The sequence below is a fragment of the Sphaerodactylus townsendi genome, linkage group LG06 (genome assembly GCF_021028975.2).
Source record: "Sphaerodactylus townsendi isolate TG3544 linkage group LG06, MPM_Stown_v2.3, whole genome shotgun sequence".
Taxonomy (NCBI): Eukaryota; Metazoa; Chordata; class Lepidosauria; order Squamata; family Sphaerodactylidae; genus Sphaerodactylus; species Sphaerodactylus townsendi.
Genome location: NC_059430.1, coordinates 122,272,727 through 122,396,622, shown reverse-complemented (window position 1 = coordinate 122,396,622; position 123,896 = coordinate 122,272,727). Strand labels below are relative to the sequence as shown.

The window sequence follows — 123,896 nt, the reverse complement described above, 5'->3', positions numbered from 1 at the left end:
CAAATAAATAAATAAAATAAATAAATCTCTCATTGATTTTCCTTGGTTTTGTTCTCAGTAGCACTGCTTACTTTTTTCTGGAAATACTCTAAGGGCAATTTCCTGTAATACTGAACGATTTATGTCAATTAGACTTGCTGAGAACCTACATGGGCTAGAAGGTGTCTTCTCTGTTTCCATGGAGCCATGTTGAACCAAACTTTCACTATACACACACATAGAAAGGTGTTAACATTTTCATAGTCTGACCACTAACGCATAGCAACAATAGCTCACAAACCTTTTCCATAATGTACCCTGTCCTTGGGATGGTCTACCAGAATGGACATCTTCACATGCTACATTTAGTGTGCAAAACTGTTATATTCCAGAAGGTACTTGGCAGAGGGTAAATTATTTTGCCAGGTTTGGCTGTGTTCTTTTTAATTCTGTGTACTTTTAGTTTTTTGGTGTGTTTTTAATTTTGAGCCTTTTAAAATCTGAATGTTTTGATTGCATGATTGGAATTGTGTGCCTTCTGTCATCCTGCACATTTCATACCATCAGTAATGTGTCCATGTTTAAATTTTGGACCATTTTTAATGGTAAAAGTGGATTTTGAGAATTTCTTTCTTTTTTCATCTTGTTAATTGGATTATTGTTTGTACCCTTGTAAATTGGGGTTGCCTTGTCAGTTGCTTGGAATATGAGATGATATGGCAGGATATAGAGCTTTTGTTAAATAATACAGAGGCCATGCTCTTGGAAAAAGTAGCAAAATTTCTTTTACAAGTGACAGAACTTTCTAAGTAACGTCCAGTGCTAGATACAGTTTGTCTGTGTTTTGAATGTACTTTTGATTTGTACTTCAGAAATGTCTGTAACGCTCTGGAGCCTATTTTAATATACCTTATAAAGGTTGTTGTATTGTATTGATATAAATTCTACATAATTCAATATATTGATTGCCTCCCTTGTGACACTGGAACATGTATATTTCTGTCTGCTCCTCTCTTCCCCATTCTTGTCTTGTGGAGTCTTTGTATTTTAACTCATAAATCTGCAGGCTGTCAGGACTACAATTCCCAGCAATCACCAGCTCCTGCCTTTTTGTGTTCGAGCGGGAAACAGGGCTGGAGAGCTACAGCAAAACGAAACTATGTAGCTCCATCAGAACCAATGAGAGAGCAGGAACTGGGGAGAGACAGAGGAGAAGAGGCGCGAAGGATAGGTGCTGATTGGTTGCTGGTCTGTTTTGTCAATAGAATAAATACTGGAACTGAGGACAAGAATGCTAACCTCTTTTAAGTTAACTTGGTCTGGAGTGTTGTTCAGCCTTACATTTTAAGGCCGCTGTAAATTAACTCTATTTAACTCATAAATATGCAGGCAGAGCAGAACTAGGTTTCTGAGATTCAGGGTGCACCTGAATCCCAGATTTGGTCTCGAATTCTGGGCCTTGCTAAAGGATCTAATGGTGCTGATGGTGAAGTAAACCTTGAGTGCATTCCACAGTCTGGCGATGGGCCAGCTCTTCTTCCGGAGAAGGCCATTATCTATGCCTGAGACAGGACTCAGCTCCCATGGGGAGCTTTGCAGGAAGGGGATGGGGTGAATGGTGTTATAACCTGTGCCTCTGGCGGAAGAGTCATTCCTGCCACTAATGCAGGCGTATGCGAGCTTTCTAAGATGTCTTTAATAAACGGACTTTTACACCAAAAAAGCCTTTTATTTCTGCTTCTGGCATGGGAATTCCTTACATTGTGGCAGGAAACCTAATTCATCTATATATTCCTGTGCAGTGGACCTCTTTGTCTTGGCTATGCATGGAGTAGGTTGGAAAGTTACTTCGCGGAATAAAAGCTGTTGCAGCTCCCCAAAGAGGGCTCCACCTTCCCTTCTGGATCTGGAGGAACCGGCAGGGAGAATCCGGCTCGCTGGTGGCTCTTCCCCGGCCCCTGTGATTGGCACGAAGTCTTCCTTTAATACTCCTGCTGAACGAGGGACGGATTTCGCATCGACCATTGGGGATTTCCATGAAGTCGCTTGGGGCTGTCTATGGATCGGTTTCCGTGGATCGGATCTCTACCCGCTGCGGTGGATTACAAACCCTCAGATGCAACTCCGCTCATGGAGGAGACGGGCTTGACCACCTTTCATAGCGGCAACCCAGGAATCCATTGAACGCATTCCTGGACTCCAGATTTTGCGATGCCTCCCAAGGAACTTCACCGCGGGCATCAGCACTGGGGCCCGGCCCAAAGCGACACCGGACTAAACTCTGGAATTGGGAGGGGTATCCGTACCGGCCTCCCAATTGGACCCCCCCTGATCCCGGCCAGCGACCGCACCTGAGGTGCCTCGGGAGCCACCGGTGGTTACGGCGGCTACGGGTAAGTCTCCGACGCCTCGCTTCCAGACGCACGCAAGAGTCCGGGAAGAAAGCCTGCACTCCCCAGTCGATCTGTTCTCTCCCATCGGCGGGAGACCTGGGATGAGGAAGTGGGGCTTAATCGCAGATGCCCAAGAAGCATGGACCCGCGGAATCTTCAGCTATGGGAGGAGGAACGGGCACAGTTGCAGCAAGAGCGAAAACCCGTAGAGGGAATCCTGAACGGTAATGCAAAGAAGTGTCCAGCGCTCGAAAGCCAACTGCGGCAAAGACGCCGCTTCCAACGCATAATATGCCCAGAATCTGTCAGTCCATGATAAAGTCCTGGAACACTCTAGACTGGATTTATGGCACAACGCAACGCCAAAGCTGCCTTGTACTCTGGGCGCACGCAGTGAGCTTCACTGGAAGTCCTTAAACGTGGGACCTTAACTGGCTAAATTGAACGAGAAAAGCTGCTTTGTATGCCATTCAGGGATGTACTGACTCGCAAGGAGAGGGAGCTGGCTCATGCTGGAGAGGGAACTAAGGAGGCAGCAGACCAGGAAGCCCCCAAGTTGGAGTCTATGTTGTTACTGATCACGCCGGGCGCTAGGGCCACGCATCTGGTCCTGCCACCCAAACGCCAGCGGCAGACCGCTTGTACGGACCTGCGCCCTCTGCATACAACAGCTGCCTGCCCAACCTGCTCAACCCGCAACCACCTCCCAGCAGGCGTTCAAGAGTCGCTGAACGGGGCTACCATCGCCCCTCGATACTTCAGCCCTCCGCTTTTTGATGGGACCGCTTCCAAACTTCCCCTTACTTCATTTTGGTAACCCAATGCCCACTTGGAAGTTCATTATTATGATGATTTCTGGTAATTATTCGAGGAAAAATACGGACATCGGGCTCGCCAGTCCTGGATGGCAGCAGCCGTTTCACTTGGTTCGCGGACTCTTTGGATTTGCAGGATGAAGACTTCTCGCGACAGTGCCCGCCAGATTCCTCCAGTCTTTAAGAGCCAAGATCCAGGTATGCGCTAAGAATGAAGCTATCCGCACTCATCAAAACCATCCAGTAGGTAACCGCCTCGCTTGGGTGGTGAATTTCTGTCTTCAGGAATCTTTGCAGGCGGGCGGGTTGCCCGACTTCCTTCCTGAGTGGCCTGAACGCATGAAATGCTTAATATTGGATGCCGTGGACGGTGCTACGCGGAAACGGTGTTTTTTAATTCGGTTCCTCGTGCACTATTGCAGATTGATCCAGTTAAGTCCCAAGTGGCGCCTCGCTTTGAATAATGCCGCTGTCGGGAGGCCGCCTACATCACCAAAAAAACCACACTAATACCGTAAGTCCACTCAAGTCGCTTCCAGTCAGCCTCTACCGAAACTACCTTCTGAACGCCGCCGCCGACTGGGATTGTGTTCTTTACTGGCGGAGGGGCCAGGTCATCTAGTCAGCCAACTGTCCCAAGAAACAAAACCAACCGCTTCCAGCTCCGCTACAAGACTGGCCTACAAACCACCACGCGATCATCAGGGTCAGCCTCTACAGGCTCACAAGGTTTCCAAAGCGGTCATCGAAAAGTTACACCCAGAGGAGGGGAAGTAGCTGTTTGTCTTCTTCTTCAGCCCCTCATGGACATGGGCCCTAATTCTGACGTGCCGTGAGTGAAGGCAGCGCCTCCCATTACTGTTCAAAGCATTTCAGCCAACCCTCGCTAAACACACTCTCGCATTGCAGTCTCCTCGCCCTTGTGGATTCCGCTGCTCCCACTGCTTAATGTCCCCAGGTGGTAGAGGAGCTTAGGGTCTGACCAAATTCTGGTTAAGCTCATACCATTCACTCCAAATGGATCGGTAGCTCCTCGGGAACGGTAAGGACCGCCCAGTACAAAAAACACAGCCGGCTCTCCTCCGGCCACAGTTTCTAACTAATTGGGAGAAAATTAGTTTTCGGTTCATGCCAGTGGCCAAAACACTCCATAGTTTTGGCATGCCTTTGGTATATTGTTACATGAACCAAAGTTCATTTGAAAGAACGGATCCTAGAATTCACTGGACCCCTCCCAAGTAGAACACATGAATTGGGGAGAAACCCAACGCCTCCTGACACACACCCTCCCTGGTTTTTTTTTTCAGCGATTGTCTCCCCGATTCCATTGGCATCCCACCTGCGTATCATGATCTAGCTAGAGTTTTTTCAGGAGCAGGAATGCTATCAGTTGCCACCCCACAGAGACATCTGGACGTAAATTGTTATACAAACTAGGGCTTAAACTACCCAAAGGTAGAATCTACCGCGATGAGTCCCAAATGAGGAGAGAAGGAACTTCTGCCTTCTGGACAAGAACCCAGTTCGCTCGGTTCATAATAATGGGCTACTAAACAATACACACGCTGCTCCCGCTTTGGTTTCTGTAAAAAAAGAAAGATGGTTCTACGGCTTTGCACAGATTATCGTAGGTCTCAATGCGGCTCCCCTGTTCGAATAAATATCCTTTTGCCTTTTGATCAAGGACCTTTTAGATGCACTCGCAAAGGGACGATTTTTACTAAATTGGACTTGAGAGAAGCTTACTACAGAGTCAGAATTGTTGAAGTTGCTATGAACACCTGATCATGCTAACACAAAGTTTGGACAGTTTGAATCACTTAATAATGCCATCTCGTTGGGTGGGGCCCCGGGCTTTATGGCCCCTTATCAACGAAGTTCTCCATGATTTATTGTACAAGGGAGTTGTTGTATACTTAGATGACGCTTTTAATTTACTCACAAAACCATAGAAGAGCATGAAATATTGGTTCTGAAAGAGGTATTGAAACGCTTTGCTTGACAACCCTTTACAAACTTCAAAATGCTGTTTCTACTGTGACCTCCATTGACTATTTAAGTTACCGGATCTCGCCTTTATGGGCTTGAAAATGGATCCTGTTAAAATTGACGCAGTCCTCCAAATTGGTTCGTTCCCCACCAACCGCAAAGAACTCCAGTCTTTTCTTTTGGTTTTGCTAATTTCTATCGCGGATTCTTTATAACCCCACCATTCGCTGAACTGACTCTCCTCTCACAGACCTCTCTACGCATCTAAGGGTAAAGACTAATTGTCCGCCAAGCCCGGGCCCCTCTTTCCCTGGTCTGAGGAATGTCGTTCAAAGCCTTTCAACTCTTTAAAATTCAAGTGCTTACTCACCTAACCTATCCTAAAGCACCCTGACCCAGATCTCCGCTTTTCAGGTTCACGTGGATGCCTCGGATGTTAATGCACTTGGGGCAGCCCTGTTGCAGAAAAATAAAGATGGTAGGCTGGTTCCTGCGGTGCCATTATTGCTGTCTAAGAAATTCCTCTGGTGCTGAAACTCAATCCGGACTGTAGAGATAAAGAGATCATGGCCATCAAAGTAGCATTCTCTCCACTTGGCCACTGGCTGGAGAGGGGCTGTGTTCACCCCTTTCAGGTTTGGTCGGATCATAAAAAACTCTGCAGCTCTTTCCACCCCCCCCTCAAGATGCGTCCGCAAAACAACTTCTGGCCGCATTTCTTCTCGCTTCTCTTTACAGTCCATTTTTTTCCCTGGGAAAACCAATAAACTGGTTGGACGCTCACAGTGCTTCAATTCTCGGGGAGGGTGGAGCTGTCTTTAATGGTGACATTCTCCCACGCACTGTTCTTTTTCTCTCCCAGTTAGGTTGGCTTCGTCACCCGCTCTCAAACGTTTCTCTCCTCCCCTGCTCTTCACCCCCCATTCCTCCTAGTCTCTCTGCCTCTCCTTTCCCAAGGGAACTTCTGAGAGGCGGGTGCAAAATGTGCTCCATGGAAGAAAGCACTCAACCATGCTTTTGGGAGATCGTGAGTTTACGGCGGAGGGGAATGTTGGTACGTGCCTCCGCTAGCAGAAATTTCTCGAAGCTCGGCCACGCATGCCCGCCTCGGGCTGGACATCTTTTGGCTTTTGAAAAAATCCTGCATTTAGCCCACGGCAGTAGTTCTGTGGCGCAATGCTAAAGACATTACTGAGGCATACATTAAAGGCTGCCTGGTTTGTGCAGGAAGCCAAAACCATCTCCGGAAAAGTTTTCTCCCATGGGCAATTGAACTTCGCGGGTGGCCTCGCCGCCTTTGGGAAGTCATTCTCCCATGGGATTTTATTACAGACTTTGTCTTGGAAAAGTCATGGCAACATCACGGGTGTTCTTTGTGGGTGGTGGGTAGACTTATTTTCTGGCAAGCCTCCATTTTATTCTACATGTGCTTTCATCCCTCCGGCATTCTAAAGTTGGCAGAACGCTGCTTATTCAACATGTTTATCAGCTCTCATTCCGCCTTCTCTATAGGTGGTTCTCCGATCATGCCCCAATTCATCTCAAAGTTCTTGGAAAGCCGCTTTTGGGCTGTTAGCTCGCTCCTGCCGTCACGCCTCTACCTTAATCGCCTTCAAAGTGACGGGTGAGACGGAGAGAAACTAACAGAACCCTAGAGCAGTATTTACGTTGTTACACCCAACTACCACCAAGACAATTGGTGCGAAGCTTATTCCATTTTATGGAGTACTTTACAACAATGCGGGGTTCATAGCAGTACAAAGAAAACCCCTTGAAATTAAAATTCATCGCTTCCTTCACCATTGCTAAGTTACAACCACTCAAGGCAGCTTTTGGACCCCAGAATTTCAACACGGATTTCATCCCTAGTTTCGGTATTTGGAAGATCGTCCAGACCGGGCCTTTACAACAAAGCAAAGGACTCCTTAAAAACTGCAAGCGGATAAACACCGGGCCAGATTTTCCTCTGCGCAGGGCTCTTTGGGTGTATTTATCTACAAAAAATCCCTGTGAGATGCAAGTATAATATTCCAAACTTGGCATAAGAGATTTCGTGGAATCTTTCAGGATTACTTCAAAGTGGGATTAATGATGTCACTGTCTTCTTAGATTTTGCCTAACTTCTCTAGTAACATCCATCCTGTCTTCCATTCCTTTCTTGCTCTTCAAGTGAGTGCTCCCGCCTCGGGATGTTCGCTGGCACTACTCCACCCAATGGAGAGGCCCCACCGAATTGACTATTAATATTGATGGTCACAAGCACTACTTTAAATTGACGCTTATCCTGGACTCTTTAATTCGCAAACGCTTTGCAATATTTAGTCTCTTGGGTGGGATATTCTCTGTGGTATAACTCACTGGGTTTATTCCGAGGAATATTGAAGCCCCCACCCTTATTTCTGCTTTCCACCGGGCTTTCCGCGATAAACCTGGGGAAGGGGTCTTCTTTAGGGGAGGTAGAGTGTATGATCAATGCAAGTTGATGGTGAAGTAACCTTGAGTGCATTCCACCAGCCCGGGCGAGCTGGGCCAGCTTCTTCTCGGGCGGAGCATTATGTTCTATGCCTGAGATGCAGGACCTCGGCTCCTGCACAAGTGGAAGTGTGGGATGTGGATAGTGAAATGGGTGTTGCAACCCAGCCTCTGGCGGGAAGAGTCATCTCCCAAGCACTAATGCAGGTATGTGAGCTTTCTAAAGGAGCATTCAATAAATCTGATCTTTACACCCAAAAGCCCTTTGGCTCTCTGCTTCTATGGAATTCCTTACAGGCGACATTCAGGCATATTTAAGCTGAAAACCCACCCCACATGCTCTTCTGCTCTAATATTCGTGAGTCCTAAACAAAAGACATTCAGGTTTCTAGGCTGCGCTTTGAGCTGGCCTGCAGGAGGAGCATTTTTAAAGCTAGTCATATCAAACTTTCGGAGTATCATCCGGGAGACCTTCCTACGATAACACTCTGAGTTTGTAGCATTTGGTTCAGGGATTCAAAGTTAAGGGATTCTCCAAAAGGTGCTCCCCATTCCTCACAGCTTCCAATGGGAGCTAACAGGAGATGGGGGCTACCCCTTTGAGAGTCTAGAACTTTGGCCTCCCTGAACCAAACTGCACCATACTTGGTTGGTATCATTAGGACAGTCTCTAGATGATACTCTGAAATTTTGGTGCCACTAGCTTTAAAGTGCACCCCCTGCAGGCACAAATGCGAAAAACACCAAAATACAAAAATAAATCAGACGGACCTGAATCTTTTCGGGTATATCCGAATATTCGGGTATATCCAAATACGTTATTTGTCCGAATAAATCTGATTGTGAATTTTACCAAATTCTCTAGGGTATTGACCAAGCTTATGGGGACAAAGAGGACTTCTTCACAGACACAGAGAAGCCCTCCCAGGGCTGCACCCACAATATTTTTTGGGATCTAATTTAAGAGAAATCAAGGTTTACATAACAAAATGGCCTGTTACACACTTATGGTCTGTCCCCGCGATGAGCATACATTCCCTTTGGGGCAGATTCTTGATTGCACACTCATTTTTTTCCCTCCAAAGGTCACTTCAAGGCAGGTCAGAGAAGACCCATGGCTTCCAAAAAACATCTTCATACGCAACCTGACCTTTCTTTTTGCATGAAAAAAGAACTATAAGAACATAAGAACTAGCCTTCTTGGATCAGACCAGAGTCCATCTAGTCCAGCACTATGCTACTCACAGTGGCCCACCAGGTGCCTTTGGGAGCTCACAAGTGATGATCTCTTGTTGTGCTCAGTCTACTGAAGCTTTGCTTGCCCCTCTCATCTTCCCTATGTTCACCCACGTTCCTTTGCCCACCTGACAACAGTTCCTTCCACAATCAGTCAGCAGAGCAGCCTGAGAAGTGTTCTTTTAAACAAGAAAGAGAGAAAGTGGCATGCAGCTAGGACTAGTGAATCGGCAAGGGAAGCTTTGCATATGGGAGAAGAAAAAAGAAGTAGGAAGAAGCCAATCTTGATGTATACCCTGCCTTCTTCTCCTGTAAGGAGACTCCAAGGCAGCTTTACAAACTCCTGTCCCTCCCTCTCCCCAATAATAAGAGATACCTTAGTCTGTTCTGTGCAGTAGTTGAATAAGCACATTATCCTGAGGATGCAAAACAACAACGGTATACTGGGAAGGCAGTTCGCACAGCCTTTTTCCCAAGATGTCCTTAGGATGCCTTATTTCTGTTAAAGACATATTTTTAAAAACACATTTCAAAGTGCAATTTTCCTCAAACCAGCCTTCGTATGTCTTCCTGCCTGGCTCTGCCTTGGCATCTTATTTTTTCCCAACCTGACCGCTTTGTTCTCCTCCGTGGTTCATTCTTCACCCCTCCACTAACACCTGACATTTTGTATTGGCCTTTAAAACGCCTAATGTACAGCTCTTTGTTAATTGCCACTTAAGAGAACAGACTGGAAATTAACCATGCTAAAACTAAAGTTCTCATTTTAAGTTAAGAGTTGGCAGCCCACGCCCCATGTAATTAAGGGCCACAAAATTGAGTAGGTCAAATATCGGATACCTTGACATTTGCTATAGGTATAATCTGTCATGGTCCCTCATGTTTTAATTGAAGAAAACTTCTACCTTGGCACATACCTTCCACAACATGACAGCAATATATCAGTTTTTTTTACAGTAAAGGCAATCAATACATTCCCATGCTTCTAGCGTTTTGTGAGGCTAGGATTGGCCCTTATTACTGTACGGTTCCCATTTGGATTTCTCGCAATAAATAAACCATTTAATTTATTACATTCCAAATTCTTCGAAACCAATGGGGATTTCTAGATGTGTGCCTTATGCTGCGTTGTGCAAAGAGATGGGCCAAACTCTAGAAACCTTGGCATGGATAAGGGCCATAAATATTGGCTGCATATACATTTTCTAGTGGGATCCAATAGCTATAGTCCCTCTTTGTTATCAGACCACTTTATCCAGAATGGTATACTTTGATCTTTAGAAAGGTTGAAGCTATTGGTTTCCCTTGGAATCACTCCTTATGCTCACAAAGGTGGAAGCCTTCTTCAGACTAGTTAAGAATAGGCTCTTGGATCTTGATTTTCATAATTTGACTCTTGCTGCCAAGACAACCTGACTACATTATTAATCCCATGCAAGCGTGGAATTATGGCAGCATATCTTCGTCTGCTGATTAATCCCACCCAGAGGAGAGCTTTGGCTACTGCAAGATGTAATGTGCTGCCATCAGCTCTGCTGGAGGGAAGATTTAAGAATATGGAACATTCTAAAAGAGTTTGTTCATGTGACATGACTATGGTTGGAACACTTGACCATTCTTTGTTTCTATGCCCTAAATACAATAAGATACGCATGAAATACATGAATTCCATTTTCTTGCAATGTTCTCAGTGGCATGAGTGTTATAAGATACCCAATCTCCTGAACAGCTCTGATGTGCTCTTTTGTGAAACTGTTGCAAATTTTATACTGGAAATTAGTAATTTTAACTGCATTTCTTAATCTTGTTTTGTTTTAAAATTTTGTCCTGTTTTATATGCCAATAAAGGCTTGTGTTGTGTTGTTTACCACCTGACATTTTGTGTGCAGCTGAAGGGATTCTCCTTGCCACCATTCGCTGAAAGTTTCCCCAACATTTTTGTCTGCAAGCTCCAATCATAGGCACCTTTTTAGCCCAAAGAATACATAGTTGTACTTAGCTGGACCAACCTCCTTTTAAGACACCCCTCAGATGTCTTATTTTGGGTATGCAGAGTGAAAAGAGACAGTTGCCTCTTTTTAAATATCCCACATATGTCTTTGTTGTGCTTTGTGGAATGGACCCTTGCCAGGTAGGTGGGGCCGAGAGTGTTCAGTGAGAACTGTGACTAGCCCAAGGTCACCCAGCAAGTTTCATGTGTAGTATTGGGGAAACAAATGGCCACCAGGCAAAAGTCCACTGCCCATGTGGAGGAGCGGGGAACCAAACCCAGTTCTCCAGATTAGAGTGCACCATTCCTAACCACTACAGCAAGCGGACTCCCTTAGTTAGCCCTGCAAACTGCAGGAAAAACCCTCAGTGAAGGACAGAGCCACAAGGTAAGCCCTGCATCCATGGTAGGATTCAAATATTTTAACAACTGGTTCTGGTGGTGTATGTAAGGGTTGCATCTTGCAGCAAAATGGCTTTACCAGTCGGAATGCTGCCTGTAGGAGATAAATTACCATCTCTTCAGAGTGAACACAGCTGGTGCTGATTAAGAAAGGAGACAAGATAAAGGCAGGGGGAAAAGCAAGGAAGTAAGTTTTGTTTTGCGAGTGATTTACTCAGTAAGTAGCCTTGGTTCTTGGTCAGTATACTGAAACCAATCCTTATCGTTTGGAATGTTTGAAACTGTTGAAGGATGGTTGGGTTTTTTTGTGATTTTAAATGACAGTGAATAAAAGGCTTTGGACTTTGTCGTAGAAAGGAATTGGTTTCCCTTGCCTTCATTGCTTCTCTCGCTGAAGTGAAAGTGCCGCGAGAAGATTGCTGTGGAGGAGGCCGGAGCAAAGCCTGCAGAAAACTTGTGAGCTGCCTGTTGGCTAGCCTGCAGGGCTGTGAAAAGGTCAGGACCGGCCCGTTGGCTCATACAGGTGGTGAGATTCAAATAATTTAACAAGTGGTTGTTTGCAAGCACCATTTTAACAACCGGTTCTGCCGAAGTGGTGTGAACCTTGATGAATCCCTCCACTGCCTTGCATGCAATAATAGGTCAACGAGAGATTTATAATTTGTGATGTTCCCTGAAGACTAGCATTGTATTTTGTTCAGGACTCCCCCATGTAGCTCATGTGGCGGCCATGGCACCTGCCAACACATTTTTTTTCTGGTGACCAATATAAGTTTTTAGAAGGTGGGTGTGGCTTTTGCCCAGCAAAATTTCCAATTGGCCTTTGGAGATTTGATTCGTTGTGCAGATTTTTTTTAACAAGGTTGTTTGGGCAGCAACTGCCACCACAGCACAAGGATCTTCACTGTGTGACTGAAGATAAGCTGTGGCAGGCATTTTGTGGCTCTGCCCACCACTCTGTGTCAGAATTCCTAAGGTGCCAGCAAACTTTAAATGTTTGGGGACCCCTCTTTATCTTTTATTTCAAAAGGGGATTTCAACTTACTACTTATTGTTGGCTGAAGAAGTGAAAGAAAAATGGCTATAAAATATGTATTTTTCTATTTCTTTGGAAAGTGTGTATGTTGCCTCTCCAGATCTACTGAAAACTGTCCAGGATAATAAAACAATAAAAATAAGAGACATTTTAAAAATGCCGTAATCCAAAGTGGCCCTTGCAGTACAATTCTGACAAATTAAGAACATAAGAACATAAGAACTAGCCTGCTGGATCAGACCAGAGTCCATCTAGTCCAGCTCTCTGCTACTCGCAGTGGCCCACCAGGTGCCTTTGGGAGCTCACATGCAGGATTTGAAAGCAATGGCCTTCTGCGGCTGCTGCTCCCAAGCACCTGGTCTGCTAAGCCATTTGAAATCTCAGATCAAGGAGGATCAAGATTGGTAGCCATAGATTGACTTCTCCTTCACAAATCTGTCCAAGCCCTTTTTAAAGCTATCCAGGTTATGAGGACTTTTTAACAAACATTCAGACATGGCCTGCAGTTAGTACAAGGGAAATAAAAGACCATATTAACAGGCTGAAAGCAGGGAAAGCCCCTGGCTTAGATGGAATTACAACAGAAGTCCTGAAAGGGAACATTGATTGGTGGGCTCAATTTCTGGCCAACGTATTTACCTACATTGACAGAACGGGACGGATCCCCAAAGATTGGGGAATGGCGATTACTGTTCCCCTACACAAAAAAGGTGATAAAAAAAGATCCCAAAAACTACAGGCCAATTAGCCTCCTTAGTGGCTAAGTAAATTATATTCAAGACATTCGCTTTTGGAGAAAATAAACGCACTGGCTGGAAAGAGAAGATCTAATAGATATAGCAGTAGCTGGCTTACTAGAGAGGGACGCTCCAAATTACTGAGCATTCACTAATTATACAACATCTGATTGAAAAAAATAAGTTTAAGTGGTCCAACATCTCTATTTGCTTCATTCATTGATCTGAAGTCCGCTTTTGATTCCATCTCCAGACACAAAGCTCTTTAAGCAGAAATTAGAGGTATCTAGCATAGATAAGAGGTTTTTACTTTTTGATAATGCGTTCCCTGCATAACCAAGCAAAAATGAAAATTTGATGCAACTTAAAAGCAAGCATCTCACTGACCCACCTAACATATTAATAAGGCAGGTTGTCAGGCAGGGATGCTTATTAGCTCCTACCCCATTCAACTTTTTCACAAATGGAATCACAAAACAACTGAAAAACATTGACAGCCATCCACCCAAGTTGTATTCTCACAACACCTGGCAATAATTTTATATGTAGATGATATTGTTCTCCTGTCCAGAACAGCAGTAGGACTTAGAAGAGTTTCTCCGGAGCTTCACACAGAAGTACTGTGAAAAGAAGAACTGGTCATAAATTTTTCCAAAACAAAAATTATGGAAATTTGGCAGTAAAACTAAAAAAGAGAACTTGGAATATAAAAGGCAACAAAATTTGAACAAAGTGTAAACATCTTTAAATATTTGGGGAGTGGTAATACAATCTTCCGGATCCAACAGCTTGAAAATCTAAAATTAGTACCAGAAAAGGGGTCATTGAAAGAACTATGCATCAGCTGGAAGTAAAATTCTTTTGTTCAAAGTGGGGGGCCTTTTATGTTCCTGCAGCACTAAAATTGTATCAGGTTAAAATCATTCCACAACTTATATATGGAGTATACTCAAATCAATGCATGACAAATATAAAGATCTTGGAGAGAACTCAAATGAAATTCTTAAGAGCTATTTTGCAAGTACCTCCAGGAGTGGCCAACGCCTTTTTAAGGTTAGAAGCCGGATTAATAAGGATAGAAGACAGAATCTTCCTTCAAACAGCTCATCTATGGTTGAAGGCACATAGTAATCAGTAAAAGGATTATACAATTTATTGCTTCAAAGTGACCTCTTTTCAACCCAGATGGATTCGGGAAGTCAATGAGAAGGCAACAAGGATGGGTTTATCACTTCCCTGATTTAAAATCTCAACCCATATTTACAGCAAAAAGCACTCTCAAGCTAAAGGGTACAGGATATTGCTAGACAACAAGATTCGCATAAGTATCTCGATTTTACACTAGGAGGTATCTCTGTAGATACATACAGTCACCAGCCCCATATGTATCATCCAACATTGAAATACATACACTCAGAAGTGCATTTTACCCCTGGTGAGATGTGCATCGCCTCCCGCCTGCGATCCCTAGAAGGGAGATATAAGAAGATACCTAAAGAAAGGGAGGATTCAATCTCTGTAATTTAGAAGAAATGGACACTACAGGCCACATCCCTCCTCCGCTGCCCTCAATTTTTTACAGAAATAAGAGCCAAAATACTAGACCCAACATTAAATAATTTCAGGGTCCATCCAGGAAAATGTATGTATAAGGGAAGCTCCTGGTTACAAAAAATCCAAACTGGTCTAGATTGGTTGCCAACCCTTGTACACATTTGTTATAAAGAAATGCGTAGACCAGTGAGCAGGCAACTTATATTGTATTAGAGATACAGATATATATATATATATGGCTCATAATTCAGCTATTAATTATTAATAATATTATTACTATTTTAATCTAGGATTGAGTAAATGGGAGGGCAAACAGGTGGCCAAAAGACAATAAGTAGGCAAGCCCATGCATATATGAATAATTTTAACCTAAGTGACTCATTTTACTGCTAAGTTATGGAATGAATTCATTTTAACGCTAAGTTATAGATTGAATATATTTTAATGCTAAGTTATTGATTGGACCACTTTAACGCTAAGTTATGGATTGGACTTATTTTTAATGCCGTTATAGATTGGATTTATTTTAACGCTAAGTTATGGACTGAAATGTATTTTAACGTACTAAGATATCAGATGTATGGGACACAAGTGGAAACAAATTAGGCCCTATAAGTTGATTTTAGGGTATTTATATATTACAATTACACGGGGAATTAAGGTTGAGAGTGTGTATAGAATTTGTTGATTCTTGACTGTAATTTGCTTATAGAATTTGTCGGTCCCTGACTGTAATTTGCTGGTTTTGACTGTAATAAAGATGCAAGCTATCCAGGTTAGTGGCCATCACCACCTCCTGTGGCAGCATATTCCAAACACCAATCACACGTTGCGTGAAGAAGTGTTTCCTTTTATTAGTCCTAATTCTTCCCCCCAGCATTTTCAATGAATGCCCCCTGGTTCTAGTATTGTGAGAAAGAGAGAAAAATTTCTCTCTGTCAACATTTTCTACCCCATGCATAATTTTATAGACTTTAATCATATCCCCTTCAGACGTCTCCTCTCCAAACTAAAGAGTCCCAAACGCTGCAGCCTCTCCTCATAAGGAAGGTGCTCTAATCCTTCAATCATCCGCGTTGCCCTTCTCTGCACTTTTTCTATCTCTTCGGTATCCTTTTTGAGATGTGGCGACCAGAACTGCCCTGAAATTGCCCTGTTTCGAAATCTCATCCCAGTTCTGTGCTAAATGGACAAATCAGGATATATCCACCTTTTTTTAAAAAAAACCAACACCTGTAAGTACCTTTGTAATTCCAGCACACTGTGGTGAAGGCAACTATAAAATGGATACCACAAAAAGTGCAGTCCACAAAATATCAGGGAGTGAGGTCATAGATCATTTTAAGAGTGACTATTCAACATTTCAGGAAAAATCTCTGTTTAGTGGAATGCTTTTCAAAATGAGTAACTTATTGAAAAACATTTTCTGGCTTAAGCACCACTCACCTTTGGTCAACAGTGAATAATGTTATAGGGCCAGCTCCCACTAAAGCAATTTTTTTAAAATCACCATGGCCAAATAGATCTGCAGTAGCCAATTAGAAGTCCTACTGTGCAAACGTCCCACCTGGTAAATGCCAGGAAAGGCGTTAGTGGGTGCAACGGCACCCATAGGTGCTATGTTGACCTGGCAAGCAGAGCACCCCTTTCTGAACAGAACAGATGAACAGAACAACCACACTGTTGACTGTATTAGAATGCTATTTGTTTGCACTCAGAGCATTCCTCAGCTTGTTCATGGGTACACCTAAGAAACATAGAGACAAAGAGCTAGAAGGGACCTCACCTTTTCCCACCCCCATTACATAAATAACATTTATTGTTATTTCATTGGCTTCATGTCATGTTCATTCTTGCCCAATGACGGGAAATAGGAAATGTTCCTTGTTGAGATAACAGACCACTGAATTCCCAGTGCAAGGGAATTTCCCCAAGCCACTATGCCTTGTCTTCTGTACTTCCTTGATTCATAGCAATGTGATGATTGGCTGTAGCATTGAGTAACATAGTCTTAGGTCGAGCCAAATCATGTGGTCCTGTAGCACAATACCAGCAACCATTGCGTTCAGCAGCTTCCTGGGAGAGATCTATCCCAGTCTCGAGTTCTGGTTCAGCCATTTATTCTGTTGGCAGTAGGCAGGAAAAATGAGGTTCCTGCTGCTCACCTTGGTTGACCACAGTGAAAAGCAGGGCAAGAGGAAGGGGGCAAAATGTAAGCAGGGGCAAGAAAGTGGGTGACCTAAAAGATGGCTGCCCAAAGCGGATATCTTGTCCAAGGCTCTCCAAAGCTAGACCCAGCAGTGATGGAAACCCAGAATGGAAATCCCAGAAGGGGATGAGGGAAATATCATGGGACACACCCACTTAAGGACTGGGAATCGTGCGAAATTCTTGTACAGAATGGGGTATTTCTCTTGCTCAACACAGGATATTTAGAAGACCATGTGGAAATGGCCTGAGAGGGAGGGAGAGACCATGGCTCAGTGCTAGAGCACCTGCTTGGTATGCAGAAGGTCTCAGGTTCTCTTCCTGGCACCTCTAGCTAAAAGGATCAGGCAGGAGGTGACATGAAAGACCTCAATATGAAACTCTGGAGAACTGCTGCCAATCTTAGCAGGCAAGACTTATCTTGGCAGACTGATGGTCTGATCCCAGAATAAGGCAGTTTCATGCATTTGCCTTCTTTTCAAAACAGATGCGTGACGTGTCCATCCAAAGCGCCTACTTTTACATATGAAGGCCGAATCCCCACCGAGAAATTCAATCTAGATCAAACCAAGTTTGAAAATAAACGGCACCTTTTCATTAAGGTTTCAACCTCCTCACCGCAGCATGTTTCCAGTGAAGACATCTAGGCCTATCTCGGATTCAAGAAATGTAACAATCCCCACTATCACACGATCGGCTTGGCTGTCGTGCCGTGTTGGGGCGGAATCTTTTTTTCTCCCACAAAAATGTGCTCATGTTATGACATCAGCATGTCATCACGTGCCACTCACACTCTCACCAAGTTTCTCTCTTGGTTGGTCATCGTTTCCTCGTATTCTCAAGGAGAACAGGCACCAAGTGCGTGCACTGATTGGTTGTAAGGCATTTGCGTTACACTCCATGGCGGGAAATTTGAACCAATATTAGATCCCCGATCCTCCCCTCCAAACTGGATCGAATACATGGTTTTTTTTAAAAAAAAACTAGTACTTTCAAGCAGGTTCGGCAAAGACGCGGGATAAGGGGGAGAATGAGCGCCAGAACCGGGATGAATCCTTGTTCGTTGATCAGGCAGTGGGGAGTTCCTCCTGAATCCTTGATATTTTGCGTGAGTATCATGCGATTAATTGACCGTGGGGAATCGGCCAGAGTTCAAGTTGCAGAGTATCACATTTGGAAATGTTGCTCACTTCCGATTTAATTTCTAGACCACAATTCAAGATAGAAGAGGAAGAAGAAGAGTTTGGATTTATATCCCCCCTTTCTCTCCTGCAGGAGACTCAAAGGGGCTTACAATCTCCTTGCCCTTCCCCCCTCACAACAAACACCCTGTGAGGTAGGTGGGGCTGAGAGAGCTCCGAGAAGCTGTGACTAGCCCAAGGTCACCCAGCTGGCGTGTGGGAGTGTACAGGCTAATCTGAATTCCCCAGATAAGCCTCCACAGCTCAGGCGGCAGAGCTGGGAACCAAACCCGGTTCCTCCAGATTAGATACACGAGCTCTTAACCTCCTAAGCCACTGCTGCTCCTTTAACTCACAGCGGCTTTACCAAATTTAGGAGCCAGCAGGCTGAATGCTGCTCTGTAGCAATGCATGGCTGCTATCATGCACTGAAGTTGAAAAAGAGTTTGGATTTATGCTCTGCCTGTCTCCTGCAAGGAGTCACAAAGTGGCTTACAAACTTCAGTGATATCAGGTGGTCCATACAAATGACCTTTATTGGCATGTATAAACATTTAAAACTTTATAAAACATTGGGACAAAATGCCTGGTATGTGATCAATACTGCAGATTTTTGTGTTAATATTTGAATCGTTTGCATTTTACACACATAGGTCCATTCCACACTGCCGAAATAAGATGTCTTGGGGAGGCTAAAAAAGGTGTCCTGGAAAGGCACAACTTTCTTCCCAAGATGTCCTCCAGATGCCGTATTTCAGTTCAAGGTGTCTTTTCTTGAAAACCCTTGGTCTGTTCTGCACAGCACACAAAAAGAGGTCTGTGGGATGTCTTAAAAAGAGCCAACTGCCTCTTTTCACTCTACACACTCAAAATACGATGTCTTTTAAAAAGGCGGTTTCTGGTATGCTTTTCAGACAGCAAAGGTGACAGAGGGGGAAAGAGGCTATTTTCGGTCCAACTGTTTTGCTCTCTGGTCATTTTCACACTCTGTTTGTGCCCGACATTTTGTGTGCTGGTGAAAGGATTCTCCCTACCTGTTGGGATGGTGGTCATGGGGGTTGGGCTGCCATGGGGACTGTTTGCTCTATGCCAGGGGCGTAACGAGGCAGCCCTGGGCAAACTAGCCCTGGGCAAAACCTGAGTTGGATGCCCCCCCCATGGGTGGCCACTCCATCATCTCCAGATGATACCCTGAAATTTTGGTGCTGATACATCCAAAAATGCACCCCCTGCAGGAACATCCTAGAAATTTGCCCAAGAATCTTTGTTCTGCATTGAGTTTTCTGCATTGCTGTCAATGGGGGTTGCAGGCTCTGGGGGGCACATTTTGAAGGCACAGTTTCAAAACTTTCAGGGTCTCATCAGGAGACTGCCCTAATGATACCCCCCAAGTTTGGTGCAGTTTGGTTCAGGGGGGCCAAAATTATGGACCCCCAAAACTGTAGCCCCCATCTCCTATTAGCTCCCATTGGAAACAATGGGGGATAGGGGCACCCCCTTTGGGAGCCCATAACTTTGGACTCCCTGAACCAAACCTCACCAAACTTGGGGGGTAGCATAAGTACTGTCTCCCGATGATACGCTAAAAATATGGTGCCACTAGCCTAAAAACTACACCCCCTGCAGGCCAGAAATGGAAAACCACTAAAATACCCAAAAAACGAACCCAGCATTTTGATGCCCCCCACAAGGTGATGCCCTGGGCAGCTGCCCACCTTGCCCAATGGGCATTACGCCAGTGCTCTATGCTCTACATTGCTTCATGTTGTTCGCAGGTGCTTATCTGCAGATGTAACCTTGGCAGTCTGGAGAACTGCTTCAGTGAAAGTTCTTCTGTTTTGTTTCACGTGTGTGGGGGGGGAAACACTGTACTATAATATCACTGTTCTGAGGGGATGAGCTCAGAACAGTCTTCTGCTTTCTTCCTGACACCAGCAATAAAACTTTGAACTTTTAATAGGTTTGAGTGTTTCATTGTCTATGCAGGGGGAGTTCTAATACTACCTCTATTTGCTGAAGGTAGCCCCAGGATGTTTGCTCTGCAGATTCTGATCCTGGGTACCTTTTCAGCCCAAAAAGTACATAGTTGTACTCAGCTCTTCCTGCCGATTTCGGCACTATATAGTTTCCCTTTTTCATTTTCAAAGAGCTATCTTTGAAGATAACAACAACAACAACAATCTTTATTAGGCATATAATAAATATGGGGGTTGCAGGCTCTGCAATAATAATATGTTACTTAGAAAGTTCCGTCACTTGTAAAAGAAATTTTGCTACTTTTTCCAAGAGCATGACATCTGTACTGTTTAACAGAAGCTCCACAACAGAATTGTCAGAGTCTCTTTCAGATTTGTCTGCCAGCCTGGGAGAGAAATTCCTAATACCCGCATATCTCGGACAGTTGAGTATAATGTGAGCAAGAGTCTCCACTTGGGTTTTTGCAGTGTGGACAAACCCGATCCTGGATAGGGATGGATAAGTAATGACCCTTTGTAATGGCAGATGGGAAAGTATTGCAACTGGCCCTTGTAATAATCCATCTCTGTTGGGGTTTAGTTAATAATTCAAGATATTTAGCTATATGCCCCTGTTCAGGTACTATTCCGACAAAAAGGGGTGAGCATGATTTATTTGCTTGCCCCAATAAGATATGGTATTTTTGTTCTAAAAGTGTGCTTTTTAAGGTCTGGAATATCTCTCTGGGTGACAACATACAAAGATCTTCAAATAATAAACCTAGAGAGTAAATTTTTGATTTGAGTAATTGATACCATTCAGAGGCGAATAGGTTTGGGAACGCAGTTATATTAAACTGTTCTTGTCAGAGTTGAAACATAATTTAATCCAATACTACTACTACTACTACTACTACTACTACTACTACTACTACTACTACTACTACTATTATTATTATTATTATTATTATTATTATTATTATTATTATTATTATTATTATTATTATTATTATTATTATTATTATTATTATTTAATAGACCACCCTATCCCTGAAGGGCTCAGGGTGGTGTACAATAAAACCAATAACAAACAATGAGACATAGTGTGCAAAAGACAAAAGTGCATTAAAATCAATTAAAACAGTATCAACATCATACTTGATTAACCCATATTTAAAAGAGGCGTCCGAATCACAAACACCCTACTCCAAACGCCTGGGAGGAGGGGACCCGGCTAGAATGCCGTGCAGTAGATGGTAACATGGGCATCATCAGGGAGGGGCGTAGGCAATCCACAGCTAGCCTCCCCAAAAGCCCGGTGGAACAGCTCAGTTTTACAGGCCGTGCGGAACTCACCAAGGTCCCGGTGAGGGGCCCAAACAGCTGGAGGAAGAGCGTTCCACCAGGCATGGGCCAGGGCCAAAAAAGCCCTGGCCTGGGCAGAGGCCAGCCGCATCATTGCGGGACCAGGAGCCACCAGTAAGTTTGCCTCTGCAGAGCGCAGAGGCTGAGTTGGGACATATGGGGTAATACGGTCTTGAAGGTATGAGGGCCCCAGGCCGTGAAGGGCTTTAAAGGTCAACACCAACACCTTGAAGACGATCCAGAATTCCACTGGGAGCCAATGCAAGCAGCGCAACACGGGGGAGATATGGTCCCGAGCCAAGCCACCCGTGAGAATACTTGAATGTATTCAGCCATGCTCTAGTTTCAAGTAGGTTCTGGCTGGTTTCTAAGCATAGTACAGCGTATGGTACAGAGTGTGATAACACGAGTATTTTGTAGAGGAAGCCAGATTGTATTCTTTCAACGGCATTGTTCCATGCAATTATGCATAAAGGAACTCCATAGAAATACACAGACTTGCTGTGCAGGCTGGGTGGGGCTGGTGTACTGTCACAGCAATGAACAGCATGGAGGAGACTCAGAGTCGGGGCTGTACTGACAACAGTTTAATAAGAGATAATTCAAACAGATACCAAGTTCATGGGAGATTCCAGAGCAATGTTGATCAAGCCAGGAGTTGACAGCCAGGAATGTACACAGCAACAAGTAGAAGATCGATCGATCGATCAATCAATCGATCAAGCCTTTATTGTTTGCTCCTTGTTGGTAGTGTATTAGATTTTATGTTGTAAACCACCCAGAGCCCCTTGGGGATAGGGCGGTATAAAAAAATAAGAAATAAATAAATACATTAAAAATTGGCATAATAAACAATAAAATAAATACAGCAAGAGAAAACTGGTAAAAAACATGGATACACAGAGCAAAGAATAAAATGTTAAATAAAGAATTGCTGCTGGTTTTTGGTAATTTCCAAGAGGAAGTCTGCCACTATCACACAGAAAATAAGTAGAAGCCAAGAATTAAGGTCAAGAAGCCGATCCATAGTCAGCCAGGAACTGGAGACGACAGTGGCATGCAGGCAAGGTTAAGAAGAACACATATTGAAGCCACACAAAGAGCAAGTCAGAGCAAGTCTTTCTCTCATATTCAATATTTATGGGGAGCACATTTGGCCTAGTGATGGGGAGGGGAGGGTTAGGGAAGGGAAGAATCCCATTACAGCTACAGCAATGGTAACATATAACAGACAGTGTAAGTGGCAATGGGAGGGGGGAAAGCCAGTGATGTTACCTGGAAATGAGATAGGGCACTTCCAGGACTCTATGTTAAAACCACAGAGTTTCTAGCAATTTTTAGAGCTTCCCTTAGTCTTTCTTTATCTTTATTAACCTTTAATAGGCATAGATAGATCAGGATTGACACAGACACATTCTGCAGTCTCAAGTATAGTTCAGTAGCAAGGAAATAGTCCACATAACTTGATGGTTGACTTCGAGGGATTCAAATCACTTCAGATTTTTTTTAAAAAAGAAATAGCCAGAGCAAATGACAGTAAATACCCCTACACATCAATGTAAAAATACAATCTAATATAAAATTGCAATAAAAATAGATCTGTTTAGCAAGTTAAAAGCAAAATATAATGAACCAATTTGGTTTAGTGTACTTGTATAATATATTTTTTAAAAATACAGTTAAAAGTAATAAAGTAATAAAATGGGAATAAATTAGCACTTTAAAATGGTTGTCAGATATAGAGCTACCATACGTGTTGTATGAGCATTGTAATCTCCAAGAAGAAAATGTATGGCAACAGTAGGGTTAGAAATTTTCCTTGCCACTAATAAAGGGTGGATTAATCTGAGACGCGCATCTGCATTTATTTGGCACTCTAGGAGGACATGGGTAAGAGAGTCAGTGGAGCCACAGCGACAGTGTCTTTGTTGTTTTGGAATTTGGTGATACCTTCCGTTGGTAGAGGCTGAAGGAAAACTGTTGAATCTGGCTAACATAAATGCCCAACGGTGGGCAACCTGCAAAGTAGCTGCTAGGTAATTGGCTATAACTCCGTACTTGGGAAGGATGCCCAAAGCTCGAGGAGAACAGACTGGAATACTTGATGAATAGAAAGCCTGGCGTTCATGGTCTTTCAGTCTGTCTTTGATTAGGCAGAAAATAAAGTTCTCATTGCTGTTTTGAAGGACAGTTAGATCTATTCCAATGCTCCTAATTTTGTTGGTAATTGCCTTGGACCAATTGGAGACGTAATTATCTTTGAGTAGATGTACGGTAATGTCGTCATCCTTGGATCTAAAGTGGATCTTGAGCCAGAATTTTACTGTGAAAATCCAAGCTAGGGTTTCGACTGTGGATAGTCCACATTCAAGACACAGAGTAGTGAAGGTGATACTATTGGGGACTCCCATTACTCTTCTCAGAAATGTGGCTTGGATTAGATCGATTTCCAAATTGAAAGCATTGATCCATAAGGGGATCCCATAGAGAGTCTTTGGAATCACCTTTGCTTGGAAAATCTTCAGGGCAGCAATGATGGATTGAAAACCCTTCCCGTAATAGAATTGGGCAATACCTGATAGCAGCCTTTTCCCGGAAGTTATGGAGCAAGATCTTTGTAGTGACCACTGGAAATTATATTGGAAATTTAGGCCTAAATATTTAAAAGATTTGACCTGATTAAGATGGATATTATTGATTTTCCATGTCATCTGTTTCCAGCAAGTTGAGAAAACTACTATTTTGGATTTTACGTAGTTAACCTTTAGTTCGTTTATATCACAGTAGTTAAAGAATGCTTTTAAATATCTCATAAGGCCAACTCTGGTTTGCGATAGAATAGCAGTATCGTCGGCATACAGTAGCAATGGAATAGGATGGCCTCCTGCTTTCGGTGGATGTCCTTCTACCGTGTTGAGATGGTCTTGCAGGTCATTTATATATAAGTTAAATAGGTGCGGGGCCAGCACGCACCCCTGTTTGACTCCTCTTGAGATAGGTATTTTGTTGGAGAGTGAGCCCGAATGGTTCAATTTTACCTGGCAGGAGGTTGCACTGTACATTTTCCAAATTAGCATGAATAAACGAGGATCCATGTCCATTTGGTCTAGTTTGGACCAGAGAAGGGTCCTAGAGACACTGTCAAAGGCATTACTCAGATCCAAAAATGCTACGTATAGCTTCTTTTGTCCTTGGTTGGTATATTTGTCCACAAGAAAAGAGAGAGTGAGACAGTGGTCAATTGTAGATTTCCCGGCTCTAAATCCACCCTGTTCTGGACCTATAATCCTGTTTTTATTTTGCCATGTCATTAGTTTGCTCTCAAGATATTTTGCATAGAGTTTTCCTAAAGTTGATAATAAGCTAATAGGTCTGAAGTTCTCTGGTCTGTTCGTTGGTCCTTTCTTATGGATTGGCACAATAATTGATGAGAGCCAAGTTTCGGGAATTATTCCATACTGGTCAATGAAGGAGAACAGCTTGACTAAAATAGGGGCCCACCAGTCAGTGTGTTCCAAGAATACCTCACCAGGGATCCCATACGGACATGGGGCCTTATTTTTCTTTAAAAGATGAATTAAATTATGTATGTCCTCTAGTGTAGGAGATGGCCATGACGGAATGTTGTCCCCATCCAGTTTCTCCCATATGTCAGATGTGCTAGCGGGATCACGAAGGAGAACTGAGAAATAGTTGGTCCATTGGGGTTCGGTTACATTTGCAGCAAGTAATGGTTTGGGAGGTCCGTTCACTATTGCCCAGAATTGTTTGGTGTTATTAGATTTTAGGGCGTCAGATAATATTGTCCATTGAGTATTGGCAAACTGATCTCTTTTCCTTTGTAGTAGTGTTTGGTGTTCCTTTTTCTGTTGTAGATAGGTTACTAGGGATGACGAGTCGTTGGTATTATATATGGTCTTAAATATCGCTCTCAGCAGTCTTTTTGACTGGATACAGTCGTAATCGAACCAGCTTGTTTTAGGAGCCATATTGAATTGAGTCGGCATTGCTAGTAAATGTAGTCTAGTAAGTATCTTGTATAGCCATCCCATGGCAAAACGGCTCTGACCAGAGCTAATAATCAGGTCTTTAAATTTGTGAAGGGATCATTGACCAAGGTGGATGATAGGGTATTTGCCATCCCACACCAGTGGATTTTTCTATATAACTCTTTTGGTTAGAGAGTTTTCCATAGTTGTAACTTTTATTGCAGGAACACGCAGTTCTTCAGGGATAGGCAAGAGGGGTAAGTGGTCACTTTCTGCACAAGTTTTCCAACTTGAAGGAGTGGATGAGTTCTATGAAGTCAGTGTGCAAATTCCATAGTCTATTATGCTGCATCCCCTGGTGGAGAAGAAGGTAAATTGGCCAGAGTCAGGAAGTGGGTGGAGCCATTAAGTATTGATTTATTTTGACACTGGACAAAAATCTATTAGGAAATGACCACTTTTATTTGATTTTGTATCCTTTGAAGTTAGTTGGATCGGGTAAGTTAAGACCGGCCAGTCTCAGTTACAGTTTTTGAGGATCGTTGATTCCCTTTGCTTATTCTGGCAAGTTAAAGTCACACCAACATGAGGACAAAAGGTGCCTTCTGTGGATATTTCCATCTCTATGTTGGAAATATGGTTCGTAAATAGGAGGTGATTCCATTGGCTAGTGAGTTCGTGGTCTATAAGTGGTTGTTGGAGTGTAGGTATACATTAGTAAGTAGTAAGTGGTTTAGGCACATGTCAATGAAGTAAAAGTCTGAGCAAGAGGGAATACATGGATCAAGGGTGTTTCTCAATTTTTAGGGGGATAGCTGATCTCTGATCAAAAAGCAAAGACCAGCTTGAAAAAAAATGCCCCTCTGGGATTGGATTTATAACCCTGGTATTAGAATGATAGGCAGTGGGAAGCCTTTTTAACTTGGGAGCACATCCTTGTGACCAGGTTTCTTGCTATAGAGAATACAGTCAAAGCAGTTAGCAAGAAAATCCATTAAATGCAGCAGTCTTCCCTTTTGGAGATCCTCCCATCCAGCTATATCTCCAAGAGAGTATACTGATATTTTGGGCTTGTGCTGATGGTGAGTGGGACGCATTTCGAAGCTTCAGCTCAGTTGTTCCAGTTTGTCCCAGTCCCCATTATCATCGTAGATGATGCAGCCATTGGCTGCTTTATCGTTGTGAAGTATTGTAGGTTCAGAGGGGTAACTGTTGTTTATTGACCCTGAAGTCTGGTTGCCAGGAGCTATAGTATTTTCATCCTTGTTTGCTTTGTTGTAACCTAAAGATTTTACAGCCGGGGCAGCAGAGCGTATTAGCATGAACATAAGAACATAAGAACTAGCCTGCTGGAACAGACCAGAGTCCATCTAGTCCCGCATTCTGCTACTCGCAGTGGCCCACCAGGCGCCTTTGGGAGCTCACATGCAGGATGTGAAAGCAATGGCCTTCTGCTGCTGCTGCTCCTGGGCACCTGGTCTGCTAAGGCATTTGCAATCTGAGATCAAGGAGGATCAAGATTGGTAGCCATAGATTGACTTCTCCTCCATAAATCTGTCCAAGCCCTTTTTAAAGCTATCCAGATTAGTAGCCATCACCACCTCCTGTGGCAGCATATTCCAAACACCAATCACACGTTGCGTGAAGAAGTGTTTCCTTTTATTAGTCCTAATTCTTCCCCTCAGCATTTTCAATGAATGCCCCCTGGTTCTAGTATTGTGAGAAAGAGAAAAATTTATCTCTGTCAACATTTTCTACCCCATGCATAATTTTATGAGGATCTTCAATGCATATCCCCAAGCTTCAGACGTCTCCTCTCCAAACTAAAGAGTCCCAAACGCTGCGTAGCCTCTCCTCATAAGGAAGGGTGCTCCAATCCTTCAATCATCCCTCGGGTTGCTTACCTTCTCTGCACTTTTTTTCTATCTCTCTTCTTTATATCGACTTTTTTGAGATGTGGCAATTGTACCAGAACTGAACACACATACTCCAAGAATGCGGTCGCACCTCACTGCTTTATATAAGGGCATGACAATAGTCGCTTGCAGAAGTTTTATTACATCAACTCTCCTTTCCTAATTATCCCCAGCATAGAGTTTTGCCTTTTTTTCACTACGGCTGCCATGCATTGAGTTTACATCTCCCATGGAACTATCAACTAAGACGTACTCTAAATCCCTTTCCCCTGGTCTGTGACTGATAGCACTGACCCCTGTAGTGTGTATGTGAAGTTTGGATTTTTTGCCCCTATGGGCATCACTTTACATTTAGCTACATTGAACTGCATTTGCCATTTCCTGGAGCCCACTTCCACCTAATTTATCAAGGTCCAGCTTTGAGTTCTTCGCCATAATCGCTTTGTGATTCTCCACCCACCCTACATAATTTGGTATCATCTGCAAACTTGGCCACCACACTACCCACCCCTACTTCCAGGTCATTTATGAATAAGTTAAAGAGCACTGGTCCCAATACGGATCCTTGGGGGACACCACTCCCTACATCTCTCCATTGTGAGAACTTCCCATTCATACCCACCCTTTGTTTCCTGTTCCTCAACCAGTTTTTAATCCATAGGAGGACTTCCACTCTTATTCCTTCATTGCTGAGTTTTCTCAACAGTCTCTGATGAGGAACTTTGTCAAAAGCCTTTTGGAAATCCAAGTAGACAGTGTCCACTGGTTCCCCCTTATCCACATGTCTGTTTACACCCTCAAAGAACTCTAGTAAGTTTGTACGGCAGGACTTGCCTCTACAAAAGCCATGCTGACTCTTCCTCAGCAGGTCTTGCTTTTCTACATGTTTAATAATTTTATCTTTAATGATAGATTCTACTAATTTACCAGGAACAGATGTCAAACTGACTGGCCTGTAATTTCCTGGGTCCCCCCTAGACCCTTTCTTAAAGATTGGTGTGACACCAAGCATGGACTGGTTTAAGATGTTCTTTGATGTTTCCAGTCTAGCTCTGTTACCTGCTTGTTCGCTGGTCAATGGGTTGCAAGGGCCTTAATGCGTCTTTCTTGCTGGGTCAATTTGAGATGGAGAAGCACCCTCTGTAGTAGCAGATTCTAAAACGATAAGAGGAGTTGTTGGAGATATGTTGGGAGACTTACATGGCTGCCTTAGCATTCTGGAAGGTGGGGCTCGTTTAGTTCTGCCAGTTCTTGAGCCCAGGATTTGCCAGAATTCGATGGATGAGATTCTATCTGAAGAACCCTTGAGGACCTTAGGTCGATGTCCAGCTCCATCAGGTTCTTCATTGGTCCTGGGGATTTTGGGAATTCAATCCCGGTCTGATTGGTTGTTAGCAGAGGCAGAGATCCAGCGGCCTGGTGAAGAGTTTCAGTGTCAGCTGCTGGAGCGTAGCCCAAAAGAGCTGGCAGGGGTTGCATATCAGTTGAATTAGCTAGGAAGTTATTCCGTGACTCAAGGGAGTTGTCTGAACCAATGAGGTTGAGTGCCTTAGAAATCATTTGATGAGAAGTCGCCATATCTTTGGACAGTGACTCAAGTTGGCTCCATTCTTCTGTAATTTTTGTAAGGTCTGTGTAAATACCCTTTTTGGGCTGTGTATAAAGATTTAAGTTGGTGGTCTTCTGCACAGTTGATACCGTGCTGATGAGTGGGGACTTTTTAAGGTTATTAAAAACTCTTGTAATGTTGATGTCAAACTTCTGTAAATAAAAATGTCTGCGACTCAGGAGTAAGGATGGGGACACAGCTGTATAGAAAGTTAACAAAAGTCTCCTGTAACCAGTGCAGTAAGGTAAGGGTTCGTAAGACCTTAGTTGAGTCTCCCTTGATGTAAAACCTAGTAGTTGGCTCAGGGAATTTCTTATTACTGGAAAGCTGGACCCTCTATTAAGGTTCTGCTTGTTCCTGCCTATTGATATTACGATTTGATTCCTTTGTAGCACCAAGGCAAGTGGGTTTCGTTTTGATCCACAAACAATAGGGGGGCAGTCTTGGCTTGAGGTTAATAGGTCCATTGGGTCAGCCACTTGTCCACATTGATGTAGGTTCAGACTCTGGTCCACTCTAGATGTTGGACACTTAAAATTCTTGGAAAGCTTCCTTTAGTCACTTTCAGCTTTTACTCAGAAGAGACATAACACCATCATCATTGCCCTTGTACCAGTTGTCGGGCATGGCCTGGCCCCCCTAGTCCCATGGTCTCAGGTTTGAAAAGGTTGAAAAATACTGCCTTATGGTATATATTTTGTATGAGCTTGCAGAACTGACGGGTAACAGTGTCCTAAATTAAATACAGAAAAGAAAGAACAAAATAGGACAACTTAGGCAGTCAGCTGAAAAGAAGGAAGTTGAGAAATCGGGGGAGATGGAACCATAGACCCAACACCGAGAAGGAAGATCTTCTTCCTTAAATGCCATTCATGTTGATAATGTTAATGCATAAAATTACTTGCTGTTATCTGCTAATCCTTTCATTTTTCTCTGGGGCTTAATAGTTGTCACAACAAATCCCATGACCGCCACAACATTTCAGCACATAGAAAAAGGTTGCACCGCTGAATCTTTCTGTGCCAACACCTAAAAAAGCAGATATTACCTTGAGTTTCCTGAAGGTTGAATGCTGACCAGCCACTTGTGAAGTTATGTGTGATGGTACAACCAACCCAAGAACTGCAACCTCCTCATGGTGTGCAAGAAGAAGAAGAAAAAGAAGAAGAGGGGAAGAAGGGAGGAGGGAGGGAGCAGGGAGGAAAGGAGGGAGGGAGGGAGCAGGGAGCAGGGAGGGAGCAGGGAGCAGGGAGGGAAGGAGGAGAAGGAGAAGGAGAAGGAGAAGGAGAAGAAGAAGAAGAAGAAGAAGAGGAGGAGGAGGAGGAGGAGGAGGAGGAGGAGGAGGAGGAAGGGGAAGGGGAAGGGGAAGGGGAAGGGGAAGGGGAAGGAGAAGGAGAAGGAGAAGGAGAAGGAGAAGGAGAAGGAGAAGGAGAAGGAGAAGGAGAAGGAGAAGGAGAAGGAGAAGAAGAAGAAGAAGGAGAAGGAGGAGGAGGAGGAGGAGGAGGAGGAGGAGGAGGAGGAGGAACAGGAAAAGGAAAAGGAAAAGGAGAAGAAGAAGAAGAAGAAGAAGAAGAAGAAGAAGAAGAAGAAGAAGAAGAAGAAGAAGAGGAGGAGGAGGAGGAGGAGGAGGAGGAGGAGGAGGAGGAGGAGGAGGAGGAGGAAGGGGAAGGGGAAGGGGAAGGGGAAGGGGAAGGGGAAGGGGAAGGGGAAGGAGAAGGAGAAGGAGAAGGAGAAGGAGAAGGAGAAGGAGAAGGAGAAGGAGAAGAAGGAGGAGGAGGAGAAGGAGGAGGAGGAGGAGGAGGAGGAGGAGGAGGAGGAGGAGGAGGAGGAAAAGGAAAAGGAAAAGGAAAAGGAAAAGGAAAAGAAGGAGGAGGAGGAGGAGGAGGAGGAGGAGAAGGAGAAGGAGAAGGAGAAGGAGAAGGAGGAAAAGGAGGAGGAGGAGGAGGAGGAGGAGGGAGGAAGGGGAAGGGGAGGGGAAGAGGGGAAGAGGGGGGAAGGGGGGAAGAAGGAGGGGAAGGGGAGGGGAAGGGGGAAGGGGAAGGGGAAGGAAGGAGGAGAAGGAGGAGAAGGAGAAGGAGGTGGGGAGGGAGAAGGAGGAGGAGGAGGAGGAGGAGGAGGAGGGGAGGAGGGAGGGAGGAGGGAGGAGGAGGGAGGAGAAAAGGGAAAAAAAAGGAAAAGGAAAAGGGAAAGGAGGAGAAGGAGGGAGGAGGAGGAGAAGGAGGAGGAGGAGGAGGAGAAGGAGGAGGAGAAGAAGAAGGAGAAGAAGGAGAAGGAGAAGAAGAAGGAAAAAGAAGGAAGAAAGGAAGGAGGAGGAGGAGGAGGAGGAGGAGGGAGGAAGGGAAGAGGGGAAGAGGAAGGAGGAAGGGAAGAGGAAGGAAGAAGGGGAAGAGAGGAAAGGAGAAGGAGAAGGAAGAAAGAAAGAGGGAGGAGAGGGGGGGGAGGTGAGGAGGAGGAGGAAGGGAGGGAGTAGTTTGGATTTATATCCCCCCCTTTCTCTCCCCAGGTAGGAGAGACTCCAAGGGCTTACAATCTCCTTGGCCTTCCCCCTCACAACAAACACCCTGTGAGGTTGGTGAGGCTGAGAGAGCTCCGTAGAGCTGTGACTAGCCCAAGGTCACCCAGCTGGCGTGTGTGGGAGTGTACAGGCTAATCTGAATTCCCCAGATAAGCCTCCACAACTCAAGCGGCAGAGCTGGGAATCAAACTTGGTTCCTCCAGGTCAGAGTGCACCTGCTCTTAGCCACTACGCCACTGCTGCAAGGATAATGATAGCATTAGCTAGGGTCTATCTCTAGACCCTAGGGCCGTGGTGGCAAACCTTTGGCACTCCAGATGTTATGGACTACAATTCCCATCAGCCCCTGCCAGTATGGCCAATTGGCAAGGTATAAAATCAGGCTTTGGGGGGAAGGTCTATTTGGGGCCAAGCATAACACAGCTCTGAGTCCCCCCGCCCTGAAGTCTCACATGCCCAAGGTCTAATTGTTCCCCCTCGGTAATTGCATGGACTCCAGAGGTGTGACTGTCAGTGTATGCTCATTGAAAGGAGAAGGGGTGGGAAGACAAAGAAATTGAAAGTCCTGTAGGTGGAAGTGCGGAGGGTGCCTCAACCAGGGGAAGAAGGAAGATTAGCAAAGCCAAGGAAGGATATTTCTGTGAAGAACTTGACATCTTTGAACATCTAATTACGAACCATTAGCTCCGCCTCCTCTTTGGCCACCATAGTCTTGCCTGAAAGCTGCAATTTCTGCTTACCAAGGGCTATGACTCCCCTCTGAAGCCCAGGGGTTCCCCCTCCTTCCCTCCACTTCCTAACAGAAGCCTAATTGGAGGAATTGGGTACACTGAAAAATGAGCCATCTCTTCTGGGCAATTGAGCCTCCTCAACCTCCTAGAAGCCCAGTCGTGGGAAGGGGCATGCATGCTGTGGACCAAGTCATTTCTGCTGGGTCACTGACCTTCTTCCACCTCATAGATATAGCAGCAGCCTAATTGGGGGAAGCAGGGGCATGCTGCCAGACAAGCGATCTCCTCTAAGCAATCAAGCCTCCACCATCTCCTGCTGCCGCCCCCTCTTTGCCTGCCACCCAGAACACATGCCCCACTCGTCCCCCCAAATCCCACCATGTCAGATTGTGAGTTAAAGCATTTGCAAGGTTTCATCCAGACAGTAGCAATTCTTCACTTTTGGATATAAAATCAAGGTGGCATTACATTTCCTTTTTTGCAGTTTCAGAAAAATAATCTTGTAATATTTTCCTCTTTTCACCAAGCAGGGAAAAGTTTCAGGTACAGTTCTATGGGATTTTGGGGTTTTTTTTATGAGAGAGCATGATGCTTAATGCTGCTTAAACTTTCTGTATATGTTTGTATTCCTCTTGTATGCTTGAGATTAAATCTTTCCCCCTTTGGTCCTGGATCATCTTCCATTCCTGATGCACATTTCTGCCAAGTGTTTGTCTTAAATGCTATCTTTTGCCCATTTGGAAATCGTCCATTTTTAAAGGACATTAATATGGCTTTAACTCAGGGTATTTAATAGCTTTCTCATGTCCTGGCAAAAAGATTCTTTCTGCCCTCTGCTGCACACATTTAGTTAAGCAGGAAGGAGAAGAGAGAAAGAGAAATGGAATTCATCAATAGTTGATGGAACAGAAGAATGCCTAGGAATATCTGCAAACACTCACTTTAATGCTTCACTTCATCAGCAAACACAGCAAGTGCTCTCTTTGAAGTCAAGCAGAAATCATGATGGATTGCTTCCTTGTTTTTGCAAAACAGTTATTTCAGTAATCTTGTTACCTGAAGTCACTCCCTTTTCGAGTGGGGAATTAGTGAGAGCAGACTCTTGGCTTAGCAAAAGGTTGGGCAAGCTCAAGAACTTCATTGCCTATGTTTAAAAAAATCAGCTTTTGCAAGAAATTCTATAGGAGATATCATAAAGTTTAACAGGTTTATTTAGAGATGTGAAACTCCATGAAAGAAACATTTTATTTCCTGTCTCAAAATGTTTTAAAAGGTTTGTGTAGAAAAGGTCATAGTAGATCAGGATCCCCAAACTTTTGGTGCCCATTTGGAATTCGGACAGTGTGGTGGGCTCAGATACAAAATGGTCACCACTGTTAACCAAAATGGTGGGACACAACAGCCCTCTTTGGTTGGGGAAATTAGCTGTACAGCACAAGATCACTTAGCGTGGCTTAAGGAGCATTGGGTAACTTAATCGATATATTGCCTGTGTATATGGTTTCAGCTCAATATGAGAAACCAGCAGAGAAAATAAATTTCTTTTTCTAGGATTTTATTGGGAAAATAAGAAAATGGAATAAAATAAAATCTCTCACAATCACTCAATTACTGGGGTAAAAATACACACATGCAAGGTTTCCTGGGATATAATTTAGAGGTGAAAGACAGATTTTGGATATATATATAGAGAGAGAGAAGGGATGAGATATCAAAGATTATGTTTGCCAGTCTTGTAGTGGATGTCCAGGAGACAGAGACATAATGATTAGGTTCTGGATTATCAGCGCTGGTGGAACAATATTATTGGGCACCATGGTGGTGTGTGATAGTTTTGAACACCTGACTGGGGTCTGGGGTGGGCTTTTATAGGGAAAAACATGTCCTGCAGCAAAGGATTTTTCCTGTTGTTCCAGGTGATATAAAAACACCAAAAATACAAAAAATAACCAGGCGGACCTGAATTTTTTGGATATACCTGAATATTCAGGTACATCCAAATATGTTATTTGTCTTATTCAGGCAAACAGATAATTTTATGCCCAAATAAATCCAAATCCAAATTTTATCAAATTTCTAGGGTATTGACCAAGCCTATGAATAACATCGTGAAGTACTTGGAAGTCAATACCATCCTGCTGGTGGAGCAAAAAAGGAACAAAAGGAGGAGCAGGGGTACAAAAGGCCAACTCCTGATAGACAAAATGATAATGGAGAACTGCAAGAATTGAAAAACAAATTTGCATATGATCTGGATCAATTACAAGAAGGCATTTGACTTACTGTCCCATAGTTGGATCATAAAATGCTTGGAAACAATTGGTGTTAGCAAAAACATTTGAGTATTCACTGAAAAAGCAATGAGACAGTGGAGAACTAAATTGACAGTCAGAAATGAAAACTATGGAACAGTCAATATTGTGAGGAATTTTCCAAGGTGATTCTTTGTAGCCCTTACTGTTTATCATCACCACGATCCCACTAACAGTGATTTCAAGGAAAACAAAGTTGGGATATCAAATGGCCAAAGACCTCCGAAAAAACTCAAATTTGCTGTACATGGATGATTTGAAGCTCTACGGGAAATCAGACACAGAAATCAAGCATGAGCAAGTGAAGACTGTGGTCTGCAGAGAATAGACCCAGAGTCAGGAAAATTTTGAAATCCAAATTAAATGGCGGGAATACCATCAACGCCATCAACACCCGGGCCATACCCATCACCAGGTACACCAGAACCACAATCTGGACACAGGCTGATCTGGATGCATTGCATAGAAAAACGTAGAAGCTTATGACAATACTCTTTGCCTTAAACCCACATAGTGGTACTGATATGCTATATCTTCCCTAGAGATCTGGTGGCAGAGGGTTACTGAAAGCAAAGCAAAAACTGGGGGAGAAGAAACATGCACTGGCTGATTATGTGAATGAAAGTCAAGAACAGACACTGATTGGAGTGAAGAACAGGCATTTACTGAAAGCCCAGAGAACCAAACAGGAGTACAGAAAAAAATGTGATCAAAATGAGGACCGAAAGCTGGCACAGCAAAGCATTGCATGGCCAATTTCTAGAGAAGATCAAGGACAAGGTGGATGATGAAAAGATCTGGCTGTGGTTAACAACTGGAACTTTGAAAAAGGAAACTGAATCCATGATTTTAGCCACTCAAGAGCAAGCCTTTAAGACAAATACAATCCAGAATTTAAAAAATCCTCAGATGATACAAAGTGCAGACTGTACAAGGAAGCCAATGAAACTGTAGATCATGTACTCAGCTGCTGCAAAAAGATCGCCCAGACTGAGTACAAACAGAGGCACAACCCAGTGGCCAAAATGGTCCATTAGAATTTATGCAAAAATTGCAACATTAGGACAGCTAAAAACTGGTGAGAACATTGCCCAGAGAAAGTCACGGACAATTGAAAGGTCAAAATTTTGCAGGACTTTCAAATCCAAATGGGCAAAGTGTTGGCACATAGCACTCCAGACATGACAGTGACCGAGGACAAGAAAGTGATGATCATCGATACAGCAACACCTGGTGAAAGCAGGGTCATTGAAAAAGGTCACTAAATACCACAATTTGAAAATCGGGATTCAGCAACTATGGCACAAACCCAGTGGTAATTGGCACCCTGGGGGCCATTCCGAAAACACTTGGGTGGCACTTAAAACATCTTCAAATTGACAAAATCAGCACCTGTCAGATTCAGAAGGCAGCCCTGCTGGGATCCACATGAATACTATGCTGCTACATTACAATTTCCTAGGTCTCTGGGTGAGGCTCAAGTTGCAATGAAAGACCATCAACCAGCTAAAGAACTGGCAGCTGTGATATTAAACAAAATTGAACAATAATAATAAAAGTATGTATTTCTACATGTTTTAAATCTTATTTTATTTCTACATTTGAGATTACTCTTATAGTTTGTTAACTTTATTGTGAAGAGATGTTTTTCCCCCATAAGGTTTGAAAGGAACATTTAAGCAGTTTTTCCCAGGAGGTGTCTAGCCTTGCCCAGTCACCATTTTAGAAATGCAGAAGAGGTGGCAAGAGACAATGGGAACAATCCCCCCTTCTCCAAGAAGGTATCACAGATTGTGAGGTCTTAAAAGGATAGAAGGGTGTCATGAAGAGGATACCTGAAGCTAGCAGGAAAAGTTTCCTTGACCCAGACTGACCAGGTCAAGGGGATGGGGACTGGGAGTTGGTAAAACCCTGGGGAGCAGCCCCTCCACTCACCTCTCCTTCCAGCACTGCTCTGGAGGGCTGGAGGGACATGCCCACGCTACCCTCCAACTTCCAGTCCATGCAGAGCTGCAGTATAAAGCCGAAAGAGCCGCATGCGGCTCCAGAGCCGCAGGTTGCAGACCCCTGGCCTAGGTATGCCACTGATGATCATGAACAGTTGCTTAAAGACAGATTGCATACACTCTCATTTAAAGAAAATGCTCACTAACTAGTTAAAAAATTCTGAATGTTCTTCTCAGCACACTCATTTATGATGCCAACATTGTCCTGGTGTTAAAATAAACAACCAACTACTTGAATCTCGAGAGGATCATTATCGGATCATGTTGGTTTTGAGGAAATCACCAGTATTTACTCTGCTTTGAACTGAAGCCAAGAAATAAGATAACTCAGCCGAAAGAGGGCAGGCTACACCCCTACCATTCCTATAAATCTCAGCTGGCTGAGACACTCTGAATATCAGAGAATCCAGGTGATCCACTCTTGACAGCATCACAAACTCTGAACGGCATCATGACAATTCCTGGTACCCTCTTCCTCTTTGCAATTTTATTTGCCATAGCTAGAACAGGTAAGTTATAGGGAAACACAACCGATTACAAAGTTTTGTGTCATTTTTTTTCCCTAACATTCTATTGGTTTTGCAATGATTTATTCACCATTGGTTTCATTAATTCACTGCATTTCTGAATTTTAACTTTGTTGTCTTCAGTGTCATTGGGACAGGATCTCCAGAGACTGTGTTCTTGATCCAAAGGTTTCTGACTGTCGAAAATGAGCTAGGGAAGACCCTCTGGGTGAGGGCTACAATTCTCGAAAAGTTCATCCAAACTGAGATGGAAAACCAGCACTTCACAGTCAAAAATACATTCTAACTTCTTATTAAATGGAAGGTCTTTCCCCAGTCTCTAAAATTTGGCAAACATGGGGCTGGATTCAACCAGCTTTTGTGTTAGCAAGAAAGAGAGGCAAGGATCCACTTTGATAATCCAAAATGGCTAGGCTGGGGATCATGGGACCTATGTTAACTTAAGTAGCATGAAAAAGATTTTAGAGGAAGAAGAGTTGGATTTAGATCCCCCCTTTCTCTCCTGTAGGAGACTCAAAGGGGCTTACAAACTCCTTTCCCTTCCCCCCTCACAACAAACACCCTGTGAGGTGGGTGGGGCTCAGAAGAACTGTGACTAGCCCAAGGTCACCCAGCTGGCGTGTGTGGGAGTGCACAGGCTGATCTGAATTCCCCAAATAAGCCTCCACAGCTCAGGCAGCAGAGCGGGGAATCAAACCTGGCTCCTCCAGATTACAGTACACCTGCTCTTAACCATTAAACCACATTTTTTTCTGATAGACACTAATGTTCAAGAATATGTGATGGATATTTATTTATTTATTTATTTATTTATTTATTTATTTATTTATTTATTTATTTATTTATTTATTTATTATTTGAATTTTTATACCGCCCCATCCCCAGGGGCTCTAGGCGGTGTACAACAAAACTAATACAACAAAATCAGGAGCGAACAATGATTAAAACAACAACAATCCATAAATCAACAATCATTAAAACATACTAAAACATACTAATTTTTTTGTTAAAACAGCGGTAATCATAATAAAAAGGCCCCTGGTAACTCCTTACTCTTAAAACCCTCCCCTAGGGAGTAGCTGGACTCCTCCATAGGAGGATAGTCTGGGTGTAAACAAGCAGGGGCGCCTTGTTAACTATAATTTTATAGTTAACTATAATTGTTAACTATAAAATCTGGGAAAGCAGACATCTTACCTTGCGCACATCATAATTCAGTAGAATTAACCTGGAAAAAATGGAACCAGAAAGAAGATGGAAATTGACAGCAGAATCCGGGGCAGGGGTAGGGGGGAGGATATTTATTTTCTTAAGTTTGTTTTTTTGTCAAATTTATATCCTGCTCGTTCTCTGTAGGGCTCAGGATAGTTGTATCGCAGCCAGGGATAGCTTAGCCATTGCACAGCTGAGCGGCCTTCTAAGCGATTTGCTACACCACAGCCAGCAATCTGACAAGGGAACTCCCTCAACCCTTGTGAGAATTCTGTATGCAGCTTCGTGGGCTGCACCTACATTTTTGCTGATGTAAATTTGCACTAGCAAATGTGGGTGTTCCCCAGGAAGCTAAGGCCAGCCCTGACCCCAGGCACAACCACTCTGATGGTGAACTGTTCTTCTGCACCAGAGGTGCATGGGCATGCATTGCTGTTATGGTGGTGTAGTGCTTAAGGGCAGGTGGATTCTAATCTGGAGAACAGGGTTTGATTCCTCAGTTCTCCACCTGGGTGGCAGAGACTTATCTGGTGAACCAGCTGCATTTCCACACTCCTACATTCCTGCTGGATGACCTTGGGCTAGCCACAGTTCTTTGGAACTCTCTAAGCCCCACAAGGTGTCTGTTGTGGGGAGAGTCAGGGAAAGGAGCTTGTAAGCCACCTTGAGTCTCCTTAAAGAACAGAAAGGTGGTATATAAATCCAAACTCCTCCTGCTCCTGCTCCTGCTCCTGCTCCTGCTCCTGCTCCTGCTCCTGCTCCTGCTCCTGCTCCTGCTCCTGCTCCTGCTCCTGCTCCTGCTCCTGCTCCTGCTCCTGCTCCTCCTCCTCCTCCTCCTCCTTCTTCTTCTTCTTCTTCTTCTTCTTCTTCTTCTTCTTCTTCTTCTTCTTCTTCTTCTTCTTCTTCTTCTTCTTCTTCTTCTTCTTCTTCTTCTTCTTCTTCTTCTTCTTCTTCTTCTTCTTCTTGTAATCTGGAGAACCAGGTTCGTTTCCCAGCTCCTCCACATGAAGCCTGCTGGCTGATCTTTTCTCTCAGAACAATTTCCGCCCTACCTGCCTCACAATGTGGCTGTTGCGGGAAAGGGATTGTAGAGAAAAGTGGAGTATAAAAACACTCTTTTTCTCCCATACATGATGCTACCGCACCACTGCCTGGAGCTGATGTAAGTGCCCCGGCACTGTCATAAACGCCCCTTACACTGGGGCAAGTGGCATTTAGGTATGCGATGGGGTTACGCTACCTCCTTGGTACTTTCGGCTACCCCCTTGTGGACTGCATCATAAGAATATGAATGTTCATGTTTTGTTTTCATGTGTATTGAAATAAAACTTTCAAAAACTTTGGCAATAAAATCAACAAAAGTCACAGGGGGCAAGGAGGCTCACGTAAGGAGGAGAACTGGTGAAGATTGAGAGAAAAAGATGGCTGGGTCCTGTGAGAAAGCATCCAATCCTTGAGCAAACTTAAGAAAAATCCGTTGATGGAGTCACATAACATTCTCTCTGGCTGATTCCACATGGGCCAAAAACAGCGGTGTGAAAACGGTGTGAAAACAGTATAAACCCTTTTACACCGTTTTCACACCGCTTGTTTTTCGCCCATGTGGAATCAGCCTCTGTGGGGCAAAATTTTACACACTCCACTACCCGGACTAAAATTTGGAGAGGATTGTCTTTAGGTGTTTATGCCTGTACATGCTGTCAAGTAGCAACCGACCTGTGACTTTCAAATTAAGTGAGGTGGTTTGCCATTGCCTTTCTCTATCTGTGCTTTCTCTATATATGCCTTTCTCTATATGTCTCCCCATCACCCAAGTATCAACCCTGATTATCTTCTGAGATATGACTGGATATGCCATACCATTCCACATTCCTGGATTGCCCTTATTATTTGACAGCTAAAGATTTCTTTTTAAAGGAAATTCCTTTTGGGAAGGAGAATTAAATATCTCCGATGAAATGAGCTGGAATAACCCTTTCTTGTTTATTTTTTTCTTCTCCCTGATCCATTTGTGTGTCCTAGGCTAAAAAAAAGTCAAGACAGAAACATGAGAGGGGAAAATTCGGAGAAGGAATAGTCTGGAGCATTATCTTCAATCTGTCCAATTCCTCTAACCCTCTTTCTCTCTGATCCTCCAGGGTTTCCTATTAAGTGCGAGGTGTCTCATAAAGGCACAATACGTGGCAAACGGAGTACCTCTCTCGAGACCTGCGATCCCGAGTTTGATGCCTGTGAATCGTTGGTGATTGAAGCATCACGGGGTAAGTAAACCAACCCATGAATTTGGCAGGTGTTTCAAGCTGTGGCTAGTTACGAGCACAGAAATCAGTTCTTGCCTCTGTAATATTGTTGAAAAGTATGGACAAGGGTGGAAAGGGTTAGGCCTCTGCCACAGTCCAAACTGGAAGCCCTCGCCACACACCACAAATACTTTTGAGGAATGGCACCCGCCTTCCTGGCATCAAGCAGCAGGGCACCACAAGGATATGGGTTTAACACCTGGATGAGGAAGTGTTGGTTCCGCTGTATGGGGATTGATCTATGCTTCACAATGTAACCATGGCCGTTTCCGCATGGCCACGCTGCGGGGGTACGCCGACGCACCCCTCCAGGACCGTTCGCATGGACGGTCCCAGTAAGGACGGGAAAGACAGCACAGCCAGCGCAGAGGCTGCGCCGTCCCCCAAACGCCTTACCATCCCTCCAACCTTCCAGCGCATTGCCCAAACCAGGGGACACGCCCCCTGCCCTGCACGACAGGTCTGGTGTCGCAGGGCAGGGGGGCATGGCCCCTGGCCTGGACAATGCACCGGAAGGTCGGAGGGATGGTAAGGCGTTCGGGAAAGGGGGGGAAATGGCGCCTTCCAGCCGCTGCCGTTTGCACAGCAGTGGTTGGAAGCCGCTCTTTCCGAAAAACCTCACTCAGGGAGCGCGGTTCGGAAACAGCGGCTTCATGCCGCTCCCCAGGGACGCTGTTTTTAGCGTCCCTGGGACACTGTATTCTGCCCATGCGGAAACAACCCATGACATGTTAATGGACCTACATTTTGTTTGATCTATTTCTATATGCCTGCAAATGTAGATAACTAGGCTGACCCTGCCTGAAGCTCCGGAAGGGGACGGAGGGAGGAACAAAACTTGTCAGGAGGCTATCTGACTGTCTCTGCCTTGGTCTTGGGTGCTTGCTTTCAAAAACAATCTTGTTCACACTTGTCTTTCACACATTATCTGGGAAATTGGGAGGGGGGATTCAGGGGAGCACGGATAGGGATAAAATTGAAGGTAGAAGTCAGAATGATCAGAACTGGCTGCCTGAGTTTAGGGGACTTGTTGCCTACTCAATACCACACTATTGCTTTCTTTCTGAGTGTATTTTGATTGCTCCATGCACTGTTGAGAAGAAGTTGCCTGCCTAGCTTATAGGGGCAAGGCAAGCAAAACATTGGCCTGTGACTACTTGGCCCATCCTGTAGGACAGTGGGGGCAAATGTAACATATCTCTCCATTCCCCCACTCCACCCCTTAGTCTGCAGTACTGCCTCTGATCACAAGGCTGCAAGCAATTAATACATTCCATTTGGGTGGTGACATCTGTGCAACTGCTGGTTGGAAAATGTCTCTGTCAGTTATGTAGCTGCACAGTACATTTATTTTCCTCCCTCTGTGAACTCCAAGCAAGGCAACTACATACCAAAAGAATAAGCAGACCTCAGCATTAGGAATTCTTAATCTCCTGACCCCAATTTGGATTAGTCATACAGTAACAATGAAAGAATGGAACAGTTTATGTTTTGTGCAGGTTTCAATTTGTTAATGTTTAAACACACAAACACACAATGTCTCCTCGTTTTATCCTGATATATATAGCTGGAAGGTCAGTGACAACCGTTAAAAAGTCCTGCTCAAAGAGAGCGAGCTGTGTTCCTGGTCCAGTATTTATGCATCTTAGCAATGGACTGAAGGAGACTGGAAATAATCTCTGCTGTACTACCGATGGTTGCAACTCTGTGGTTCCTCCAGGTATGTATTGTGCATGTAGGATGCCGCCTCATATTGAGCAGAGCAATGGTTTCCATCACCAGCTACCATCTATTCTACCTGGCAGTAGGTCTCCAAAATCATCCCCAGTTCTATGACCAAAGATCCCTTTCAGCTAGAGATGCAGGGATTCAAACCCAAAGTCTTCTACATGCAAAGCATATTATACCTGTCACTAAGCAGCGGGCCCTCTACTAGATCTATTTACTCCTTATTTTTAACAGCCCTCCTTTCTTTCTCCTCATGCATTTGATGGCTACCATGGTTTAATTTTTTTTCCAGCATCTATGGGAGGGCCTCATTCAAGATCAGTAATCTGTGATTTTCGTGCACTTCTGCAAGAAGGGGTGGGATGCTCTGAAAGACACAAAGCTGTTTTTCAGGTTTTTAATGCGTTACAGGTAAAGGTGTTCCCTTGTGCAAGGACTGGGACATTTCTTACCCATGGGGTGATGTCCAGTGACGAAGGAAGGGGGAGCTGTGCCTGGCACATGAATTGCCTGTGTGCCCCCTCCCACCCCAAAGCACCCCTGAAATGCCCTGAAACATCCCTGACATGCCCCGGGCCTGGCCCTGTGACTGCAATGGCGTTGCCCGGGGTGAGCCACCCCTAGTGTCCCCATTGCAATTACACCTCTGGTGATGTCACATCATGATGTTTACTAGGCAGACTATGTTTACAGGGTGGTTTTGCAATTGCCTTCCCCAATTGTCTATACTTTACCCCCAACAAGCTGGGTACTCATTTTACTGAACTCAGAAGGATGGAACTGAGTCAATCTTGAGCCGGCCACCTGAAACTGACTTCTGCTGCGATTGAACTCAGATTGTGAGCAGAGCTTTTGATTGGATACTGTGCCACAGGGTTCATTCATCATTATCCTTAGGGTTCACTAAAAGAGGAGACATTTCCAATTCAAATCAACTCTGCCAGTGAGGGTTTTTTTTCACATCTGGGTGAAGCAAGAATCATGTCATGCCTCTTTGAAGACAGACCTGTTAACAGCTACAAGCTGTTAAATGGAATTCCTACCTTCAGTGGCAGTCTACCTCTGAAGACCTGGATGGTGAGGACAAGCAGCTATAAAGACAAAGACTTTATAGAAAAAAGAGCAGGACTATTATTAGGTGTGAAAAAGCACTCTAATGCATTTCTGAGAAATTCTGAACTCCGCAGGTTCCTTCCAACTCAACTAGTCACCAGATTTAAAATCTAAATTGAAACCAGTTTCAGAATGAAATATAGGCCATTTCCGCACAGCCATGCTGCAGGGGGGTGTCGGCATAAATGAAGCCGATGCACTCCCCCGGGACCGTTCGCATGGATGGTCCCGGTAGGGGTGGGGAAGATGGCGCAACCTGCACAGAGGCTGCACCATCCCCCGAATGCCTTACCGTCCCCTCCGGCCTTCCGGCGCATCGCACAGGCCAGGGGACACGCACCTCTGCCCTGTGCGACAGCTCTGGAGTTGCAAGGCAGGGGGGGTGTCCCCTGGCCTGTGCGACGCACCAGAAGGCCAGAGGGGATGGTAAGGCATTCAGGGGAAGGGGGGAAATGGCGCCTTCCAGCCGCTTCCGTCAGCGGTTGAAAGACACTGCTTCTGAAAAACCTTGCTCAGGGAGCGAGGTTCAGAAGCAGCGTCTTTGCGCTGCTCGGGGGTTGCGAGGCCGGCGCTGCTGTGAGGCAGCAGTGGCGGCCGTGTGAACCCCTCCCCAGGAAAGCTGTTTTTAGCGTCCCTGGGGCGCTCTTTACCGCCCGTGCGGAAAGGGCCATAGACACAGCCTTTGTTTTACACTCCTTACCTGATAACCTGAACTGTACCGTCATTAAAACTGATTCTTGGCTGCTTGCTTCCAGTGCCAGTTTGGAATGAAACCCCCAATGGACTCTGGTGCCCTTCATGCAGCGTTAACCATCCCGACCCATGCCAGAAAGATATCATGCTTTGCAAAGGATTGGAAAACAAGTGCTTTCTCAGAATAACAGGTAAGTCTGATTCAGCTACTGATGGAGGACATTTCTAACCACAGCAATGTCAGAAGTCAATGCATAGGGCAGTGCGACAGTGAAGTTTATGGTTTTCAATTCCAGGTTGGGAAATCCTGGAGATTTGGGTGGACCCTGGGGAGGGCAGGGTTGAGGGAAACCTTTGTCTCTCAGGCTAAGCTGGAAGCACACTGCTTTGATTTTCAGAGATGCATCTATAGCAAATAGCGCCTATGGTAATCCAGCCTCGTTGCTGGCTCACGGCCGCAGGACCCTCTCCCAGAAGCTTGGCATGGCCCTACCAGTGGTTTAGTGGCATCAAGGTGCCATAGGTGAGCAGAGAGAGGGGAAGAGTGTTGACACTGTAGCAGGATAGCACCCCTCTTCAAGCGATGTGCAGCACACGTGCCATACCCTTAGATACACCACTGCTGAGACGCATGCCTGGGATGAGCTCAGTATTGTCAAATCAATAAACTGGAGAGGAATAATCTGAAGCCCCCAGTGGCGTAGGAGGTTAACAGCTCGTGTATCTAATCTGGAGGAACCGGGTTTGATTCCCAGCTCTGCCACCTGAGCTGTGGAGGCTTATCTGGGGAATTCAGATTGGCCTGTACACTCCCCCACACGCCAGCTGGGTGACCTTGGGCTAGTCACAGCTTCTCGGAGCTCTCTCAGCCCCGCCCACCTCACAGGGCGTTTGTTGTGAGGGGGGAACATAAGAACATAAGAAGAACATAAGAACTAGCCTGCTGGATCAGACCAGAGTCCATCTAGTCCAGCATTCTGCTACTCGCAGTGGCCCACCAGGTGCCTTTGGGAGCTCACATGCAGGATGTGAAAGCAATGTATTCTCTGCTGCCAAGCTGTTCCTGAGAGCACTCTGGTCTGCTAAGGCATTAGCAGCAATCTGGAGATCAAGGAGGATCAAGATTGGTAGCCATAGATTGACTTCTCCTCCATAAATCTGGGTCTCAAGCCCTTTTAAAGCTATCCAGGTTATGGCCATCACCACCTCAGTAGCAGCATTATTCCAAACACCAATCACACGCTATGAAGAAGTAAGCTTCCTTTTTATTAGTCCTAATTCTTTCCCCAGCATTTTCTCTTTCAATGAATGCCCCTGGTTCTAGTGTACAGAGAAAGAGAAAAAATTCTCTCTCTGTCAACATTTTTCTACCCCATGCATAATTTTATAGGACTTCAATCATATCCCCTCAGACGCCTCCCTCTCCAAACTAAAGAGTCCCAAACGCTGCAGCTCTTCTCCTCATAAGGAAGGTGCTCCAATCCTCTTCAATCATCCTCAAGCTGTCTCCTTCTCTGCACTTTTTTCTATCTCTTCGTGAGCATTCTTTTGGAGATGTATGCACTCAGAACTGAACACAGTACCTCCAAGTGCTGTCGCATTCACGGCTTTATATATGGGCATGACAATCTTTGCAGTTTTATTCTCAATTCTTTCCTAATTATCCCCAGCATAGAGTTTGCCTTTTTTCACCGCTGCCATGCATTGAGTTGACATTCCCATGGAACTATCAACTAAGACTAAATCCCTTTCCCCTGGTCTGTGACTGATAGCACTGACCCCCCGTAGCGCAGTATGTGAAGTTTGGATTTTTTTGGGCCCCTCACGCATCAATTTCATATACTACTACATTGAACTGCATTTGCCATTTCTAGCCCACTCACACTAATTTATCAAGGTCCCGCTTTGGAGCTCTTCAATCCTCTTTGTGGTTCCTACTAATCTCTACATAATTTGGTATCATCTGCAACTTGGCTACCACACTACTCCACCTCTACTTCCAGGTCATTTCTGGTGAATAAGTTAAAAGAGCACTGGTCCCAAACGGACCCTTAAAGGGACACCTCACTCCCCACATCTCTCCATTGGGTGAGAACTTCCCATTTACACTCCACTCTTTTGTTTCCTGTTCCTCAACCAGTTTTTAATCCATAGGAGGACTTCCCCTTATTCCTTCTTCATTAAGGAGTTTTCAACAGTCTCTGGTGAGGAACTTTGTCAAAAGCCTTTGGAAATCCAAGTAGACAATGTCCACTGGTTCCTCCCTTATCCACATGTCTGTTTACACCCTCAAAGAACTCTCTAGTAAGTTTTGTAAGACAGGACTTGGTTTCTACAAAGCCATGCTGACTCTTTCCTCAGTGCAGGTCTTGCTTTTCTACATGTTTACTGCAATTTTGTCTTTAATGATAGATTCTACTAATTTACCAGGAACAGATGCTTCAAACTGGACTGGCCTTTGTAATTTCCCGGTCCCCCCCTAGACCCTTTTCTAAAGATTGGTGTGACATTGGCCATCTTCCAGTCTTCAGGGATGGAGCCTGATTTCAGGGATAAGTTGCATATTAATGTGAGAACATCAGCAATTTCATGCTTGAGCTCTTTAAGAACTCTTGGATGAATGCACCATCTGGGCCAGGGATTTGGTAGTTACATTTAGTTTATCAATGGCCGAACTGCATTTTCCTTGTCTACTACTAACTCTACTCAGTTCCTCGATTCACCTCCTAAGAAGCTTGGTTCAGGTGCAGGAATTTTTCCTCACTTCCTCTTGGTGAAGATACAGATGCAAAGAATTCACCAGCTTCTCTGCAATCTCCCTGTCACCTTTTTAGCACACCTTTTGTTCCTTCAATGCCTAACGGACTCTGTACCGCTTTCCCTAGCTGGCTTCCTTGCTTTTGATGTACTTGAAGAACTGTTTGTTGCTAGTCTTGATGTTCTGCAGCCATGCTCCTCATAATCCTTTTTTTTTTGCCCCCTTACAGCTTTCAATCTCTGTTTCTCTTTTGCCACCATTTGTGTTCTCTCTGGTATTCTTTCATCAGTTAAGTTGGACTTCCATTTTCTAAAAGACATCTTTTTTTTTCCTAATAATTACCTCAACCCTCCCTTTGTTAACTATGGTGGCTTTCTTTTTTGGACTACAGGCGCTGCCTTTCTAACCTGCAGGAACATTATCTCCAGCTTTCGAGCTTTTTAAGACTGTGTGTTTTAAACAACCTCCAAGCAATCTTTGGACATTTTTGACTCTCTTGATTTTCCCTTTCAGCTTCCTGCGCACTATCCCCCTCATCTTTGAGAAATTTCCCTTCTGAAGGCAAATGTAACTACATTAGTAGTTGTCACTTGTTCGCATGCAGAGATACTGAATCTGACAGCATTGTGGTCGCTGTTCCCTATCGGCTCAACAACACTGACTTCCCGCACCAGGTCCTGGGTCCCACATAGAATTAGATCTAGGATCACATCTCCCCTGGTTGGTTCTACAACCATCTGCTCTAAGCCAAGGAAGGGCAAGGAGATTGTAAGCCCCTTTGAGTCTCCTGCAGGAGAGAAAGGGGGGATATAAATCCAAACTCTTCTTCTTCTTCTTCTTCTTCTTCTTGTTCCTGTTTCATTGAAAACCCCTTGGGTTTCATATTCAGATGGATTGATTTATTTCTGATTCAGAACCTGAGTCCTCTGGGTTTTATCCCCAAGCCTCAAGTAGGAAGTGAGTATCAGGTGACCCAATTTTCAGCTCAGGTTTGGTAAATTCCTGGAGAGTTGGGAGAAGAGACAGTGGAGGAGGGAGTTTGAGGAAGTATTGCACCTAGCTTTTCTTACAGGGGTCCCCAGGCTTTCTGAACCTGATGGAACCTTTGCAATTCTGATGCAGCATAGTGGGTGCAGCCACAAAATGGCTGCCATCAAAATGGCTGCTACAGAGGTGGAGCCAGTCATAAAATAACTTTTGCAGCTTATCTTCAATATCATTGCACTGTTGCCAAAGCAACGTTTTTGAACATCTGCACAGCCAATCAGAAGCCTTGTTGGGCAAGAGTCTAGCTTGCCTTTTCCCACTTGGCATACACTAGGAATGATGTTGGCAAATGATAGAACACTCTCATGGATACCATTTACTCTATGGAATACCATAGAGGGTGTTTCCCCACTTATCTTTGCTGCCCTTTGCTGCGCGCTGCTCTCAGCGTGCGTCATCTCTGGAGCGCCTGGGCGTCATCAAAAGGCGCCGTTTCGAGGAGCGCCAGGGATGCCACGGGCTGAGGGGGCACGAGAGCTGCAGCGTCAGGGCAGCTGCGTTGTCACCGCCCCTGTAGTGGGGAGTGCCGGGGGACCCCGCGCTACTTGAGGAGAGTAGCGCAGGGCTTAAGGTAAGTGGGGAAAGGGCCAGAGTCAGCCCGTGAAGCGGTCATTTTTTCCTGGGCAACTGATCTCTGTAGTCCGTAGATCAGTTGTTTTTCTGGCAGAATTGCAGGCTCCCCCTGGAGATTAAACCAAAGCCTCCATGCAGCAAAGGTGTAAAAGTTTGCTAACATCTTTAAGTATTTAATCCTAGCAATCATGCAAATAATTCTAACTCTTCCACTCTCTCTTTTTTAGGTACTGCCTTCCACCAACATGGCTAGGGAAACTGTACTGCAGTTTTTCAATGAACAGATTAAAACACGGTTCTCATAAGAATACACTTATGTATAGAAGCCTCTACCAATGCCGGGGCTTCCTTAGGATATATGAGCATTATTGAATGTTTTTATTGCGAAAGCCCAGGTGTCGATAGAGGCTTCTACTACATTTTACTTTTTTCTCATTTTTTCTCATTTATTTCCCATTTATATCCCACCCTCCCCAACAGGACTCAGGGCGGTGAATAATAAAACAGTCATTAAAAACATAAAACCAATAAAAACAAGCTCAGATGGCGACTTCCCTCCCTCCCCGCCAATGAGAGTAACAATCAAGTCAGGCCGGCTGGCCAGATGGAAATGCTTGGCGGAAAACCTCCGTCTTACAGGTTCTGTGGACACAGTTTAGGTTCCGCAGTTCTCACTCGGGAGTTTATTCCATCCGGCAGGGGCCAGGGCCATAAAAACTTTGGCCCTCGTGGTGGCCAGCTGGATATCCTGGATGTAGCAGAAGCCCAGGTTTTGTAAGAGGCTTCTGCTACTAAAGTGTATTCTTGTGTTAATAGGACAAACTTAGGCCCCTTCCGCACACACAAAATAATGCATTTTCAAACCACTTTCACAACTGTTTGCAAAGTGGATTTTGCTATTCCGCCCAGCTTCAAAGAGCACTGAAAGCAGTTTGAAAGTGCATTATTCTGCATGTGCGGAACGAGCCTTAGATAACTTCTTGTTTCAATCTGTTTATTGAAAAGCTGCAGCACAGTCTTCCTAGCTGCACTGGTTGAAGGTAATACTTTAAAAAAAGAGAGAGTGGAAGAGTCAGAATTATTTGCATTATTGTTAGGATTAAAGATTTACAGGGTTTGGCACACCTTTACTTATTTGATACAGGCTCATTCCGCACATGCAGAATAATGCACTTCCAAACTGCTTTCAGTGCTCTTTGAAGCTGTGCGGCATAGCAAAATCCACTTGCAAACAGTTGTGAAAGTGGTTTGAAAATGCATTATTTTGCGTGTGCGGAAGGGGCCACAGAGAGGCTTCGGTTTAACCTTTTAGGGGCACCTACCCCATCTATTTATGGTCATCCACCTGGAGGTTGGTAACCATAAAGCACATTCGTCAGGCACTATTTCGGTGATCACAGGGTTAGGGAGGGGGAGTGCTATGGGTAGGCCGGGGCTCCGGAAGAGACTGGCGGGATAAAACAAGCGTGGCCAATGAGACAATGGGAAAAATAGAAACTTCAAAAACAATGTTGGTGGTGTAAACTGCAGTCAAGTCACAGCTGACATGGCAATGCTGTAGAGTTTTCAAGGCAAGAGACATTCGCAGGTGGTTTGCCATTGGCTGAGAGAGGGCTGAGAGAGTTTTGTGAGATCTCTGACAGGCCCAAGATCACCCAAAAAGCTTTATGTGGAGGAATGGGGAATCAAAATATATTAGTGTCCAATGTTCCTAACCACTGCACCACACCGGCTCTCTCAAAAACAATAGGTGTTAGCAGTATTCTGTAGACTGCATTGTTTCCCTAACATCGGAGTTATCCTTTACTGTTTTAAGCTCGCCAGTTCAATGTCCAATGGGGCTTCCTTGCTCTCCTAACAAACTCTGTATTGCCATGTGTAGGTTGGATCGTCCACATGGGCTGCGCCACTGAATCTTTCTGCGCTAACTCTGCTCAAACCATGGTCACCATTACGGATGACCTACATGCACTGTTGAGCAATCAAGACATAAGATGTATCAGCGCACCCAAAATGTAACTTCGGGGTCCAAAGTGCCATTCCTGAAATATACACAAGACAAAGCCAGAATGATTCGCAAAGCTTTCAGCCGCTTTCAGTTCGGTAAATCAGGGCATTTGGCCAAACAATAGACCACTGAAATAATTTCCAATTGGTGTGTCATTTCCAATTAACCTACCCAAATGGCCATGTTAATTTGTGACGTTGAATGAAGACCGCCTGCGCAAAATATTGATGGGATCAACTTTCACAATGATAATTATGCACACTTGCTTTGCTTTCTTCTTGCACATTTGCAGTCAATGTTGAAATCCTGTTCTTTTGATCGTAGAATGTCTTTGGTAAGCTGTACAATCAATGTTATGCAAATAAATATATTCTGAAAAAGCAAGTGAGAGAATCCTTGGAGAGTTTTGATGTTTGGGTTGCCTTTGTTTCATTTAAAAAATCTAACACACCTACAGCCTTCCCAAGAAGCTATCTAAAAAAGACAAGTAGACAGATGCTTCCTCAGTAGGCAGTAAACATGCCTATTGGCTCAACTTGCCAACCTCCAGGCTGGGCCTGGAAATATCCTGGAGATCTGTTCTCTTAAAGAAAATGGCTGCTTTGAACAGTGGGTATATGGCATTATACCCTACTAAAGTTCTTCACCTCTCCAAACCTCATTTTCCTCAGAGCCTACCCCAAATCTCTAGGAATTTCCCAAGCCAGCTGGTAAACTATACCATTTTTTCATCTGCCCAAGATCGTATATATAAATATAGTTGTTGCTAAGGCTTAGATAGAACCTAGTTTTTCCTTATGTTAAGAGAAAAGAAGTACATAGACTGATGTACAATACTTTGTCTCGATCCTCATGTTATTTAGCAGATATGAATATAACACTCCAAAACAGTCACTGACACTTGAAAGAGGGAAAAAAAACTTTTGGAAATCTGAGTTATAAACACACACATATTATAGCAATTAAATATTTCCTTGTACAAACCCCTAAGTTATTATAGCTATTTGCAGACTTCACTGCCAAACAACACTTAGCAGCTACATACAAGGGGGCATTTTAGTTCCCTTTTTATTTGCTGCCAAGTCTTGTTGCAAAGTTTTTGCAACCAACTCACAGAACTCATAAAAGTAATGAACCACTATACAAATCAAAACTGTTTTTATATATCACAAATAAAAATACTTAGCCACTAACTGAATGGATTAACATACTATTTCTAAACTTACATCAAACTTTTCAAACTTTCAAGAAAACATACTAATTCATTGCCTTCATGGACTGACATACAAAGTCTAACATGCAATTCAGTCTTCTCTTAAACTTGCAATTCAGCTTTTCAAATATCCAAGCAATAGCACTTCACAAGGATTTGCAGTTTCTTCCTTGTTGCTCTGTGCTTCTTCAGGTCTGTCGCTTTAAATTACCCAGGAGAATCTTCACTGCTTCCACAGAAGTCTTTCAGATTCTTAACCCTGATTTCTACACAAAGTAAAGTGTACATCAAAAGTTCTTAAACCTGAGATTAATACATAGCAATATACTTATTACATCCTAAATAACAATGCAATGTTTACCCAATCAAACATGCACTGACTCAGGTCACGAAGCCTCTCTCTCTGTCACAAATGTCTGAGGTTAGCATTTCCCTCACTCTCAATTTATGTCTGTCAGTCCCTAATTATCTTCAGCAGTTCTAACCTCCAGAGATTACTATGTGTTTTACAATCACAAGCACAGTAAAGGTACAAAAATTACAAAAATGAGGATAAGTCCATAACTGTATTCAGTCCTGTAGGCTGAAGTGTATTCAGTCTATGTATATAAAAAGATTCCTGTTGGTGGAGCCATTTCATAACATTTATTTTGGTGTATTTGAACATTTCCTTTCTAAAGACAGAAATAACCACAGATTTCATATCTTCCGGTTCATGATGGGTTTTTTAAAATGTTCAGTGAGTGGTACTTCTATATGATTTTTCACTCTAGGATAGTGTTCAAGAATGTGGTTTTTTAATTGGGCGTACAGTGCAACCTACAAACAATTTTTTTTACAGGGACAACTTATAACATACACAGTATTACCTGTATTACAATTGGTAAAGAATTCCAAAGGTGTTCTGTAATTACAGATGGGATGCTGAAAAACCTTTGTAGGCAAAGAGAATTTATAGGCTGCACAAATCCCACATGCCCTTTAACACTCTGTTTAAGACACCTGACCTGTTGAATATCAAAATGTATCAAATAGCGAGACCTTTTGTTTTTCTGAAACCAATCACTGGAGGTTCACTGCACCCTGGGATGTCATTAATTAATGGCCAGTACAGTGGAACCTCGGTTTTCATTGCCTTTGGTTTTCATCCGTTTCGGTTTTCATCGATTTTTCCAGTGAAAAATTTGTCTCGGTTTTCATTGATTTGCCTTGGTTTCCTTCGATTTGCAGTAAGGTGCAGGGGTTTGTGGAGAAAAATCACCCAGACAAAGCTGTGGCAGGCCATGTCTGCAACTTGTTTAATGACAATGCCTTGCCCAATTTCAGTCAAATCTTAAAGAGGCGTCAGAAATTTGTCTCGGTTTTCATTGATTTGCCTCGGTTTCCTTCGATTTGCAGTAAGGTGCAGGGGTTTGTGGAGAAAAATCACCCAGACAAAGCTGTGGCAGGCCATGTCTGCAACTTGTTTAATGACAATGCCTTGCCCAATTTCAGACAAATCTTAAAGAGGCATCAGAAACAGACCTCTTGGGACAGCTTTCTGGTGCGACATTGATCCACTGGCTCTCAAGCTGGTCCTAGTGTTATTGTTTGTTACTGTTTTTAGCATTAAACATTATGTTTATTAATCTGTTCTAGGCACACCAAAAATGTGTTTTTGGTATGTTTTTTGGAGTGCCTAGAACGGATTAATTGGATTTACATTGATTCCTATGGAAAAGTTTGCCTCGGTTTTAATCGGTTTCGGTTTTCATTGATTCTTTTCGGACGGGATTACCAACGAAAACCGAGGTTCCACTGTATTTCAAAATCACTTTAAAAATGTTACTACTTAATAGTGAAAAATTTAAACCCTATGTGATTCTCCATTTTGTTTCTTTTAAACATTAAACAAACTCTTTCTTTGAGTCTTGTCTGCTCTTCGTCTGGCTTTTTTAAAAAAAATTGTGTGCCATGGATAGTCTCTAATTAATGATTGTACTTCAAAAGTTCTGCCAGATTTCTCATAGTCAGAATACCAAGTGTTATTCCTTTTTACCTTCAAAAATTGCCCATTTGGCAAATTATCTTTTAAGTGGGTTGAGCGAGATGACCTGTAGTGTAAATACATATTCTGGTCCATCTTTTTTGACATATAAGGAAACAAATATATTTTGATTTTCACCTGTATGTACATGGGCATTCTGCTAGCATCTACCAGTTGAGGACACTGAACCTGACCCTTTCTAAATGATAAAGACAAAGCTTTCTAAATGACCTTTGATAGCTGCAATGTGAAGGCATCCAGAGACATCTGAAGCCAGTGGGGAGAGATAGAGGCCCCTTCCACATGGGCCAATAAAACTGGGCTGGGGATGGGGGAAAATCATTTTGGAGGGGAACTGCACACGGCTCCCACCCCTAAAGTGAGGCTGCCCCGTGTTAAGTCCCCCAAAAATGTTTTTTAGATACGCTCTATTCAGTTCCTCCAGATCAGAGTGAAACTGCTCTTAGCCACTATGCTCTTAGCCACACAATTATAGATAATTCTAAGAGTGACTATTCAACATTTCAGGAAAAATCTCTGTTTAGTGGAATGCTTTTCAAAATGAGTAACTTATTGAAAAACGTTTTCTGGCTTAAGCACCACTCACCTTTGGTCAACAGTGAATAATGTTATAGGGCCAGCTCCAAAGCAATTTTTTAAAATCACCAGGAACAATTAGAGACAAAGAGCTAGAAGGGACCTCACCTTTTCCCACCCCCATTACATAAAAAACATTTATTTATTGTTGTTTCTTTGGCTTCATGTCATGTTCATTCTTGCCCAATGATGGGAAATAGGAAATGTTCCTTGTTGAGATAACAGACCATTGAATTCCCAGTGCAAGGGAATTTCCCCAAGCCACTATGCCTTGTCTTCTCTGCTTCCTTGATTCATAGCAATATGATGATTGGCTGTAGCATTGAGTTACATAGTCTTAGGTCGAGCCAAATCATGTGGTCCTGTAGCACAATACCAGCCACCATTGCGTTCAGCAGCTTCCTGGGAGAGATCTATCCCAGTCTTGAGTTCTGGTTCAGCTATTTATTCTGTGGTTGACCACAGTGAGAAGCAGGGCAAGAGGAAGGGGGCAAAATGTAAGCAGGGGCAAGAAAGTGGGTGGCCTAAAAGATGGCTGCCCAAAGCGGATCCAGCAGTGATGGAAACCCAGAATGGAAATCCCAGAAGGGGATGAGGGAAATATCATGGGGCACACGCTTAAGGACTGGGAATCATGCGAAATTCTTGTACAGAATGGGGTATTTCTCTTGCTCAACACAGGATATTTAGAAGACCATGTGGAAATGGCCTGAGAGGGAGGGAGAGACCATGGCTCAGTGCTAGAGCACTTGCTTGGTATGCAGAAGGTCTCAGGTTCTCTCCCCGGCACCTCCAGCTAAAAGGATCAGGCAGGACGTGATGTGAAAGACCTCAGCATAAAACTCTGGAGAACTGCTGCCAATCTTAGCAGGCAAGACTGATCTTGGCAGACTGATGGTCTGATCCCAGAATAAGGCAGTTTCATGCATTCGCCTTCTTTTCAAAACAGATGCATGACATGTCCATCCAAAGCACCTACTTTTACATTTGAAGGCCGAATCCCCACTGAGAAATTCAATCTAGATCAAACCAAGTTTGAAAATAAATGGCACCTTTTCATCGAGGTTTCAACCTCCTCACCGCAGCATGTTTCCAGTGAAGACATCTAGGCCTATTTGGATTCAAGAAATGTAACAATCCCCACTATCACGCAATAGGCTTGGCGGGTCTCTCCTGATTGGCTGTCGTGCCATGTGGGGGGGGAACCTTTTTTTTCTCCCACAAAAATGTGCTCATGTTATGACATCAGCATGTCATCATGTCATCACATCTCCCCCGCCCAAGTTTCTGGTTGGTCATCATTCTCTTGTGTTCTCGCGAGAACACCACTGCATGGACTGATTGGTTGTAAGGCATTTGCGTTACACTCCATGGCAGGAAATTTGAACCAATATTAGATCCCCGATCCTCCCCTCCAAACTGGATCAAATACGTGTTTTTTAAAAAACTAGTACTTTCAAGCAGGTTCGGCAAAGACGTGGGATAAGGGGGAGAATGAGCGCCAGAACCGGGATGAATCCTTGTTCGTTGATCAGGCAGTGAGGAGTTCTTCCTGAATCCTTGACCATGGGGAATCGGCCAGAGTTCAAGTTGCAGAATGTCACATTTGAAAATGTTGCTCGCTTCCAATTTAATTTCTAGACCACAATTCAAGATATACCTTTAACTCACAGTAGCTTTACCAAATTTAGGAGCCAGCAGGCTGAATGCTGCTCTGTAGCAATGCATGGCTGCTATCATGCATTGAAGCTGAAAAAGAAGAGTTTGGATTTATGCCCTGCCTGTCTCCTGTAAGGAGTCTCAAAGTGGCTTACAAACTCAAACTCTGGGGCTTCCGGTTACGGCGGCAAAAAGAACAGAGGCGTGTGCTACCACGCTCTGCTAAACCCCCATTTCTAGCTGGTGCAAAATAGTTATCCTGAGGTGGGGGGACCCCCTGGTGGAACCAGCATCCCCCATGGATTAAAAGGGGAGGACAGAACAAACCCGGTATGTCCGAGCAAAAACGAAAGCGACCTACTTCGTAAGATGAGCCCGTGAGATGAGCCCATAGCAAATGGAGGGAGGAGAAAAGCTGCAGCAACGCCAATTGTTTGTGTCTAGAAACGGGGGTAAGCAGCAATTCGTGCAGAGTAACCTTCCAAAAGGAGCTGGAATCATTTATAAATTCCTAATAAATGATAGCAAGAAAGAGAAAAAATAATACTAAGACGGACTGAGTAGAAAAGCTGAAGAAGATAGTAAGATTAACGTAACTGTGTTTTCAACAGAGCGGTAATAGTGCACTGTCTCTTTAAACTGACGCAGTAACAAAAGAAAGAGACAAAAAGCGCCAGTTTGAAGTATAGGAAAACACGGCAAAGCAAAACTATTTGGAATGAATAGAATAAGATTCTATATAAAGGGTAAAGAAATAAATAAGGCTGAGACTAGAGAAGAAATGAGTAAAACCAGGAAAAATAGCCTAACAGAAAAAGTGGATATGGAAGCAAAACTGGACTATGTAATTGAAATCATGAATGGTATGTAAAAAGACAACACAATACGATTTAATGAATTAGAAGGGAAACTAAATATGATGGACACTAAATTTAACAAGGTGTGTACAGAAATTAATGAATTGAAAAATGAAATGAAGATAATCAAAGACATGGGTCAAAAATAGATGAATTAGAACAAAAATGTAATGAAATAGAAGACCTTCAGAAAAAAATGATAAAAAGTTAAATAACTGGGAAGGAGAATTCAGAAAGCTGGAAAATCAGATTCAGTTGAATGAATTACATCAAAAACAAAACATTTTAAGATTGAGAGGAGTTCCAGAAAAAGAAGGAGAAAAATAAGAGAAGAAATAATTGCAAACCTGGCAAAATACTTAGACACAGAAGATGACGTTCTGGATGAAGACATCAAAAAATTATTCAGATTAAATTCAAGAAGGGCTGGAGAAAAGGGAAGAGAAAGAGACATATTCCCCCCACCCCCCCCCCCCCCCACCCCCCCCCCCCCCCACCCCCCCCCCCCCCCACCCCCCCCCCCCCCCACCCCCCCCCCCCCCCACCCCCCCCCCCCCCCACCCCCCCCCCCCCCCACCCCCCCCCCCCCCCACCCCCCCCCCCCCCCACCCCCCCCCCCCCCCACCCCCCCCCCCCCCCACCCCCCCCCCCCCCCACCCCCCCCCCCCCCCACCCCCCCCCCCCCCCACCCCCCCCCCCCCCCACCCCCCCCCCCCCCCACCCCCCCCCCCCCCCACCCCCCCCCCCCCCCACCCCCCCCCCCCCCCACCCCCCCCCCCCCCCACCCCCCCCCCCCCCCACCCCCCCCCCCCCCCACCCCCCCCCCCCCCCACCCCCCCCCCCCCCCACCCCCCCCCCCCCCCACCCCCCCCCCCCCCCACCCCCCCCCCCCCCCACCCCCCCCCCCCCCCACCCCCCCCCCCCCCCACCCCCCCCCCCCCCCACCCCCCCCCCCCCCCACCCCCCCCCCCCCCCACCCCCCCCCCCCCCCACCCCCCCCCCCCCCCACCCCCCCCCCCCCCCACCCCCCCCCCCCCCCACCCCCCCCCCCCCCCACCCCCCCCCCCCCCCACCCCCCCCCCCCCCCACCCCCCCCCCCCCCCACCCCCCCCCCCCCCCACCCCCCCCCCCCCCCACCCCCCCCCCCCCCCACCCCCCCCCCCCCCCACCCCCCCCCCCCCCCACCCCCCCCCCCCCCCACCCCCCCCCCCCCCCACCCCCCCCCCCCCCCACCCCCCCCCCCCCCCACCCCCCCCCCCCCCCACCCCCCCCCCCCCCCACCCCCCCCCCCCCCCACCCCCCCCCCCCCCCACCCCCCCCCCCCCCCACCCCCCCCCCCCCCCACCCCCCCCCCCCCCCACCCCCCCCCCCCCCCACCCCCCCCCCCCCCCACCCCCCCCCCCCCCCACCCCCCCCCCCCCCCACCCCCCCCCCCCCCCACCCCCCCCCCCCCCCACCCCCCCCCCCCCCCACCCCCCCCCCCCCCCACCCCCCCCCCCCCCCACCCCCCCCCCCCCCCACCCCCCCCCCCCCCCACCCCCCCCCCCCCCCACCCCCCCCCCCCCCCACCCCCCCCCCCCCCCACCCCCCCCCCCCCCCACCCCCCCCCCCCCCCACCCCCCCCCCCCCCCACCCCCCCCCCCCCCCACCCCCCCCCCCCCCCACCCCCCCCCCCCCCCACCCCCCCCCCCCCCCACCCCCCCCCCCCCCCACCCCCCCCCCCCCCCACCCCCCCCCCCCCCCACCCCCCCCCCCCCCCACCCCCCCCCCCCCCCACCCCCCCCCCCCCCCACCCCCCCCCCCCCCCACCCCCCCCCCCCCCCACCCCCCCCCCCCCCCACCCCCCCCCCCCCCCACCCCCCCCCCCCCCCACCCCCCCCCCCCCCCACCCCCCCCCCCCCCCACCCCCCCCCCCCCCCACCCCCCCCCCCCCCCACCCCCCCCCCCCCCCACCCCCCCCCCCCCCCACCCCCCCCCCCCCCCACCCCCCCCCCCCCCCACCCCCCCCCCCCCCCACCCCCCCCCCCCCCCACCCCCCCCCCCCCCCACCCCCCCCCCCCCCCACCCCCCCCCCCCCCCACCCCCCCCCCCCCCCACCCCCCCCCCCCCCCACCCCCCCCCCCCCCCACCCCCCCCCCCCCCCACCCCCCCCCCCCCCCACCCCCCCCCCCCCCCACCCCCCCCCCCCCCCACCCCCCCCCCCCCCCACCCCCCCCCCCCCCCACCCCCCCCCCCCCCCACCCCCCCCCCCCCCCACCCCCCCCCCCCCCCACCCCCCCCCCCCCCCACCCCCCCCCCCCCCCACCCCCCCCCCCCCCCACCCCCCCCCCCCCCCACCCCCCCCCCCCCCCACCCCCCCCCCCCCCCACCCCCCCCCCCCCCCACCCCCCCCCCCCCCCACCCCCCCCCCCCCCCACCCCCCCCCCCCCCCACCCCCCCCCCCCCCCACCCCCCCCCCCCCCCACCCCCCCCCCCCCCCACCCCCCCCCCCCCCCACCCCCCCCCCCCCCCACCCCCCCCCCCCCCCACCCCCCCCCCCCCCCACCCCCCCCCCCCCCCACCCCCCCCCCCCCCCACCCCCCCCCCCCCCCACCCCCCCCCCCCCCCACCCCCCCCCCCCCCCACCCCCCCCCCCCCCCACCCCCCCCCCCCCCCACCCCCCCCCCCCCCCACCCCCCCCCCCCCCCACCCCCCCCCCCCCCCACCCCCCCCCCCCCCCACCCCCCCCCCCCCCCACCCCCCCCCCCCCCCACCCCCCCCCCCCCCCACCCCCCCCCCCCCCCACCCCCCCCCCCCCCCACCCCCCCCCCCCCCCACCCCCCCCCCCCCCCACCCCCCCCCCCCCCCACCCCCCCCCCCCCCCACCCCCCCCCCCCCCCACCCCCCCCCCCCCCCACCCCCCCCCCCCCCCACCCCCCCCCCCCCCCACCCCCCCCCCCCCCCACCCCCCCCCCCCCCCACCCCCCCCCCCCCCCACCCCCCCCCCCCCCCACCCCCCCCCCCCCCCACCCCCCCCCCCCCCCACCCCCCCCCCCCCCCACCCCCCCCCCCCCCCACCCCCCCCCCCCCCCACCCCCCCCCCCCCCCACCCCCCCCCCCCCCCACCCCCCCCCCCCCCCACCCCCCCCCCCCCCCACCCCCCCCCCCCCCCACCCCCCCCCCCCCCCACCCCCCCCCCCCCCCACCCCCCCCCCCCCCCACCCCCCCCCCCCCCCACCCCCCCCCCCCCCCACCCCCCCCCCCCCCCACCCCCCCCCCCCCCCACCCCCCCCCCCCCCCACCCCCCCCCCCCCCCACCCCCCCCCCCCCCCACCCCCCCCCCCCCCCACCCCCCCCCCCCCCCACCCCCCCCCCCCCCCACCCCCCCCCCCCCCCACCCCCCCCCCCCCCCACCCCCCCCCCCCCCCACCCCCCCCCCCCCCCACCCCCCCCCCCCCCCACCCCCCCCCCCCCCCAATGCATACACTCTCATTTAAAGAAAATGCTCACTAACTAGTTAAAAAAAATCTGAATGTTCTTCTCAGCATACTCATTTATGATGCCAACATTGTTCTGGTGTTAAAATAAACAACCAACTACTTGAATCTCAAGAGGATCATTATCGGATCATGTTGGTTTTGAGGAAATCACCAGTATTTACTTTGCTTTGAACTGAAACCAAGAAATAAGATATCTCAGCCAAAAGAGGGCAGGCTACACCCCTACGTTTCCTATAAATCTCAGCCGGCTGAAACACTCTGAAGATCAGAGAATCCAGGTGATCCACTCTTGACAGCCTCACAAACTCTGAACGGCATCATGACAATTCCTGGTACCCTCTTCCTCTTTGCAATTTTATTTGCCATAGCGAGAACAGGTAAGTTATGGGGAAACACAACCGATTGCAAAGTTTTGTGTCATTTTTTCCTAACATTCTATTGGTTTTGCAATGATTTATTCACCATTGGTTTCATTAATCCACTGCATTTCTCAATTTTGCTGTCTTCAGTGTCATTGGGACAGGATCTCCAGAGGCTGTGTTCCTGAGCCAAAAGTTTCAGACTGTCGAAAATGAGCTAGGGAAGACCCTTTGGGTGAGGGCTACAATTCTCGAAAAGTTCATCCAAACTGGGATGGAAAACCAGCACTTTACAATCAAAAATACATTCTAACTTCTTATTAAATGGAAGGTCTTTCCCCAGTCTCTCAAAAATTTGGCAAATATGGGGCTGGATTCAACCAGCTTTTGTGTTAGCAAGAAAGAAAGGCAAGGACCTGCTTTGATAATCCAACACAGCTATGCTGGGGATCATGGGACCTATGTTACTAAAAGTCATATGAAAAAAAGATTTTACTTTTTTTCCTGATAGACACTAATCATGTTCAAGAATATGTGATGGATATAAAAATAGTTAACTATAAAATCTGGGAAAGCAGGCATCTTACTATAGCCTTGGGCAGATCACAATTCAGAAGAATTAACCTGGAGAAAATGAAAGCAGAAAGAAGATGGAAATTGGCAGCAGAATCCGGGGTGGGGACAGGGGGGGAGGGTATTTATTTTGTTAAATTTGGGGTTTTTTTTGTTTGTTAAATGTATGTCCTGCCCTTTCTCTGTAGGACTCAGGATAGTTGTATCACAGCCAGGGATAGCTTAGCCATTGCACAGCTGAGCTACCTTCTAAGCAACTTGCTATACCATGGCCAGCAACCTGACAAGGGCACTTGCTCAACCCTTGTGGGAATGCTGTATGCAGCTTCATGGGCTGCACCTACATTTTTGCTGATGTAAATTTGCACTAGCAAATGTGGGTGTTCCCCAGGAAACTAAGGCCACCCCTGACCCCAGGCACAACCACTCTGGTGATGAACCGTTCTTCTGCACCAGAGGTGCACAGGCATGCATTGCTGTCATGGTAGTGTAAGTGCTTAAAAGCAGGCAGATGTGGTGTAGTGGTTAAGAGCAGGTGGATTCTAATCTGGAGAACAGGGTTTGATTCCCCACTTCTCCACCTGAGTGGCAGACGCTTATCTGGTGAACCAGACGTGTTCCGCACTCCTACATTCCTGCTGGGTGACCTTGGGCTAGCCACAGTTTGTTTGGAATTCTCTAAGCCCCACAAGGTATTTTTTGTGTTGTTGTTGTTGTTGTTGTTGTTGTTGTTGTTGTTGTTCTTCTTCTTCTTCTTCTTCTTCTTCTTCTTCTTCTTCTTCTTCTTCTTCTTCTTCTTCTACTGCTTCTTCTTCTTCTTCTTCTTCTTCTTTCTTCTTTCTTCTTCTTCTTCTTCTTCTTCTTCTTCTTCTTCTTCTTCTTCTTCTTCTTCTTCTTCTTCTTCTTCTTCTTCTTCTTCTTCTTCTTCTTCTTCTTCTTCTTCTTCTTCTTCTTCTTCTTCTTCTTCTTGTAATCTGGAGAACCAGGTTTGTTTCCTGGCTCCTCCACATGAAGCCTGCTGGCTGACCTTTAGACAGTCACTTTTCTCTCAGGACTCTTTCCGCCCTACCTGCCTCACAATGTGGCTGTTGCGGGGAAGGGATTGTGATTGTAAGCCACTCCTGAATGTAGATAAAAGTGGGGTATAAAAACACTCTTTTTCTCCCATACATGATGCTACCGCACCACTGCCTGGAGCTGATGTAAGTGCCAGCACTGTCATAAATACCTCTTACACTGGGGCAAGTGGCATTTAGGCCAGCGATGAGGTTACACTGCCTCCTCTGTACTTTCGGCTACCCCCTTGAGGACTGAATCATAAGAATATGAATGCTCATGTTTTGTTTTTATGTGTATTGAAATAAAACTTTCAGAAACTTTGGAAAGAAACAACAAAAGTCACAGGAGGTGAGGAGGCTAACATAAGGAGGAGAATTGGGGAAGATTGGGTGGAAAAGATGGCCGGGTTCCATGAGAAAACATCCAATCCCTGAGCAAACTTAAGAAAAATCAATTGATGGAGTCCCATAACATTCTCTCTGTGGGGCAAAATTTTACACACTCCTCTTCCCGGATTAAATTTTGAGAGGATTGCCTTTAGGTGTTTATGCCTGTTCATGCTGTCAAGTCGCAACTGACTTATGGCAAACCTAGCAAAGGGCTTTCAAGTTAAGTGAGAAGCATAGGTGGTTTGCCATTGCCTTTCTCTATACGTGCTTTCTCTATACATGCTTTTCTTTATATGTCTCCCCCACCACCCAAGTATCAACCCTGCTCACCTTCTGAGATATGACTGGATATGCCATACCATTCCACATTCCTGGATTGCCCTTATTATTTGACAGCCAAAGATTTCTTTTTAAAGGAAAGTTGTTTGGGGAAGGAGGATTAAACACCTCAAATGGAATTAGCCAGAATCATCCTTTCTTATTTATCTTTTTTCTTCTCCTTGATCCATTTGTGTGTCCTAGGCTGAATAAAGTCAAGACAGAAATGTGAGAGGAGAGAATTCGGAGAAGAAACAGTCTGGAGCTTTATCTTCCATCGGCTTTGTCTAATTCCTCTAACCCTCTTTCTCTCTGTTCCTCCAGGGTTTCCTATTCAGTGTGAGGTGTCTCTCAGAGTCACAACACGTAACCAACGGAGTACCTCTCTCCGGAACTGCGGTCCCGAGTTTGACACCTGTCAATCATTGGTGATTGAAGCAACACGGTGTAAGTAAACAGACCCATGAATTTGGCAAGTGTTTCAAGCTGTGGCTAGTCACGAGCATAGAAATCAGTTCTTGCCCCTGTAATATTGTTGAAAAGTATTCTGACAAGGGTGGAAAGGGTTAGACCTCTGCCACAGTCCAAACTGGAAGCACACACCAAAAATACTTTTGAGGAATGGCACCCGCCTTCCTGGCATCAAGCAGTGGGGTGCCACAAGGAGCTGGGTTTAACACCTGGATGAGGAAGTGTTGGTTCCACTGCATGGGGATTGATCTATGCTTCACAATGTAACTATGACATGTTAATGGACTTACATTCTGTTTGATCTATTTCTATATGCTTGCAAATGTAGATAACTAGGCTGACCCTGCCTGAAGCTCCGGAAGGGGAGGGAGGAAGGAACAAAACTTGGCAGGAGGCTATCTGACTATCTCTGCCTTGGTCTTGGGATGCTTGCTTTCAAAAACAATCTCGTTCACACTTCTCTTTCGCACATTATCTGGGAAATTGGGAGGGGGGATTCAGGGGAGCATGTATGGGGATAAAATTGAAGGTAGAAGCCAGAATGATCAGAACTGGCTTCCCAAGTTTAGGGAACTTGTTGCCTACTCAATACCTCCCTGTTGCTTTCTTTCTGAGTGTATTATTGATTGCTGCATGCACAGTTGAGAAAAAGTTGCCTGCCTAACCTATAGGGCAGTAGCGTAACTAGGCAAACTACAGCGCTGGGCAAAACCTGAGTATGATGCCCCCCCCCCAGGTACGTGCCCAGTGCAACGCGCACCCACCAACCCCTTTGTAGCTATGCCCAGTGGCATATCTAGGCAAACCGGAGTTTGGCGCCCCTCTATGAGCAGCCGCCCTCCCCCACTGTGACCAAACAATGATTTTTTCCACCAGGTCGTTTCAAAGTCACCATCACATTATAAAACATGCCCCAACTCACAAATCTGAACACAGCAATGGGCCATGTCACACAGCAGAACTGATTTTTTGAAAACAATTTCAAAAGGCTTTCAAAATGTTTTATTACTGCCATGAAAACATTTTGTGGTGTTGTATCCAGTCCTCCCAATTTGGGAAAAAGCATCACTTTCAATGCTATTTAAACTGGGAACCCCAGATTATCCCTTTAAGGTAGATTTAAAAAGAGAATCTGGGGTCCCTAGTTTATACAAGTGATGCTGGAATCCACCCCCAAACAGCATCATTTTCAATGGTGTTTAAACTAGGGAGCCCAGATTCTCCTTTTAAATCCACCTTAAAGGAGAATCTGGGGTCCCCAGTTTAAACAACATTGAAAGTGATGCTATTTTGGGGTTGATTTTCCCCCACCCTGAAACAGCATCACTTTCAATGTTTAAACTGGGGACCTTAGATTCTCCCTTTAAATCCATGCCAAAGGGGGGGATTTAAAAGGAAAATCTAGGGATATTTACTGGGTGCCTGCTGTCAGGGGTGCAATTGTTAAGCTAGCAGCACCAAACTTTCAAGGAATCTTTAGGAGACTCTCCTAATGATGCCACCCAGGTTTGGTGAAGTTTGGTTCAGGAGGTTCAAAGTTATGGACCCTCAAAAGTGCAGCCTCCATCTTCTATTAGCTGCCATTGGAAACAATGGGGAATGGGGGCACCCCCTTTGGGAGTCCATAGCTTTAGACCCCCTGGACCAAACTTCACAAAACCATAAGAGACTGTCCTGATGATACCTCCCAGGTTTGGTGAAGTTTGGTTTAGGGGGCCCAAAGTTATGGACCCTTAAAAGGGTAGCCCCAACTCCTATTAGGTCCCATTGGAAACAATGGGGGATGGGGGCACCCCCTTTGGAAGTCCATAACTTTGGACCCGCTGGACCGAACTAATAAAGGTTTACTGTACTGTACCAAAATAATAAACAGACCTCAGCATTAGGCATTCTTAATCTCCTGACCACAATTTGGATTAGTCATACAGTAACAGTGAAAGAATAGAACAGTTTATGTTTTGTGCAGGTTTCAATTTGTGTATGTTTAACACACAAACCCACAATGTATCCTCATTTCATCCTGATGTATAGTTGGAAAGACAGTGAGAACCGTTAAAAAGTTCTGCTCAACGAAAGCGAGCTGTGTTCCTGGTGCAGTATTTATGCATGTTGAGAAAGGACTGAAGGAGACTGGACATAATCTCTGCTGTTCTACCAATGGTTGCAACACTGTGGTTCCTCCAGGTATGTATTGTGCATGTGTGATGCTGCCTCATATTGAGCAGAGCAACGGCTTCTATCACCAACCATCTATTCTACCTGGCAAAACCATCCAAAACCATCCCCAGTTCTATGACCAAAGGTCCCTTTTAGTAAGAGATGCAGGGATTCAAACCCAAAGTCTTCTAGATGCAAAGCATATTATATCTGTCACTAAGCAGTGGGCCCTCCACTAGATCTATTTACTCCTTATTTTTAACAGCCCTCCTTTCTTTCTCCTAATTCATTTGATGGCTAGCATGATTTAGATCAGTGGTTCTCAACCTTCCTAATGCCGTGACCCTTTAATACAGTTCCTCATGTTGTGGTGACCCCCAATCCTAACATTTATCCATTTTACAGATGGAGAACGCTGATGCAGAGAGTCTTAGGCGACCCCTGTGAAAGGGTCATTTGACCCCCCCCCCAAAAGGGGTCCTGATCCCCAGATTGAGAATCACTGATTTAGATTTTTCCAGCATCTTTGGGAGGTCCTCATTCAAGATCAATAATTTGTGATTTTCATGCACTTCTGCAAGAAGGGGAGGGATGCTCTGAAAGACACAAAGCTGTTTCTGAAGTTTTTAATGCAATTGTTAGCATACAGGTAAAGGTGTTCCCTTGTGCAAGGACTGGGACATTTCTTACCCATGGGGTGATGTCCAGTGGCGAAGGGAGGGGGAACTGAGCCCGGGGCATGAACTGTCCATGCGCCCCCTGCCAACCCCAAAACTCCCTGAAATGTCCCTGACATGCCCCTGGCCCCACCCTGTGACTGCAATGGTGGCGCCCGGAGCAAGACATCCCAAATATCAGCACTGCAGCTATGCCTCTGGTGATGTCACATCATGATGTTTACTAGACAGACTATGTTTACAGGGTAGTTTTGCAATTGCCTTCCCCAATTGTCTATACTTTACTCCCAGCAAGCTGGGTACTCATTTTACTGAACTCAGAAGGATGGAAAGTGAGTCAACCTTAAGCCGGCCACCTGAAACTGACTTCTGCTGCGATCGAACTCAGATTGTGAGCACAGCTTTCGATTGCCGTCCTGCAGCTAACTGCTCTGTGCCACAGGGTTCATTCATCATTACCCTTAGGGTTCACTTAAAGGGGAGACGTTTCCAATTCAAATCAGAATCTCTGCCAATGAGGGGTTTTTCACACCTGGGAAAAGCAAGAGCCATGTCATGCCTCTTGGAAGACAGACCTGCTAAAAGAGTGGTTGGGAATCATTGCAGCAGCAGTTGCTGCCCGGGAAGGGCAGGAGGAAGCCCCTGGCATCCGCCCTAATAAGGGCACATGGGGGCCTCCCTGCCATGCCCCTTAAGGGCATGCACGGTGTCACCTGGGGAGGCCTTTGTGCCGACCACCCAGCTGAGCATCACAGTGAAGCTCCAGTAAGAGGCTGACCGCTCGCTGGAACCCCAAAGCAGTGGCAAGGTCATCCGCTCAGCCATCAAAGCGGTGGGAAGAGCAGCTTGCCCAGGAGACATCCCTGAGGAGGGGCTGCCCAGTGTTACAAATCAGATCGAAAATCCCATGCTGCGCTTCATGCTTCTTACTGTGCAATAAACGGTTGGCTATGGCCAAGCAATTTACCCCAGCCAGGAGTGTGGTGTGGAAATTGGGTCTCCGGGAAGGGATGGTCGGGTGGCAACAGCTACAAGCTGTTAAATGGAATCTCTACCTTCAGTGGCAGTCTACCTCTGAAGACCTGGATGGTGAGGACAAGCAGCTATAAAGGCAGACTTTTTAGAAAAAAGAGCAGGGCTATTATTAGGTGTGAAAAGCACTCTAATGCATTTCTGAGAAATTCTGAACTCCACAGGTTCCTTCCAACTCAACTACTCACCAGATTTACTTAACTACTCACCTCCAGGCTAGACTATTGTAACTCGCTCTACACGGGCCTTCCCTTGTGCCTGATTCAGAAGTTAAAGCTGGTCCAAAATGCAGCGGCTCATTTGCTCACAGGGGGCGCCTTCCGAGATCATATTCAGCCTGTGTTGCTCCGTCTGCATTGGCTTCCAGTCGAGTTCCGAATCATCTTCAAGGTGTGGGTGTTGACCTTTAAGGCCTTACGCGGCCTGGGACCCTCATACCTTTGGGATCGCGTTACCCCCATATGTCCCTACTCGGCCTCTGCGCTACCCTCGTACCTTCGGGATCGCATTATCCCCATGTCCCTACTCGGCCTCTGTGCTCAGCAGAGGCCAATTTGCTGGTGGTCCCTGGCCCCTCAATGATGCGGCTGGCCTCCACACGGGCCAGGGCCTTTACGGCTCTGGCCCCAGCCTGGTGGAACACTCTCCCTTTAGCTGTCCAGGCCCTGCGGGATCTGGGTGAATTCCACAGGGCCTGTAAGACTGAGTTGTTCCATTGGGTCTTTGGAGTGATAAGCCGCTGACGAGGTGCCCCCTTTTGTTCTTGCTCCTTTACATCAGGGTCCCTTTATATTAATAGGGCCCGCCATCCCCCCCCCCTTGGGGAGGGTGTTAAATACGGGTCTTGCTGGATGCCTTTTATTTATTTATTTTACTGAACTAACTGCTGTTTTTAAAGGGATTTAGTAGTCATGTTTTAAAATTGATGGAGCCGTGCAATTTGTAGTTTATCCATGTATTTAATTGTTGCTCCCTTTATTTGGTTGCATTATGGTAGAATTTTATGCTGTACGCCGTCAAGAGCCCCTGGGGGATAGGGTGGTATAGAAAATCAAATAATAAATAAAATACATACAATCTAAATTGAAACCAGTTTCAGAATAAAATATTGACCCAGCCTTTGTTTTACACTCCTTACTTGGTGACCTGAATTGTAATGAAAACTGATTCTTGGCTGTTTGCTTCCAGTGCCAGTTTGGAATGAAACCCCCAATGGACTCTGGTGCCCTTCATGTAGCGTTCAGCATCCTGACAAATGCGAGAAAGAGACCACCCGTTGCAAAGGATTGGAAAACCAGTGCTTTAAAAGGACGATAGGTAATTCTGATTCAGCTACTGATGGAGGACATTTCTAACTACAACAATGTCAGATATCAATGCACAGGACTGTGTGACAGTGAAGTCTAGGGTTTCCAATTCCAGGTTGGGAAATCCTGGAGATTTGGGTGGACCCTGGGGAGGGCAGAATTCAGGGAAACCTAAAAACCTCTGTCTCTAAGGCTAAGCTGGAAGCACACTGCTTTGATTTTCAGAGATGCGTACGGCTCTGGCCCCTGCCTGGTGGAATGCTCTACCTCCAACTATTTGGGCCCTGCAGGACCTTGGTGAGTTCCGCAGGGCCTGTAAGACGGAGCTATTCCACCGAGCTTTTGGAGGGGCTGGCCGCGGTTCTACTGCCCCCCACTGAAGCTGCAATTGCAACTGAGGCTGCCTGTGTCCATCTTTTTCCATCTCGGTTGGGCCTGATTCTCTGATACCATCACAGGCCCTCCCGCTCCCTCCCTTTCTTTTTGGCCTTTAGATCGGGCGCCGATTTTAATTAACAATTTTGATTAACTGTTAAACAACTTTTGTTATTTATGGTGTGTAACTGCTGCTTAAATTTTAATTGGTTAATAGGTTAAGTTTTATGTTGTGTGATTGCTGTTTGAATAACAGCCGTGTTGTGAGCCGCCTCGAGCCCTTCGGGGGTGAGGCGGCTTATAAGTCGAATAATAAATAAATAAATAAATAAATAAATAAATAGAGAGAGAGAGAGAGAGAGAGAGAGAGAGAGAGAGATGATAGATGATAGATGATAGATGATAGATAGATGATAGATAGATGATAGATAGATAGATAGAGAGAGAGAGAGAGAGAGAGAGAGAGAGAGAGAGATGATAGATGATAGATGATAGATGATAGATAGATGATAGATAGATGATAGATAGATAGATAGAGAGAGAGAGAGAGAGAGAGAGAGAGAGAGAGAGAGAGAGATGATAGATGATAGATGATAGATGATAGATAGATGATAGATAGATGATAGATAGATGATAGATAGAGAGAGAGAGAGAGAGAGAGAGAGAGAGAGAGAGAGATGATAGATGATAGATGATAGATAGATGATAGATAGATGATAGATAGATAGATAGATAGAGAGATAGATAGAGAGAGAGAGAGAGAGAGAGAGATTGATAGATAGATGATAGATAGATGATGAGAGATGAGAGATGATAGATGATAGATGATAGATAGATGATAGATAGATGATAGATAGATAGATAGATAGAGAGAGAGAGAGAGAGAGAGAGAGAGAGAGAGAGAGAGAGATGATAGATGATAGATGATAGATGATAGATAGATGATAGATAGATGATAGATAGATAGATAGATAGAGAGAGAGAGAGAGAGAGAGAGAGAGAGAGAGAGAGAGAGAGATGATAGATGATAGATGATAGATGATAGATAGATGATAGATAGATGATAGATAGATAGATAGAGAGAGAGAGAGAGAGAGAGAGAGAGAGAGAGAGAGATGATAGATATATGATAGAGAGAGAGAGAGAGAGAGATGATAGATAGATAGATAGATAGATAGATAGATAGATAGATAGATAGATAGATAGATAGATAGATAGATAGATAGATAGATAGATAGATAGATAGATAGATAGATAGATAGATAGTGCCTATGGTAATCTAGCCTCATTGCTGGCTCACGGCAGCAGGACTCTCTCCCAGAAGCTTAGTGTGGCCCTACCAATGGTTTAGCAGCATCAAGATGCCATAGGTGGGCAGAGAGAGAAGAGGAGCATGGACACTGTAGTGGGATGGCACCACTCTTCAAGTGATGTGCAGCACATGTGCCATACCTGTCATACCCTTAGATACACCACTGCTGAGACACATGCCTGGGATGAGCTCAGTATTGCCAAATCAATAAACTAGAGAGGAGTTATCTGAAGCTTCCTTGTTTGTTGCTGTTTCATTGAAAACCCTTTCGGTTTCAGATTCAGATGGATTGATTTATTTCTGATTCAGAACCTGAGTCCTCTGGGTTTTATCCCCAAACCTCAAGTAGGAAGTGGGTTTCGGGTGACACAATTTTCAGCTCAGGTTTGGCAAATTCCTGGAGAGTTGGGAGAAGAGACAGTGGAGGAAGGAGTTTGAGGAAGTGTTGCACCTAGCTTTTCTTACAGAGGTCCCCAGGCTTTCTGAGCCTGAAGGAACTTTTGCAATTCTGACGCAGCATAGTGGGTGCAGCCACAAAATGGCTGCCATCAAAATTGTTGGGGAATTGTTTCCCTATTTGGGTAATAAGCAGAGTGAGAGGAAGGACCAGGAGACTTTTGCTGTGATTATAAAATGAAACTTTACTTAACTAAATCAGGGTAGGGTACACATGGAATACACACAATAAATTCTTACTATTCTAGTTACAGAACTTAGTTACAAAACTTAGGCACATGTGAGCCCACATGTGGCCTAAGCATTCACCTCTTAAGGTGAATCCATCTTACAGGGGAAAAGAAAAAGAACAGTGTGTGAGCATTGTGCTCAGTGTGAGAGAGAGAGAGAGTCTGTGTGAGACAAAGAAACATAGTTAACTTTATAACCTCTGACCTACGTGCTCTGCCTCACATAAGCAATGTCGGATTAACTGCCCAATGACTAATCAATGAGCTGATAGCAAGACACTGACCTCACTAGCTTATTAACATGCACACAGTTAACCCCTTGTTATCAGGATTGTGACAGACACTTGCAAATCCTAACAAAATGGCTGCTATAGAGGTGGAGCCAGTCATAAAATGACTGTTGCAGCTTATCGTCAAAATCATTACACTGTTGCCAAAGCAACGTTTTCAAACATCTGCACAGCCAATCAGAAGCCTTCTTGGGCAAAAGTCCAGCTTGCTTTTTTCCCATTTGGCAGACACTAAGAATGGTGTTGGCAAGTGATACAACACTCTCATGGATACCGTTTCCTCTATGGAATACCGTAGTGTCCAACCTGTGAAACTGCCATTTTTTCCTGGGCAACTGATCTCTGTAGTCCGTAGATCAGTTGTATTTCTGGCAGAATTGCAGGTTTCCCCTGTTTCACTGACGTCTTTAAAAACAGTTCAGATACATAAAATTTAAGTTTTTAAATACTTTTAAAAGTTTGCCAACATCTTTAAGTATTTAATCCTAGCAATAATGCAAATAATTCTAACTCTTCCATGCTCTCTTTTTTAGGTACTCCCTTCAACTAACATGGCTAGGGAGTATGTACTGTACTGCAGTTTTTCTTTTTCTTTTTCTAATTAATATTGTTTATTATATATTCACATAGTTACAAAAATCATCACAAACACACACGTACATACATACAACAATCGTAATTTTACAATTGTCAAAAAATTAATTAAAACATTTCAAGTTTAACTGCAACATTTTTGAAAAGGTAAGAGATTGAAGTAGTTTCTGTCATTTTTCTTAACCTCTCTCGGCCTATCGGCTAAAATCAAGTGTTGTACTGCAGTTTTTCAATGAACAGATTAAAACATGATTCTCATACATACATACTTACATACTTAAGCCTTTATTGGCATAGTCAGAAAGAGTTACATAAATCGGGAACAATTGCATGAATACATGATAGATAAGAATATATGAGCATTATTGATAGATAAGAATATATGAGCATTATTGATAGATAAGAATATATGGGCATTATTGAATGTTTTTATAGCTGAATCCCAGGTGTTGGTAGAGGCTTCTACTACATTTATTTTATTTTTCCATTTATATCCCACCCTCCCCAACAGAGCTCAGAGCGGTGAATAATAAAACAGTCATTGCTGTGTGAGGGCGGACCTACTTTGCGAAAACCCTTACCAATAATACACGCCACTCCAATTGCTGGGGTAATAAATTGGCCATAGCCATTTTATTGAGCAGAAGCATGAGACTAAGCATACAAAGAAAACCAGGGAGAGGTGGGCAGGCAAATCAACAGCCGACGAGCACATGGCCAGGACAAAGGAGGGGGCGCTCCTTTAAGGTCTCGGTCTGCCCCTCCTTTTCCGGTGCCGTTGGCTCATTTCCAACATGGTTCCCTTTCCCTTTCGCCCCTCTCTGGGCGGCGGCAGTGGTGGTGTTTTTGCCTTTTACCACCCCGAGCAGCAATCGCGTCTCGTGTTAATTCACTGACGTCTTTAAAAACAGTTCAGATACATAAAATCAATAAAAACAAGCTCAGATGGTGACTTCCCTCCCCACCATGCTCATGGAAGGCCAATGAGAGTAACAATCAAGTCAGGCCGGCTGGCCAGATGAAAATATTATTATTATTATTATTATTATTATTATTATTATTATTATTATTATTATTATTATTATTATTATTATTATTATTATTATTAATTGGGTTTATAGACCGCCCTCCCCCAAAGGGCTCAGGGCGGTGAACAACATATAACAGAGCACAATAATAAATTAAAATCCAATAAATATAAGTTAATATGGCTCTAATAATAAACCCTATCTTATTAAAAATACAACATTATTAAACTTAGCATTAAACTAACATTAAAACAAGATGGCGCGAGCTTCAGTTCACCCAGAGCCCCAGAGGGGAGATGAGGCGGTGGATCCACTTGATGTTATGATAAAGGAGAGGGAGGAGAGGGTGGAAAAGCTCCATCTTAAAAGTTTTGTGGAAACAGTTTAAGTCCCGCAAGGCCCTGATCTCACTCGGGAGCTTACTCCATCAAGTAGGGGCCAGGGCCATAAAAGCCCTGACCTTTGTGGTGGCCAGCTGGATATCCCAGACATAGCAGAAGCCCCGCTTTTGTAAGAGGCTTCTGCCACTTAAGGGTATTCTTGTGTTAATAAGACAAGCTTAGACAACTTCTTGCTTCAATCTGTTTATTGAAAAGCTGCAGCACAGTCTTCCTAGCTGCATTTGTTGAAGATAATATTTTTAAAAAGAGAGAGTGGAAAAGTCAGAATGATTTGCATTATTGTTAGGATTAAAGATTTACAAGTGTTGGCACACCTTTACTTATTTGGTACAGAGAGGCTTGGGTTTAACCTTTTAGGTGCACCTACCCCATCTATTTATGGTTGATCCACCTGGAGGTTGGTAACCATAAAGCACATTCGCCAGGCACTATTTTGGTGATCACAAGGTTAGGGAGGGGGAGTTCTGTGGGTAGGCCGGGGCTCATGAAGAGACTGGAGGGATGAAACAAGCATGGCCAAGGAGGCTGTGGGAAAAATAGAAACTTCAAAAACAACGGTGGTGGTGTAAACTGCCGTCAAGTCACAGCTGACTTATGGCGATGCTGTAGAGTTTTCAAGGCAAGAGACATTCGCAGGTGGTTTGCCATTGGCCGAGAGAGTTTTGTGAGAACTCTGACAGGCCCAAGATCACCCAGAAAGCTTTATGTGGAGGAGTGGGGAATCAAACCATATGTTCCTAACCACTGCACCATACCGGCTCTCTCAAAAACAATAGACGTTAGCAATATTCTGTAGACTGCAATTTTTCCCTAACGCCAGAGTGATCCTTTACTGTTTTCAGCTTGCCAGTTCAATGTCCAATGGGCTTCCTTGCTCTCCTAACAAACTCTGTATTGCCTTGTGTAGGTAATAACGTCCACATGGGCTGTGCCACTGAAGCTTTCTGCGCCAACTCTGCTCATGCCAGGATCACCATTACGAATACCCAAGGGGTGCAGATGAGTCGTCATGAGATAGAATGCAGCAGAGCCCCCCAAATGTAACGTCGGGGTCCAAAGTGCCATCCCTGAAATATACACAAGAAAAAGCCAGAATGATTCGCAAAGCTCTCAGCCGCTTTCAGTTCGGTAAATCAGGGCATTTGGCCAAACAATAGACCACTGAAATAATTTCCAATTGGTGTGTCATTTCCAATTAACCTACCCAAATGGCCATGTTAATTTGTGACGTTGAATGAAGACCGCCTGCAAAATATTGATGGGATCAACTTTCACAATGATAATTATGCACACTTGCTTTGCTTTCTTCTTGCACATTTGCAGTTAATGTTGAAATCCTGTTCTTTTGATCGTAGAATGTCTTTGGTAAGCTGTACAATCAATGTTATGCAAATAAATATATTCTGAAAAAGCAAGTGAGAGAATCCTGGGAGAGTTTTGATGTTTGGGTTGCCTTTGTTTCATTTAAAAAATCTAACACACCTACAGCCTTCCCAAGAAGCTATCTTAAAAAAGACAAGTAGACAGATGCTTCCTCAGTAGGCAGTAAACATGCCTATTGGCTCAACTTGCCAACCTCCAGGCTGGGCCTGGAAATATCCTGGAGATCTGTTCTCTTAAAGAAAATGGCTGCTTTGAACAATGGGTATATGGCATTATACCCTACTAAAGTTCTTCACCTCTCCAAACCTCATTTTCCTCAGAGCCTACCCCAAATCTCTAGGAATTTCCCAAGCCAGCTGGTAAACTATACCATTTTTTCATCTGCCCAGGATTGTATATATAAATATAGTTGTTGCTGAGGCTTAGATAGAACCTAGTTTTTCCTTATGTTAAGAGAAAAGAAGTACATAGACTGATGTACAATACTTTGTCTCGATCCTCATGTTATTTAGCAGATATGAATATAACACTCCAAAACAGTCACTGAAACTTGAAAGAGGGAAAAAAAACCTTTTGGAAATCTGAGTTATAAACATACACATATTATAGCAATTAAATATTTCCTTGTACAAACCCCTAAGTTATTATAGCTATTTGCAGACTTCACTGCCAAACAACACTTAGCAGCTACATACAAGGGGGCATTTTAGTTCCCTTTTTATTTGCTGCCAAGTCTTGTTGCAAAGTTTTTGCAACCAACTCACAGAACTCATAAAAGTAATGAACCACTATACAAATCAAAACTGTTTTTATATATCGCAAATAAAAATACTTAACCATTAACTTAACCTGAGCCCTCCGGGGGAGGGCGGTATATATATACAAACAAACAAACAAACAAACAAACAAACACACACACACACACACAAACACACAAACACAGAAACAAACAAACACACAAACAAACAAACAAACAAACTGAATTGATTAACATACTATTTCTAAACTTACATCACACTTTTCAAACAATACTGTTTCAAGAAAACATACTAATTAATTGCCTTCATGGACTGACATACAAAGTCTAACATGTAATTCAGTCTTCTCTTAAACTTGCACAAGCAATAGTACTTCACAAGGATTTGCAGTTTATTCCTTGTTGCTCTGTGCTTCTTCAGGTCTGTCGCTTTAAATTACCCAGGAGAATCTTCACTGCTTCCACAGAAGTCTTTCAGATTCTTAACCCTGATATCTACACAAAGTAAAGTGTACATCAAAAGTTCTCAGACCTGAGATTAATACATAGCAATATACTTATGACATCCTAAATAACAATGCAACGTTTACCCAATCAAACGTGCACTGACTCAGGTCACAAAGCTTCTCTCTCTGTCACAAATGTCTGAGGTTAGTGTAACCTCAGCTTGTGGGTTCTGTGGGGCAGTACTTGGAATGAGTTGCAACAACAATTTTTAAACAACAAAATGGTTTACTTTTCTTTACAATTAACACTTTTAAAACATCAACATTTAACGTTACAATTCAAGGTCCTGTTCAGGTTGCATTTCAAGTCCTTCTATTTACAGTCTACTGATATTGCCAAGTCCAATTCTTCTTTGCAAGTTGGCTGGCTCCTGAAGACTCCAAGGGCTTGATGAACAGGTTGCAACATGATGAAGGTCTCCAGGAGAACTCTCACCCATTACAACCACAAAAGAAAACCCTGAAACAATAAACTCCAACATTTACAACATAGCAAAAACAACAACTACCTTCCCAGTAGTTCCCAACAATATTGCAATTAAGGGCTTATAGAAATCAAGGTCCGAGTCTGGTAGCCTTGTCTTCTTCAAAGAGCTCTTGCAGCCTTTCTGCTGCCCTGAGTCTCCACCCCCTTACTGGGTCAACCCATTCTGGGCATGGGGGTTACATTAGCATTTCCCTCACTCTCAATTTATGTCTGTCAGTCCCTAATTATCTTCAGCAGTTCTAACCTCCAGAGATTACTATGTGTTTTACAATCACAAACACAGTAAAGGTACAAAAATTACAAAAATGAGGATAAGTCCATAACAGTATTCAGTCCTGTAGCCCAGTAGAGGGAGATTGGCAACTCTTAGAGGGCTCCAAGTCCCATCTTACCCAAGCAAGTACTTGGCATGGGGGAAAACCCTCAGCATTCTATTTCTTGTTTTGCAGAAGGTCATAAAACGCACACCACGCCTTCCTACCCTTGCCTTGCGAGAACGGTTCAGAGTTCAGTGTTTGCATTTGGATTATGGCTGGGTTCCGTCATCACAACAAATGAAAAATCACCTTCAGGTACATTGTACCTAGAACGTCTCACTGCCGGAAGCCCGTGGCCCATGTCTGAAATCATACACAGCCTCCATGCATCCCTGGCTGATCTTCACCATCCTCTCTGCTTTGCTTGATGCAGGTAAGCTTTTCATTTCTGGCCAAGTTAATTGATGGAGGCGAACATGTCGAAACCAGGAAGTCAAAAGGACACAAGAGCTTTGGAAGCACGGGAGCAAGGGAGGCATGTGAGGAGGGAGAATAAATAATAAGAAAGGTAAATGGTGAAGGTGGTTTTAGGCCTTTGATTGGAGAAATCTGCATGGGGGTGTATATCCAGAAGAAGAAGACGACTTTGGATTTATATCTCTCCTGTAGGAGACTCAAAGGGGCTTACAATCTCCTTGCCCTTGCCCCCTCACAACAAACACCCTGTGAGGTAGGTGGGGCTGAGAGAGCTCCAAAAAGCTGTGACTAGCCCAAGGTCACCCAGCTGGCATGTGTCGGAGTGCATAGGCTAATCTGAATTCCCCAGATAAGCCTCCACAGCTCAGGCGGCAGAGCGGGGAATCAAATCCGGTTCCTCCAGATTAGAATGCACCTGGTCTTAACCGCTATGCCACTGCTGCTCTCATATGGGGGTTTGTACATTACAAGCATGCACAAGGGGAAGCCAGCTGTCAGAGAGAAGCATCATAACTTGACTTTCCCATTGACACACTAGGTTTTTATCAGTAGGGATTCTGGGGTGTAGCATTTAACTAAGTGCGATCACCCCTCTTTTATATTTCTGGGGCTGTAACACATCTGTTTTGCATGCAAAGTTCCTAGGTTCAGTTCTTGCCCCTGCAGAAAATGGCAACTTTAGAGGTTTTCTATGGCATTATACCTTGGTGAGGTCCCTTTCAAAATCCTGACCTTCCCAGGCTCTACCCCCAATTCCCCAAGAATTTCCCAACTGAGAGTTAACAACATTGGGTTCCCCTGCGGTTTAGTATTAGGGAGAGGGTCTTTCTATCCAATTACTCCACCTCATGCATACAAACCTCGAACATAGCTCCCCCTCCTCTTAGCAGACTTGCTAGGCAGTGCCTGGCAACTGGCAGAAGGATTTTGTTTGGGGGCGCAGCACACTGAGAGAACATTTTTAAGCAAATGCGGCCCCGTGTACTTACCAGAAGTTCTTACCAGAAGTGACAAAGAATAGCTCTAGGAATTGGCCAGAGACTCTATGGTAAAACCATAGAGCTCCAACAAAAAGAGGGGGGAACAAATTTAACCCTGCAAACTAGAATTAAGTACCTAAAAGGTTAAGAAGTAATCACAATGGTCACTAAATATAAAACTGCTACGTATCAAAAACACCCATGAGGAGAGGCTGCAGCGTTTGGGACTCTTTAGTTTGGAGAGGAGACGACTGAGGGGGGATATGATTGAAGTCTATAAAATTATGCATGGGGTAGAAAATGTTGACAGAGAGAAATTTTTCTCTCTTTCTCACAATACTAGAACCAGGGGGCATTCATTGAAAATGCTGGGGGGGAAGAATTAGGACTAATAAAAGGAAACACTTCTTCACGCAGCGTGTGATTGGTGTTTGGAATATGCTGCCACAGGAGGTGGTGATGGCCACTAACCTGGATAGCTTGAAAAGGGGCTTGGACAGATTTATGGAGGAGAAGTCGATTTATGGCTACCAATCTTGATCCTCTTTGATCTGAGATTGCAAATGCCTTAACAGACCAGGTGATCAGGAGCAACAGCCGCAGAAGGCCATTGCTTTCACCTCCTGCATGTGAGCTCCCAAAGGCACCTGGTGGGCCACTGCGAGTAGCAGAGAGCTGGACTAGATGGACTCTGGTCTGATCCAGCTGGCTTGTTCTTATGTTCTTATGTTCTTATTTATTACAAATTAAAATCATCAACATATTATGGAGAGCCCTAATAGCCTGCCTTATATACACAATATCACAATGACAATACACAAAGGGGTCCTATGTGTATTAGCTATCAGACTAAAAATTGCAATTATAACATTTTGTCTATAAACAAAAACGAACCAGAAGAAAAAATAATTAGCCGATCTGAAATAACACTTTTGATACACATAAAAAAGGATTATTGCATATACTCGTTTATAAGCCGACCCGCATATAAGTCGAGGCACCTAATTTTACCACAAAAAACTGGGAAAACTTATTGACTCATGTATAAGTCTAGGGTGGGAAATGCAGCAGCTACTGGTAAATTTCAAAAATTAAAAAGATACCAATAAAATGTTTTTAAATGTTTATTTCAAAGAAAAACAGTATGGTATCAACAATAACTTTAAAAGTTCTGAAGTGGAATATATAACTCTCACAGACAGTATCTCTTCAGAGTTTCATAGGGAAGATGCTCAACAAGATCCCCCTTATACTCAAGTATATAAGGTAATTAATACAATTTCTAAAAAGCAGACTTAGTAGAAAGTTGTTTAAAATTGGCACTCAGGTCTTGCACATACAGTCATGTCCTCTTAAAGAGTATAATGTGTCAATCATGCCTGATTCTTAAGGAGAGAATAAATCAACAAAAGAATTATTGTATTTTTGACCACTTTTGACCACCGACGAAGGCCAGCAGACTGAAATCCATCTGATTTTAAGGGTCCAAAAAGTGTCCCATCGGACCTCCTTTGTGTACTGTCATTGTGATATTGTGCAGGCTATTATGGGCCTTCTATAATATGTCGATGATTTTAATTTGTAATAAATATGTGTTTTCGATAGTTTATTTTATTTAGTGGCCCTTTTAATAACCCCTTGACCTTTTAGGTACAGTGGAGCCTCAGTTTTCGTTGGTAATCCATCCGAAAAGAATCGATGAAAACCGAGACAAACTTTTCCTTAGGAATCAATGTAAATCCAATTAATCCGTTCTAGGCACTCCAAAAAACATACCAAAAACATATTTTTGGGTGAATAAACATAGTGTTTAATGCTGAAAACAGTAATAAACAATAACACTAGGACCAGCTTCAGAGCCAGTGGACCAATGTCGCACCAGACAGCTGTCCCAAGAGGTCTGTTTCTGACGCCTCTTTAAGATTTGTCTGAAATGGGGCAAGACATTGTCATTAAAGAAGTTGCAAACACTGCCTGCAACAGCTTTGTCCAGATGATTTTTCTCCACAAGCCCCTGCACCTTACTGCAAATCAATGAAAACCGAGACAAATTGATGAAAACCAAGACAAATTTTTCACTGAAAAAATAGATGAAAACCAAAACCAATGAAAACCAAAGGCAATGAAAACCGAGGTTCCACTGTACTTAATTAAGAGCTTCCAATGACTTTTAGAACTATCCTTTGTCAATTCTGGTAAGAACTCCTGGTAAGTACCCGAGGCTGCATTTTTAATTTTTCTCCCGCTGCTACTCAAAATGGTGGAGGGCAGTAAGATCTTGAGGAATTTGCAGCCCTGCCTCTTAGTTGTATATTTTAATCGAAACGGAAAAAGCCCTTTAGCTTTTCCATCAAGAAAGGGGTTCCAGCCACTTAATCTTCTTGGTCGCCCTCCACCATAATCAGGAACATTCCCAACCTGGACCTGGCAGCCCTACCTTTCCATCCCTGCTGGTAGCCAGGAAGGATCTGCAAGTTCCAGTGGTGGGATCCAAAATTTTTAGTAACAGGTTCCCATGGTGGTGGGATTCAAACTGTGGCATAGGGCCAATGGGGCTGGGCGGGGCACGACGGGAACGTGGCCAGGCATTCTGGGACGGGGCATTCCTGGGCGGGGCTGGGGCAAGGACACAGCCGCTGTGCCGGTCCTTGGGTGGGAATCGAATGCACGCAGGCACAGGCTGCCACTCACGCCGGTGCATCTCCTGCTAGACTACTTCAAGTTTGGCACGCTACTGCTGAGAGGAGGGACGTAACTAAGGCAAAAATCACGTGGCAAAATCACCAATTAGTAACCCCCTCTCGGCACGCACAAATACTTAGTAACCTACTCTCGGGAACCTGTGGGAACCTGCTGGATCCCACCTCTGTCTGCAACCCTGCTTGCTATGAAAAAAGCTTCAAGTGTTCAATTTTTGTGAGTCAGGCAGTGGTTAAATGTACACATGCAGTGTTGACCAAAACCAAATCAAGCCCAGCAGACCAAGAAGGGAAGAGAGAGTAGAACAAAATCTACCTGTGATAAATATGGCTGTTGTAGAAATTGAGCTCTGCCTGGAACCTTTTCGTATTTCTCCTTCCAGTGGACCTGCTGGCTTGTGAAGACTGTAGCGCTCCAGGGAAGGCCTGTGATGGAAATATGAAGCCTTGTTTCTTGGGTGAAGATACTTGCGGCACCATCCTAGGGCAGACCAATCTAGGTAGGCAATCTGAATGTCCAGAGGCACCTTAAAGCCTACAAACATTTATTCCGGCATGACCTTTGGTTAATCTGAGGCCGATTTGGCACAGCGAATGTGTAATGGGTTGCAGTCGTGATAAAGAAACCCTTTTTCTTGTTTTTGTATTCACATACATTCTGTGCAGGCTGCGATTAGAGCCCATGGAAACGATCCAGGTTGCCTTCGTGCCTTTGCTCAGAGACACTTCTCTCTCTTTTAAATTACCTGCCACACATGCGTAGCTATGCAGGAATGCACAAATGAACCCCTACAGCCTTACCAATGTCCCATGATATGACTAGTTGCATCTGCGTAGCCGCAAAACTAAAAAAAGGAGAAGAGGCCACTGGCGTAATGCCCATTGGGTAAGGTGGGCAGCTGCCCAGGGCATCACCTTGTGAGGGGCATCAAAATGCTGGGTTTGTTTTTGGGTATATTAGTGGTTTTCCATTTTTGGCCTGCAGGGGGCGCAGTGTTTAGGCTAGCACAGGGGTAGGGAACCTGCGGCTCTCCAGATGTTCAGGAACTACAATTCCCATCAGCCCCTACCAGCATGGCCAATTGGCCATGCTGACAGAGACTGATGGGAATTGTAGTTCCTGAACATCTGGAGAGCCGCAGGTTCCCTACCCCTGGGCTAGTGGCACCAACATTTCAGCGCATCATCAGGGAACTGTCCTTATGCTACCCCCCAAGTTTGGTGAGGTTTGGTTTGGGGAGTCCAAAGTTATGGACTCCCAAAGGGAGTGCCCCTATCCCCATTGTGCTTCAATGGGGAGCCTAATAATAGGAGATGGGGGTTACAGCTTGTCTGAGGGTCCATATCTTTGGCCCCCTGAAACCAAACTGCACCTCAAACTTGGGGGGTATCATTAGGGCAGTCTCCTCGATGAGACCCTGAAAGTTTTGGAGACTGTGCCTTCAGAAATGTGCCCCCCCACTTTGGCCTGCAACCCACTTATTGACAAGCAAATGCAGAAAACTCAGCGCAGAACAAAAGATTCTTGGGCAAATTTCTAGGATGTTCCTGCAGGGTGCATTTTTTTGGATAACCTATCGGCACTGTGTACAAAATCTTCAAGGGTATCATCTGGAGATGATGGCACCCCCCAAGATTGGTGCAGTTTGGTTCAGGGGGGCCAAAGTTATGGACCCTCAAAACTGTAGCCCCCATCTCCTATTAGCTCCCATTGGAAACAATGGGGGATGGGGCACCCCCTTTGGGAGTCCATAACTTTGGACTCCTTGAATCAAACCTCACCAAACTTGGGGAGTAGCATAAGGACAGTCTCCTGATGATATGCTGATATGTCTAAAAATGCACCCCCTGCAGGCACCAATGTCCTGGTGCAAAAAAAAATTTGGTCATGGTGGAGTGGCCACCCATGGGGGGGGGGGCATTCAACTCAGGTTTTGCCCAGGGCTACAGTTTGCCCAGGGCTGCCTCGTTATGCCCCTGGAAGAGGCCGCTCTGCCAGGCAATTGGGGGGTGGCTTCTCCCTAACCGTGGAGGAAGCGCTGGAACGGAGGGAAATAAATCACCTCCTGCCTGGCCATTTGCTCAGAAGCATCTCTGAACTGAGATTTTTCAAAAGGATCGCTTGTTTAGCCATTAAAAAAAACAGGTTGGAGGAAATGAAACAGGGCAGACACATTTTGGGTGGAGGGCCTGTGCAAAGTCCCCCCGCAAAACGGGTAATACAACACTACACCTGTTCTTCTTGGTCCATGACGAATGGGCCAGAGTGCACTTCTTTGGATTGCAAGGAAAGTCTTCATATGACCACAGTGAGCATTAGAGGAAAAAAATATTCATGCAACAATCAGCAATCACTCTATTTATTCTCCTGTTTTAATGGCAACAGTAAAGATGATGTTGGCCACTAGAGGTCACTGTTGCAGAGATTGAAAATTTTCAGGGTCTGTCCTGGAATTGCACTTCATATACAATTTGTCACTTCCCTCCATTTGATGTCACAAACAGAAAGATGAGAGCTGTGCACCAGGGGTGTAGCTAGAGTAAATGGAGCCCGGGGCAAAATCTGAGTTTTGCGCCCCATTTGGGCAGCATCCCTCCCCCACCACGACCAAACAACATTTTTTGCACCAGGTCATCTCAAAGTTACCATCGCATTATAGAACATGCCCCAACACACAAATCTGAACACACCCAGGGCTCCCTAGTTTAAACAACATTGAAAGTGATGCCATTTTTTGAACGCGGGAAATCCACCCTGAAACAGCATCACTTTTAATATTGTTTAAACTACAGAGCCCAGATTCTCCTTTTAAATCCACCTTAAGGGGATACTCTGGGCTCCCTAGTTTAAACAACATTGAAAGTGATACTGTTTCAGGGTAGATTCCCCACCCCAAACAGCATCATTTTCAATGTTAGGTTGTTGTGTCAGGTTTTCACTGGGCTATGTGGCCGTGTATCTTTGTTCCTAATGTTTCACCTGCATCTGTGGCTGGTATTTCCAACGGTGTATCAACAACAGAGAGAAGTCCTTATTATACACTGTGTCCAGCCTTCTCTTATAACAGACTACTCTCTGTGATGCACCTCTGAAGATGCCAGCCACAGATGCAGACCCAAAACGTTAGGAACAAGATCTATCAGACTACTGACTACACAGCCTGTAAACCTCACAACTACCAGCGTTGAATCTGGTTTTGAAAGCCTTCAACAATACTTTCATTTTTTTTAAAATCTAGGGAGCTCAGATTCTCCCTTTAAATCCATTCCAAAGGAGTGGATTTAAAGAGAGAAACCTGAGGAAAATTTGAGGTGCCTGTCAGGAGGAGCAATGTTTTAAGCTAACAGTACTAAACTTTGTAGGCTATCTCTCAGAAGACTCTCTCTGATTTAACCACCCAGGTTTGGTGAAGTTTGGTTCAGGGGGTTCAAAGTTATATGGACCCTCAAAAGGGTCAGCCCCATCTACCATTAACTCCCATTGGAAACAATGGGGATGGAAGCACTGCTTTTGGGGGTCCTGATAACTTGGACCCTCTGAACCAACCTTCACTGAAAACCTGGGTGGTATCTGTGCAGACTATCCTTATGATACCACCTAGGTTTAGTGAAGTTTAATTCAGGGGATCCAAAGCTATGGACCCCCAAAATGGGTGACCCCATACTCCATTGTTTCCAAATGGTTTTTCTTGGCTAATGGTAAATGGGTTGCTACCATTTTGAGGTGGTCCATAATCCTTGGCCCCCCTGAACCAAACTGCACCAAACCTGGAGTGGTATCAACAGAGACTATCCTTATGATACCACCTAGGTTTAGGTGAAGTTTAATTCAGGTGATCCAAAGTTATGGACCCTCAAAATGTCAGCCCCGTTTAGCATTAGCTCCCATTGGAGACAGTGGAGTATGGGGTCACCCCTTTTGGGGTGGGGTCCATATAGCCTTGGAACCCCTGAACCAAACTGCACCAAACTTGGCTGGTATCATCAGGAGAGTCACCTGACAATAGTTTGAAATTGTGGTGCTGCTAGCCTAAAAACTGCGCCCCCTGCAGGGCAAAAATGGAAAAAAACCTGAAAAATAGAAAAAGCCACTAACGAACCTGCAATTTTTGCGCCCACCACAAGGTGGCGCCCGGGGCACTTGTCCCCGGATGTCCCCATTGTAGCTACGCCTCTGCTGTGCACTAACCAGTTTGATTTCCAGTTTATGCTTAAGTCAAGTAACACAATTCCATGCAGCTACATGCAATTAAGTTTGAACTAAGAACTGCCATTCAACGATTACCCTTTTCACTAATCATCTAGACTGGTCATTGAAATGACCCAAGATATGTGTTTTATGGGAAACAAGCCTCCTATGGGTAAATAAGGACAACATGACTTGTGGGAGCACAAGAAACTTGTGGGAGCAGCTATCCCATTCCTTTGCTTCTTCCCCTCTCCCCCTATCTCATCCAGTCTTTCATTCTTCCTCTCTCCTGCTACCCCTCTTCTTATACTCTCTGCCCTCCATGTGTTACCGCTGCTGCTTGGGTAACATTAAGCGATGTTTAGTTCAGGCAACGTAGTGAAGCGCAGGAAGCCGGTGTTCTTCGAAAACAGAATATTTTTATTCGAAAGTGATTGAAAGTGTTTAATCCTGAAAACAATAACAAACAAACGAATAAATAAATAAAAGCAGGAAGAAAACCATGTGAAACATTGGCACAAACACATATACACGTCCTTTCCAGACCCTATGGAGACTTCCGGGTAACACTGGTCTCTTTGCTCTGGTCCTTAGCCAGTGCAGTCTGGTGATAGGCTTAGGAAGATATTTTTTAATATATTTACTATATTATATATAGTAAAATATTTTTATATTTTCCTGGCGGTAACACATGCTTGTCATTTTCTCGTTCTTTCTGCCCCCATCACTCTTTCTCTTTCTATCTCCTCACCCCATCAATCCCTTTGTGACGCCATCACCCTCTGAGCTGCCAAACTGCCCCTCCCACCCACAGCAGCAGTGGTGGCAGAGGTTCTCTTGGAAAAACAATGGACAGTGAGCCCTCCCTCCAATGCCAAAACAGCCCTGCCCTCTCCCCTTGCCTTTTAAGCCTTGGACCTGAGTTCCCTAGCAATAGTCTCTGATGGAAATCCATTACTTAAAGCTCTCCTTTAATCATTTTTTTTGTTTTTTAACATTCCATTTTTTCTTTCTTTTTTTAAATTTTAGATTTTGTTGCAAATCCAAGGCTCTTTTCATGTTTAGTTCAGGTCAGTTAACCTTTATTAGGCATACATATTAGGAAAATATAAACAATCACTTCTCTAAAACTTACACCAACATTTTTGCAACACTTTGTAAAACTTGAAGATCTTTGCAATTAAGTATTTGTACCATTCTTAATTTCCTGTTGTAAATTCGTTTGGCTAGCGAAGAACAGTGCTTCCTAAACACGTCATATTTCGGGCAGACAAGTAGAATATGCTCCAGAGTTTCAACAGTTGTTTTACATACTTTACAAATTCTATCAGCATATGGGGTTTTACAAAAATCTATCATAGTGCTGCACCGAAGGGAAAACATTACACCTGGCCGTAGTGAAAACCCATCTCTGTCTAGGATCAATCAGTAAGCTATGGCTCATTCCGCACATGCAGAATAATGCACTTTCAAACTGCTTTCAGTGCTCTTTGAAGCTGTGCGGAATGGCAAAATCCACTTGCAAACAGTTGTGAAAGTGGTTTGAAAATGCATTATTTTGCATGTGTGGAAGGGGCCTAAGATAATATGCTGACTGTCCCGTTTTTTTAATGATTCCTTAATATGATGGTGAACAGGATGCATTTGCATGACTATTGAGCCATTGCTCTTCCTGGTCATAAAGACGGATTTTTATTTGGGATAATATTTCCCCTGGCACCAACATTAATAATGTTTCAAAACCTAAACCCAAGCAACAGTTTTTGAGTAATAGATTCCCATCATTTTGTTTTCAGCAGTTCAGGAAGCATTATGTAGGACAGTTAAACTACACTCAGCCCTATTGCAACAAAGTTTAATCCAATATTTGAACGTTTGAAGCCACACCCTAGTTTCTAATAAATGCAGACCAGCCTCTAGGCATAAAACTGCATAACGGACACTATAAGGCACTCCAAAAATTTTATATAAAAAACAAGATTGTACCTTTTCCACCTTGTTATTCTATTCATTTATCAACAGTGGTGATCCATATAATATCTGCTGAGTTATTTTGGCTTTATACACTTTTAGTATGGCAGGAATAAAAGCATGACCTTTTGTAAAGAAAAAACGTAATAATGTCTAATTGAAGTGTTACATTTTTTTTAAATTGCTGCTTCTCTCTGTGTTGTGCAGTGAGTATTTTGATGAAAGAGGACTCCTAAATATTTGAATTTTTGAACCAACTCTATGGGGCTTCCATTTAAAGATTACTTATAGAGTTGATGACTATTGGAGACAATAATGATTTTGGGTTTTTTCCAGATTTATGCTGAGAGAATTTCCTTTACAGTATGCATTGCATTTCAATAATAAGTGGTTTAAGTCAACTTCAGGATCGCATCGTCAGCATATAGCAAAATTGGCACAGCAACGTTACCCATTGTTGGACAATGCATGCTTGCCTCTCTGAGTTTAGGAGCTAAGTCATTCAGAAATAAATTGAACAAGGTCCGTGCCAATATACATCCTTGTTTTACGCCAGTATTTATTGGGATTTTGGTGATGTTTGCCAATAGATGTACATTTTATTTGGCAAGTCATTTTCGAATGGAGACATCTTATTAGTGTTAAGAGTCTTTGATCTACTCCCAAATGATTTAGTTTGTCCCAAAGGAGAATCCTATTTACTGAATCAAAGGCAGCTTTAAGATCCAAAAAGGCCAGAAAGATTTTGGTATTACCCCGGATCTTATATGTGGACATAAGCACATTAAGTAACGTACAATGGTCTAGTGTTGTAAAACCCTTCCTAAATCCAATTTGTTCATGATCCAAGATATTGTATTCTTGTATCCAGACTTGCAAATGATTTAACAGGTATCTTGCAGAAAGCTTCTCCGCTATTGATAATAAACTAATTGGTCTATAATGAGTGGGTTCATGAGGATTTCATTTTTTGAAGACTGGCATAATATGGGCATTTGTCCAGGAACTTGGTATAATACCTGCATCAAATTGTTTACCTGCATCAAATTGTTTAGCTAAAATAGGCGCCCACCAGTTAGTATGGGTTTTTTAGACTTCAGCTGGAACCAAACCAGGTCTGGGAGCTTTATTAGCTTTGAGCTGAAGAATTAAGGTTTTAACTTCATCAGCTGATACAGGGGGCCACAAGGGTATATTCATTAGACAGCAGATATCCTGTGATGCCTAAGGGCCATGAAAAAGGTTACTAAAATATGCGTGCCATTGCATGGGGTCTATGTTTGCAGCAGGAGAAGGTACACAATAACCCTTAGCAACAATAGACCTCATTTTTAGAGTCTTTACCCAAAGTTGCCTGAATAAGTGATTTCCATTGGGATTGTATTGCTTCTGATGGTTCTTATAGATACATGCAAACAAGGAACTTCTTAACATAAAATATACACAGGGTAAGATCTTTACCCTTTCTGCAGTAGCATTTGACTAAATCTGCCTAAGAGTCCTCTTAATTTCCTTCAAAAAATTGTCAAAAAAGTATTTTTGTAAATATGAATTTTATCTTGTTTGGTGACAGTGTAACCTCCGCTTGTGGGTTCTGTGGGGCAGTACTTGGAAGGAGTTGCAAAGAACCAAATTTAAACAAAACAGTTTACTTCTCTTTACAAATAACATTTAACATCAACATTTAACATTACAATTCAAGGTCCTGTTCAGGTTGCATTTCAAGTCCTTCTAGTTAACTGATACTGCCAAGTCCAATTCTTCTTTGCAAGTGGGTTGGCTCCTGAAGACTCCAAGGGCTTGATGAACAGGATGCAACATGATGAAGGTTTCCAGGAGAACTCTCACCCATTACAACCACAAAAAGAAACCCTGAAACAATAAACTCCAACATTTACAACATAGCAAAAACAAACAACTACCTTCCCAGTAGTTCCCAATAATATTGCAATTACCTTAACAAGGTGTTAAGGGTTTATAGAAATCAAGGTCCAAGTCTGGTAGCCTTGTCTTCTCCAAAGAGCTCTGCAGCCTTTCTGCTGCTCTGAGTCTCCACCCCCTTACTGGTTCAACCCATTCTGGGCATGGGGGTTACAACAGCATTTATTATTCTGTCAGTTAATCCTGCAAATTGTTCACAAAAAGCAATTGGGGAAACTGCAGTCAATAATCTCATTTCATTTGACTTTTGGGATGAAACAAATGTACCTAATTTATATTCAATAGCCTGATTCCAAATCAATTTAGGAGTGATAGATTGAAGGTGAGACTATTCCATAGATGTTATTGCTGGCAAAATAATACCTCAGTTCATGTTTGTAGAAGAAGAAGAAGAGAAGAGTTTGGATTTATATCCCCCCTTTCTCTCCTGTAGGAGACTCAAAGGGGCTTACAATCTCCTTGCCCTTCCCCTTTCACAACAAACACCCTGTGAGGTGGGTGGGGCTGAGAGAGCTCTGAGAAGCTGTGACTAGCCCAAGGTCACCCAGCTGGCGTGTGTGGGAGTGCACAGGCTAATCTGAATTCCCCAGATAAGCCTCCACAACTCAAGCAGCAGAGCTGGGAATCAAACCCAGTTCCTCCAGATCTGAGTGCACCTGCTCTCAGCCACTACGCCACTGCTGCTCCTGTAGAAAGATCTGCCTTCTCCATTCACAGTTCGAGTCAATCAATCAATCAATCAAACAAACCTTTATTGAAACTGAATATTATCAACAAAACAAATATCACTCAAAGTACAATATTGCCTCTACTTATTAGCGGTGACAATTGAAGTCTTGTGCTTAGCATCTCGAATTTTCATAGCAGTTAACAGGAACTTGGCTACTGCCACCATTGTTTGAGAATGAGCTAAAGATAAGATACTAGTTCCTTATCAGAGATCCTTAGGCAGTTCATTAGTAACAGTTTGATAAGTATTTTCCCCAGGGGCATGTAAACATCCCAGTGCAGCAACACATGTGCAACTGTTCCAAGCTGTCTCTGCGAACGGGAGCAGGCCTTTTACTGCAAGGAATTTTCACATATCTGCCCCATGGTTCCAGTCATCGGATTTAAGTATCCAAAGATTTGCCGACTTCTCTACTAGATATTTAGAGCCCCAGACCAGAGGTGGGATCCTTCAGGTTCTCATAGGTTCCTGAGAGTAGGTTACTAATTATTTGTGTGTGCCGAGAGGGGGTTACTAATTGGTGATTTTGCCACGTGATTTTTGCCTTAGTTATGCCCCTCCTCTCAGCAGTAGTGCACAGAACTTGAAGCAGTCTAGCAGGAGGTGCACAGGCGTGAGTGGCAGTTTGCGCCTGCGTGCATTCGTTTCACGCCCAAGGACCAGCGCAGCAGCTTTGTGCTTGCCACAGCCCCGCCCAGGAATGCCCTGCCCCCGGAATGCCCAGCCACACCCCTGTCGTGCCCCACCCAGCCCCAGTGGTGCTACGCCACAGTTTGAATCCCACCACCATGGGAACCTGTTACTAAAATTTTTGGACCCCACCACTGCCCCAGACCACAAAGATCAGTCGCTCTGGAGAAAATGGCTGCTTTGAAAGGTGTACTCAATGGAATTTTACTCTGCTAAGGTCCTTCCTTCCCCAAACCCCACCCTTCTTTGCCTGCATGCCCAAATCTTCCAGAATTTCCCAACTCAAGAGTTGTCAACCCTACTGACAACAATATTAAAAATTACACAAATAAATAAAGTGAGCAAGCAACTGTCATTCACTTATCCCTAGAGGTCTCAGTGAGCCTCTTATCAAGTAACACAGAAAGGACAAGAGAATGCCTCTCATCCTCTGGTTTCTAAAGGAACCCTTGGCTAAAATCAGAAAGCAAATCTCTCTTGTTATCAGACTTCTTGTTTGTCAGCAGCTGCTGCTGGTATTTCTCTCTGGTAAGAGACACCTTTTCATTACAGCAGAGCGCACAGAAGCAAAACACAGTGCAGCTTATCCAGGCGTGTGTGCGTGCTGAGAACAAAAGAGACTTGGAGCCAGTTCATAGTTTCCCACTAAACCAAGGAGTCCTTATTAGAGAATTCTATGCTAGATAGGAAAATCAAACATTTAACATCAAAAGACCTTTGTTAGGCATACATGTCCAAGATAAAAATCACAGGAGAAGCAAATATAACGACAGATTAGGTTTCTCTTGCCAAAACTTGCAGCAAATACTGGGCTGTGTTCCCTAGAATCAAGGGATCGTTGCTGTTGAGTAGTTTTAAGGTGCTAGCTTTAGGCGAGCAGTTGCGTATAAACTGGGACAATAAGGCTTCCCTGAGAGGCTTAGGCTCATTCCGCACATGCAGAATAATGCACTTTCAAACTGCTTTCAGTGCTCTTTGAAGCTGTGTGGAAAAGCAAAATCCACTTGCAAACAGTTGTGAAAGTGGTTTGAAAACGCATTATATTGTGTGTGCGGAAGGGGCCTTATATTTTGGGCAGTGGAACAAGATGCGTTTGAGCATTTCAATGCAAGTTGGGCAATGTGAACATACTCTGTCTGAAAGAGGGGAATTCCCAAACCGACCCTGTAACAAGGCTGGAGAGAAAATGTTGCATCTGACTCTGATTAGAACCCAACATTGCCTAGGATTGGCAATAGGTGTGAGGCCATCTTGCCAGCCTCTGGATTAATACTGAGGAACAAAGGGGAGCATGATGTTCTTGCTTGGCTTAATAGGAGTTGCTGCTCTTGGTCAAGTAGTCTTGTTCTAATTACCCTTAATATATCTTGAGGCTCCCTCATAGCAAGGGCCTCCAGGGATAGACCCAGAGAGGTAAGTTTACCAATAATTGTGCTCCACCATTCCGAGGCTTGTAAATCAGGTAGTGCCCTGTACAGCAGGCTATTAGATTCAGTATAGAAGCACAACATTATCCAGAACTTGAAAGTAAGTTACCATGCCCTAGTTGTTAACAGGTGCAGGCCACTCTTTAAGCATAGAACGACATATGGGACACAATGGGGTACTCTGAAATTTCTGTATGGAAATGATGATTGGACCCTTTCTTCTGATTTGCTCCATGCACCGATCCATTATTGGGACCCCGTATAAAAGATGCTGCAATACTTTGACTTGATATACCTTTAAGGTGGATGGAATATAGGACAGGCCTACTACCCATTAAGAAGCATTACAAATAGAGCAGTGGTGGGATCCAAAAATTTTAGTAGTGGTGGTGGGATTCAAACTGTGGCGTAGTGCCAATGGGGCTGGGCGGGGTAAGATGGGGGCGTGGCTGGGCATTCCGGGGGCGGGGCATTCCTGGGCAGGGCTGTGGCAAGGCGCCCAGCCACTCGCGTCAGATCATGGGTGGGAAGCTGAGGAATACACGCAGGCGCCATGAGCTGCCACGCACGCCAGTTCACCTCCCATCGCTAGACACAAAGCTTCAGAAGTTCCTGCTTGGCTGCTGCTGAGAGGAGGGAAGGCAAAAACACTAAGGCAAAAATCACGTGGCAAAATCACCAATTAGTAACCCCCTCTTGGGACACACAAATAATTAGTAACCTACTCTCGGGAACCTGTGAGAACCTGCTGGATCCCACCTCTGAAATAGAGGTAGGGAGAATTTTTTCACCAGCACACAAAATGTTGGTGCAAGCTGAGGCAGCAATTGACTAGAGAGCTTAATGTTGGGTAGGAGACATAAGACTCCTCCTGAGCTTTGCATTCCCCCCACAGCCAGGCAGGGGACGTCTTGCAGGTGCCTTAAGGAAAAAAGGTGCATTTTGAAGAGTTTTCAAAAAGAGATGTCTTGAGGTGAAATAAAGCATCTGGATGATATCTCGGGAAGAAAACTGTGCAGAGTGCCTTCCTAGGACACCTTTTTTTTTAGTGTCCCCATGTTGGAATTTTCAGCCTTGTTTGCATGCAGCAGCAGCACCAGCAGCAGGGAATTCTGGGAATCTGCACTAACATTCTAAAGGTGACAGTTAAAAAATGTTGGTAATTCTTCTGCTCCTTGACTAACTGAGAGAAAGATGTTTTTTGTGTTTTGCTAACCAATGCTATGTAAAATTGCCTCTGACTAAGATACTGTATAAGCTTACTGTCACAACCAAAATTGTAACAAACGATGAGCCGTGCATGAAGCAATGTATATGTGATAATTTGTTGATATATATTTATACGGTTTCATTTTCTCTCTTTCTCTGGCCCCTTCCGCACACGCAAAATAATGCATTTTCAAACCACTTTCACAACTGTTTGCAAGTGGATTTTGCCATTCCGCACAGCTTCAAAGAGCATTGAAAGCAGTTTGAAAGTGCATTATTCTGCATGTGCGGAATAAGCCCCTGTTAAAAGTAAAGTTCTCTTTATGTTTATGAACTTCTGAGGAAAAACGGCTGGTTATTAGAAAGATAACTATTCTGATTTAAAGTGATACACAATTCACATTTCTGCTCATTACTCTACTTGACAGGTTTATACATTGTAAATATACCTGTTGCCCTTCACTTAGGACGTCTTATTTAGGTTGTGCGGCATGGACCACAGGTGGCTGACCATTGCCTTCCTCTACAGAGTGTTCCTTGGAGATCACCATCTAAGTACCAACCCAGATTAGCTTCTTAGATCTGCCAAGCCTGGGCTATACCATGCTGCCTTCCCTCCCATTTGGTAGCCCAGCAAGTAATTTATACACTACATTTCCCCCCTTCCTCCAACAAGCTCAGGGAGGCCCCACACAGATCTATTTTCCTCCATTTCCTCCTCACAACGAACCTGTGAAGTAGGTTTGACTGAAAGAGAGTGACAGACCCATGGTTCCTCTGTAACTTTGCTCACAGAGTGAGAACAGAACCTGGGTTGCCCAGATCTTAGTTTGACTCTCCAGCCAGTACTCCACACTGGCTGTCTCTCAAATCATTATTCAGTTCATGGTGTCTCTTCTTTTTTTGAACAGCCAAGGCCGGATTTTCAGGCATCTTGAAGACCTGTACGACATCTACAGCTTGCAAAGCCGGCATCAGGACTATGAGTCTTGGCCGTCAGATAACACTGAGAAGGAATGCTGTGTGCTGCCAAGAAGAGAACTTCGGAAATCAATCAGTTTTATGTGCGTATCTCAGACTGATGTTTAGCCTCCAGGGGGCACTGTATTTAATGACATGGATACTGCAGAGTTATGAATCTATAGAGACCTGGACAGCTTTGGCTAGCCTGATTTTATCAGATTTCAGAAACTAAGCAGGGTTGACCCTGGTTAGTACTTGGATGGGAGACCGCCAAGGAAATTCAGGGTCACTTACACAGAGGCAGACTATGGCAAATCGTTTCTTAACATCTCTTGCCTTGGAAAACCCTTCTGGGTCACCGTAAGTTGGCTAACATTGGATGGAGCTTTCCACCACCACCACCAGAGGCATAAGACTAGCATGACTTCAAACAGTTCTTAACATTTGCTTCCAAAGAGAAAGTTGCAAAAACAAAAAAGAAAGGGGAAGAAAAACCTCAGCCCAGAAACAGCAGGTACCCAAAGATAAACTAAAAGACACAAGATAAACTAGAGACACAAGATAAACTAGAAAAACTTTTAACACAATACAGATAATGGAACACTCTTCCTCCAGCTGTCCAGGCCCTGCGGGACCTTGGTGAGTTCCGCAGGGCCTGTAAGACTGAGTTGGAGTGTCCAGTCGCTGAAATGTGTGCCCCCCCCCTACATACTTGACTTACCATCATGCCACCCTCTGAGAGGGAAGTCCGGCCGTCCCCTGTCTTAGGGAGGCCTTTAAATTAAATTGGGTTTCGGGATGCCAATATTTTTTTGTACTGACCGCTGCTTTTAAATGGATTTTATTGGTTTTAGTAATTGCACTGATTGTAATGATACATTGTATATATATATGGATATTGTTGTGCACCGCCCAGAGCCCTTTGGGGATGGGGCGGTCTACAAATCCAAACAATAAATAAAAAATAAATAAATAAATAATATTTTTAAATTATTTTTATTGTGTTGGATTAAAACTCTACTGATTTATCTTGTGTAACCCGTTGGTATTCGTACTATTATGAGGACATTTGTTAGCTTTCTTTGGATACCTATCTGAAGTGAAGGACAGCTACTCTGTCCCTATACCTCTATGGTCCTCCTTGTCTTATTTGCTCAATCTCAGTTACTCCATATGTATTTGTTTGTTTGTTTTCTGTATATATCTTGCCCATCCCCAAGCATGATAAAAATACAAACAGATAAAACCAGCCTAAAATCACTTTAATAAACCATCCCCACCCAACACCCTAGCCCTCCTTCTGAAAATGCCTGAACACCCACCCCAACAATTTCAACATTTGGGTTGAAGTTGGGGCTAAAAACCAGGATAGATTTGGTGCAAATAATGAAAATAAAAGAGGGTTGGGGAGGAGGATGCATCTCCCAGAGGAGGTCACCTGTATGTCTGATCACAGAGGGTGGTCTTGACCAGATGCCTAAATTACTGCAGAGTGGATCTCCGGTGGGAGAGTGTTCCAGAATGCTGGGACCACCACAGAGAAAGCTGTCTGCATGGTTCCCAACCTGTGTGGCCATGTTCAGTTTTTGATCACTGAACAGTGTGGCGCCAGAGATGTATCGGGGAGAAATGGTGCCAAGGGACAACAGAGCCCTTCGGAGGTGGGCAGTATACTAACTTTAATTATTATTATTAACAACAACAACACCTTCTCTAGGCGTCCCACCGCCCCTGTGCCCCCTCGTGCTCGGTGGCAGGGCTTGGGGGGCACCGAGCCACATCCCCACCTCCTTGCAGGCTGGCCACTAGCTCTTGCTGTCCCCAGGGCTTGGGGAGGGCAAAAGCCAGCCTGCATGGAGCCTGGGGGCAGATCTCGGCGGGGGTCACCTGCCACCTTGCCTCTCTGCAGGCCAGCTCTTACCATCCCCATGTCCTGGGGAAGGCAGGAGCCAGCCTGCAGGGAGGTGGAGGCGGGGCTTGGGGGCATGTGATGAATGCCATTTCATCATGGAGGGGGTGCCCAGTGCCCCCCCACATAACCAAAAGGCATGCATCTGGGGACATGGATGACCCCATGTCCCTATAGGCTGTATGCCTCTGGCGCCATCCCCTCCTCCCCTACAATGACTTCGATGTGCTGTGTAGGTGTGGGGGAGGTGTGGGGGCATGCAAAATTGCCCCCACACACCACACCCTCCTCCCCCACACCAACATGGCTTGGACAAGCTGATTTTGGTGTGGGGGAGGAGGGGTGTGGGGCGGTTTCGCGCTCCCCGTGTGACAGGGTGGCATGTGCCCAGGGACATGTGTCCCCACATGTCCTCGTGGGTGTATTCCCCACGGAAAGGGGCTCCGCCCCTTGCCAGAGGCCACTTGATTTGTGTTGTTTTTCACATTCTTTTAAAAAAAATCTCTGTGATTACCTATGGCTTTAAACAGTGTTAGACAGATTCATGAACAATAGGTCTATCAGTTTCTACTAATCATGGTGACTAAAGGAAAACTCCACATTTAGTGGCAGTAAATATCTGAATCCCAATGCCGAGAAACAACATTGCAGAAAGCCTTGTCCTCTTACTCCTCTATGCCCTGTTTATCCTCCCAAGCAACTGGTTGGCCATTTTGTGAGGCTAAGTTCCAAAGTAATGCAGAAGACTTAAACTCATGTTTAATGGACACCTTGACTGTGGATCAAAGAATTGCTATTTCATTAGATGCTTGTATACGATACCTATATGAAAGGTGTACTATGATCTACTAGTGAGCAGACTACATGGGCTAGAGCAGTGGAAAAAATTTTAAACAGGTATTATTAATTTTAATAGTTTTTATGTATTTTAATAGGTTTTATTGTGATAGGTTTTAGTTGTTTTTACATTGTATAGGATTTTATGAGTTTTAGGTTGTACCTTGCCCAGAAACCTCAGGTATAGGGTAGGATAAAAATAGAACAAATGTTTAAAAATACATAGAATAAGACTAGACCATGAAATGAGCAAGAGAACCAGATGGCTCACCATTATTTCCTATGAATTATACCACAGACTTGCATGTACCGTATATACTCGTGTATAAGTCAACACGCATATATGTCGAGGCACCTAATTTCACCACAAAAAACTGGGAAAACTTATTGATTCGCGTATAAGTCGAGGGTGGGAAATGCAGCAGCTACTGGTAAATTTCAAAAATAAAAATAGATACCAATAAAATTACAATAATTGAGACATCAGTAGGTTAAATGATTTGAATATTTATTTCAAAGAAAAAATAGTAAACTAGCTCTGTAAGTGGAAAAGGGAGACAACAAAAACAATATGGTCTCAACAATAACTTTAAAAGTACAAAAACCTTAGCTCCACCAGCAACCAAGCTAAAACACAAGAGTTAAAACACAAGAGTTAAAAACACTCATCAGTGTTTCATGTGTAACATAGGTATCACTGTTGTTCCTCTTTGTTATATGTTTTGCCCCTGTGGCACCTGCTGTTATTTTTGCTGTATATTGGCCACTGAGTGAGATAGGAATCTGGATTAGATGGACCACTGGTCTGAAACATTATTTATTTATTTATTTATTTATTTATTTATTTATTTATTTATTTATTTATTTATTTATTTATTTATTTTCTTCAGTTTTTATACCGCCCCATCCCCGGAGGGCTCTGGGCGGTGTACAGCATGATACCATCATGTACAGGATAAAACGACTAAAACTATTAAAAGCAGCGATAAAATAGGAAACTAAGCATAATAACTAGGATTGCTTTACAGAGTGGCGTCCGACAATTCTATTTTTCAAACCCTCTTTCAGGGGAGGAAAGGCAGCCAATCCCAAGATGGCAGGGGGCACAGATGTAGAGGCCGGGGGGGGGGGCACCATGACTCTTATGTTCATATGCTTTCATTGCTATGCCTTATATTGATTATGTACTGATGTTCTCAGTGCCACCAGAGGATACTACACAAAATGGATTAAGCTGCCCAAGTTGTTATGCACAAGATTCTGATTCGTGTGTCGCTGAAAGTACCCTGCGTTGTACTGGAGCTGAGAATCACTGTGTCTACGTGACAGGCATGCTGGAGTTCTTGCAAGGCATCAGTAAGTCTAAGAAGAGCGGCTTCAGAAAGCACCAGAAACCCTGGAGAACCATTGCCCGTCTGAGTAGACAATATGGTGGACCAGTGGTGGATCAGTATAAAGCAACTTCATGTGCTCATGAGGATTGATTTAGAGGGACTCCATAACGTGTTCTTGGGTTGACAGCGCTCAAGTTCATTGGAAGTGGTTTAATTAATTGATTCTTGAGGGAAAGTGGAGAATGTGGAGTGACTGCAGTGGGCTTAAACTTGGGAATGTTCAAGATTATGTTGATTAGCAGACAGTGGGAATTCAAACCACAAATGCAGCCCAAGACGGATCTCACCACATTTCTTGGTGACTTCATACATGATGTAGTGCAGGGGGCTCTAGCCTGTGGCCCTCCAGATGTTCATGGACTACAGTTCCCATCAGGGCCTGCCAGCATGGCCAATTGGCAGAACTGAGGTAACTTATAGTCTATGAACATCTGGAGGGTCTCAGGTTGGAGACCCCTGGTGTAGTCTATAAAGTCTATAAAATTATGCATGGGGTAGAAAATGTTGACAGAGAGAAATTTCTCTCTCTTTCTCACAATACTAGAACCAGGGGGCATTCATTGAAAATGCTGGGGGGAAGAATGAGGACTAATAAAAGGAAACACTTCTTCACGCAACGTGTGATTGGTGTTTGGAATATGCTGCCACAGGAGGTGGTGATGGCCACTAACCTGGATAGCTTTAAAAGGGGCTTGGACAGATTTATGGAGGAGAAGTCGATTTATGGCTACCAATCTTGATCCTCCTTGATCTGAGATTGCAAATGCCTTAGCAGACCAGGTGATCGGGAGCAACAGCCGCAGAAGGCCATTGCGTTCACATCCTACATGTGAGCTCCCAAAGGCACCTGGTGGGCCACTGCGAGTAGCAGAGAGCTGGACTAGATGGACTTTGGTCTGATCCAGCTGGCTTGTTCTTATGTTCTTATGTTCTTAGGGGTTAGATTGCTGGACCATGGTCTGAGAGACCCAGAACAGAATACCAACTCTGCCATGAAAGCTTGGTTTAACCATCCTCTCTGCCTGTCTGCATAACCTACCTTACAGTGTTGTTTCTGTAAAGTTAAAATGGATGACCAAAGGAGTGATTTTGTAAGCTATTTTGGGTCTGCACTGGGTGTGGTATAAATAAATAAACATCAATGGCTTTATAATACCACAAAATAAGACAAACTCCACAGGAAATATTGTTGCCAACTTTGGGTTAGGAAATATCTGAAGAATTTTGGGGGTGGAGACTTGGGAGGATGAGGTTTGGGGAGAGAAAAGAACCCAGTAGAGTATAATGACACAGACTTTTCCCTTCAAAGCATTCTTCAAAGTGTCAGTATCCTCCAAGAGAACTGATCTTCATAGACTGGAGATCAATTGTAATCCCAGGAGATCTTCATGCCACACCTGGACATTAGCATCCCTAACAAAAAAAACCAGAGATTTTACACTTAGACATTGGCCACACTAGTGTTTTATGGAGTTACAACCAGGACATGATTTAGGCCAGGGCTGGAGCAAGGAGAAACTGCTCCAGGGGCACACGCACGCCCTGTGCCCCCACCCTGGAATGCCCCTCCACGCCCCAGCCAAGCCCCCTACTGGTGCACACCTTGGGTGTCATGCCCCCCCTGTCCCATTGGTGCTACGCCACTGATGTAAGCTACAGACTGTGATGTGGTCTCTTTTGGAATGACACATGTTTCATTTTTCTTTACAGCTGCCAACACCACCACATTTGCGGGCCAGGGATGTGCCACTGAAAGTGTCTGTGAACCTAGAGAAGGGGTATCTGTTTATTCTGGTGTTTTCTCCTATGCCATATCAACAATTATGGAGTGCTACCCAGCCCCCATCACAACAAATTCAGCCATCGTTCACCATATCTCTTGGATGAAAGCCACTTCTCTGCATCTCATTGCCACTTCTGTCATGTCTTCCTTCTGTTTCCTGTCCCACAACTCTTTCTTGTAGGTGAAGCAATCAGCTGGCTTACCTCCTCTGCACACCTGTTGTCAGGTTTATTTCTGGCCCCTTTCATAACCACAAGAACATGGAAGATATTCACTTATTCTCCTGAGGGGAGCTACAGCAACAATTGTTACCCTAAGCCAGTGGTGGCAAACCTATGGTACTCCAGATGTGTATGGACTACAATTCCCATCAGCCCCTGCCAGCATGGCCAATTGACCATGCTGGCAGGGGCTGATGGGGATTGTAGTCCATGAACGTCTGGAGTGCCATAGGCTCGCCACCACGGCCCTAAGCCATATGTGTCAAACTTGTGGCCCTCCAAATGTTATGGACTACAGTTCCCATCATATCCTGCCAGCATCATGTTGGCAGGGGATGATGGGAACTGTAGTATATAACATCTGGAGAGCCACAAGTTTGACACCTGTGCCCTAAGCAGTCAGTCTCCACTTAAGTTTGGGGAAATTAGTTGTAGAGACAGAGTGAGAGGGAGCAAGTGAGATTGATAACCAGGATTGTCTGGGCGAGAACTCTTAAGTCAGCATGATATAGTGGTTAACAGCAGGTGGACTCTAATCTGGAGAACCGGGTTTGATTTCCCACTCCTCTACATGAGCGGAGGACTCTTATCTGATGAACTGGATTTGTTTCCCTGTTCTACACATGAAGACCTTGGCCTAGTCACAGTTTTTCAGAACTCTCTCAGCCCCACCTGCCTCACAAGGTATCTTGTGTAGTGAGAGCAAGGAGAAGGAGTTTGTAAGCCACTTTAAGACTCCTTACAGTTGATAAAAGCAAGGTATAAATCCAAACTCTTCTTCTAAAAAGAGCAGCCAGTTGCATAATTGGCAACTGAGTTTTATTAATAAAATAATGCCTTCTTAATAACATTTTACTCTTTAGCATCAGGGAGGGAGGAAATGCAGATTTAAATGTTAAGACAAACCTCTGTGGTTGATGCACTGAACGTAGATAAGATCTGTGAAGAGCCTCAACAGTTTGCAAATCTTTGCAAATGCATAAACAAGGAATATATTTTCAGTTATGAAGATACATATACAAGGCATACACGAGCTGACTAAGAGAAAAAGGGAAGAATTTGGACAGGGTTTTGGGGATGGGGGTGTTAGTTCCCAGTCTTGAAAGCACCTCCAGTGAAAGCAGCGCTTGATAGTGTTACTGCCCAGGAAAATATCCAAAATATTTTCCTGAGTTGAGTTACCTGACTACACTGGCTCCATGTCAGGACACAGAGATCTGTGTGGCTCAGAAGCCTCCACAGGACATATATATGTGATTGTGCCAATGTTATCTGGTTTCCCTCTTGCCTCTGCCCCTTTTAAGATGTAATGAAAGCCCCTTTAGTGTTGAATTTATGATTTGCCCGCTGTTTAGGATTATATTTTAGCTAGGCTCTCCAGTTGGTTTAAGGTTTTGTTATTGTTAATTTAGGGAATTCTTATGTGTTTGTACTGTATTGAAGGCTCTCTAAGGTTATCTCCACTGTTTAAGGTTAGAAATGTTATTTTTGATATTTGTGTTAGTAAAAGCAGTAGCCTGTAGAAGCTGATATTAAGGGACAAGGAAGTGGACTCTGGAATTCAGTTTGAGCCAACACCCAGCCGACCTCCCAGCTGAAACAAAGACCCTCTTTGGTTTTGCAAATCGAGTTTGATGACAGCGCCCAGAGGTCCCAGCTGTTGGAGAACGTGTCGGGATCGTCATTGGACAGTTGGAACTCTCTTTTGTTACTGGGCCAAGGCGTGGGAGCCTCAGGTCATAGCTCAAGGAAAACAGCCATCTGATAACGTAGATAACTGGGTGCAGTAGTGAGCCCACCCAGATTCTCTGGATGGACCTTCTCCACTGTCCTTTCAGCATCATTGTGAAGTCTCACGGGAAGACGCTTGACAGCGGGATTTCATGATCCCATTCACAAAAGTTGTAATTGTATCTTTCTTTTGTATTGATGTTTCTTTATTGGTGTTCAGCAAGGGACCTGCCCTCTTACCTGCCCCCTTTACCTGCCCCTTTGCCCCCTTTGATGTTTGTGAATAAAAGTTCTTGCGCTTGGTTACAAGGGCACAATTCTCCTGCCCAAGCTGTGACCATCACCTCCGAATAAAATACTTTGCTTTGAAGAACACCGGCTTCCTGAGCCTCACTACGTTGCTGAGCTGAAATCATTTATTGTTACCCGAGCAGCAGCAGTAACAATAGGAAAATGACTAGTGTTTCTAAGAGCTAAAGAAAGAACCCAGGTGCAAGTGGGAGGTGTGTGTATGGACAGAACACACACCCTATGAATGAATGATTGTCAGGACCCAAGAGTATGCCTTGAATGCTGATTGATTGGAGGGAATGGTCTGCTCAGATTACTGATTAAACCACTTTAGGGTGAGACAAAGGAGATTAGCTACTTCCTTTGTCCAGCCAAGCACACTTTTGGGCCAAGGGAAAAGTTCAGTCACCAATCACCCTCCTGCCAGGGGCGTAGGGGGAGAAAATGGCACCCAGAGCAAAAAGGTGCCTAGGTGCAGCCCCCCTGCCTTAGGGTGACCTCCATCCTCCAAAGTGCTGAAGCACTTTGTTGGGAGCCAAGCATGGCTGTCATGAACAGGACCTCAGCCTGCCCAGCACCTGGAAAGCCCTGGGAAGCCAGCAAAGGACTGCAGCCCCTACCCTGCTGTGCATTCATTCCCTAGCCTGCCTGACCTGCTTTGGCAACATCTCTGCAGAGCACTGCTTCAGGGGGCTGCGGAGGGAGTGAGCTGTACAGGATCAGGCTGCCAGAGGCTTGCAGCTTCTCTCCACTGGAGGCAGCTTGAGCAGGGAGTGTTGTGGCCCCCAGGCAGCCTGGCCCTGAGACAGTGGTCGGATGGATGGCAGTGACAGTGAGGAAGCATGGCCTGGCACGGTGGCCTCTTCTGCAGTCAGAGATGTTCTCCACTCAACTGCCTCCGGCCAGCCACACCTGATGGGGACAGGAATGGAGCACAGCCAAGGTGACTGCCTGGCCAAATTTGGTCACAAGTTGCTTCAGAAGGAGGAAGAAAGAATTTCCAGGAACTGGGTGCAGATTGATTCTCATTAGAAGTTTTATCTTTCTGTGAGACAGGGTATAGTACTAACGCTGGCGGGGCGATGGTTGTAAGCAGTTGAGCAGAGCAGGGCAATGGAAAGTGCAGGCAAGTTTGGTCGGAGCAAACGGCACTGTGAGTGGAAATAATGGAGGTATCAATCCAATGCAGGTCTACTCAGAAGTAACCCCCTTGTTATTCAATGGAACTGACTCCCAGGAAAGGTCCTTATGCTGTAGCCTCAATCTCTTCTCCGGTTTGTTTGTTTTCAAATGTATTTTGTGATGTATTGTGTTTTCTGATGAAATGTGTTTTCAAATGTATGTTGCCTTTAGGGTCTGGCATAATGAAAAGTAAAAAGGCAGTGCAACTGAAGCAAAATCCCCTTTCCTCATCTTGGGACTTTGCCTTGCTGTTCTGTAATGTAAAGTCAATTAAAAAGCTCCCCTCCTCCCCAAGTTCAGCTGTCACTTTAAAAACTTCTGTTCTTTATCACTTTGCAGAATGCTAGATGGGAAAAAGAGAAAAGGACATTTCAGTATCCCTGCATGTCTTGTGCCTCCGCTCTTCTGCAATAAGTCAGACTTGAGGGTTAGCAATCTCTGTGTTTACTGAAAAATTGTGATGATCACACAACTGGCTAGTGCCAGAAATGGCAATCAAAAAGTTCAGCCAAAAAAATAGAGAGAGCTGAGCTGAATTCCACCCTCCTCCCTCCATCTCCAGGCAACATCTGCCAGACACTATCTCCAAGATCAGGAGATGAGATATCAACATTCCTGGGTGCTGAAATTATAACACAGTCATTAAGCAAAGCATGCCAAACAAGAGCTACTCAGGTGTCAGCATTTTTCTACGAGCATGGCAAGACTGTGGGGCAGGGCTTGAAAGCACGGTTTCTTCAAACAGAAGCTGCTGTTCTGTTTTATTTTTTTATCTTCTTTCCACTTGAGTTTTAGGTCGATTCCGCACTTGCGTTATCGACCTAAGTTCGAGCTGCATTCGACCTAAGTGCTCCGCACAACCACTGGGATCAACGTGGTTTTGTACCAGCTTTGCCCCGTGTAATGGTCAAATTTCCGACTCCAGTTGGGAACTACTACTTTTTCAGGGAACCACGCTCGAACTCAGCTCGATTCCAGTAAAGTGCGGAATCTCTGGATCTAGAAGTCCCCCCTTCAGCCAATCACAAACAGCGCACAATTTCCTCGTACCAATGTAAGCGGCCAATCAAAAAACACCACCTTCGTCCCTCCATTCCTGTGGCAGTTTTTTTATAATGTGTGTGGGGATAGACAGAACGTGGCTGTAGAACAGTAGCCAATCGGAATGGAGTGGTGAAGAGGCACAGGATGATCCCGCCCTCTGAGCTGGGATCAAGCTAGTTGCAGTGGGGAACAACAATGGCTTCAACCTAGGTTAGTACCCTTCTCAGGGAACTGGGTCCAACTTATTTTACTCGTGTGTGGAATCGCCCTCATTCTGTTTGGTTAGTTTTGTTTAGTATATGAAATTAATGCATCAGAGCAAAATAAATTCAATATAGAAGATGTTTTTGCAAAGTGTAGCGAAGATCAATGGACATCATAGTAGTTTCAACTGTGTGAACTCGGTGTAATCAGCAAAGGGATTCTTTGGTGGAGTGGGAAATTTTGCAGTTGTTGTTTAAGCAAAACTCCAGCCTCTTGAGTAGATTCCCACTTATTCCTGATCAGTTGACAGTAAGGTGTCTGGGGGCAAGGCACAATCTCAGTGGTTTCCATGGCATCGTTTTCTGTAGCTAAGCAACTGGTGACCCCCACCTGATGCTTTCTGATTCAGTGACACCCAGATGGATGATGTTGGTGGAAGAGAAAATTGGCACCATCGGCCTCTCGCTACTCTCTTACTCTATCTGAGGCCTATAGTTGCCTAAAAACCAAGCTGTTAGAACATGAGTACCGCGACATGATAGCTGCTGCGAGGAAAATGTGTTCTCTTTTAAACCTGCTCATCCCTTTTGAACAAGGTCATATAGCAAACTACCTCTTCTGGCTTATAAACCCAAAACAAAGAAGAGCTAGAACGTTGGCCCGATTTAATTTAATGCCCTCCAAGCTCCTCAAGCGTAGATACCAACATGTAGACAAACAAAGGAGACTATGACCATGCAACGCGGGCCAAATTGAGACACTCGAGCACACCCTGTTTCACTGTGCATGATTTGCCAAAGTTAGAATGACCCAATCTACTATTGCCCCACTTTTATACAACCAACTAATGGATGCCCTCAAGATTCCTCTAATTTTGGATAACCCTGATCCCTTTGTGTGCGAGAATGTAGCAAATTTCCTCCTAAAGGTTATAGATGTAAACTTAGAAGGATATTAAGCATTAATCGTTAGTATTAACATAATATTTTAAAAAACCTGGTGACCTATTGAAGGTTTTCAAGACAAGACACATTTAGGGTTGGTTTCCCATCACCTGTCTTTTTTGTAGCAGCCCTGAACTTCCTTGGTAGTTTTCCATGCAAGTATTAACCAGGGCCCGCTCTGCCTAGCTTCTGAGATTGGATGAGATTGGGCTCACCTGGGCCACCTAGATCAGGGCACAACCACAATACCAATGACAGGAAGACTTCTAATGTGGGATTGAAGCAATGGCAGCTCTCTGTTAAAGCAAAAAAAACCCCAGCTGAGGGGTTATTAGGTTTGAGAGGTTTCTCAAGCCGGAGTTTCATCTCCAGATGAAGGAGATAGACTTCAGATCAACCATGTATCTCCTAAAGGTTTTTTTCAGGAGAAGGGAGTGTTGGAGGAAGTTTCTTCCTGTCCTAGAGTGAAGCTTGAGAATGCGATCACCATCTTGGCTAAACCCGGCTGTGGAACCAAAAAGAATCAAGCTGCTTCAAACCAGATTTCTTAAACCTAGGCCCCTTCTGCACACGCAAAATAATGTGTTTTCAAACCACTTTCACAACTGTTTGCAAGTGGATTTTGCTATTCCGCACAGCTTCAAAGAGCACTGAAAGCAGTTTGAAAGTGCATTATTCTGCATGTGCGGAATGAGCCCTAGTTTCATCATACGTGGATTGACAAATAAGAAGTTATCTCACAATTGGAGGAAACAAAAAAGTGCAGACTGGCTGTTTGGTGGACTTAAAGAATTAAAGACTTAAGGAACCTGCAGTAATTGTGAGGGTTGTTTTTTTTAATTCAACATAAGCAAAGAATCATAATACAAAGTTTGGAAGAAAAAAGACTCTAGAAGGTTTACTTAATTTTAGTTAAACTTAAAGCAGAGAGATTAAAATAAGAAGATAAATGCATATTGAAATTTACAATAATTGAAGGATTTGATTGGCCAGAAGATCAAAATATTTATGTAAGGAAGAGATAATAGGCTATGAAAGCATGGGAGGGGAATGGGAATGCAGGATCTGAGTTTGTCACCTCATAAATCTGAGTCACTTCAAGAAAGAAGAGGGAAGAATCTGAAGTGAGGGAAGAATCTGAAGTAAAGGAAGAAATTCTTTGACAATAAGATGGAAAACTTTTAGACAACAAGAAGATTAGAAATATGGAAGTATCTGTGACCAGGGAAAAGACTGTGGGGAGAAATATATTTTTGTTTTGAGAAAGTACTGTAGGTGAGTTTTAAACTATGGCCAATAAGCATGACCCTACCAAAGGAAAAACCAGGAGAGACTTTGCAAGTCACATACTAGGGCCAGATGGGGACGGGGCAGAACCCTGTTGAAATAAGTAATGCAGATTTAATAAAGATGTTTAATAAACTGCCTAATTTGTTAGAAGCAAATACAGCAACCCTCATGGAAATAAACAAGAAAGTAAATTTAACTTGACCACCAACTTGATCACCTCCAACTTGACCACCACCAAGAACCTTACAGAGGATGTAAAAGGAATTAAGAACAGGTTAGATAGGTTGGACCAAAAGATTCTGTATTGGAAGATGAAAATGAAAGACTCCAAGACCACATTGCTATGTGGGAATACAGGCAAAGAGAAAATTATTTACATCTCAGATCAATCCCAGAAGTGGAGGAACAGGATATTATACAGTTACTTATCATAAAGCTGGCTCAGCTAGTAGATGCAAAACATGAGATAATGGAAGGGAAAATTGATAAAGCTTTCTGCATAAATTGAATTTATGCTAAACAAAACAAGTTACCAAGAGATTGCATTGTTCAGTTTAAGTCCATCAGGGGCAGGATACTACAGGCCCATTTTGTAAACAACTTGATCATTGAGGGGACAAAGATCTGTTACCTAGCTTAACAGTGTAAGAACTTATTTTTAAAATAGTGATGGGGAATTACTCAGCTTGGCAGTGCAAGAGGCAGGCTAGATGGGATATTTTAGACAACTATACCAGAATTGGCTTTTGAAACGTTCTACAAAGAATGCAAAAAGAGACCAAATTGTAGTTTAAATATTTTTATACAAATTTTGGTTGCAAGCAATCATATAGTGAGACGTTAAGATTCATACACACAGTTCCTAAGTATATAAACAGGGAGAAAAAGATAGGTTCTGGATGATAGAATAGGAGGGGAAGCGAGGGACTTATAAGTTACCTAAATTCTGCAGAGAAGTTCCAGAAGAAGGCAAGGATCTCTATGCCAGCATAGGGACCCAAGCGAAGGACGATATATCGCGTCTCAACCCAACGTGACCAAGAGAGGTTCAGGCTAGTATTGAGCACTGAGGCTCTGGTGTGCAGTATTTTTATACCCCTTTTCGCAGGTAAGGCGGGAAATTCAAACTTAGGTTTCATTTCTTTGCAACTACTTGGGGTTTCCCTGCTGGACTTGCGGGGTTGAGCTAATTAGCAGCTCTATCTATTGTCTCTACTTCCCGGGACAATGGGGTCAATTGGTCCTAACTTGAATGGTTTATGCAGAGGCACTTCCTAAAGTCTCTGCCTTAAGTATTCAAATTTGGCTGAGGCTTGAGTGAATCAGGAAGGGATCTTGTTGTTAGGGAGATTGTATCTAAAGGTTGAGGAAATGCATAGAAGAAACAATAGTTTGAGGAAATGGTTTCTCAAAAGCACATCAGATATAACATATAGTACCTAAGTTTGAATTTCCTGCCTTACCTGCGCAAAGGGGTATAAAAATACTGCACACCAGAGTGAGTCAGCAGTGTGATGTGGCAGCCAAGAACATGAGTCAGCAGTGTGATGTGGCAGCCAAGAAAGCTAATGCAATTCTGGGCTGCATCAATAGGAGTATACTGTCTTGATTAAGGGACATAATAGTACCACTATATTTTACACCTGGAATACTGTGTTCAGTTCTGGGCACCACAATTCAAGAAGGATACTGACAAGCTGGAACAGGTCCAAAGGAGTGTGACAAAAATGGTAAATGGTCTAGAATACATGCCCTACAAGGAAAAACTTAGGAAGCTGATGGTAAGAGAACACCAGGAACCAATCACTTCTGGCTCCAAACCCAAACCACAGAGTCTTGAACAAATTGACTGTTACAACATAATAGATTATTTAGTGAAAACTGACCAGTTGGAAGGCAGGTGGAAGATTAATTAATGAAAAGCAACGCCTGGAGCTGATAGAAGTTAACAACTAGCTGGAAAATACCAGAGTGAACCATCGGAAGAGCGAGTAACCAATGCGGCATGAGGGGGTGAATTCCTGCTGTAAGAGACAAATGAATATCAGTAGAAAAGGCTGAGAAACCTATCATAAACAAGGTGAGACCCTGTCATATGACAATGAGAAATAAAACCAACTCAGTTTCATTGATGAAAACAAGTGGCCCTGCGGACAATAAAACTCCAGAAAAATCTGTGGATTTAAACCAGTGCCTAGACCAATTGTTTGAATTGTCTCAGAAAATGAACTTAGACCTACAAGAAGTTAAGAGAGACGTTTCCCAGATTAAAAAATGGAGACGTTAATTAAACAACTTACAGAAACTGTTAAAGACAATAGTGAAAAATTAGCAATGACTGGAGATAAGATTGAAGGACTTCAAGAACTTTATGAAGATCAAGCAGACCAAATAGTTCTTCTTGAATTAAAATGGAAAGAGAACATGTTGAGAATTTGTGGAGTGAAGGAAACCCAAAAGAAAATATAATAGAGATGATTTTGCCAGTATTGGCTGAAGTATGGGAAATGCCCAAGGATATAGCAATAAAAGAAATCGACCGTGTATACAGGGTGAACTCACGCTTTGTTAGAGGGGAAAAAAAGTACTGAGAGACATTATCCTAGTTTGCCTGCAGAAATCAATGCGTGATTTAAATATTAAAAACCCATTCTTCACAAAAAATCCCACTGGATGGGACCCCTCTAAAGATAATGAAAGAAATGTATCAATGCCTTCTACATAAAAGGAAAAATTATACCAAATTGACCAAACTATTGGGGGACAATGACATTATATTTAGATGGGCACTATTGAGGGGTGTAATTTTCGAATACAAGGGAAAGAACTATACTATAGATTCTGTATCTAAAGACCAGGAATGTATTACTAACAACAACAACAAAACTCTACCAGGAAGAGAACTAGGTATAGTAAGCTTTCTCTTTTTTACCTTTCAGTTTCTTGTTTTTGATTCTTCTTTTTGTCATATATGTAAAAAATCACATCGTGTAATATAAATGGGTTGAACAATTAAAAAAAGGAAAAATGTCTTTCATCATTTTGGGAAGGAAAATAATGACATCTTGTGTATGCAAGAGACCTACATCAAAATGAGAGATTAGAAATATTTAACAAAAAAACTAGGGGAGCTCTTTCATATAAGGGAAGGTATTGCCCAAAGGTGTTGCTCAAAAAAGGGAAGGTATTGCCATGTATATTAAAAATTTTCTGGAACCCAAATTTATTCCGGTATCTAGGTATCTAGCAGTTGAAATTCAATCCAAGGGTATAGTAGTACTTATAGTGGGCATCTATGGCCCCAATGAAAATAAGACAACTTTTAATGACAAATTGAAGAATGTGTTACTGGATTTACCTTATGAACATTGGGTACTCTTGGGAGATTTTAAAGGTGTTGTGGATGTAGAATTGATAAAAAAAATCTGCTACCTCTAAAAACAAAATAACTAAGAAAAGGGATCCCCCTAATAATGGAAAGCTGCCCAAAACTTTCTTCAATATGGTAGAAATGTTAAAGTTTCATGATATATGGCAGGAACAACAAGAAAGGGCTAGAGACTTTACTTATTTCTCCAACAGACACCAATGCCACTCACACCTTGACTTGATCTGAGCTCCAGGTAATATCTATAATTTGACAAAAACAATCGACATTCCACCCAGACATCTCTCAGATCATAATCCAGTTGTCTGAAATTTAAACAAAAGTGACATAAGACGTATCTAGAAATGTAAAGATTTGCTATTGAAAAATTCCACCATTCAGAAAGAGATAATACAGGCCCTTCAAAACTATTGGTATATTAACAAACTCAATGGGAGATATTAATCTTCTTTGGGATGCACACCAGGTGGTAATGAGAGGAGTACTGATATCCCAAGAAATAGCGGATAAAAAACATAAGATTAAAGAAAAACTGATGATAGAAATGGAGTTAAAAAATGGAAATCTTATTACAAAATAAACCTTCAAAATATATCTAATAAAATAAAAATATTAAAAATTAGATAAGATTAGAACTGATGAAATTGCAAAAAAAAAACCCTCGCCTTTATCAAACAAATAGAATTCTTTTCGGCAAATATGCCAGGGAAATGGCTTACAACTAGATTGAAGGAGGAAAAAGAATTTTTCCCCCAAAATTAATATAAAGACAAAATAATACACAATACAGAAGAAATAGCATGAATAATGTCTAGGGTTGTTTATAACAAATAACAACCACCTATTATTCCAAAATAATTTTGTAAATTTGTGGAATTAAATTAAAATAAACCTACAAAAATGGAAACATTTAAATTTATCCCTAATGGGAAGAATTGCACTTATTAATATGAATGTACTCCCTAAGTTTATGTACCTGTTTCAAAATTTACCACTGATAGAAACTGAAAAGCCCTTTACTGATTAGAATAACTAAATTCATCTGGAATGGTAGGAAACCTCGAATAAGACTCACAAATATGATAGATAAAAATATAGAGGTTTATCCGTACCAGATTTAAAACTTTACCACAATTATTGATGTGAATAAAAGACTGGATAAGCCTTACAGATACAAATTCATTAACACTAGAAGGCTACGGCCTGCCCTCAGGATAGCATGGACAGTTGTTGCCTGATCAAAAGAAAAAGTCTCTAGAACCACAGTAATTAAGAATCCTTATATCAGAAAAACCCTACTTAAGACTTGGCAGAAATACCAAAGAATATTTTATGATAAAATACCCGGCTGAGTCTAAACGTTACAGATTAAGACATACACAGCAGACTATAGATTACCTAGCTATAGAGATATCTTAGTTAAAGAAGCAAATGATTACAAACTTAAAGAATGAGAACAGATTATTCTAGATAATAATATGTATCATTGGTACATATACCCAAGTATTTAGCTATTTCAAAAAAGATTAAAAATAGTTGCGGTTTTAACTTAACAGAAAATCCCCTTGATAAAGCTTTGATAAAAGAGAATGCTAAATAGTAAAAACTACAAATTATTGTTGCAATACAAGACTGAACAAGAGCAGGTCAAAGTTACCATGATTAATTGGGCAAGAAATCTGGGAAGAGACATACAATTAAACAATTGGTCTATCTACTGGAGAAATATATACAAGTTTACACCATGTGTAGCTTTAAGAGAGAATAATATCAACATGTTTTACCATTGATACCTTACCCAAGAAAAGTTAACAAGAATGTACAGAGGATACTCACCTTTATGTTAGAAGTGTGGGAAAAGTGTGGGTTCTTATAGCCATATGTGGTGGACCTGCAAAAAAATCAAAACATTTTGGTTAAGAGTTCACTCACAAATACAACGAATTCTCAAAGTAAATTTTAATTTAAACATGGAAACTTACCTTTTAAGTCCTGTACTGTCAGACTTATCCCTTCCAGCCAAATTCCAACATCTGTTGCTCTACTCAGCATCAGCAGCAAGACTGTTATTGGCCTCCAAATGGAGAACACTGCCAATTCCTTTGGTCCAAGAATGGGTCCACAAAGTTCAAGATTTGAGCATAACTGATCAGATTTCGCACCACCTTAACTTTAAAAGCAAAGATGTAAATGTGTCTGACTTTCAAATAACAAAATGGGAAAATTGGAACACATATTAAATTTAGATATAATCTTTGATTTAACCCTGAATGATTAAAAGGTTTTTGCTTTCCCTTAAATTCTCTTTGCTAATTTCAGCCAATTTTAATAAGGCTATTCAAACATTGGGAGTCATTAATTTGTTTGTCAGTATTTGAATGTCCAGATGCCGGGGCCCCTCCCCTCCTGTGCATGTCACCCCTCTCTCCCCTCCCTCATTCCCCTTCCCTTGCATGCCACCCCTCCCCTCCCTCTCCGTTAGGGTGGGTGGGCCATGTCCAGATGCCGGCCCCCTACCCCTACCCCTTCCTCCCCTCCCTTGCATCTCACCCCTCACTCCCTCACTCCCTCCCCTCCCTCCCCTTCCAGGACCTCCATCTGGGTCCTGGAGATGGCTCCAGATTGCCTCTGATCTTGAGACTATGGAGGTCAGTTCCTCTGGAGAAAATGGTCACTTTGGAGGGTGGGTTATACCCTACCAAATTCTTTCCCCTCCCCAGAGTTTCATTGTGTATATGAAAATGTATTAGTTGGGGGGAAGTCCTGAATTTACTGTATGAATATATTTTATTCACTATGGTTGTTGTAATGGATCTTTAACTTTCTGGTTTTTTTAAAAAAATCTCTATTTCCAACTTCTTTCTTCTACTCCTATCTCTCTATCTCTCGCTTTCATGCTTCTCTATATTTTTCTTTTTGTGTACAAGTTTAAATTGTTGTAATTATAATGCATAACTGAATAAACATTTTTTTGAAAAAAAACCGAAACAAAGAACAACCTTAAAATTATCCATTGATATTTGAGAGAGAAATTACACTCATTAATTGCAAAACTGGCCTTTATCTTTTTAACAGTCAAAAGAAAGAGATATATTATAAGTAATGGAAGAATTACCATTGGATTGCGGCAAGTTAGAGGTCATGCTGCTCCTTGGGTTTTATTCCTTAGAGGAACAGGAGATCTGGTCAAATGGTAAATTTTTAGCATGTCTTGTCTTTGCTTTGCCTTTATTATGAAATATAGTTATTATGAAGTATAGTTAATTTTAAAAGTACTAATTTTAAATTTTCAAATATGTCCACAATTTGGACTGTCAGGATTGAAAGCACCTTTGAGGTCTATTTGGTGTGTTTTTTTAACATTGATGGTTTCTGCACAGCCCAAATATCCCATTTTTGGGAAGAACTTTGTACAGGGCTTCATCAAAACAGGTTCAGCCTATTATGTTTCCCTCAACTCAGCTTTTACAAAAATCACTTAACTAGTGATCTTTTTGGAGAAATCAAAGGAGCCACAGCAACCTGAACTGTTTGCAATGGTTTCATGGGTGTGTGTGTGTGTGAACTCTCCAATACAAAGGCAAACAGGGGAAACAGGGATCATTAATAATGTGTTACACATGTTATTAGAGTGCTATGCAGAAACCACCAAGGTCTACTTCCTCTTCCTGTAATAGGAAGGTTGAATCACCACTCAAGATCTCACACCGAGCCCAGTGTGTACAAACCTTGGCCATTGTGGCTAGGCCAGCAAAAGAATTCAAGGTAGAAACATTATACTGTGGATTGTTATTACAAAGTAATCGTCAATCTTAGTCTATTTTGATGCCGGGGAAGATATCAGATCTAGCTCCCATCACTTGACTAGCCTGTTCCTTTACAACAGAAGATAACCCGGACAAGTATGTCAGTGGAATTAAATTTTTAGCAGTAGGCAGAGAGTCAGCTTTCAAAAGAATTCTGCTAAATGTTCTTGATGCATTCAGCTTTAAAGTTGGTATTCAAATAACTTCCTCCAAGTTTGCTCCATATACACTGGCTCAGAAAAGCTGATTCACACTCCATGAAATACCGACACTCCCTTGGCTTGTGTAGTTGAAGTAATTATCTTTCTTCCAAGGTCAATTTCTCACTACAGCTAGATGATAACCAGATAAATCTTTTGAGCACCAAAACAATTGCCATTCCTTCAAAAAAAAAGGGAGGAGAAAGGTCCAAAAAGGAGGAAAAAAACAGTCTCCAAAGTAGCACTCTTAACTGGTTGCCATCTTTGCCCTCCTCCCTTAGTCCTTGAGGTGCTCTTGCTCTTTTCTACTGCCTGGAAATCAGTTGTAATCTCACAAGATCTCCAGTCACTACCTGGAGGTTGGCAACCGTAGTTGGTATAATGCCATAGAGTGAACCATCCAAAGCAGCCATTTTCTCCAGGGGAACAGATCTTGGTTGTCTGGAGATCAATGTTAATACCAGTAGATCTATAGAAACAATGATGGAAGCCATTTTGAATCCCCATTGGGAAGAATGTATAAAGAGCAGCCCTGAATCAGCAGGGCCCGCCATTGCTGCCCAGGATGGGCACTGCAAAGAGGCCCCACTATGCCTCCTGTTGGAAGGGCGGAAGGCAGGCAGTGGCCACGCCCACCATGGGCGTCAGCAGGTGGAGCGGTAGAGAGCCTATATGAAGCTTTGACCCGGCCCTTGGCCCCACCCTGGAGCAGAGTGGCACTGAGTTTCCCACCCACCTCTCCCCTTTGGACAATGTTAATGCTTGTGTATGCTGTCATAGCCAAGCTGGCGGTTGGCGCATGGGAACTGATGTGATGGTGAGAGGAGCTGTGGAGCTAACCCTCTTTGGTGGAACCTCCTTAAGAGGTTTGGGGTGGAGCAAGCCGTGGGTCAGGACGCCCAGCCGGAGGCTACTGAGGCTTGCACTCCTTAGTGGTAAAATGGTGGGCCAGTGGTGGGATTCAAATAATTTAACAACCGTTTCCGGTGGTGGGATTCAAATAATTTAACAACTGGTTGTTTACAAGCACCATTTTAACAAGCGGTTCTGCCGAAGTGGTGGGAACCTGCTGAATCCCACCACTGGGCTGGGCGCCCACCTGAGTTCCACTATCACTGTGCTGTGCAAAATGGATCCCCAGAAAGTGGCCTCCGCCCAGCTGGGTTCCACAGTTGCTTCGCAAGGTTAATGGTTTCCTCCAACAGGTGGGTTGGAGGAAAGTTTTCACTGGGGGACAGCATTTGGGCTGCCCAGTGTTCAGATCAGATCCCATGCTGCGCCTCACGCTTCTCTTCATCCTTTGTCAATAAAATGGTTTGGCTATGGCCAAAATATTAACCCCCAGACAAGAGTGTTGCGGCGTTATTTTGGTCAGGAACTCTGAGCAGTGCCAGTCCCACCCTGGAGTGGCAAAGGAAGTTTTTGGCTTTGCCTGCAACCTGGCAAAATGCTCTGTCCAGTGAAACCAGGGACCTGTGGGATTTGGTGCAATTCCATAGGCCCTGTAAGACAGAGCTGTTCCACCAGGCATTTAGTTGAGGCAACTATGGCATTCTACCATCTAGAGACCCCCCCTCTCCCATCTGTCATGTTATATAAAAAAAGAAAAGTTCACAAAAGGTTAATCTTCTAGTCAGCAGAAGTTTGCCCAACAAAGAGGCAGGAAACAGTCAGTCTAGGGCGAAGTGGCTACAGTTAACCTTCAACATGATTGGTGAGTTCAACTGTGACTCTAGACCAATGAGAGGCTGTTGCCGGGGCTGGGGAAAAGTATCCTTGTTGGATGTATAAGAACCAATGCATTGTATATGCTAAGTTCTGAGTCTGAGTTCAGTATTAACTTAAGTGTGTGTTCACTGCGTTCTTGCTGAAGAGTTCTGTATAGTTTTAAAGTCTTGTATAGCATAGACTTGTGTAACCTTGCAACTGCAAAAGTAAAACCTTCCTATGGAAAGATCACCTTGTGTGGAGAGTATTCTTTTCCAAGAGTGGTAGGTGGCTTCAGTGAGTGCAGGAACACTATTAGACCTTCTTGTCTTACCAGAGTGACTCCGCTTTAAACTCTGCTGATACCATCTTCCCTCTCCTTTCTGTTGTTCTGCTTTATTGGTTGGGTTGTTATAATGCATCAGAATGTTGGTATAATTAAGATAGACTTTAACCACCATCTATGTTAGTTTACTTAATGAATGATTTTGTTGTTTTATGTTATGAAAGCATACAAGATGAAGAAGGAGGAGGAGTTTGGATTTATACCTTGCCTTTCACTCTTGTAAGGAGACTTGAGGTAGCTTACAAACTCCTTTCTCTTTCTCTCCCCACAACAGACACCTTGTGATGCAGGTGGGGCTGAGAAAGTTCAGAGAGATCTGTGACTATCTCAAGATCACCTAGTAGGCTTCATGTGGAAGAGCAGGGAAACAAATCCACTTCACCAGATAAAAGTCAGCCACTGAGGTGGAGGAAGGGGGGACTCAAACCCAGTTCTCTAGATTAGATTCTACTTGCTGTTAACTACTACACCACATCCTGGTGCAGGAAGTCAGTGTTGTTGAGCTGATAGGGAACAGCGACCACAATGCTGTCAGATTCAGTATCTCTGCATGCGAGGAAGTGACAACTACTAATGTAGTTACATTTACGTTCAGAAAGGGAACTTTCTCAAAGATGAGGGGGATAGTGCGCAGGAAGCTGAAAGGGAAAATCAAGAGAGTCAAAACTGTCCAAATTGCTTGGAGGTTATTTAAAAACACATGATTGGTGAGTTCAACTGTGAGATTGGTGAGTTCAACAAAATAAAAGCTCAGCTGGAATGTGTCCTGCAGGTTAGGAAAGGCAGCACCCAGTCCAAAGGAAAGCCACCATGGTTAGGAAGGCTGAGGAAATTATCAGGAAAAAAAAAGATGCCTTTTAGAAAATGGAAGTCCAGCTCGACTGATGAAGAATACAGAAAGGAACACAAATGGTGGCAAAAGAAAAGCAAGTAAGTAAGGGAGGCAAAAAAGGATTATGAGGAACGCATGGCTGCGAACATCAAGACCAGCAACAAACAGTTTTTCAAGTACATCAAGAGCAGGAAGGCAGCTAGGGAAGCAGTAGGCCCATTAGATGACGAAGGAACAAAAAGTGTGCTAAAGGAGGACAGGGAGATTGTAGAGAAGCTGAATGAATTCTTTGCATCTATCTTCACCCAAGAGGAGGTGAGGAAAATTCCTGCTCCTGAAGCAAGCTTCTTAGGAGGCGAATCCGAGGAACTAACAAAGATAGTGGTAGACAAGGAAGAAGTTCTGGCAGCCATTGATAAACTAAATGCTACCAAATCCCCTGGCCCAGATGGCATTCACCCAAGAGTTTAATGCTCAAGTATGAAATTGCTGATCTTCTCACTTTAATATGCAACTTATCCCTGAAATCAGCCTCCATCCCTGAAGACTGGAAGATGGCCAATGTCATACCAATCTTCAAATAAAGGATCTAGGGGGACCCAGGAAATTACAGGTCAATCAGTTTGACATCTGTTCCTGTAAATTAGTAGAATCTATCATTAAAGATAAAATTATAAAACATGTAGAAAAGCAAGACCTGCTGAGGAAGAGTCAGCATGGCTTTTGCAGAGGCAAGTCCTGCCTTACAAACTTACTAGAGTTCTTTGAGGGTGTAAACAGGCATGTAAAGGGGAAACCAGTGGACATTGTCTACTTGGATTTCCAAAAGGCTTTTGACAAAGTTCCTCACCAGAGACTATTGAGAAAACTCAGCAATCAAGGAATAAGAGGGGAAGTCTTCCTATGAATTAAAAACTGGTTGAGAAGCAGGAAGCAAAGGGTAGGTGTAAATGGGAAGTTCTCACAATGGAAAGATGTAGGGAGTGGTGTCCCCCAAGGATCTGTTTTGGGACCAGTGCTCTTTAACCTATTCATAAATGACCTGGAAGTAAGGTGGGTAGCGTGGGGGCCAAGTTTGTGGATGATACCAAATTATGTAGGGTGGTGACAACCACAAAAGATTGCGAAGTGCTCCAAGTGGACCTTTATAAATTAGGTGAGTGGGCTAAGAAATGGCAAATGCAGTTCAATGTAGCAAAATGTAAAGTGATGTACATAGGTGCAAAAAATCCAAACTTCACATACACGCTACAGGAATCAGTGTTATCAGTCACAGACCAGGAAAGGGATTTGGACGTCTTAGTTGATAGTTCCATGGGAATGTCAACTCAATGCATGGCAGCTGTGAAAAAGGCAAACTCTATGCTGGGGATAATTAGGAAAGGAATTGAGAATAAAACTGCAAAGATTGTCATGCCCTTATATAAAGCACTGGTGCGATCCCATTTGGAGTACTGTGTTCAGTTCTGGTTGCCACATCTCAAAAAGGATATTGAGGAGATAGAAAAAGTGCAGAGAAGGGCAACGAGGATGATTGAAGGATTGGAGCACCTTCCTTGTGAAGAGAGGCTGCAGCGTTTGGGACTCTTTAGTTTGGAGAGGAGACGTCTGAGGGGGGATATGATTGAAGTCTATAAAATTATGCATGGGGTAGAAAATGTGGACAGAGAGAACTTTTTCTCTCTTTCTCACAATACTAAAACCAGGGGGCATACATTGAAAATGCTGGGGGGAAGAATTAGGACTAATAAAAGGAAACACTTCTTCACGCAACGTGTGATTGGTGTTTGGAATATGCTGCCACAGGAGGTGGTGATGGCCACTAACCTGGATAGCTTTAAAAAGGGCTTGGATAGATTTATGGAGGAGAAGTCGATCTATGGCTACCAATCTTGATCCTCTTGATCTGAGATTGCAAATGCCTTAGCAGACCAGGTGCTCAGGAGCAGCAGCAGCAGCAGCAGAAGGCCATTGCTTTCACATCTTGCATGTGAGCTCCCAAAGGCACCTGGTGGTACACTGCGAGTAGCAGAGTGCTGGGCTAGACAGACTCTGGTCTGATCCAGCAGGCTTATTCTTATGTTCTTAATAAATAAGAAATAATCCTGCTGCCGGCTTTTGTTTGAGAACATAAGCATTTGTGGAGTTAGGCTATTACGTAATGATGAAGAGATAAGAAAGAAGCACATTGTAGATGCTGATTGCATCTACCACCTGATGATAGAAATATGTAGTTACGTTCATACACATTGGCGTGTGCTTCTTTCTAAATAATACAAAAAAAGGATTTTTTTCCATTTATATCTATTTCAGTTGCCCAGAACAGGGTCTTGGTTGCTGAAACTGCCACACCCTGGTTCCAGGCAAAAACAAGAAAAAATATTTCCAATTTTAATAATGCTAAGCAGAGTACTAGGGATGTTTCAGTGTATTTATTTGGTGCAAAACACTTATACAACACTCCCTTTTCTCCTCGGCTCTCCTGGCAGTGTCCTTAATTTGCTGAACAATAGCAGGCTGCCAAACCATATACCGGATAAACATCCACAGGAACCCAATTTTGATTAAAAACATCTGTGATCTGGTGGGGGAGAGTGTGTTCTCTGTGCAGGCTGCAAAACATTGCCCGCATTACTATTTTTTTTTTGTGCGTGTATTCTTAGGTGGAACAATGGAAGTTCAAGGGCTAAAACTGTGAGGAACTCGGGGGAAGTTGTTCTCAGTATTCACTGGGTACCCGCATTTTCTGTTTCCTTCTGGTTACTTGCAAACCTGGCATCGTTGAGGCCTATCCTGGGAAAATATGAGAGCCCAAAGCCAGGAATATCCCATCAGGGTTTGACACGCCTTCAAACATAGGCTGGGTTTGGCTAAGGACAAGATGCTTGGAATTTCCCTCAGAAACAACATCATTTCTCTCAGGACTTAATATTCCCTTCAATAATTTCTGGTGCTTTTGTGTCTCATGTTGCAACACACAAAAAGAAAGGATGGATTTGAGTGCAATATAGTCATTTTCAAAATAATTCCCTAGGCAGAGTCCTTTTGAAAATCAGGAGGAGAGACCATCTGAATGTAACCTCTTATGCATATTGGTTTCATATTGGTTGTTGTTGAATTCCAGTTATGCCTTTGGTGAATCTTCAAGTTTGCTCGCATTTTCTGGCAGTGCAACATCTGTATAAATTGTTCTGCTTTTGTCCAATATACACCATGGGCAGGAAACATCATGAATAGTTCAAATTCAAATTCAATTAGGCATCAAGAGAAAATACAGATAAAACTGTGCAGTAATATGATCCTGAGTTTGACAGGGTAAAACAACTGCTCATAGTTCATACAGTACAAACTTCAAGAAAATAAGTAAATAAAAAGAGAGCCAGAAACTTATTTTACAATATCGAGCAGGAACTTGACCACCATTTTCAACTGCCTGGGGTCCTCATTGTTCAAGAGGCGGTTCAATTTGGAATATGCAGGGCACAAGTTTGTCGGTGTTGAAAAAAACAAGCTAGGTCTGAGATCTATGAATTTCGGGCAGACTAATAGAACATGCTCCAAAGATTCCTCAGAGGTTGAGCAATATGGACATGCACGCTTTTTCTGTGAGTATGCCATGAATCTCTCCGGGGAGAAGGTGAGAGGGAATGTGTTTGTTCTTGCTCTGGTGAATAACCACCTAGACTTAGGGTCGAGCAAGATATTTAGGTAAGCAGCTGTCCTGCAGTTCCCAGGCATGATTTCAAAGTGAAGGGGGGAAAACAGGCTCCTTGCTTTGCTAACTAGGAGTTGATGTTCCTGGTCAAATAGCCGTTCCTTAATACAGTGGTGCAGATCACTGGGGGAAAGCATAAGGAGCTGGTCCCAAGAGAAACCCAGGGAGTAGATCATGGATAGTTCTGTCCCACCCTCAGACCATCTACTTTTTTGGGGGGGGGGTGTTGCACATGTACTCTAGCACTAGACTCAGAGCTACCTCTGTGACCATTTGACATTTTTTTCTTACACACACACACCATTCTCATTATCCTGTTTGGCTACATATATAGAGTTGATTGGTCTGTTGTTTTCCCACCCGTCTGACCAGTCTTCATGGCACGTTTTACATTTTTGAAACTGTCACATGGACTGGGTTCTTTGTTCTGCTCTTTTGGTTCTGGGGGACATTTCGCTATCAGAGAATCACCCTCTGTGCAGTGATCCTGAAGGGGTAGCAAAATCCAATCGGTGTGGCACTGGAACAATTGTCTCTGGTGGCAATGCAAGTTCTTCTCCCATGCTTTAAAAGCTGTCGACTCATCTTTTCCATCTACATGTGTCCGCTGGTTGATAATGCAACATCTCCAGCCCCAAGGCCCTGGAGACTGACCAGGGACTGGAGCACCTTCCCTATGAGGAGAGGCTGCAGCGTTTGGGACTCTTTAGTTTGGAGAGGAGACGGCTGAGGGGGGATATGATTGAAGTCCATAAAATTATGCATGGGGTAGAAAATGTTGACAGAGAGAAATTGTTCTCTCTTTCTCACAATACTAGAACCAGGGGGCATTCATTGGAAATGCTGGGGGGGGGGGGGAAGAATTAGGACTAATAAAAGGAAACACTTCTTCACACGACGTGTGATTGGTGTTTGGAATATGCTGCCACAGGAGGTGGTGATGGCCACTCACCTGGATAGCTTTAAAAGGGGCTTGGACAGATTTATGGAGGAGAAGTCGATTTATGGCTACCAATCTTGATCCTCTTTGATCTGAGATTGCAAATGCCTTAAGAGACCAGGTGATCGGGAGCAACAGCTGCAGAAGGCCATTGCTTTCACATCCTGCATGTGAGATCCCAAAGACACCTGGTGGGCCACTGCGAGTAGCAGAGAGCTGGACTAGATGGACTCTGGTCTGATCCAGCTGGCTTGTTCTTATGTTCTTAGAAGACTGAGATCACAGCCTGGCTGCAATGCCATGTATTTTCACTGTGGACAGATGCACTGATACACTGTGCCTTGCCCTAATTGTATTGACTATCCCCAATAGGGGTGGGTGAACCAAAAAAATCCTCCCCAAATGCCTTGTTGGTATTTTGGGTTTTTCTCAACCTGAAAAGGGTAGCAATAAAAGGGAACCAAGAAAATTGGATCCTGAAAAATGAACATCTTGACCTGACACCTTTTTTTAAAAAAGAAAGAAAAACATTCTTTCTCCCCTCCCCTGCAAACCTGGTCAGGTCTAGAGCTGAACTGTTCATACTGCCACCAAAGCCCATGTGGATTTTGTAGGTGGAGTCCACAGCTGAAAGCTGGATCCAGCCAGGCTGAGTTTGCAATTCAACACTGGGCTCAGCTTGGTCATGTCCAGCTCTAAGATGCAGCAATCTATACCAAACGATCTAGAGGCAATCTATACCAAACAATATGCTAAAGTAATTGTAAAGGGGGAGATGTAAAAAAAAAAGTGAGACAACAAAAGGAACTAGACTGTCAGAACTACAATTCCCAGCAACCACCAGCTCACGCTTTTTTGTGTTAGAGCAGGAAACAGAGCTGGGGAGCTATGGCAAAATGAAACTAGGTAGCTCCATCAGAACCAATGAGAGACCGGGAACTGGGGGGAGGGGAAAAGCTGATTGGTTGCTGTCTGTTTTTGTAAATAGAATAAATACTGGAACTGAGGACAAGAATCCTCAGTTCCAGCACCCTGTAGCCAGGGCGACACAAATCAATAAGTTCTTCTTTTTAAGTTAACTTTGTCTGAGTGGTGTTCAGCAGGTGCAATGGAGACATGGAGAGTCAAATGTCCCCGAGCGCCCACTTGTGGAGGGCGCAAGACATGCAGGTCGATTTGTGGTTTTTTTGTATTTTTAGTGTTTTTTTCTGTTTTTGGCCTGCAGGGGGCACAGATTTTAGGCTAGTAGCACCAGAATTTCAGGGATTTTTCAGGAGACTCTCCTGATGACACCACCCAGGTATGGTGAGGTTTGGTTCAGGGGGTCCAAAGTTATGGACTCCCAAAGTGGGTGCCCCATCCCCCATTGTTTCCAATGGGAGCTAATAGGAGATGGGGGCTACACTTTTGAAAATCCATACCTTTGGACCCCCTGAACCAAACTTCACCAAACCTAGGTGGTATCATCAGGAGGGTCTCCTGAAGATACTCTGAAATTTTGGTGCTGCTATCTTTATAATTGTACCCCTGACAGCAGGGGTGTGTGTGTGCAAAACTCAGATTTTGTCCCCAGGCTCCATTTTCCCTATGTACGCCTCTGGCGTTCAGCCTTACACTAGACAAGGATGCCCTCTCTCACCATTAGTTTTTATATTAACCTGTGAGATTTTTAACAGAAATATAAGATGCGATGGTCAAATAAAAGGATTGAAAGTGGGTACAAAGCATTATAAATTGAAAGGCTTTGCAGATGATGTAGTGATAATACTAGAACAGTGATGGCGAACCTTTGGCACTCCAGATGTTATGGATTACAATTCCCATCAGCCAATTGGCCATGCTGGCAGGGGCTGATGGGAATTGAAGTCCATAACATATGGAGTGCCAAAGGTTCGCCACCACAGTACTAGAAGAACCAGTACAAAAATGTGGAAAGATTTTTATGTAAAATAAATGATTTGGGAGATCTGGTGCAGTTTAAGCCAAATAAAAATAAAAATAAAATATTGACTAAAAATGTGGACCAAACTTCACAACTTAATGTATCTCAACTGTCTGGATGTATGGTGGAAAAAAGTTAAATATTTGGGAGTGTGGTTAACAAGTAAGAACTCTATGGCCCCTTCCGCACATGCAAAATAATGCGTTTTCAAACCATTTTCACAACTGTTTGCAAGTGGATTTTGCCATTCCGCACAGCTTCAAAGAGCACTGAAAGCAGTTTGAAAGTGCATTATTCTGCATGTGCGGAATGAGCC

General features: G+C 44.5%; 3 protein-coding genes across 3 annotated transcripts; all 3 read left to right on the top strand.

Annotated features, from left to right (window-relative positions):
- The first annotated feature begins 36,760 nt into the window (after positions 1-36,760).
- Positions 36,761-50,381, top strand: LOC125435927 (phospholipase A2 inhibitor and Ly6/PLAUR domain-containing protein-like). The gene is made up of 5 exons (XM_048502443.1): positions 36,761-36,899; positions 40,268-40,390; positions 41,997-42,149; positions 44,026-44,154; positions 50,224-50,381. Exons 1-5 carry the CDS (start codon positions 36,842-36,844, stop codon positions 50,358-50,360), a joined length of 600 nt encoding a protein of 199 aa, XP_048358400.1. The 5' UTR covers positions 36,761-36,841; the 3' UTR covers positions 50,361-50,381.
- A 10,042-nt stretch (positions 50,382-60,423) lies between these two features.
- LOC125435928 (phospholipase A2 inhibitor and Ly6/PLAUR domain-containing protein-like) lies at positions 60,424-74,623 on the top strand. The gene is made up of 5 exons (XM_048502444.1): positions 60,424-60,557; positions 63,203-63,325; positions 65,381-65,533; positions 68,404-68,532; positions 74,116-74,623. The coding sequence occupies exons 1-5, from the start codon at positions 60,500-60,502 to the stop codon at positions 74,250-74,252; spliced, it is 600 nt and encodes a 199-aa protein (XP_048358401.1). The 5' UTR covers positions 60,424-60,499; the 3' UTR covers positions 74,253-74,623.
- A 2,310-nt stretch (positions 74,624-76,933) lies between these two features.
- On the top strand, positions 76,934-99,998 carry LOC125434168 (phospholipase A2 inhibitor and Ly6/PLAUR domain-containing protein-like). Its single transcript, XM_048499176.1, has 5 exons — positions 76,934-77,031; positions 81,138-81,254; positions 93,823-93,975; positions 97,821-97,976; positions 99,725-99,998. The coding sequence occupies exons 1-5, from the start codon at positions 76,983-76,985 to the stop codon at positions 99,976-99,978; spliced, it is 729 nt and encodes a 242-aa protein (XP_048355133.1). The 5' UTR covers positions 76,934-76,982; the 3' UTR covers positions 99,979-99,998.
- Positions 99,999-123,896: the final 23,898 nt, after the last annotated feature.

Excerpts from the sequence above, each read along its gene's own strand:
- LOC125435927 (XM_048502443.1), top strand. The coding sequence starts at position 36,842 with ATGACAATTCCTGGTACCCTCTTCCTCTTTGCAATTTTATTTGCCATA. Across the intron at positions 36,900-40,267 it reads ATTTGCCATAGCTAGAACAG|GGTTTCCTATTAAGTGCGAG; the intron begins GTAAGTTATAGG and ends CTGATCCTCCAG. Across the intron at positions 40,391-41,996 it reads GGTGATTGAAGCATCACGGG|CTGGAAGGTCAGTGACAACC; the intron begins GTAAGTAAACCA and ends TGATATATATAG.
- LOC125435928 (XM_048502444.1), top strand. The coding sequence starts at position 60,500 with ATGACAATTCCTGGTACCCTCTTCCTCTTTGCAATTTTATTTGCCATA. Across the intron at positions 63,326-65,380 it reads GGTGATTGAAGCAACACGGT|TTGGAAAGACAGTGAGAACC; the intron begins GTAAGTAAACAG and ends CCTGATGTATAG. Across the intron at positions 65,534-68,403 it reads CAACACTGTGGTTCCTCCAG|TGCCAGTTTGGAATGAAACC; the intron begins GTATGTATTGTG and ends GTTTGCTTCCAG.
- LOC125434168 (XM_048499176.1), top strand. The coding sequence starts at position 76,983 with ATGCATCCCTGGCTGATCTTCACCATCCTCTCTGCTTTGCTTGATGCA. Across the intron at positions 93,976-97,820 it reads CGGAAATCAATCAGTTTTAT|TGCCACCAGAGGATACTACA; the intron begins GTGCGTATCTCA and ends TGATGTTCTCAG. Across the intron at positions 97,977-99,724 it reads GGAGTTCTTGCAAGGCATCA|CTGCCAACACCACCACATTT; the intron begins GTAAGTCTAAGA and ends TTTTCTTTACAG.